At 29.4% G+C, this 137,630-nt stretch overlaps 5 protein-coding genes and 3 long non-coding RNA genes across 13 annotated transcripts in view; 6 read left to right on the top strand and 2 right to left on the bottom strand.

Moving 5' to 3' along the window:
* Positions 1-17,080: 17,080 nt before the first annotated feature.
* On the bottom strand, positions 17,081-19,853 carry LOC128667587 (uncharacterized). Its single transcript, XM_053738283.1, has 2 exons — positions 19,582-19,853; positions 17,081-19,324 (listed from the first exon to the last, which is right to left on the bottom strand). The coding sequence occupies exon 2, from the start codon at positions 19,315-19,317 to the stop codon at positions 17,767-17,769; it is 1,551 nt and encodes a 516-aa protein (XP_053594258.1). The 5' UTR covers positions 19,318-19,324; positions 19,582-19,853; the 3' UTR covers positions 17,081-17,766.
* Positions 19,854-28,584: 8,731 nt separating this feature from the next.
* Positions 28,585-66,050, bottom strand: LOC103572843 (heterogeneous nuclear ribonucleoprotein A3 homolog 2). 4 transcript variants are annotated; one of them, XM_014444756.2, is made up of 8 exons: positions 65,912-66,050; positions 56,505-56,528; positions 54,265-54,607; positions 53,818-54,144; positions 53,556-53,751; positions 43,951-44,085; positions 43,831-43,890; positions 28,585-29,056 (listed from the first exon to the last, which is right to left on the bottom strand). In XM_014444756.2, exons 2-8 carry the CDS (start codon positions 56,523-56,525, stop codon positions 29,041-29,043), a joined length of 1,098 nt encoding a protein of 365 aa, XP_014300242.1. In that variant the 5' UTR covers positions 56,526-56,528; positions 65,912-66,050; the 3' UTR covers positions 28,585-29,040. The 4 variants fall into 4 exon arrangements, with proteins under 4 accessions (XP_014300242.1, XP_008549851.1, XP_014300239.1 ...); XM_008551629.2 differs by lacking the exon at positions 28,585-29,056 and adding an exon at positions 43,070-43,308; XM_014444753.2 differs by lacking the exon at positions 28,585-29,056 and adding an exon at positions 43,070-43,308 and having other exon boundaries at positions 53,571-53,751.
* An 8,752-nt stretch (positions 66,051-74,802) lies between these two features.
* LOC103572842 (tRNA-dihydrouridine(20) synthase [NAD(P)+]-like) lies at positions 74,803-76,925 on the top strand. The gene is made up of 5 exons (XM_008551627.3): positions 74,803-75,226; positions 75,389-75,729; positions 75,810-76,228; positions 76,308-76,655; positions 76,728-76,925. The coding sequence occupies exons 1-5, from the start codon at positions 75,055-75,057 to the stop codon at positions 76,834-76,836; spliced, it is 1,389 nt and encodes a 462-aa protein (XP_008549849.1). The 5' UTR covers positions 74,803-75,054; the 3' UTR covers positions 76,837-76,925.
* A 6,513-nt stretch (positions 76,926-83,438) lies between these two features.
* On the top strand, positions 83,439-88,964 carry LOC128667568 (uncharacterized). 2 transcript variants are annotated; one of them, XR_008403502.1, is made up of 4 exons: positions 83,439-83,903; positions 84,029-84,282; positions 87,642-87,866; positions 88,548-88,964. It is a non-coding gene; the product is annotated as an uncharacterized LOC128667568 (long non-coding RNA). The 2 variants fall into 2 exon arrangements; XR_008403501.1 differs by having other exon boundaries at positions 83,464-83,903; positions 87,642-88,964.
* A 7,262-nt stretch (positions 88,965-96,226) lies between these two features.
* On the top strand, positions 96,227-100,399 carry LOC128667567 (uncharacterized). 2 transcript variants are annotated; one of them, XR_008403500.1, is made up of 3 exons: positions 96,227-97,076; positions 98,467-98,673; positions 99,893-100,399. XR_008403500.1 is itself a non-coding variant. In XM_053738173.1 (3 exons), the coding sequence occupies exons 1-3, from the start codon at positions 98,260-98,262 to the stop codon at positions 100,044-100,046; spliced, it is 450 nt and encodes a 149-aa protein (XP_053594148.1). In that variant the 5' UTR covers positions 97,756-98,259; the 3' UTR covers positions 100,047-100,399. The 2 variants fall into 2 exon arrangements, 1 of the variants encoding a protein (XP_053594148.1); XM_053738173.1 differs by lacking the exon at positions 96,227-97,076 and adding an exon at positions 97,756-98,348.
* Positions 100,400-101,154: 755 nt separating this feature from the next.
* On the top strand, positions 101,155-102,475 carry LOC128667566 (uncharacterized). The gene is made up of 4 exons (XR_008403499.1): positions 101,155-101,399; positions 101,622-101,737; positions 101,891-102,052; positions 102,122-102,475. It is a non-coding gene; the product is annotated as an uncharacterized LOC128667566 (long non-coding RNA).
* Positions 102,476-114,202: 11,727 nt separating this feature from the next.
* Positions 114,203-115,234, top strand: LOC128667623 (uncharacterized). The gene is made up of 3 exons (XR_008403569.1): positions 114,203-114,323; positions 114,831-115,006; positions 115,113-115,234. It is a non-coding gene; the product is annotated as an uncharacterized LOC128667623 (long non-coding RNA).
* A 20,050-nt stretch (positions 115,235-135,284) lies between these two features.
* The window catches only part of LOC128667543 (protein GrpE-like), a 3,300-nt gene continuing 954 nt past the window's right edge, over positions 135,285-137,630 (top strand). The window contains exon 1 of the mRNA XM_053737917.1: positions 135,285-135,441. Coding sequence (XP_053593892.1) covers positions 135,285-135,441 — 157 coding nt within the window. The remainder of the gene's footprint in view (positions 135,442-137,630) is intronic.

Below are 137,630 nucleotides of genomic sequence, written 5' to 3'. Positions count from 1 at the left end.
GGCCTACAGGGTCAACTGATAAACCGATTTTTTTTTCTAAATATGAGAGATATTTTTTTTAAGAAAGATTTGTTAGTTTTTTGAAGGAATATTACATTTTTTTGTTCGAAGACAATACATTTTTTCGAAATAAGTACTATTTTTTAGACCCAAAAATTTTTGTATGCTCCAACCAAGAAAAAAATGCTTGAACTAAGAAAAAAATAACTTGGGAGTAAAGTTATATATGTATATATGTAGGAGAGGGAAGTCACCGGTGCTATAAGCAGCAGCGAAAGTAGTTCGATGCTCGCCACGAGATCGCGCCCACCAGTTGTAAGTTGTGTCGTTGGTAAAAAACTTCAGAAGTGTTATATTCCAATGTTGGAAACAATTTTGGCACGAGTACTCCTCTGTTATTTGACAGAGTGATTACCTTTTTCTATGGTTACATAATATATCCTATTATACATCGTGGCATTAGTATTTATTACTAATGCTTCTATGAATAATTATTCATAGAAATTAAACTTGGACTTACAAAAAAAAAAAAATTATCTTAATAAAAAGTATAGAGTCTCTATACTGAAAAAATAATAATGGCCCTGTGACGAAAAGAATACCGAATCGGCCCCAGAAATGAATCGGGCTCATAACTTCAGGAAATGTTTGTACCCATGAAATACTTCGATAAAGCAAGTTTCAGATTTTTATCTACTACCACGTCTGAATAAATCGAAAAATACTGAAAATAAGTAAAAATTGTTATTCTCTGCGTCTTGTTAATCGAATGATTTAGTAACCGGATATGTTTTGGGGAATGATGGTAGCATTTTAGAAAAAAAATAAGAGCCATATTTGTCCGTAAAAACCTAAAAATAAACGAAATTTTATTCTTAATTTTGATTTTTAAGCGTGTTACGATAATCGTAAAAGTATGAGACTATTTTTTTTTAATTCCCCATTCAATTTCCGATGAAATTATGAGCTTGGGAAATTTTTTTGAAGGGTACCACAAATCGAAAAAAAAATAAAAATCGATTTTTTGCGCAAAAATCGTTTTTTTTAACTTCCCGCTAAGAAAATCGACGATTTTCAAAAATTTCGGGAAGTTATTGTTTTCACCCTGATTTTCGAAAATCGAGTTTTCATCAGATGTCGACGTTTTGAGGTCCTAGGAAGCTATTCTGACTATTTTCAGAATGATGTCCGAGTGTATGTATGTATATGTGTGTGTGTGTGTGTGTGTGTGTGTGTGTGTGTGTGTGTGTGTGTGTGTGTGTGTGTGTGTGTGTGTGTGTGTGTGTGTGTGTGTGTGTGTGTGTGTGTGTGTGTGTGTGTGTGTGTGTGTGTGTGTGTTTGTATGTAAACTCTTTGTAACTTTTGAACTAATGAATCGATTTGGATGGTTGAGAAGGCAATTGAAAGAGCTTGTTGGCCATCAACTTTTCTGAAAATTTCAGATCATTTGATCGAATAGACTCGAAAATATGTGCGAATTACGAAAAAAAAAAAATTTTTTTTTTAGTTTTTTAGTGATTTCTCAGAAACGACTCGAACGATCGACTTTAAATTTTAATCAGCTCTAGAATTTGATAAAACGCGTCGATTGCCACCTTAGTCATCTCAATCGGTTGGTTTCTTCGAGAGATATCGCGGGAGAAAGAAATGGTAAAAAACAGTTATTTGCAAATATCTTTGAAATAACTTAACCAAACAATTCTAAAATCAGATCAGTTCTAGAACTCAATAAAATACGTCGATTACTGCCTCAACCATCAAAATCCATTCATTCGTTCGCGAGATATCGTTGAAGAAAGAAATGGTGAAAAACGGTTCTTTCTCAATTTTTTCGAAACGACTGACGCGATTGATTTCAAATTTTTATCAGCTCAAGAATTCAATAAAACGCGCTGATTGCCACCTCAAACGTCAAAATCGATTAATTAGTTCGAAAGATATCGGCGTGGAAAAGTTAAAAAAATAACATTTTATGTTATTTTTTCCGGATAAATCATAATATTACCTACCAAAATGTGTCTGAAATTATACCAACTCATCCTTCTTATGGTTTCTTTCGATCATATAGTGTCATCGAACTTGGTTATTAGTTTAAATCATATTATCAACAATAAAATCGATAAAACGTAGTTTTTAATATTTTTCTCGGATATTTCATATTTTGTTGTTTCTTACATGAGTCAAAACTCATTTAAATCTTGATTTTGATCCCTGACATTGATTTCTGTCTCAATACACTTATTTTATTGAACATAATCAAGAATTAAATTTTAAAAACCGCTTCATTAATGATTTTCGATTCTTAAATTTTCAAACTTCAGCATAACAGGTAACTTGTTAGAGATTGAAAAGATCGTAAAAAAACAATGGCATGTGATAGCATTTTCGAGCTCGAAAATATATCTACACTAATGTTTTCGAGCTCTTTGAGGTTGAAAACAGCGGGAAGTTTTGGGGCTGGCCCGCAGGGTCAACCGACGCCCAGGTTTTTTTTTTCATGATTAACTTCTAAAATTACAAAATACAAAGCTTTTGTGACTATTGTACTGGTAAAAACAATGAAATAAATTCAGAACGCTCATATAAAAGTAATTGTTTTTTATTCAATAACATCAATATTAAGGGGACCCGGTCGTCTGGAGGCTGCAAATTTCATGATTTAAAAAATTTTTTTTTTATATCTTAAAAAAAATCAAACCTCTTGAAATTTTAAGGGATTATTTTATTGATATTTAAATATACAAAAATCGCTATAACTAAGAAAAAAAATTATATTTAATATTTTAAAGATGGCGTTGAAGCAAGCTCTTTTAAAAAAAAGGGACCCGGGTGGCGTAGAACAATTCAGCTTTTCTATGGGTCTGAAACAAAAAAATTCAATGGATTTTTAATCAGTATAAATATATCTATCACAGGAACTGGAATAAAAAAAAAAAAATTTTTTTTTGAAGAAGTGGCACTTTGTTGAAATTTGTAGTCCAAAAATTGCATTTTTTTTCTTAACATTGTACATGTTAAAAAATAGAAATATTCAACGCAAATATTTTATTTTAGTTCCTGCCATAGCTGTTAGTGTATTAAATAACACATTTAAATTTGAAACCAATCGACCGAATAGTTTTTTTCCCCTACGCCAGGCAGAAAAAAGTAGTTTCGAGATAAACGCGTTTAAAGTTTTAGTCAAAGAAATTCTGATGAAAACTAGATTTGAACATATCCTTACGATTAATCAGCTATTCCAGCACCATATTTTTTTCTTGTGCATTTCTTCGGTTTTTCTTATTTTTCATTATATGTTGACTTGTTTATTATTATTATAACTTAGGTATAGAAACCGAAGCAGATATTTTCCGCCGAAGAATAGAATAAAAATTACTCACTCGGCCGGCCTGCAAAATAGCTTTTAGAACATGAAATACTGGGAATATCATCACCATATTTTAACAGTACATTTTTGAAATACTATGCTTTCGAAATATGAAAAAAAAATAATCGATTTTTCAAAATTTCTAGACCACCGGGTCCCCTTAATATCTAATTATAAACTATGAAAAAATATATTAATTATATTAATCTGTTAACAATAAAAATCATATGACCTCATGACTAGTCCTCGTCGCTATCTTCATCAATCACAGTAGTGACATTGTCTTTATTGAATAAAGTATTGAGTATTACTGCTGGTCTCGAGATTTTAGCAAAATACCGGCCGTGCGCCAGATAAAAAATTATTGCAGCTACGTGTGAACAACAACCAATTGTCCTGAGTCCATTAGCACTGATACGTCCTGGTCGATGTTTTGGCGCTGGCGTGGTTGAGCGGTCGATTTGAATTGGACGTAATGAGAACTTACATATAATTATAAATAATTATTTAATAGGGGTTGAACAGCCACCATTCGGTGGTTGAAATAAACTGGTTATTATTTTATATCTCAATCCGATTTATTCAATTGTAAAAGAATAATTTCAATAATGTGAAAATATACAATTGAATCAATTTATAAATTGTTAAAGTTCGTCTAACAATAACTTCGAAAGGGTGAGAAAGAAGTTGAGTGTTTAGTATTGGGCCTGACTGCTCTCTATGATTCTATATTTCAGACTGACTTCTCTTGATCGAGAAAAACTAGAGTAAGTCTCTTATAAATACGAGGCGCTTGGGCATCAGGCCCGCGCATCGTTCGATATAGAGGGGTGGATCGTGATAAGCAATATTCTCGAATGATCCATTCTCCGTTCTCACGCTTTCTCCGTTTTTGTTATTAACAAATGAGTCACTTATCTATGAACAAAAGTTATCTTAGAACAAAATAGATGTTTGTGCAGCTGCACGTCTCGAGGATTTACTCGAGGCATCAGCGTTTATTTGTACATAACAAATATTAAGAGAAAAATAACTTTATCAATATGTTACAAATATTCTAAATAATATCATATTATTTTATGTTCTATTATTTTATATTATTATGTTATGCTATATTATTATATTATATTATATCCTATAATATAGAGTAACTTATTAATTATGCAACTTGCTAAATTATCAATATACATCTTAATTAATTAATTAGTTAGGTCTCAGATCGGTCTCTTAATAATTAGTATTTAAAAATAGTCAGAGACATCTGATGAGCAGGCTGGGACGTAACAAGCACATCCCATGTAACAATTTCCAGTGCAAGTCGCTGGTCAAGGCACTTTCCTCAAGAATCTTTTGATAGATTCTACATAGACTTGCTCAAGACGACGTACACAAGTTGATCTTGTCAGAGTCTTGCGTAAGCCTGGTCTCAATTCCACTAGTTGTCTATATCTTTATATGACTCTGTATCTTGCTGCAGACACTGGTGCACAGATTCATATTGCAAGTCTTGCGCAAGACTTGTTTAAAAACTTTGTGTAATTTTATACTTCAAGAATTGTACAAGGATCTTGAATATATCTTGCTCAAGATGTATTGATACAGTTAACTTGGGCATATCTTGTACCAGAATCTATCTGCAGATGCTTGGGCATATCTTGCGCCAGATCTGCTCAAGACGTGTCATATTACGCTGTCTATCTCACTCTTGTCTCTCTCATTTTATCCCCTCCATCGCCACACGTTACCAGAGCTCAGTGGTACTCTATTGAAGTTATAATCGAACAGAAAAACATTTTTAATACGGAGTTCCTCTGCAAAATTAGAAGCGCCGTAGTAATTACAAGTAAAATTAAATTCATAACCTATAATCAGATATGTTTCTTGATAGATGATTTGATTTTAATAAAATTATTTTTTTTAATTATTTAAGTATAACACAGAAAAATTCTACACGGGGAAAATTATCTAATAAATTTAACTCGTTAATTGTGAATAAAACTGCCCGGGTTAAAAATACTGATTGAAAAGAATTGAGAAGCGGTCACTCCATGCAAACTGTATATCTATATATGGGACATTCCAAGTAAAATCGACCGCTTTTGACCCCGACCCCTTTAGATTTGGCTGAAAATTTTTTTCTTTTTCTACCCCATTAAAATCATTTTTCAGGAAATTTGTGAATTTTTTTACCCAACCCAAAAAAAGTTATGAATTTTTCAAAAATAAGGCTTTCATTTTTTTAAATAGCTATAATTTCTTCAAAAATTGACTAATTGAGACGTTTTTTTTTTTTTTCAAAATTTTTGTCTTTGAATGTACATTTCAGAAAGAAATACAAGAAAATTTTAAGATGATAAACTATGAAATTTTTGGCTTTTTTTAAGAAAAACCACCATTTTCTTAAAGTTCGCCACTTTTGATTTTTTATTTTTTAATTTCTCAAAAATAAAACTTCAATTAATTCTGCAATTTTTCCCTCCAATCCCAGAGTAGGCGGACTTTTCTTTCTATTTTTTTTTTATCAATTGAAAAAAAATTTTTGCTCAGTTGGGCTTATTTCATAAAACAACACTCTGGAAATTTTTGAGAATTGATCGACAACTTCAGAGCTTGAAAAATTGAGAAGAAAAAATTTCGAAACTGGTAATCCTCGAAAAAATTTGAATTTTTTTTAACAAAAATTGAGAAAAAAAAATAGATAACCTATAAATAATTTTATTGTAATTTTTTTTTTAAACTACATCTGAAAACGAAGAAAATTAAAAAAAAATTGCCCGTTGGTTTATTTTTGACCAAGTCACAGGCTTTTGAAATAGCGATGTGCGTTAGATTTATTTTTCGAAAGCCTGTGACTTGGTCAAAAATAAACCAACGGGCAATTTTTATTTTTTCATTTTCTTTGTTTTCAAGTGTAGTTTTCAAAAATAATCACAAAAATTATTTATAGGTATCTTCTATTTTTTTTTTCTCAATTTTTGTTAAAAAAAATTCAAATTTTTTCAAGGATCACCAGTTTCGAAATTTTTTCTTCTCAATTTTTCAAGCTCTGAAGTCGTCGATAAATTCTCAAAAATTTCCAGTGTTGTTTTGTGAAATAAGTCCAATTGGGCAAAATTTTTTTTTTTCAATTGATAAAAAAAAAATAGAAGAAAAAGTCCGCCTACTTTGGGATTGGCGGAGAAAATTGCAGAATTAATTGAAGTTTTTTTGAGAAATTAAAAAAAAAAAAAAACAAAAATAGTGAACTTTAAGAAAATGGTGGTTTAAAAAAAAAAAAAAAAATTTCATAGAGTTTATCATCTCAAAATTTTATTGTATTTTTTTTTTTAAAAGTACATTCAAAGACAAAAATTTTAAGAAAAAAAAAACGTCCCAATTAGTCAATTTTTGAAGAAGTTATAGCTATTTAAAAAAAAAAGCATTATTTGTGAATAACTCATAACTTTTTTTCGGTTCGGTACAAAAAATTTGAAAATTTCCTGAAAAATGATTTTAATGGGGTAGGAAAAGAAAAAAATTTTCAGCCAAATCGAAAGGGGTCGGGGTCAAAAGTGGTCGATTTTACTTGGAATATCCCATATACAAACAAAAAAATTGAAATTATTCAAAAGAATTCGTATTTCATCATTTTTATCTCTTTTCGATCAATCGATTAATATTTTTTAACAGGGTAGAACTGCACTGAGAGAAAAATGCATAGTAGCCTGAATTACGACAACTCAGATATTAAATATTAGTTCTGTGAACTAGTTTTCGTAGTCACTGGTGTTACACGGTAGTCCACGAAACTATGCAAAATAGTAGCACTAACTATTCTTTATAAACAATTTTTACCTGGTTATAACGATTATAAAAAAATAGTCTTCGAAACTTAAGATTTAATAGTAATAATAACTACGATTTATAGTTTGCGTCAACCAATTAAAATAGTATCAGTAATTACTTCGGCTTAGTTAATGTTGAGTAGTTGACGTAACTTGAAAAAAAAAGTTATTTGAGCTGAAGCTTGGGCAGTACTGACAATAATAATTTTGTAGTTAGCTTCAATAAATAAAAGTAGTGTTAGTAACTATTTCAGCCCAGCGGGAATGAATTAGTAGATATAATTATAATGATTAAGTTATCAAAATTTGAATTTTAGCAGTGAAGAAAAATAGTGTTTGAATAGTTTGCTGTAATAAATTAGAATAGTATTAGTAATCGTTTTAATCTAATTGATCGTAAGTAGTTGATATAACTATGAAAAATTAGTTTTTGTAACGTAATCCTTCGCAGTAGTTACGATAATTTATTCATAGTTTATTTGAATAAATTAAAATAGTATCAGTAACTACGTCTACATAGTAGATTTCGAATAGTTGATATAACTATAAAAAAAAAATAAAGTTCTTGTAACAAGCTAGTGCAGTACTGACAATAATATTTCTATTATTTGCTTCACTAAAAGTTAATAGAATCAGTCACGTTTTTGATTTAACTACGTTTTTTTATTTTTTAATATCGAGAAATAATTCAAGGAATTATTAATGTCATTATGTAGTTAAGGATCTACTATATGACTACCAAAACAGGCACTTGACACTCTGTCAAATAACAGAGGAGTATCGGTGCCAGAATTATTCTCAAGTATGGAATATAAAAACTCTAAAATATCTATCTAACCAGGAGCAGCACAAGAAGTTGAGTGTCATCTAGTGGCGAGCACTGAACTACTTCCGCTGACGCCTAGCGCCGATGACTTTCTCCGCTTCCACATATATATTCTCCCAACAAATATTTTTCTTAAGTCTTTTACATTAAAAATCAAAGAAAATAAAAAAAAAAAAAAAAAAAAAAAAAAACAAAATGTCGATACCACCAATCGCCAGCATTTTTTCCGAAGTAAATTTCTATCGTATCGTCCAAAGACCATTTTTTTTGTTTTTGTGAACTATAAAAGTTATAAACAAATGGATTTTTTCAAAGTCCGGATTAGATTGAAAAAATCGAAAAAATGTTGATACCACCAATCGACAGGATTTTTTCTGAATCGAATTGCTGTCGTATCGTACCGAGAACTTTTTTTTTTGTTAACTAATGTTATAAACAAATAGATTTTTGCAGTCTTATTTATCGTCCAGATACTTTTTTTTGTTAACTAATGTTATAAATAAATCGCCAGATTGGTGGTATCGACATTTTGTCTTTTTTTTTTTTTTTTTTCATTTTCTTTGATTTTTAATGTAAAAGACTTAAGAGAAATATTTGTTGGGAAAATATATATGTGGAAGAGGAGAAAGTCATAGGTGCTAGACAGCAGCGGAAGTAGTTCAGTGCTCGCCACTAGATGATACTCAACTTCTTGTGCTGTTCCTGGTTGGATCGATATTTTAGAGTTTTTATATTCTATATTTGAGAACAATTCTGGCACCGATACTCCTCTGTTATTTGACAGAGTGACAAGTGCCTGTTTTGGTAATCATATAGTAGATGCTTAACTACATAATGACATTAATAATTCCTTGAATAATTTCTCGACATCAAAAAATAAAAAATACTTTCCTGCTAACCAAAAAAAAAAAACGTTTTAAACTCAAAACAAAATCTCGGAGGATAGTATGTATGAAAAGTCTGAATGACTATGGTTTCTTAGGAAAATATACTATAAACTTTTTAGTTCAAACAACCCAGCGTAACATACTTCATCTAACTTAATATAAATGATAAGCCGTAACAAAATATTGTAGTTACGCTGACTTAAAATTTGTAGTTAAGAAAATTATGTTCAATTGGTTAATCTTACTTGATATAAATATTAAATTATTACCATGTCATATAGTTGCGCTGACTAGAAATTTTTAATTTAAATTACCCAACTTAGAACAGTCATGTTCACTAATATTATAGTAGTGTATTCAACTGCATAATAGTGTAATCGACTACTTTTTTGTAGTACTATTTACTATAACACTTTAGTTACGGGCACTACAGTCAATAGCTGAGATGTTTTTTTACTACGTTTTCCTAGTTCTGAAAACGTATTTTTTCTCTCAGCGTGTATGAACAATTACTCGTACATTTCTAGATAGTGTTCGATTATGGGGTAAAAACACTCATTTTTTAGTAATTTTCAAATAAAATGAATTAAAAATAAAACAAAACCAATCCGTTGTTATTCTTTCCGTATTTATTTTCATTCCGGCCCAGGCTTACTCTAAATTGCAGGGTAAATTTTATCGAAAAATTCATTCCGTGTATAAAACAAGATAGAGAAATTTTTTTTTAATTTTTATAAAAATCGTAATCAGTTATTTTGATACTCAAATACACATATTGTTTTTTATTTTTTCCATTATAATGAAAATAAATTTAAAAAATTTTCAATTACATTCTTAATGCCAAGCTCTTAAAAAATTAGTGTTCTGATCGAGTTCAAGAGTTCGACACTAAAATAAAAATAACTAAAAAAAAAAGCAGAATTTGAAAAAATTTTACAAGAAATAATTTGTAGAGAGTAAAATTGTCAACAAAAAAGATGGTATAACATTTTGTGATAAGTCTGATCGTTTCGTCGGAAAAGTAAAAAGACCATGAAATTTATTATAACTTGACTTCGAGCTCTAATAACTTTTGGACAGATTGATTGATCAAAAAATGACAAGAGACTTCTTTTGTAGAGCCTTCAATTTCCTGCAAAAGTATATATTAGTCTATTCGATCTATTGATCTGTTATTAACGAGTTAAAAATCCTCGAAGCTAAAAAAAAATTTTTTCAGAGTTAATTAAATAGAATATCGAATTTTTCAATAAGCTCGGTCTGTAATCGACATAGACTATTTAATCTTCAGCAAGTAATTTTTTTGTGTGTTGAACTTTCGATTTTCCACATGCACTTAAAAAAGAAAAAATGTGAAAACCGCCTGATCTTGCGGGCCGTTTACCAACTCAATATTTTTTTGTAATTATTTCAGCATTGAAATCTCTTGAACGATTCATCCGGGTTTGCTGGTTAAACCAGCATTCGATGTCGATTGTAGAGCTTTAGAACTAATTAGATTTTGAAATAGATCAATTGACTATAGTCAAGAAGTTGAAAACCTGCGAAAAATAGTTACAGGTTGCCTAAAAATATGGTTAATGGCTTAAACGATCCGAAATAGCGCCTAGAAAAAAGCGCTTTTTGGATTTTTTCTGGAAAAGAAAATTACAATTGTTTTTCAACATAAAATCGTTATAAAAATTAGCCGTCCAGCTTTTTGGCAAAATCTCAAAAAGTATAAGTGATAGCTCAAATAGTACAAAGTTTCTGAAAGAGCAGAAAATTTTAGTAAAACAGTTCTAGACTCCCCAAATTGTAGCTCCAATATTTATAATTTTAATTCAACGTTGAAAATTGGCTGTTGCGCGGCAGTTTCGGCATGCGCGCGCCGCCACTCTAGCGAGCGTAGTTTTTAAATAATTTTGTTATGCAATTAAATAATAATTAAAAAATTTACAAAAATTCTGGTGTCATCTAGACACTTCAAAGAATATGATTCCGCGGTAATAAAATTTGTATCACCATTTTTCAAAAAGTCATTCAATTGTTAATTAACATCCCGGGAAAAAATGAATTTGCCTAATCATATATAATCATATATAAACACTTATATATAATTAGATCTGAAAATTGGCCAGATCTAATCATTTATAATTATATAAAGTATTTGCCTAATCATATATATTTATATATAACAACTTATATATAATTAGACCTGAAAATTGGCCAGGTCTAATCATATATAATCATATAAAATTATATATGATTATATATAAGGTTTATATAATTATATATGGCCAATGATTATTTAATGAGACCTAATCATTGACCTTATTTAATCAGTTAAATATAATCATATGTATTCATGTATAATTGAATTAAATATTTGGAGTCAAATTTTGATGAAATCATACATTTTGGAAGTTATTGTTGTCTTATAATTACAGTTGACTTATAATCTAATACAAATTAGAATCAATAATTTTTCCACTATGTCTTATTTTTATTCAATATTCATCAAATTTTTAAGAAAAATGACAATCTTATTTTAATAGAGCAACACAAAATATTCATAGACTTATTAAAAAATTACACGTAAATTTATATAATGATGATTACAAGTCAACTTATCACCAAACGATGAATTTGTCATTAGAATATTATCAAATTGTAAGTACTTATAAACATAAATTATTTATTTTTTAAATAAATTATCGAGATATCCATCATATCTATTAATATATTTCATATCTATCTATAAAATTTTTTAATTTTAGTGTTACTTATTTTTAAATTTTTTAAATAATCGTACGCAAACTTACATAATAATTATTGCAATTGAATTTAGTCACCAAAGAATTTTTCATTTGAATATTATCATACTTTAAGTACAAACAAGTATATATTATTTTATTTTTTTAATCTAATAAGGTATCTATACATCAGAGATTTATAAAATGACGAAAACAAATAGTCACACTGTACAGATAGATCTTGGTGAATCTGCTATCAATGGATCAATTAGGTACATTTTTAAATTTCAAGAGAATTTATATTTCATCGTAAATCGGTTCACTGTTGAACATACCAAAGTCTTCTATCACATAAAAACCAAAAGTATTATTGAACACGTTATTCCTATAAAAGAAAATAATGATACAGTGCTGATCAAGTATTCTGATGTTAAAAAAATGACACAGCTTATAAGAGTCGAAAATTGTGTATGCAAAAAACCAAATACTTTGAAAACTATGTGGTAAAAATGACATTAACAAAGTATACTTTATTAAAATACTAATAAATATATCATGTAAAATTTAGGAAATATTACACATAATTTATAATAAATGTATTACTTCGATAAATGTAAGCAAAATGTATTATTAATTTAGTATTGATTTATAAATAATAATAATGGCAAAATAAAATAAAATATAATTTGGCTCTTCATCTGTAATAATTAATAAAAAAATTCAGATACTTATATTTATGTTAAAGTCACTAAAGAACATAAAATCAACAATTATTAATAAAATTATAATTTACATTTGATTAGATATAATTATGTACATAGCTTTACGTTTAATTATATATATGGTCCTATATAAATTAGATCTGATTAGATATAATCATATATAGATTTATATATAATCATGTATGGACCTAGATAACTCTGGTCTGATTAAATTTGATTATACATAGATTTAAATATAATCATATATAGCTCTAGATAATTCAGGTCTAATCAGATCTAATTATATATAGATTTATATATAATCATATGTAGCCCTAGATAACTCAGGTCTAATCAGATCTAATTACATATAAATTTATATATAATCATGTATGGACCTAGATAACTCAGGTCATCAGATCTAATTATATATAGACTTATATATAATCATATATAGACCTATATAAGTCAGATCTAATCATATATAGACTTACATAAAACATACATATAATACATTAGTCCATATATGATTATATATATTTTATATAAAAATTTATATATAATCATATATAATTATATATATTTAATATATAATCATATATAAATATATATGGTTAGGCAAATTCATTTTTTCCCGGGATTTCTTTTACGGGTTTGTGTTATCATAAAAGGCGGTATAAAAGTTGAAATTTAATCTATAAATGTTTTGTTTCTTGGAGCCCTTTTTCTAAATATACTCAATAAGATGACATTATGAAAGTTTATAAAATATTTTTATTTCATTAATTATAAATTTTTGAAGTAACTAAAAAATTAAAAATTTAATTAATGTATGTTAAATAATTTTTTTCCTCCATTTTTTTCTAGAACATAAAAAAATTACAAAAACAGTAACTTGCAACTATATGGCAAAAAATTTTTTTTTCTATTTTTTAAAAAACATCTGGATTTTGGAGCACAACAAAGTCCAAGCACTGACTCGATTTGTCAACAAACAAATGGCTGTAACTTTGCAACTATTGCAGATACAGTTTTCGAACTACAAATCGTTTTTATACAGTATGAGTTAAGCTTTCTTATCAATATTTAACCTAACGTTTCTCTGTTATACTTCTTTAACTACACGCATTTATCTATAAAAATTACCATTTTCTATTTCTTACAATGCTTATATCTCATAAACGAGTAATGTTATGACAAATATGTTTTATAAATTTTTTGTTACCTGATTATTAAACTTTTCAGACATATTTTTATTATTTTTCACCTTATTCGTTTATTAGATTTTTGAATTTATTTAAATTATTTTATATTTCCACCCTCACTTAAATTCTCATTACACTCAAAATTTAACAAAAGAAGAATGGCCTTGAGTGTGGACAGCTATCGAGCATAAGACAGAGTCTACTCCGGCAAACATCAAATAGTTAATAATTTCAAACCAACAGTTATATTCTATACTTAAATATAAATAATAATAAATAAAATCATGAGATTAACTTTAACAATATAATAAACAGTAAAAAATTATAGTTGCAATCACTATGTACTGCGGACATCTTAAAAATAACAGTAGAAATAGAAAATTATTTAAATAAATTCGAAAATCTTAAAAACAAATAAGGCTACAAATATAAAAAAAAATTTACATTCATGCCATAAATTAAAGGAATAGAATAATTTTATAAATTTTTTATTGATTTTTGCAAGACTGTAACTTCGTGAAAAATAATCATATCGGGATTAAAAGAAAAGCGTTTTGTTGCTTGAAACTTCTAGTTTCGGCACATTTTTATTAAAATTTCTTGAAAGTTCCGGTTATTGCGCAAACATGAGAAATACCGCGAGACAAAAAATTTCAAAATTTTTTTTTTCCGTAGAGCCCACGGATCGTAAAAATTTTTTTCAACTGAACCAATGCATAGATCGATTTGTAAATTTATTCAGCTTCAATTTGGCTTTTTTTTAACCTCGTAGGACGATTTGTCGCAGAGATATCAGCCTTCAAACAAAAAATGATCCTTTTGGCTTTGATCATCGATATTTCAGGTACCAATGATTGCACAGTAAATTTGAGGGAGGCGTTGAAAACTTGAATAAATTCTCTACAAAACCCTTTCATCATTTTTTGAAAAAAAAATTTATTTTTATTTTTAACATCCATTAGAAGTAGGTACGAAAAAATGACTTTTTTTAGTTTTTTAGTAAATCAACCGCTACTCTGTAAATATCGATGAGAAGACTAATGTTGCCAAAGCTTTTTTTAGCTTAATGTACTTCCAATAACTCTGTAAATTTTCGAATCGATCTATCGGATTTTTTTTTTTTGGGGGTGATCGATCAAAGTTTTGCAAAACAATTAAAGGAACAAGCTTCGTTCCTTTAATTGTGTAATAATCATCACAATGAAAAAATAATTTTTTTTTTTCTTTCTTTTTTGGGTTAGTTACTTAGTAAATGTGAGGAAAAGAGAAAAAAAGAAATTTTCAAAAAATGTCAAAAAAAAAAAAAACAAAAAAATCGGTCTATCGGTTGACCCTGTGGGCCAGCCCTAAAACTTCCCGCTATTTTCGAGCTCCTTGAGCTCGAAAACATAGTTGTAAATACATTTTCGAGCTCTTTGAGCTCGAAAATACTTTGGTGTACCTTTAGTTTCGAAAAAAACCGTTCTTAGCATTTTTTTTCTCCCACGATATCTCTCAAATGCATCAACCGATTGAGATGGTTAAGGTGGCAATCGACGCGTTTTATTGAGTTCTAGAGCTTATTAGATTCTGAAATTGATCAGATGAGTCACTTCAAAGATAATCGCAATAAACTGTTTTTTACCATTTCTTTCTCCCGCGATAACTCTCGAACAAATTATCCAATTTTGATGTTTGAGGTGGCAATCGACGCGTTTTATTGAGTTCTAGAGCTGATTAGATTTTGGAGTCGATCGTATAAGTCGTTTCTGAGAAATCAATAAAAAAACTAAAAAAAAAAAAATTTTTTTTTTTTTCGTAATTGGCCAATATCTTCGAGTCTACTTGATCAAATGATCTGAAATTTTCAGAAAAGTTGATGGCCAAAAAGCTCTTTCAATTGCCGCCTTAACCACCCAAATTGATTTATTAGTTAAAAAGATATAAAGAGTTTACACACACACACACACTCACTCGGACATCGTTCTGAAAACAGTCAGAGTAGCTTCCTAGGACCTCAAAACGTCGACATCTGATGAAATTTCGATTTTTGCAAATCGTGGTAAAAACAATTACTTTCCGAATTTTTCGAAAATCGTCGATTTTCTTAGCGGGAAGTTAGAAATTATTTAACATACATTATTTAAATTTTTAATTATTTAGTTACTTCAAAAATTTATAATTAATGAAATAGAAATATTTTATAAACTTTGATAGTGTCATCTTTTTGAGTATATTTAGAAAAAGGGCTCCAAGAAACAAAACATTTATAGATTAATTATTTCAACTTTTATACCGCCTTTGATGATAACACAAACCCGTAAAAGAAATGTCATTTAACAATTGAATGACTTTTTGAAAAATGGTGATACAAATTTTATTACCGCGGAATCATATTCTTTGAAGTGTCTAGATGACACCAGAATTTTTGTAAATTTTTTAATTATTATTTAATTGCATAACAAAATTATTTAAAAACTACGCTCGCTAGAGTGGCGGCGCGCGCATGCCGAAACTGCCGCGCAACAGCCAATTTTCAACGTTGAATTAAAATTATAAATATTGGAGCTACAATTTGGGGAGTCTAGAACTGTTTTACTAAAATTTTCTGCTCTTTCAGAAACTTTGTACTATTTGAGCTATCACTTATACTTTTTGAGATTTTGCCAAAAAGCTGGACAGCTAATTTTTATAACGGTTTTATGTTGAAAAACAATTGTAATTTTCTTTTCCAGAAAAAATCCAAAAAGCGCTTTTTTCTAGGCGCTATTTCGGATCGTTTAAGCCATCAACCATATTTTTAGGAAACCTGTAACTATTTTTCGCAGGTTTTCAACTTCTTAACTAGACTATTAGCATTCAAAATATTTGAGAAAAACGAAAAAAAAAAAATTTATTTATTTTGTTTATTTTCTCGTCGACGATATTTTCTGGACGGATCATCCAAGTGAGACGTTCTAAAAGGCAATCTAAAGCTTATTTTTAGGTTCTAGAGCTGGGTGGATTCGGCAATTGATCGATTGAATTTAAAAAAACGAAAAATTAGTTTTTTCTGTCGTTTTTCTCAAGCATTCACGATTTATTCAACTAAAAACGTCTAAAATTTGCAGGAAATGAAAGTTCAGAAGAACTCTTTAGAGTGCCACAAGAACAATCTACATGGGTTCACTCATGAAAAAGATGTGAAAGGTTTACATGCAAACACACCCATCCATCTCAAAAAATGTCAGAATAGTATCTTAGGACTTTCAAAGGTTGATATCTTAGCGGGAAGTTAAAAAAATAACATCAATGACAGGTGTTTATTGAATTAAATAATTATGTATATTTTTTGTTGGTTTTTTTATTTCCTAAAATAAAGTTACATATGAAGATTAATAATTATATTTAAATCAAAAGTTCCATCTGGTATGACAAAAAATTTTTTTTTTTCAAACAACTTTTATCTTAATAAAAAAAAAATTAGTGAAGATAACAATACCAATAATATCCACATAAAAAGATACACTCAAGTTTTATTTTTAAATTTCTGAAATAATGATAGATAATTGACGTGAATCGGATTTCTAAACCTGGGTTGGAAGAAATTTCATTGATGAAGTAAGGTTGCTAGATAACAAGCATCATTAAGGGAAGTATCTTTAAAAAACGGCATTTGATAGCACTTCTTTAGGAATGCATCAATAGGGACGATTTTAGAGTCTGTTCATAAATCAGAGCAAACATAAAAACCAAGTTTATCAGATGTTATTCCACAATCGTATGCCCTTTCTATTTGCCGGTAAGTTTGTACCAGTAGATAATAAGTATTGAGATGGAACACAATATTTATAATTACGCACAAACATCCGTCATTCAAAAGACAACAATTGTTTTTTTGTTCTCGAGAGAACGTGAAAGAACTAAATTTAATTTTCGAATATTGGATGATTGATTGGAGTGATAGCCAATAGGAATCGGTCCATTTTCATGATGTCCCCACGCATGTAGCGATTCCTTCCGTTGTCGATTTTGGCTAAAATTGTTTCTTTTCCTTTCTTGAAATCTTAGTACGAACTGCTGTAACGGTCGATTATGACTATGAATCAATTGTTCTATTACAGGTATATTATTTTCATAAGGAAAAGCAGAAAAGGAATCTAAAGGACCAAATCTGCGCACATCCTGTACTAAATGTACTAACCCATGAGCATTATAACTCACAAATGATTTGCCATACAACATTTCTGCGTTAATTACAAACTATTTTAGAGCATTTTCTGCAAACATCAACTGTTCCTCTGAAAAAGATGGAGAAACAAGAATACGAATCGCTGCGTGCAACAGTAAAAAATGTGAGTAATATTCATCTGGAAGAATATCAGATAAAACGCAAGGTCCTGTATAAAGAAGAAAATGTCGGAACTCAGTTGCTTTATAATGGATAAACCGGAAAATGGTACAAGGACGTCGAGCGAATTCTACAGGGCACCAGTTATCTAGAGACTCTAATTTTGAGTTTAATATTTGCTGAGGTCTCTCATCTAGCTTAGGAAAACCAGGAAATTTTCCATTAATCCAAGCTTCAATTAATCTTTTCATGGTTCCCAATAATACCAGATGCATGTATTCAAAAGGTACATTTGATACTGGATTTATACCCAATTTCGTTAAAGCAGAGTTCCCAGGCTTACAATGGTTTTTATTGGTACGATTGATGTATTCGTCATCGATTCGCGGAGTGTAATCGGTGCCAAGAAAACACATACGGTGGTCGGTATAAGTTCCTTTGACCTTGCATTTAGAACAGGGATAATAAGACATGTGTCCGTAATGGTTTAATATGAAAGCTTTAGCTGGTGCATCAGCAATGAAGTTACGTAACGTAATTGGAATTAAATTTCCCAGAAAATCAACTCCTCCTTTTTTTTTTATATCATTAAAGTCGTCAATTAAATGTTTAAATAAACTTTCACCATCATTAGGCTTAGCTTTCCCGCGATATAATCCTACAATTACAGGTAAACTATTCGGTAAGTTTACTACTTTCATTTGCAAAGGATAATACTGATATAATTGCTGATTATCAGCAGAAGCCCCATTAGTACTGACATCACATATTAAATGAATGGGCATTTCATGATAATCTAACAATATCTTATCAAGTGCAGCAGCAATTCCAATAAGAACATACTCCCCTGGGTCCATTTCATAAACAACAACTTTTTCCGTAGGAGTAGCTAATAAAGTATGAGTTGTTTTTGGCAGATTATGAAAGCAAGGATGACGACGAAAAATTTTTAATATTGCATTACCCTGTAAACTATTAATATTATTTTTAATAAAACATTTAGCTAGATCAGATTTCATACAATCGTTCCTGGTAAGATTACTAATATAATGATTGTGTGAAGTATAGTTATAAACCAAATTATTATTATTATTATTATCATAATTATTATTATTATTATTATTATTATTATTATTATTATTATTATTATTATTATTATTATTATTATTATTAATATTGGCTTTGCTCGTTTTATTTATCAAATGCTCAATAATTGGTGTTGTTGGCGGCTCGGGTTGGATACTATCTCTTGCTCCAAAATTTAGGTAAGCGTTTGCATTATTTTGATGTTTTACAACTATTGGATTTAAATTTGAAAGACTAGATTGAGAATTTGGTAGTTCACCCATATATGATAATTCATAATTTGTAAAATTTCGATTTAATATAATTTGTTCTCTTATTCTCCGCAGTTGTTGACGTTTACTTAAATATTTAACATTCTTCCGCTTGATTTGCTTCATCGTTGGCCTGTAAAGGTACCAAGTTTATAATTTTTTTTTTATAAATCAAAACACAAATCACATAAAAATCCGATCTTCCAAGACCATATTTTTTAGAAAATACACGTGTACACTGGGTTCTCATATTTTACCCTTGTTAATCTTTCTCTGTTACATTGTTGCTGTAGAATATGTTTTTTTTTAAATATTTCAATTACATTTGAGAAAGAGGAATCGGTTTTTTATATGATTGGGGTAAAAAAAAAAGAGTAAGTTGATACGTACCATCAAATGTATAGAAAAATTTTGAAGAACAACAATAGGTAAGTAAATGTAATTCAAAAATGTTATAACTAGTTACTGTATTTTTCAATTCAATTAAATATTTATTTTTTCAGTATTTGAGGGTTATTCACGGTTATACAGCGTGTATGTTTCATTTCTTACACTTAGTCCCCAGTACTTCTTTCTAATTTGCGCAGTTATTTAAATTGAAATCTCTGCGCAGTATCGTTCAAAATGTCGCCGGTAGAATGTGAAAGAAAGATGAAATGCACGCTACACGCACTGTTATAGTTCAGTCCGCTAAAGAATGATCTTTTCTCCCACTACTTGACTATAGTGAGGGGCATATGTACCCCTCAATATATTCGAGTAGTGGGAGAAAATATCATTCTTTAGCGAACTGAACTATATTTAATAGCAATCTAGAGAGTGGTGGTAACGAGAAATCAAGCCACAGATTATTCATCGTGAAGTTTGGATACTTACTCTCGCCAAACTTTTCCAGAACTCTTAACTCATCTTTCTATTCTAAATCACTGCAGATTAAAAATTTAATTTTCGAAATTTCGTCTTAGATTGTCATTGCAACTGCACAGTAATAATAATTTCTTCAAACGAAAAAGTGTGAAAACTGCCGCTTATACCGTAATTTTTACAATATATTTTTAAAAAATACGATATAAGCAGCAATTTTCACACTTTTCCGTTTGAAAAATTTAAAGATATTGTAATTGGTAATATTTAATGTGTAATTTTTGAAATTTTCGTTCTGTTCATCATTATTTTAGACCTTTCAAAATAGTACTTGAATGTTTCATCTTACTTGGAAATTATTGATATTGTTATCTTCACTAATTTTTTCTTTTATTAAGATAAAAGTTATTTGAAAAAAAAAATTTTTTTGTCATACCAGATGGAACTTTTGATTTAAATATAATTATTAATCTTCATATGTAACTTTATTTTAGGAAATAAAAAAACCAACAAAAAATATACATAATTATTTAATTCAATAAACACCTGTCATTGATGTTATTTTTTTAACTTCCCGCTAAGATATCAACCTTTGAAAGTCCTAAGATACTATTCTGACATTTTTTGAGATGGATGGGTGTGTGTTTGCATGTAAACCTTTCACATCTTTTTCATGAGTGAACCCATGTAGATTGTTCTTGTGGCATTCTAAAGAGTTCTTCTGAACTTTCATTTCCAGCAAATTTTAGACGTTTTTAGTTAAATATATATTGTAAGATACTTAAGAAATACGAAAATAAAAAAAAAATTTTGTTACATTTCGAATACTGTCAAAAGTCGTCGATCAATTCCAAAATCCAACCAGCTACAGAACTTGAAAGAAAATTTATTGCCTTCAAGAATGTCTCAATTGGATGATCCGACCAAAAGATATCGTCCAAGAAAAAATAAAAAAAAAATTTTTTTCTTTTCATTTTTTTCAAATATTTTGAAAGCTAGTAAGTTGATCAATTTTAAAATATAATCAGTTCTAAAGCTCTATAGCCTGCATCGAATGCTATCGTTACCAGCATACCCGGATGAATCGTTCGAGATTTCAATGCTAAAATAATTTCATAAAAATATTTCTTAACTTCCTGCGAAAAATATCTAAAAGGTGTTTTTTTATAGAGGGTTTAATTTTCAACAATACCAAGTTACAGGTTTTCGAAAAAAAAAACCTAACGCACATCGCTGTTTCAAAAGCCTGTGACTTGGTCAAAAATAAACCAAAGGGCAATTTTTTTTTTAATTTTCTCTATTTTTAGGTGTAGTTTTTGAAAAAAATTACAGTTAAATTATTTATAGGTATATCTTCAAATTTTTTTTTTGACTTTTTTGAAAAAAATCCAATTTTTTTCGAGGATTACCACTTTCAATTAAATTTTTCGTCTTAATTTTTCGAACTCTGAAGTTGTCTATAAATCCTGAAAAATTTTCAATGATCTTTTGTAAAGTAAGCCCAACCGGGCAAATATTTTTTTTGAACTAATAGAAAAAAATACACTGAAAAAAATAATCGGTAACGGTTACCGATTTTTTTTCGGTAGAGGTTACCGATTTTTTTCGGTAGCAGTTACCGATTTCCAATCAGTAATCTCTACTGATTTTAATCGGTATCCATTACCGAAAAATCGGTAATTTTTACCGATTTACATTTATCAAAAAAATAGTTTCTTGACCTAGAAAAAATAAAAATTAATTAGTAATTACTGAACAAGCATGAAATTTTACAGAATAAAGAAAAAAAAACTCTGTTATATCAAATACTTGGAGCTAATTATACATAATTTACATTGCCCCGTATATTTTTTTAAACATTGTTTTTGTCGGTTGCGACAGCTGATTATATTTTTGGGAAAGCAAAAAAAAATGAACAGTTGCAAATTTAAATTAGTAATTGTTAGCTGTTTGGCTTAGGAGAAGTCATTTCTATTTATTAAAGATAAAAGTCATATCACTTTTCGTAGACAGAAATATTCAGAAGGTATGGTTGTCATTACTGGAATTGATGATAATAATGATCCATTATTTGGTAAAATTGTGGACATGGTCAGTGTTAATGATCAAATACTTTTTCTCATGTATTCACTGAAAACAATGTATTTCGATGATCATTATAACACATTTCGTGTCACCGTCAATGATAAAGTGGATTTAAATTATAATAAAAATTTTAATTACCTTTGAATGAAATTAAAACTTGTTGACATGTCATTTATACTTAAGTTGTAAGCCCCAAAAACTGTTTTTTCGGTAAATTTAATATCAGTAGAGATTACAGATTTTTCGGTAACGGTTACCGATTAAAATCAGTAGAGATTACTGATTGGAAATCGGTAGCTGTTACCAGAAAAAATCGGTAACCTCTACCGATTTTAATTGGTAACCGTTAGAGAAAAATCGGTAACCTCTACCGAAAAAAAATCGGTAACCGTTACCGATTATTTTTTTCAGTGTAGAAGGAAAAATTCATCCACTCTGGGATAAGCAGGAAAAATTGCAGAATTAATTAAAGTTTTATTTGAAAAAATTTAAAAAAAAAAAAAAATAAAAAATGGCGAACTTTAAGAAAATAACGGTTTTTCTCAAAAAAGCCAAAAATTTTATAGAGTTTATCATTTTTTAATTTTTTTGTATTTTTTCCCAATTCCTCAATTTTTGAAGAAATTATAGCTATTTGAAAAAATAAAAGCCTTATTTTTGAAAAACTCAACTTTTTTGGGTTGGGTAAAAAAAATTTTAAAATTTCCTGAAAAAGGATTTTAATGGGGTAGAAAATGAAAAAAAATTTTAGCCAAATCGAAAGGGATCGCGGTCAAAAGTGATCTATTTACCGTGGAATGTCCCATATATAATATACACAGATTATATAATGTGATAACTTTAATTTAAGGTAGTTCACTCGCAAAACGACTTTTCTTAGGAATGCGATGAAATTAAAACATGAGATTAACAACAATGTCTTATATTCAATGAAAAAAAAAACGAAATTTTTCACCGATTGTAAGACGAGATATTAACAATCAAAAAGTGCATAATTAGCATGCTGGAGATCTACCAAGTATAAGAAAAACATGTAGTTTCCTGAATATCTTGGAAACAGTTTTTATCATTTTTTTAAAAAACTTATCCACTGTTAAATGAATAAATTAGAAATTTTTTTGAAAAAAACTCTGAATTTCTTGACCGATTTGTTTAAAAAATATTGATTTTTAAAATATAAATAATTTAAAAATACTTGACCTGTGGTGGGGTACAGCAATCACAACTCGGCAACGTTGCAGTCGTCATACTTAACTCGCGGAAATTCAAAAGTCACTTAATTAGGTTAATTTTTGAGCATGAAAGTATTGGAGGTCAAAAAATTTTTGGAAAATTTTTCAAAATAATTATTATGAATGTTAAATATTTATTCAATGATTTTAAACAAACAAAAAAATTATTTTTTGATATTAACTTATATTAATGACAGCTCGGCTGCCCCATTCCAAAACACAGTAAGTGACAAATTTTTCAAAATCGATTTTTTAGTATTTTTAGTTCCAATGGAATTTTGTGAACATGATTCTATACATATTTCAAAAATTTTATTTTTGTCAGTTACTGTGCTTTGAAATTGGTCAGCCGAACGATTGATCAGCTCGAGCTTTTCTAATAGTTTTAGAATTTTAAAAAATTATGATAATGGAAGCAGCACACATCGAGCAATTTTTTTCTTTCTAATTGCGATTTTCTTGTAAGTTTAAAAAAAAAATTATGAAAATATGCACAAAAATTAATTCTATCTAAAATTTGTGATTGTCAATAATAACGAACTACATGTATATTAAACTCACACTATATAAAGATTGCTACCTATACGTTTAATCTATAGAACTATTCAATATAAATGTTTGCAGCATTGCCACATTTATTATACTCATCAGGGTGATTGTATTAGTGTGTATCTGTATATTTAAAACTAAAATGTATTGGATACAGTCTCTCACAAAAATAAAATATTCTGGCATTGAGTATCTCTAACTTTTTGTAGTTACGATTACGCTATACTTTTGGCTACGAATGTCGCGAGTGAACCACCTTTTATTTCTTTAAATATCAATTAAATTTATTCCCTCATTACCCAAAGAATAATACAAAAGTTTCGCGATCAATTCAAAATTTTGAATCATTAAAAATTAATTAATTCAATTTACTAGAAATTTTATATATATATATATTAGGGTGCTTCATTATAGAGTAAAATTTTTTTTTATTAAATCCCACCTGAAAATCTTGTAGTCGGTGGGAAAACAAAAATTTTGAGCCGCATGGCAGCCCTAAATTCCGATTTTAACCCGTTGCTAAACCATTTTTTATTTTTCCCATTTAAATAACATTGAAAAATAATTTTTTATAATTTTTTCCTTCCACTCACCATATTAAAAAATTTTTTTCGTATTTTGACTTATAGGCTTTTGTAGAGGACTAAATTTGCAACAAAAAAGGTCCTGTGAGTCGAGTCTGTAACTCGATTAGATTTCTACACAAATCTCTTCTTAGATTAAATTTTCGTAAAAATAACACTAAATCTCATCTAGCGCTCGAATTATTGATAATGGATAAAAAATGTAAGGAACAATTTTGTAGGAAATTTTATGCCCTACAATTTTTGTAATCAAACGATTCGTCGTAACTCTCAAAGTTTAGCGGCTACAGCCTCTTAAAATATAAAATTAGGGAAAAATTTATCTTTTACGTCTCCAAAAACTAATTTAATAGATCTACGTAAAAAAGTCGAAACGAGAAATTTTATGTCATCAGACTTACTAAAATCTGACGGCAGTAAAATTTTTTTAACCAGTAAATCTACAGCTAGTATTGATTTTGTAAGTCAAATATTTAAGAAACTTTTTTTAAACTATTTAAGTAACTTGATGATTTATGTTAGGCCTAAAATTCATGCACAACGTATGTAGTATTAGTATTTATATCAAATTTTAATATAATAAATACGGCTTAATTCTGTATTTTGTACTATAATTATAGTGACATTAAAATAAAATTTCCCCAATTTTATATTTTAACAGACTGTAGTTACAAAACTTTGAGAGTTACGACGAATTGTTTGATTACAAAAATTGTAGGGCATAAAATTTCTTAGGAAATTGTTCCTTACATTTTTTATCCATTATCAATAATTCGAGCGCTAGATGAGATTTAGTGTTATTTTTACGAAATTTTAATCTAAGAAGCGATTTGTGCAGAAATTTAATCGAGTTACAAACTCGACTCACAAGATCCTTTTTGTTGCAAATTTAGTCCTCGACAAAAGCCTATAAGTCAAAATACGAAAAAACAGAAAAAAGCAAACTGTAGCTGAATAAATTTTCTAAACGAGCCATGAATTGGTTTAAAAAAAAAATTTCCCGGCCCCGTAGACCTAAAAAAAAAAAACTAAAAAATTTAGAAAAATTTTGTTTCGACCTATTTCTTATAATTCCGCAAAAACCGTGGCTCAAAAAAGTATTTTGCTGAAAGATCTTCAAACTAGAGATTCCAAGCTTCGATTTGCTTTTTTTATTTTTTCGATACGATCATTTTTCACGAAAATACAGCCTTCCAAAAATTACTAAAAAAATTAATAAAATTTTCTTGTTTCTTTAATTTTTTGGATAAGTGTATATTAGACTGTGTCAAAATAAGTTTTTTTTTTTTTCGATTCGACGGATCTTTTAAGTTTCTTCAATATGAAAAAAAAAATCTTCTAAAGTTTGAGCTCAATACCTTAAAAATTGAGCTGGCGTAAAGAGGGGTCTCCTTTTCCATTTGAATAACATGGTAAAAATTTTTTTTTTATTTTTAAAATAACTATACGAAGAAATTCTTTCTTTAAATTTTGCTCTCGACTGTCTAATAGAATATTCAATTCTCTACAAAATTGTCTATGTCCAGTTTTTTTCTAAACTCAACAGAACCGAAGTTACAGAGGGCCGAATAGGAGGAAACAAATAATTAATGAATTAATAACAGAAAAAAATTTATTATTTTAACTTATCAATTAATTAACTCAATTCATTTAATTATTCATAAAAAATTTTTGAATTCAACATTATTTCGAATTAATAACAAAACAAAATTTACAATAAAACAGAAATCAATTATAATTATAAAATTAAAACAGAAATAAATTTTAATTATAATTAATTTCGGTTTTATTATAAATTTTGTTTTGTTATTAATTCAAAATAATGTTGAATTCGAAAATTTTTTATGAATAATGAAGTGAATTGAGTTAATTAATTGATAAGTTAAAATAATAAATTTTTTTCTGTTATTAATTCACTAATTATTTTTTTCCTCCTATTCAGACCTCTGTAACTTCGTTTCTGTTGAGTTTAGAAAAAAACTGAACATAGACAATTTTGTAGAGAATTGAATTTTCTATTAGATAGTCGAGAGCGAAATTAAAAAAAAAACAAATTTCTTCGTATGGTTATTTTAAAAATAAAAAAAATAAAAATTTTACCATGTTATTTAAATGGGAAAGGAGACCCCCCTTTGCGCCAGCTCAATTTTTGAGATATCGAGCTCAAACTTTAGGAGAATTTTTCTTTCATATTGAAGAAACTTAAAAGATCCGTCCGATCGAAAAAAAAAACTTATTTTGACACAGTCTATTGTATATATATATATATATATATATATATATATATATATATATATATATATATATATATATATATATATATATATATATATATATATGTATATATATATATATACATGGATAAGGGATGATCGAAGGACGAGGAATTCGTAAAAATCAATATCTGTATTTTAGTATCAAAGTAACTTATTATAATTTCAAAAAAAAATTTTAAAACATTTCATTATCATATTTCATAGCATTTTTCGTGTTATCCTCAAATAAATTAGAAAAATAATTTTATTAAAATCAAACCATCTATCAAAAAACATATCTTATTATAGGTTATCAATTAAATTTTACTTGCAATTACTACGGCGCTTCTAATTTTGCAAAGGAACTCCGTATTCAAAAAGTTGTTCTGTCCGATTATAACTTCAATTGAGTACCACTGAGCTCTGGTAACGTGTGCCGATGGAGGGGATAAAGTGAAAGAGACAAGAGTGAGATAGCCGGCGTAATATGACACGTCTTGAGCAGATCTGGCGCAATATATGCCCAAGCATCTGCAGATAGATTCTGGTACAAGATATACCCAAGTTAACTGTATCAATACATCTTGAGCAAGATATATTCAAGATCCTTGTACAATTCTTGAAGTATACTGTGGACCAGTGTCTGCAGCAAGATACAGAGTCATATAAAGACATAGACTACTAGTGGATTTGAGACCAGGCTTACGCAAGACTCTCACAAGATTGTTATATGGGAATTGACTACTTTTTCGACGTACTATTTAATATAACACTTTAGTTACAGATACTGCAACCTATAGCTGAGTTTTTTTTTACTACGTTTTCTTAGTTCCAAAAACCTATTTTTTCTCTCAGTGTTAGAATTAAAATAAAGGAAAGAAAGGAAAATATTTAGTTTGGCATAAGGCTTAGATTTGAAGGAATTATATTGTAATAAACAAGCAGGTTGCTTCAGTCAATTATAAATAAAATTCATACTCTGTTCAATAAAACTAAAACTTACAATCGACCCTGATTGATGAATAATAAAATTTAATGTCTCCGGTTCTGGAAGGCTGAGTCCATCTTCCAGTGGCACCCTAAAATTTGACTATAATACTTAGGTGTGATCAGACTTGACAAGGATAAACCCTCTGTCATACCTCCCCTCATCAGTTTTAACGGGCAGATCTTGAGTAAGCCATACACAAGGTAGATTTAACATGCTTCTGGCGTCGATTTTCCCCAAGAATTGAGTAATAACTTCACCAAGTCTTGTGTAACGCTAGCATAAGACTTGCAATTTAAATCTGCCCCGAATATCTGGAGCGAAACCCAGAGGTGAATAGTAATGCTAGCAACTATCGAACTTGAGAGCAAGCTTATGTCAATCTTGAAAAAAACTGCTATATAGGAACAATACTATGAAGCGGTTTACAATATTTCAAAAGTAGCTTGATGTAATCATCATTTGGTAGAAATAGCGTTTGAAAATATGTATTACAAATTCAAAAACCTTCGTTTAAAAATGTCATCGGACTGAGAAACTGAAGACAGGATTTACATGCAGGAGATCAAGGTTCTACTACCAGTCAAGTCCTTTTTAAATATAAAAATGAACACCAATTTTATTACCCATATCATAGATAATGATGATGATAATGATAATAATAATAATAATAATAATAATAATAATAATAATAATAATAATAATAATAATAATAACAATAATAATAATAATAATAATAATAATAATAATAAAGTTGAAAGACTAATGAAAATTTCGTTTTATTTAATCCTATTCTACGATAATAAAATTTATTTCATTCGATAGTCAAATATGCCTCAATGGATAGTAAAACTTACAAAAAATATAGTCTAAGTAACGAATGCTATTTAAATTTATTTGTATGCTTAAGTAATAAAAATTACTCAACTTAAATAAAAATGAAATTCTTAAGATAGTAAAAATTATACAATTTCGATAACAGTTCAAGTTTATAACATAAATTTAGAAGTTTTAATCTATATTGTTAAAAGAAGTCCCCTATATTTATTTCTCTCTTTGCTCTTTCAACAGGTGAACTTTAATTGTCATTTATTTTCACTGTTATTATGTTCCATTACTAGAAAACAAATTTTTTGCATCTTACTACATGTTCGTTAAAAGTCCAATCCAGTTTGTTGTCCTTATTTATTCATAGCTTGAAGCAGCGAGTAAAGTTTTCATCATACAATGAATAACTGAAGACCTATCATGTCTTCATATTGATGAGGTTTTTCATTTCCAGATTCTTGACTTTATCCTGGCTGCCATCTATTGAAAAATCAAAATTAATGTCAGCTATTTACGTTTTTTAAACCATACAGCGCTGATTGATCCGCATCAATATCCCTCGATATAAAAAAAAAAATTTTAGGAAGCAATAATTTATTATTCAACGGGTGAAATTTCACGTATTTATTCACTTAAAATCTAATTATCGGTTATTTGAACGAAGATCCAATAGCGGTCAGTCTTTTTAAAGATATTCAACTATGTTTATGTTTGGTCGTTCTCACGTTGTATTGAAATAATTTTTATCGATTTTCAATTTAATTATTGAATATAAATCAATCGTTATTCTGAGAATTATATAATAGATATCTTGCTACACGAACCGCATACAACGCACTTAACCGAATATGCAAAAATAATTAAGTACAAAATATAAAAACATAAAATTCAAGAAATTACTTAAAAATACTCAATAACAGTAGTTGATAAATCGGGAACTTTTACACTTAGCAATTAATATAATGGGCGCACGCACGCTATAACATACCTTAACGTAAAGCACATTGATTGGTAGGTTGGTACGGTAAATACGTTTGCAGCCCGCGATTATCTGGTTTCTGTATATCGCATCTTCATAATTGCTTGTTCGAAGACCACTTCATGACGTTTAGGCAACACAAAATATTTTACGGCGATTTTGGAGAGAGCAACGCTAACGGCAATGAATGGATTTCAATGGAAAAGGATTTGAAGGATATGCGAGATAAGCTCTACAATCTAGCCATTTAATAGCTAACAAAAAATTGTAAGTTTCTGTAACGAACATACTGAATTGATCTGTACTGCATTTTTTATGAGTACATACATCAAATATTGCTTTATGCAATCCCTGCCTCAAAAGTTCAAGTTAAGAGCATTGAAAAGCGATGGAGAAACGTCGAATTCCTGACCCCTATACTATATCACTTTATTATTTCATCCGGCACTATAATAGAAAACATTCTTACATGATCTATACTCTTATTCCACTAACTTACAAATATTATGGTTAGTTTTGGTTACATAAATACTTTGAAGAATAAAATTTGTTTTACAAATTGACGTAATAATGTATATCTACATGCTCGAGGTTACTAATAAGGACTCGTGAAGACTTGCGCGTTCTGTGTACCACACATTAACCTTTGCTAATGTTGTCAACAGTGCAATGTAGGTAAAATATTAGTTATTAATTAATGATAATTTTCTCTTTAAATTGAACTTCTGAAACATGGATTGTATAAAATATTGTACGATGTTGGTCTGATAAGTAACAAATCTGGCATGGGTCCTTTCTAGAATTTTCCTCTAGTTGTTTTGTGTCACAACAGAACTTGTGAGAATTTTATCACTCACATATAGTTATTTTATAGCATCTGCTCTACAATAACTTTCAATGTTGGTTTAACCGGTCAAAACAAGCTAATATCATTAGCTACATTTGTATATTTTGGCTCTAAAAGAGTTTACTAGAGAACGAGTGATTGTTAAATAAATAATATCAGAATAATATTATGGCCATTTATGACGCATGCTTAAAAAAGAAGCTCAATAAATAAGTAAGATGACATAATTTTATGGGAATATTAAAAATTTTCAGATAATAAAATAATAAAACAATCGATTTTAATAAAAAATAAAATAAATTACGGAAAAGAACATTTATTTAATTTGTAATATTGTTAAAAAACATTTAAGGTAAGAATTGATCCATTTAATTATTTTTTATAGATATAAAAATTAAATTGCTATGTAATTTTTTTATTAAATAAAATATTAATATCTTTCAGCAAGAAAATAATAAGTAATTTTTCAAATTTTGAATTTCCTGAACGAGCGCGCGCTCAGCTTTGTCATGCTTCGACCACTTTTGGCATCGAAACAGCTGGTGTATAAAAAATAACGAGTTGACGAGAAAATTAATTAACATATAAATAATTTACAAATTACAGCTCGTAAGAACTTAAATATAGGCTCATTTTATTCATTACTTTTTTTCTTTAAATTTTGTTAAAGTTCTTTTTATCCGTAAATTGTAGTTTGTTAAATATTTACGTAAAATCGGAATGTCGACCATTTTGTTATAACAAAAAAACACATCTGCAATGCACTTTTTGGTTCGATTTTTTCGGTTGTCGTACTTTTAGCATATTTGGAATCGTTCTGTGAAAAAATTAGTCGGCTAGGAATTATGACCAGCAAAAATCTCTATCTCGACTGGGCTATACAGTAAAATTACTATAAAAATGCCGAACTTTTACCGAAAAAATTCTATAGCAAAACTAAAATAATACGATTATTTTATAATAATAAAATCGTTTTTTTTTGGTAATAATACCATATATACCCCGCAATTTTGCCAGATTTATGCTAATATAAATTGTTTCGGCATTTCCACATCGTCGAGGGTAATAGTTCAATAATAATAAAATTCAAAACTTTCGTGTCGAAAGTTTTGATAATGTATTTGATGCTTGAAATAAGCCTACGTCACTATAACTTAAATTTTGTGAATTTATGTATAAAAAATTGGATCTACGTATTATTATTAGCAGCTTCTGAGTATTGCTCATTTTTAATTTCAAGCGTAGGGTTTTTTTTACTGTATCTATTGATAAATGATATTTCTCAGAGACAGGTAACAAATTTTAACGAATTATAATAAAAATGTTACTTAACTATTTTTTATAGGACTTATTCCCTGTTTAGAAAATCTCATGGAATCCAATGGATTCTCATAAATTCCCGTAAAGATTTTATAAGAATGAATGAGTTTATGAAAAGTGCTACAGTTTCATATAGGGCCTTACACATCCCCTTTCCAATTTGAAATACATTAAAAAAATTTGTTTTTTCTATTTTGTAAATAATTATGTCAAAAAAATTTTTTTTCCGATTTTTAATTTCAGCAATGTCGTAGGAACTTGAATTCTCTCCAAAAAAGGTCTCTTGTGTCATACGCTTAAAGTTAATAGAAAAAAACTTATGGGAGTTGCAACTTAAGAGGAAAAAGTCAAATTTTTATGATGAAAAACTTTTTGTTTTTTATTTGTTAACTAGCGGGACTTTTTCTATTATTTTACCATTTAAGTTTTTATAGAGAATTGAATTATCTATGAAAATGGTCCTTAGAGTCGTTTTAATAGAGCTCATAGAAAGAAAGTTACAGAGTTGAGCTCTGAAGTTAAGAAAAATTTAAGTATTTAGAAAAAATTTTGTAGTCTAATATTACTTAGAAGGATTTTAAACCTCAAGAACATGAATACAAGAAACCTTAATTATCGATTTCCATTACAATAGAATTTCGTAGAATTAAAGAAAAAATTAAAAAAAAATTTCTTTTTCCATCCTAAAAATTCGACATTTGCCCCCTAAGTTTCAACCTCCATAACTTTTTTCCTATAAACTTAAAGCCTATGACACAAGAGACTTTTTTTTGTCGAGAATTTAATTTCCCACAAGATTGCAGAATTCAAAAATCGGAAAAAAAATTTTTTGATATAGTTATTTACAAAATGGAAAAAACAAATTGTTTTCACTATATTTTAAATGGGAAAGGGGACCCCCCGAGCGCAAGCTCAATTTTTGAGATATTGAGCTAAAATTTTAGGAGACTTCTTTAACTTCCAAGTAAGAAAATTAAAAATTTTCAAAAATTCAAGAAGTTATTGGTTTTACTCCGATTTTCGAAAACCGAATTTTTATCAGATTTTGACGTTTTGAGGTTCTAAGAAGCTATCCTGATTAGTTCCACGATGATGTCCGAGTGTATGTATATGTGTACGTACGTACGTACATATGTATGTAAATATCTATAACTTTTGAACGGATGAACTGATTTTGATCGATAAGGTGTCTTTCGACGCGGTTTCTTAATATCTAGAAGCGGTAATAAATTGAGCTTGATCGGTCAAGTGTGTTCGAAGATATTCCAAAAATAACATTTTTTCAAAAATGTCTTTTTTTGATAAATTGTAATGTGCTCAATGGATCAATTCCAAAATCTAATCAGCTCTAAAACTTTATAAGCCACGTCGAATGCCACCTCAACCATTAAAATCAGTTCATTCGTTCAAGAGAAACCGTTGTCGAAAGAATTAAAAAAAAAATTTTCTTTAATATTTTTGAAATTTCTTAAAAACGATTACACGGCGAGAAAAATTTTGTCATTTTAGTGATTTAAAGTATAGTCAAACAGTTAATTGTGAAAATAGCTATTCATTTGTTAATTATTGCAATACGTATAGTTAATTCAACAACATCCTTATTTATTTTAATGATCTATAGTATCGTTAAATAAACTATTTAATGTTTGTCCTCCAATGAGAATTCATTTTTTTATTTGAGCCATACTCCGAAAAGTTGCCATCGAGATTCAGTTATTTTGACAAAATAGGTTATCGTTTTGTCATTATAAGTATTTGTATCGTTTTATTGACGATACGATGGATCGTAACAGCGTTGACTACGATCGTGGTACTTGCGCAGTCAAGCAAATTTCAAACTAACCATCAAAAAGCATTTGTGAGCGTTGTGTCACATACTTCTTATTTGTAATTAATGAGCTTTTCTGAAATTTTAATTGAGATAATCTAATTAAAATAGATGTGTATCTATTTTATAATCATAATAGTTTTTACGGACTGATTTTGATAATTATTTTCCAATGTAAAAAAATTTTATTGCTTCCATATAATTTTTTTTTGCTTTGTTATAATGGATAGATTTATTTCAAACGCGGATGGAGATTTTCAGTTTAAAAACATGTCTTATTATTTGTTTTTTAACCAATAAAATTATTTGTTAAAATTTTTTTTTTTAAATTATTGTAAGTAACTAATTAATCAACACAAGTCAATAAGCCTGATTATTGAAACATATCATATTATGAAATGGTTAATGAAGATGTAGTCTTAACTTGACATCTTTCAATTTACATTTATTTTTTTTATCCAAAACTATTTGCAAGATTGTCTTATTAGCGTTTCTTCGGATACCTATAATGACAATAGTATTGCTATTTTGACGTTACGCTGCGACGATACGTGGATCGTCGAAATGACTATACAGAATATCGTAAAAAAAGTTGACTATAGATAGTATAGCTGTAGTAACGAAATGTTCAGTTGTTTTGACGAGATTTTTCTTGCCGTGTAGATACATCAATTTCAAAATTTGTTCAGCTCTTGAACTCAATAAAACGCGTCGATTGTTACCTCAACCGTCTCGAATTTTCAAAAACACCGCTCTTTTTATGGTTCATTGATCATAACTTTCGTAATAATGGTCGAAATTCAATGATTTTTTTTCAAAATTTTTGTTCTTAGATCGCCTTTACAGGAAGCAATACAAAACAAATATTCGAAATATTTTGATCGCGGTTTTTGTTTTTAAGTTTTCAATCGTTTTTTTAAAACTGTGTGTATCCTTCGACTTTCTTGAAAATTTTCTATCTTAAATTTTTATTCATGCTGAAACTTCTAAGCCCGGTCCGGTAGTGGGCCTTCCATAATTGCTATTTTTTTTTCGATTTTTGAAAACTGAAAAAATGTTTTCGCTATAAATTATCTTCTGTAACGATTTTCGACACTGAACACTCATTTTTCTTACATATTATTAATTGATATCGATATTTTATTGTACTAAGTAAAAATTTAAAAGCAGTAAGTAAAAGTTTATGCTATTTATGCACAGTTATAATAAATATTTTTATTTATTGAGAAGCAATTATTTCAAATTGAAAAGGGGATGTGTAAGGCCCTATATGTAACTGTAGCACTTTTCATAGAATTCATTCATTCTTATAAAATCTTTGTGGGAATTAAAAATTTCAGAATGGATAGAATTTTAAGATAGAAAATTTTCAAGAAAATCGAAGGATACACACAGTTTTAAAAACACGATTGAAAACTTAAAATCAAAAACCGCGATCAAAACATTTCGAATTTTTGTTTTGTACTTTTTCCTGTAAAGGCCACCTAAAAACAAAAATTTTGAAAAAAATCATCAAATTTCGACCATTATTACGAAAGTTATGATCAAAGAACCATAAATAGAGTGGTTTTTTTAAAAATTCGATAATTATTGAACCATTGATTAAAAAAATCTCAAAATTTACCCGGAATTCTCTTATGAGGGATACTAAAAAATACCAGAAAATTAAGAAAATCTAAAAAAACAATTTGGAAATCATCCGATTTGGCGTGTAATACCCTATATATAAATACATAAGTATACTAGCAATATTAAAATCGCGGATTATGAATCTTGAATTGAAAAACTAACATTCAAAAATTAGTTCAACCCTCGTAAAAATGAACAAGGGTCGCCTTCGTTTTAACCTAAGAGCAAGCTAGCGAAAAATCAGAGCAGTAGTGAAAATTTTCGAAAAATCTACCTTCTATTCTGCCTGCCAGATGGCATTATTGTATTTTAGTTTGTACCCATTTTTAGCCGAGTGCAGATTACTCTACTTCTATTTGTAATTATAGAAATATAAATATATTGATATAATATATATAAATATGATGTACAATCCCACTTTGTAATAAGACCAAATGAGACAGTAAGGGGAAAAATTCTTGGAATCCGGGTCCCCTAACTATCATGCTTGACAGCATTTAGCGTCCGAACATTGCTATAAGACTATCAAAGTTGTGTTTTGTAAAAGAGATTTGTTGTATTTTGAACGTACTTTAAAGTAGTTGTTCCGAGGTTATCACGTTTGAAAGTATAGCTTACTAGATTTAAAAACAAAATGAATAAAGCGGATACACGGAAAAAAACAATTTTGTAGTGGCAACTCTCTGGGATAGTACTGAGTACTTTCGGTAAAAAAAAAAAAAACAAATTTCAGAAAGTACTGTATTTTATCTAGACTGTATCTACTACTCTCTAGATAGTACTGAGTACTATCCCAGACAGAAACCACCAATATATCACATAGTACATTCTTAGATAGTAGTCAGTGGCATCTGTAAAGTAATGAGTACTTCGTCAGAAAGTATAGGCGCGTTTCCAAGATATTGCAAGATAAAATGAAATTGAACATACCCTGTGGTATTTTTCGGACTTTTGTCTGAAAAACTCAGTTCTAGAGTTCTAAAAACTTTTTCAGAGTTCTAAAGACTTTTTCAGACAAAAGTACGAAAAATTTCCACCAGAGTATACACTGAAAAAAAAAATTTGCTATCTTAACAAAAGTCAGGATTATGCCTTTATTAGTTAACAAATCCATCTTGGTCAATGCAACGAAGTAAACTTTGTTGTAGTAAGTAAAGTCAAGTTGCCGTTGTAACAAATGGCTTGCGTTGAGTTAAATATTAAAAAAGGTTTTATGAACATTTAATATTTCTGGTTACCTAGTTATTTATTTATTTAAGAAGTTAAAAGGAAGTTATAAAATTATAATTTATTGAATGTGTAGTTATCAAGTTTAATTACAATTACAATTTAAAATGAACAATGAAAGAATATTTAATTTGCTGAGAAGTTGGAGATTAAGTGACGGATCAATTAATAAGAAATTCCTAAGATAAGAAAAATTTCTTGACTCAAGCAAATTTTACTTCACCTAAGATATTATCGCTTTTCAATATAATCTCTTGAGTCAAGAAAATCACATCTTCAAGGCACCCACCGTTAGCTATACTTGAATATATTGGTATATTTTTCAAAATAAATAGCGTTTAATATTCTAGCCATAATTTAAAAACACAATTTATGTCAAAAATTAAAAACTCGCGATAAATCCTTAATGATATTGTTCACCTAATTAACCTTCACGCACTCTCGCTATGAGATTTTCTCTCACACTCATATGCTATATAAATTTTCTTAAAAATTTCAAATGTAATGGATGCTTGATATTTTTTCTATCACTCTAAAATTCAATGCTCTATTAGATTACAACACTATTATTTAATTATTCTTGTATAATATTTAAAAAAAAATATTCATTGTTGCTCTGTGGGATTTTTTCTCATCACTATAGTAAGATAAGATGTAAGAATTTCGGAATCGAGTATGGTCGGCTCGATTCGGATGGTTTCGTGAACAATTTGTTTATATACGAAAAACTGTCATTCTAACCTTAATTTCCGATCTATCAACGTGTAAAAATAAATTACCGAGTTTAAAATTTAATGTTTTAGTGTTAATCAATAATTATTTATATCTGTAATTGGTCATACTCTAAGATTATTTGTTGTTTTTAAATTTAAAAAATGTGAAGTATTAGCCATTTAGATTTCAAAGTTTCAACATAAGTTTATGATTATCAGAACTAATTTGATATAAGTAAATAGATAAAAAATATTTTTCTTAGAAGTAATATCTTTTATTTATAAGAAAAATGAATAAATAAATAAATAATTGCTCGAAATGTTAAAAAATTACTCGTATTTAAATATGAAAATCTAATTAAAGTTACGTTTCATATGAAAGTTGTTGTTATGTTCTTTAATATATTTATTATTTCAATATTTTAAAAATATTTTTCATTATTAACAAACATGATAACGCATAATTTAGTCTAAAAAAAGTTAATTTGTTTTACAATTAAAATCTTTTAGATTTGAAAATATTTAAAATAAAGTAAATTTACGCACGCGCGCGTTTGCGCAGAAGGTGTGATAATTTTTCTCATCCCGAGAGCAATGATAGTGGCGCGTTTCACAAGAGTGATGAAGGGTTAAAGCACAAAATTCTATACGTATTCGAAAAATTTTTCCTCAACACATATCATTTGTTACAACAGCAACTTCATTTTACTTACCACAACAAATGTCACTTCATTGCGTTAACCAAGATAGTTTTATTATCATAACAAATAGCTGCGTAACCCTGACTTTTGTGTTGATAGCAAATTTTTTTTTTTCAGTGTAAGTATACATATATGCTCAATTTTAATTCGATATACTTTTTAATAGTATTTCTATTAATTACAAGTTTTGTAATTCAGATTTGTAACGGGGTAAAATTCAAATATTCAAAATTAAATCAACGATTTCCCGCGGCTGGTCAATTATCCTAAGTACCCCATACGCGTTACTATTATATTTTATCGACTTGTCGTCGGGCACGCTAATTTAAGGGGCTTGTCCTCAAGACCCAATTAAAAAATAAATAGGATTAATTTTCCGATAATTGCCGAGAGGGCGTGATGTAATTAGTAATAAAGGCACGAGAGTGACTAGTGCGGATAGAATCGGACCAGCCGTCGAAGAGAACAATTGACGCCGTACGTATCAATTTAAGGTAATTATCTAAGCTTGGGAGAGGTTATGTGGAACCTTTCAGAAGGTAAATTTCTTACAATTAAATTAATCTTGTATCCGGCAGGAAGCCGATACAACCCAAACATATAATTGATTTGTACTGTAATTCCACAGATTAGATCAAGTATAAATTGAAATTAGGAGAAAAGAAGGTGGAGACCAGACCAAAGACCAGGAAATCGGCAGGGTATTGGGCTACGATAAAAGTCGACGAGAGGTAATTAAATTCTCGGCTAAAAGCCAGAATTTATTAGTTATTATAATAAAACTGTAAATTTAATTAACCTAATCGTGGGGCAATCGCCATTTCCGGTCTAACAATCAAATAATTTCTCGGCAAGAAAGCCAAAATTTATCTGGTCTAAATTAATGAACAATCACGTACTCGGTGAAGAAATTTCTCGGCAAGAAAGCTAGAAATTTAAATAGTTGACGAACAATTAAAACAGCTCGGTTAATTCATTTCTAGGCAGAGAAGCTAGAAATTTTTAAATTAATTAAAAATTAATTTGTCGGCAAATAGCCAAAAACTAAAACTATATTATCGTACTATTAATTTTAAGACTGATAAATTAAGAAAAGTTAATAAGATAAAAGTAAATGAAGTGAATTTAGTGACTAAGTGCATAAATTAATTAAACTAATAACAATTGAATAAATTGAGGTCGGCTCTAAAGTTATTAAATATCGAGAGTTGAAAAATAAATTTTAATTCTGCTCGAGTCAGCGTAAAGGCGATGCGTACACGAGCTAGAGAGAGATAGGAATAGACGCGCGAGTAACTAGCGTCGCTTTCAGCATCAACGAAAATTTTTTTCTCACCTAAAGTTAATGCTCGAAAGATTCAGAATTAAAAATTTATCGTGTCGGAAATATTAGGAAAAGAACAAGAATTGTATCAATCTAGTCAATCTAACAGATTTATAATTAAATTGTATCTGTGTGTGTGAGTTTAGTCCTGTGGACAATTAATTAATTAAAGTGTGTGTGTGTGTGTGAAGAATAATTTTGGTAGAATTAAATTTTAAATAAGTCCAGAGAACAGTTAATTATATAATGATCCAGGGGATCAGGCCGGTGGCCAATTAATTACAAAAGTCCAGGGGACTTATTAGTTTTGAGGAATAAAAGTCCGGTGGACAGTTTTTTAAATTAAATTAATTATAAGTAAAATAAAAGCCCGGTGGGCATAATTGTTAAATGAGAATTAAAATTTGGTAATTATATTAATTAAAATTTTGTGTCAAATAAATTTAATCCCTCATCTTTCCTCGCTCTCGTATATTTTAACGACCCTTATTTTTAAAATTAGCATCTCCAGTTCTAGAAAACCGAGTATTATCTTCCAGGGGCGCCCTTATTAAAATCAATTAATAAAAGGGCCAAAACTTAGCAAGGTTGAGATGTACTTTGTTATAGATTAAAAAATTGTCAAGTTTACAATCTTTCTTTTTTGAAAAGAAAATTTACTTGTAGAAATTGAGAAAATAAAAAAAAATAGCTGAATAAATCTTTAAAAAATAAAACAATAAAAAATGATTTGGGTTACAAAAAAAAACTGCACTTATTTAGTTAATTAATACCTTTTTATAAAATTCAACGTTAAAAAAATTTTTTTGACACAATTAGTTTTTAATTGTTTATTGGTATTATTAGCTATTACGACTTCATTCCTTATATAAAAGTTAATTGATTTTGATCCGGCTTAATTTGATTAACTAATGAAGTTCGAAGTGGTAACTCACTTTTACTATCTTAGATATTCGTGAAAACTATTCGTAAAAGGACTGGTTATGATCTCAGAAAGTATACAGTCCTGTCTTGCGCAGTAACAACTGTCATCTACAGATCGACACCCGTGCCATCTACAGATAGTATTTTGTAATATCTTGGAAACGTGCCTATACTTTCTGGCAAAGTACTCGTTACTTTACAGATGCCACTGGCTACTATCTAAGAGTGTACTATATGAGAAATTGGTGGTTTTTGTCTAGGATAGTACTTAGTACTTTCTGAAATTTGTTTTTCTACAGAAAGTGCTCAATACTATCCCAGAGTGTTCTACTGTTCAAGCGCTAATTAATAAACTTTTATTTTTAATTTATTTTTAAATTTAATTTAAACATACGATTTTCAGTGCTAGATTTAAATTCATAAATTTATTGCCCATCGTTAAATAATCCCTTGAAAATTTTACTCTTAAATATTTTAATTATATTTCTAAATGTTTAATTTTATTCTTAAGAATTCTTTGTTTTCTAACACCTTGCTAGCAGATGTTCAAGGCAGTAAAATCTTTCACAAGCCTTAAGTTTATTTTATATATTCATTTGTTCTTAAATATTTGTTTGTGAGTTACAAAGTATTTTATCCTAAGCCTCTCGTCGATTCTTTTCTTTATAAAAAGTATTTTAGTTATTTGAAAATATTGTACTCGTATTTTTAAGCTCACTCTCTTAATTTTATTGCCTATTGTTCTCTAAAAACCTACCATACTTGGCGACCCTGAGTTCGGCATTTTCCATTCCCAAATTTCCTACGTCTAGTGACGTCATTCCCTTTCTCTTTCGTCCTGCTTACGCTACACCCACGCTCATGCCCATTTTCTGTAATGCCCCTTATCCCTTCTCTTCCTTCCGCATTACCAATCACTTCCGAACTTTTCGTTACTACCGCTAAAATGTACACCCTTTTTCCCACTCTTTGCTCTTATGAAATTTGTACCTAGATTTTTAAGTTAGTAATTTTAAGACAGATATACATCGATTTTTGTACGAGACAGCTCGGTCTCCATGCATTAAATAAAATTCAACTTAAGTTTTACTGCAAAACTTTTTACTTTTTTGAAATTAATATTATTATAATTTTTGACGATATTCTCACGGCAAAACAATCGTGCGACAAAACAACTACTATATTGTTTTTTCCGTATTGTTGAACGCCGCTCGTTGAAAACTCTTGCAATAGTACAGTCATGTTGCTCTCACATACATCCAAGTAGTATCAGTACGTACTCTAGGAGCTCGAAAACATTATTGGCAATACATTTTTGAGCTCTCCGAATCAATGTAGCAATTGACACGTTTTATTGAGATCTAGAGCTGCCTAGGTTTAGGAACAAATTTATCGATTACGATCGTTGAGGTGGCAATCGACGCGCTTTATTGTGTTTCAGAGCTGAGTAGATTTTTAAATTGATCGATTGAGTCATTTCTGAAAAATTTAAAAAAAACGAAAAAAAAAAAAATTTCTTTAGTATCTTAGAGTCTATCTTATTGATCGATCAGAAATTTTCAGGAAAGTTGACGGTCAACAAACTCTTTTGATTGCCGCAAGAACCATATCAATCGGTTAATTCATTAAGAAATTATGGAGACTTTACATCCATACTCCCCCCCCCCCCACACACACACATATGCATACAGATAATCAGACATCATCCTGAAAATAATTAGAAGAGCTTCCTAGAACCTCGAAACATTGACATCTGATGAAAATTTGATTTACGAAAATCGGGGTGAAAACAATAACTTTCCGAACATTTACAATTTTCTTAGCGGGAAGTTAAAAACTCAGAACTTCTAGACCGAATTAAAAAAAATTGATTTTTAAAATTAAATTATTTTAAAATACTTGGCATGTGATATAAAATAATTTTCATGAATGTTAAATATTTATTCAATGATACCAAACAAACAAAAAAATTATTTTTTAATGTTAACTTATATTAATGATGACTTTCATAATAGCTTTAGAATCCTAAAAAATTATGATACCGAAAGTAGCAGACATCCGACAAATTTATTCTTTTTAAAAGCTATTAACTTGTAAGTCGAAAAAAAATTATTAAAATATGCACAAAAATTTCTTTTATCCAAAATTTGTGACTGTCAACAATAAAAAACTGTATGTATATTAAACTCACACTACATAAAGATTACTACCTATACGTTTAATCTATAGACTATTCAATATAAATGTTTGCAGCGTCGCCATAATTATTATACTCATCAATGTGATTATATTAGTTTCTATCTGTATATTAAAAACTAGAATGTATTGGATACAGTCTCTTAAAAAAATAAAATATTCTGGCATTGAGTACACTCATGAGATATATAATATCTCTAACTTTTTTGTAGTTACGATTACGCTATACTTTTGGCTACGAATGTCGCGGGTGAACTATCTTAACATGATAAATTAATAAATCTGTATGTTATATAATGTTCCTTGAAAATTTTTAATATTTTCACAAATACACACATTTTTCAAACAGACTGATCTTTACTACCAATTTCTAGGTCTCTTCAACTTATCTCGATTTTCTTTCAAACATCCCCGAAGACCAAAATAAAACTGAGAGTACACCGTAATTGATCGTAAAGATTATAACGAATCTAAATTATGTTCACATCAATTTTGTGTTGTTAGTGTTTTTTATAATATTTTTAAATGCTTTCTAATTAAAACTGATAGTTTGACTGTTTTTTTTTAATTATGACAAATTGTTCAAAAACAATAAAGTATTAAATTCAAGAAAATAGAACACAATTTAACAAAATGTAAAACAAGAATAAATAATAGACGCTTAATGCATTACTATAAATTATGATTTTTTTACATCATTCAATTTATTTATTTCTTCTTATAAATTTTCAGTATTTCAACGCTACTCTAATATAATTCATAGTTTTATAATTTAATGTTCAGGGTAAATAAGTAAATACGGTGATTATCGACATTTTTTATTATGTTATCATTCGCAAAATGATTTTTTTAATAAAGTAAAAGCTTGAACATAATTGATATAGAATTTTTTCAGTATTTTCATTTTTCACTTATCGCGCACGGTGGTCACACTTTTCTGACGGCGCACCATTAGGATTTATTTTGTGTGCCATAGTGTGCAGTTTTTATTGAGGGTACACGTTTTAGTACCTTGGTGGCATTGAATCTGCCGGACCTGGGAAGCTAAAATGTTAAAAAGTGAGAATATATCGCCGCTTTATTCGTTGAGAGAGTGATATAGATCTCACAATGGATACAATTAACTTCAAGTATAAGATGTAACGTTTAGATTATAGAAAGTCAATAATAAAAATATCATACAGGTACCAATTTAACAGATTTTATTTTCAGTTTTTAACGCAAACCTGTGATTTCTCTTGTGAAACTTGATTAATTTTTAGTATTAATTTAAATAAACTAAATCATTCATTATATTTATTCTCATTAATGTCGCACAAAATTGGGATAACGCATTACGCACTCAGATAACGTTAATGATGCACGTCGCACGCTACGGTTCTAAACGCATATTTTTAAACTTATTTAAAAAAAAAAAATTATATTAGATAACTTTTTAGACGTTACACCTTATGCTTTCTGTAAATACTTTTTAGCATAGTTCGCCGTTTGAGTGAGATTTGATTTCAATCTAATTCTGATGTGTACCATTAACAACTAATAAATTAAAAATAAATTTCAACCTACCGATTGCCCGTATTGCGAGGAGGACCGTATGAATCTGGTCGATCATATGCTTCCGTATATCTATGTAACACATGAGAATAACTTAAAAAAGTTCAATGAAATGAAAATATAGAAACTTACCCGCCACTGATCGGTGGATATACACCACTAGCCACCGCATTGACTGGTCTTCTACTGAACATATCAGTCTGCGGTCCAGGTCCGGTATTGTAACTAGGGTTTCCAGAAGCATAACTCTGTCCTCCACTTAATGGTCTATAAAACGTCAAAATATGATATAAAAAATAGAGTAAGAATCAGCGATGAAACAAACGTATAATACTATAATTTGACAGATTTATTTTTTGTACAAAATTACAATCATTCATTCGCTCTACAGACCAGTTGTAGAACTTTTTATTACATTAACAAAGGCTGAAAATCTTAAACTCATTATTAAATGTATATTTCTGAGCTTCTCGAGTTTCAGAATACAGTACCCGGGAAAAAATGAATTTGCCTAACCATATATATTTATATATGATTATATATTAAATATATATAATTATATATGATTATATATAAATTTTTATATAAAATATATATAATCATATATGGACTAATGTATTATATGTATGTTTTATGTAAGTCTATATATGATTAGATCTGACTTATATAGGTCTATATATGATTATATATAAGTCTATATATAATTAGATCTGATGACCTGAGTTATCTAGGTCCATACATGATTATATATAAATTTATATGTAATTAGATCTGATTAGACCTGAGTTATCTAGGGCTACATATGATTATATATAAATCTATATATAATTAGATCTGATTAGACCTGAATTATCTAGAGCTATATATGATTATATTTAAATCTATGTATAATCAAATTTAATCAGACCAGAGTTATCTAGGTCCATACATGATTATATATAAATCTATATATGATTATATCTAATCAGATCTAATTTATATAGGACCATATATATAATTAAACGTAAAGCTATGTACATAATTATATCTAATCAAATGTAAATTATAATTTTATTAATAATTGTTGATTTTATGTTCTTTAGTGACTTTAACATAAATATAAGTATCTGAATTTTTTTATTAATTATTACAGATGAAGAGCCAAATTATATTTTATTTTATTTTGCCATTATTATTATTTATAAATCAATACTAAATTAATAATACATTTTGCTTACATTTATCGAAGTAATACATTTATTATAAATTATGTGTAATATTTCCTAAATTTTACATGATATATTTATTAGTATTTTAATAAAGTATACTTTGTTAATGTCATTTTTACCACATAGTTTTCAAAGTATTTGGTTTTTTGCATACACAATTTTCGACTCTTATAAGCTGTGTCATTTTTTTAACATCAGAATACTTGATCAGCACTGTATCATTATTTTCTTTTATAGGAATAACGTGTTCAATAATACTTTTGGTTTTTATGTGATAGAAGACTTTGGTATGTTCAACAGTGAACCGATTTACGATGAAATATAAATTCTCTTGAAATTTAAAAATGTACCTAATTGATCCATTGATAGCAGATTCACCAAGATCTATCTGTACAGTGTGACTATTTGTTTTCGTCATTTTATAAATCTCTGATGTATAGATACCTTATTAGATTAAAAAAATAAAATAATATATACTTGTTTGTACTTAAAGTTTGATAATATTCAAATGAAAAATTCTTTGGTGACTAAATTCAATTGCAATAATTATTATGTAAGTTTGCGTACGATTATTTAAAAAATTTAAAAATAAGTAACACTAAAATTAAAAAATTTTATAGATAGATATGAAATATATTAATAGATATGATGGATATCTCGATAATTTATTTAAAAAATAAATAATTTATGTTTATAAGTACTTACAATTTGATAATATTCTAATGACAAATTCATCGTTTGGTGATAAGTTGACTTGTAATCATCATTATATAAATTTACGTGTAATTTTTTAATAAGTCTATGAATATTTTGTGTTGCTCTATTAAAATAAGATTGTCATTTTTCTTAAAAATTTGATGAATATTGAATAAAAATAAGACATAGTGGAAAAATTATTGATTCTAATTTGTATTAGATTATAAGTCAACTGTAATTATAAGACAACAATAACTTCCAAAATGTATGATTTCATCAAAATTTGACTCCAAATATTTAATTCAATTATACATGAATACATATGATTATATTTAACTGATTAAATAAGGTCAATGATTAGGTCTCATTAAATAATCATTGGCCATATATAATTATATAAACCTTATATATAATCATATATAATTTTATATGATTATATATGATTAGACCTGGCCAATTTTCAGGTCTAATTATATATAAGTTGTTATATATAAATATATATGATTAGGCAAATACTTTAAATAATTATATATGATTAGATCTGGCCAATTTTCAGATCTAATTATATATAAGTGTTTATATATGATTATATACAATTAGGCAAATAGGGTTCTATGGGCGGAGCTGTAAGGCAATTAAAGTTAACAATGACATTAAAAAAAGGGTCAAAGTGAAGAAATTCAAATTTGAAGAAAATCGTAAGTCTATTGTACTTTATTTAATAAAAAGCAATGTAGATTGCAATGTATCAAACCTACATAAAAAATTCAATTTTACTGGACTTTTTTTATGGTATTTCTTAGACGGATTGACGTATCTTAATGTGATATTCGTGTAGTAAGAAGTTGTTTTTTTTTATATTGGACTAGCGATGTGGGTTATTGTACGTTTCTGATAACTGATATGATCCTATTACGGATGATAAATGAACGATAACTTAATTTGAACGAGTTACCGAAATAAAATATTTATATTATTATGTTCATTATATTATTTTATATTATTGTATGTGTGCGTATGAAGATACAATCATATTTTATTTAATTTTGTCAATGGAATTTTTGAATCGAACAGGTGTATTTGATTTGATTAATTAATTCAATCACGATTATAATTTTGTTTATTAATGATACTATTAAATAATAATCGAGAATTGTAAAATACCGATTATAGTTGACGTGTGTGATTAATTTGTATGACGAATGAGACGTGAATCATATGATCAACTGAGTATTGTTTTTAGTTGTTTACTATGTTTTATACTGAGTCAAAAGCCAAGTTTCGGCCAGCTTTATTAACTTCCCGCTAAGAAAATCGACGATTTTCAAAAATTTCGGGAAGTTATTGTTTTCACCCCGATTTTCGAAAATCGAGTTTTCATCAGATGTCGACGTTTTGAGGTCCTAGGAAGCTATTCTGACTATTTTCAGAATGATGTCCGAGTGTGTGTGTGTGTGTGTGTGTGTGTGTGTGTGTGTGTGTGTGTGTGTGTGTGTGTGTGTGTGTGTGTGTGTGTGTGTGTGTGTGTGTGTGTGTGTGTGTGTGTGTGTGTGTGTGTGTGTGTGTGTGTGTGTGTGTGTGTGTGTGTGTGTGTGTGTGTGTGTGTGTGTGTGTGTGTGTGTGTGTGTGTGTGTGTGTGTGTGTGTGTGTGTGTGTGTGTGTGTGTGTGTGTGTGTGTGTGTGTGTGTGTGTGTGTGTGTGTGTGTGTGTGTGTGTGTGTGTGTGTGTGTGTGTGTGTGTGTGTGTGTGTGTGTGTGTGTGTGTGTGTGTGTGTGTGTGTGTGTGTGTGTGTGTGTGTGTGTGTGTGTGTGTGTGTGTGTGTGTGTGTGTGTGTGTGTGTGTGTGTGTGTGTGTGTGTGTGTGTGTGTGTGTGTGTGTGTGTGTGTGTGTGTGTGTGTGTGTGTGTGTGTGTGTGTGTGTGTGTGTGTGTGTGTGTGTGTGTGTGTGTGTGTGTGTGTGTGTGTGTGTGTGTGTGTGTGTGTGTGTGTGTGTGTGTGTGTGTGTGTGTGTGTGTGTGTGTGTGTGTGTGTGTGTGTGTGTGTGTGTGTGTGTGTGTGTGTGTGTGTGTGTGTGTGTGTGTGTGTGTGTGTGTGTGTGTGTGTGTGTGTGTGTGTGTGTGTGTGTGTGTGTGTGTGTGTGTGTGTGTGTGTGTGTGTGTGTGTGTGTGTGTGTGTGTGTGTGTGTGTGTGTGTGTGTGTGTGTGTGTGTGTGTGTGTGTGTGTGTGTGTGTGTGTGTGTGTGTGTGTGTGTGTGTGTGTGTGTGTGTGTGTGTGTGTGTGTGTGTGTGTGTGTGTGTGTGTGTGTGTGTGTGTGTGTGTGTGTGTGTGTGTGTGTGTGTGTGTGTGTGTGTGTGTGTGTGTGTGTGTGTGTGTGTGTGTGTGTGTGTGTGTGTGTGTGTGTGTGTGTGTGCGTGCGTGTGTGTGTGTGTGTGTGTGTGTGTGTGTGTGTGTGTGTGTGTGTGTGTGTGTGTGTGTGTGTGTGTGTGTGTGTGTGTGTGTGTGTGTGTGTGTGTGTGTGTGTGTGTGTGTGTGTGTGTGTGTGTGTGTGTGTGTGTGTGTGTGTGTGTGTGTGTGTGTGTGTGTGTGTGTGTGTGTGTGTGTGTGTGTGTGTGTGTGTGTGTGTGTGTGTGTGTGTGTGTGTGTGTGTGTGTGTGTGTGTGTGTGTGTGTGTGTGTGTGTGTGTGTGTGTGTGTGTGTATGTAAACTCTTTGTAACTTTTGAACTAATGAATCGATTTGGATGGTTGAGAAGGCAATTGAAAGAGCTTGTTGGCCATCAACTTTTCTGAAAATTTCAGATCATTTGATCGAATAGACTCGAAAATATGTGCGAATTACGAAAAAAAAAAAATTTTTTTTTTAGTTTTTTAGTGATTTCTCAGAAACGACTCGAACGATCGACTTTAATCAGCTCTAGAATTTGATAAAACGCGTCGATTGCCACCTTAGTCATCTCAATCGGTTGGTTTCTTCGAGAGATATCGCGGGAGAAAGAAATGGTGAAAAACGGTTTTTTCTAAATATTTTCGAAACGACTGACGCGATCGATTTCAAATTTTAATCAGCTCTAGAACTCAATAAAACGCGCCGATTGCAACGTCAACTATCAAAATCGATTGATTAGTTCAAAAGATATCGGCGTTGAAAAGTTAAAAAAATAACATTGTATGTTATTTTTTCCGGAGTACTAAAATGTGCCTGATATCATACCAACTCATCTTTTTTATGGTTTCTTTCGATCATATAATGTCATCGAACTTGGTTTTTAGTTTAAATCATATTATCAACAAAAAAATCGATAAAACGTAGTTTTTAATATTTTTATCGGATATTTCATATTTTATTGTTTCTGACATGAGTCAAAATTTATTTAAATCTTGATTTTGATCCCCGACATTATTGATTTCTGCCTCAATACACTTATTTTACTGAATAAAATCAGGAACTAAATTTTAAACACCGCTTCATTGATGATTTTCGATTCTTAAATTTTCAAACTTCAGCATAACAGGTAACTTGTTAGAGCTTGAAAAGATCATAAAAAAACAATTGCATGTGATAGCATTTTCGAGCTCGAAGAGCTCGAAAATATATCTACACTAATGTTTTCGAGCTCTTTGAGGTCGAAAACAGCGGGAAGTTTTGGGGCTGGCCCGCAGGGTCAACCGACAGACCGATTTTTTTTTTTGTTGTAAACTTATTCTGTAATTGTGATATCGATCAATTCCAATTTAGTTTTTTTTTTTTGGTTAAGATACGATAATTTATTTTTTTTTTTTAATTTTGATTCATCATTTTGATCGTAATCTTGAGTGTCTAACTTTTTTCTGATTCACCTCAGCCGAAATATGGAAATTGTTAAAAAAACAAATTGTTTTTTAAATTCGACCATGTTTTTTTTAAACCAAAAACATGGTGTCTATTTAAAAATTAATTTGATATTGCTCAAATTTTCTAAAAACAATTTACTGATTAGAAAATTGTTAAATAGATCGAGCTTAATTTTATTCTTCTGCGCATCAAAATGTCTAAGAATCAACGTATCGGCAATAGTGAAGACATAACCAATTAAATTGAAGTCCGCCGTTGGCTAAATATGATGGTTCAGTCTAACATCGTTATAAGACTTTCCCCTTCAATTCATTAAAGATTGTCTAAAACGCTTCCCCCCATCAAAAAATAATTTACATTTAACGTGAAAGCCAGACTAAAACTATTGATGCGCAATCGAAATTGATTTGTGGGGGTCATTCCTTCCACCCAACCTTGGCAGTCCTTTTCTTAACCATTGTAATTATTTAACGTATTTTAATTGCTTTTATCGTTACTATTTTTATTAATATTATTATTATTATTAAATTAGTATCGTTCATTTTTTAGCATTAATTATTTTAGAACTTTTTATTTTGTAATTTAGCCTAGCTGTGAAGCAACACCATAAGTTATACGGGATTATAATTTAAGTGGTGATGCGGAGCAACATGGGAATATTTTTGTCCGCTGCAGAATAGTTTTTTGGAAATTTTAGTTTATTGTAATATTCTGACAATATAATAAAATTCACATCTGCAGCTGACAAGAATATCATAAAACTAAAGTGAGCAATTGTTGTAAGATTAAGTTAAATATTTTGTAAATATTGTCGGCGAGAACTTATGGGTTTTTCCAAAACCTTCTTTCCACATCCTCAGTCTTTATGACCGATATTTTTTCCAAAGCAATAAACGGATTAAGGTCCGTCGTCGGCTGGCCAGCGACCCGGACCCGGTATCTCATTAAATTGTTCTCTCTATTTCTATCTCTATTTTTTCTACCTGTTTTTTCCTGTGAGTATTATCCCTCGGTACCCCCCTCTCCAAAGGAGTGAAGGACCCGAGCGACGGAATTCGAAAAAGACGGTTCCTCTCGAGCGACTGACCCATAAGCCTCGCCGGACAATTTCATCACCTAATTTTCTAAGTTCACGCGTGTAACGGTTGATTGAATAAATCAAGTCAAGTTTGATCTACATTCATTTTGTTTTCCTTCGTATTAAAACCCCCTCACATCCCAAAGATTAATCGAACAATCGATGTTTTCGTTTTGACTATCGATTTTTTTTAACCGATTGTAGGCATTTCGATTAATTGAAAAAAATCGATTCTTTTTTTTGAAAAATATTTTTGAATATCGATTTTTTGTTAAATTAATTAAACAAAAAATTTGTTTTTTAGTCATAAACTCAAAAATTATAAAAATTGTTTGACTAATACAACTAAACAAATGATAAACAACTTAAGCGAAATGATTAAAGTTAGCTATAGACAATTTATAATTTTATAGATCAAATTTTTACGCTATTTGAAAAATTAAAAAATAATCGATTTTTATTAAAACGATTCTACAACTTTAAAATTGCGATGAAATAATATACTGTCATATAAAGTAAATATTAGTATAATTTCTTTTTATAGCAGACGTGAATTTTGAATTTGTTATCGATTCTGCAACTATAAAGTGGGGAGAGGAAAAATTTTTTTTTTTTTAAATCGATTTTTTCGCACGATTTAGAACGCTGTCGAACGTGATAGTGGGGGAATCTATACTCTAAGAATTTTTTCTCCTACCATCCCGACTTAGTGTTTTAACGCGGTTGGTTAGTTCGCGTATATTGTTACGATCGTAATCGTTAATTTAACGATTAGACCGAGACAATTGTACGTTATCGACAGAGTGACGTAAAGGTATGTGTGAAGAGAGAAAGAGAAAGAGATTGTGTGAAAGGGAAAGCCTGAGACCAAATATATGTGTTGTGGGGGTGTCAAAACCGCACTGGGAGTGGAAGATAGGTACAGAGTGCAAGGGTGCAGGATAGAGGAATAAGAGTTAACTTGGGGGTCAGGCAGAAAGTTTTTGACGATTAATTGAGCAAGATTGGCATAGACTCTTTTTTTGGATCAATTATAACGTTATGGAAGAAATATCGTGAGCAACGCATACACATCATTCTATTATCGAAAATGATTTCTCCGACTTCATTACATCAGTATGAGTTGAGAACTCCATTTTCGATTAGTAAACTGGCTACTAGTCCACTTAATTTACTCTTAAGCGTTGTAGGGGGAAATTAACTACTGGATTTTTTTTTATTGATAATATGCAAAAAATTCCGTAGATCACGAAAATAATAATAAGAAAGCTCAATCCGGCCACGTTTTTTAAATAAATAATAAAATAACAATGGGCAATCCGAGACACCGTGTATTTTCAATAAAAACTTCTATCTATCAATGTAAAACCCTATGATGACGTATTAAATTAAACCAATAAATTCTGAATAAGAAATGTCAAAAACCAATCTCCTGGGGCTTATTATGTTCGCGAAAAAAATTAATTAAAAAAACAAAATAATTAATTGTTTACATTTCGTCACGCTGTCGGTAACAGAGCTGCAGAAACTGAGCTAGAGGGTGCGTGCAAGCCCGGGCTCAGTGGTTGTCATCTACTGCAATTTGAAATGTTCTCACCATTCTGTGTTATAGAAATTATTATTTTTTTTTTATTATTTATTAATTCAATTTCATTTCAAAAACTTAAATTAATAAATAATAAAAAAAAAATAATAATAATTTCTATAACACAGAATGGTGAGAACATTTTAAATTGCAGTAGATGACAATCACTGAGCCCGGGCTTGCACGCGCCCTCTAGCTCAGTTTCTACAGCTCTGTTACCGACAGCGTGACAAAATGTAAACAATTAATTATTTTGTTTTTTTAATTAATTTTTTTCGCGAACATAATAAGCCACAGGAAATTGGTGTTTGACATTTCTTATTCAGAATTTATTGCCCTTTAATTTAATACCAGTCATCATAGGGTTTTACATTGTTAGATAGAAGTTTTTTAATGAAAATACACGGTGTCTCGGCTTCCCTATTGTTATTTTATTATTTATTTAAAAAACGTGGCCGAATTGAGCTTTCTTGTTATTATTTTCGTGATCTACGGAAGTTTTTGCATATTATCAATAAAAAAAAGTCCAATAGTTAATTTCCCCCTACGACGCTTAAGAGTAAATTAAGTGGACTATACTTTCATTTTTATGAAAATTCGTCATTTTTTAAGTTAGAAGTCCAAAATTGTTTTTATTCAGTGAAGTCAAAAATGTAATTTTTTTTTTTTTTTTTTTTTTTTTTTTTTTTTTTTGTAAAAAAAAATATAACAGGAAGTTCTTATGCTGCTCTGCAAAGTTAACCAGTTATCATACACTGAGAGAACAATTTATTTGAGTCAAATAAATAGATTTATTTGACTGAACAAAATCATTTATTTCATTCAAATATATATTTCTTTGTAGTTAACAAATCTTGGTTGAAAAAAAATTTCAAATGAAGATTTGTTAACTATAAACAAATCACTATTTCACTCCAATAAACCATATATTTTTCTCAAATAAATACGAATTGGGTCCATTCAAATATGGGATTTATTTACCTGAAACAAATCTTATTTGGCTCAAGTAAATTGTTCTCGCAGTGTATATTTGTTTTCCGATAGCGAATTTCTCGGGATATTATAAATATTTACAAAATTACTTTTTGAAATAGTAGTGGAAATTTTGTATGTGAGCAGTGAGCTATTGTACTACAATTAAAATAGATGGTAACTTTGCAATAAGACGAAAAAAGTAATAGTTATATTTAAAATGAAAAAAAAATATATTTAGAGTAATTTTTCACTTGGTCGTTGAATATATAGCAAGTAAAATATCATTAAAAATGCATGCTAATATAATATTTAAGACTCATAGTTTTATCGTCATTAGATTGAATAAATTATTTGTGATTAAATTACCCGGCATCTGCATACCCAGATCCATAACCACCAGTAGCGATTGCACCACCGTTTCTCATTGGACCTGTATTACGGTCGTAATCATTTCTGGGAGTGTAAGGGTCAGTAGCGCGACCAAAATTATCTGCTCGTCCATAATCTCCAATACCTGGCATACCACGATTAAAATCACCGCTCATTGCACCTCCAGTTTGAACTGAAAATTAATGTTGTTAATTTTGCTCTAGCTACTTATCGAGTTATGATAAAAATGTAACTTTACAGTTGCCGTAATCTGATCGAGTTCCAAAGTCACCAGTGCGACCATAATCATTTGTTCTTCCATAATCTCCAGCTCCTCCAGGTCCATAACCGGCTGCGCCAGAATTCGGGCCATATCCACCAACAATTCCAGGCGTCGATGCATACCCTCCCATACCTCCGCCACCGACATTTTGGCCGTAGTTGACACGATCAGCATATCCACCACTTGAATAATCGCTACTGCGTCCACCAAAGTCACTGCTACTACGGTTGCCATAATCTGCATACCCTCCACCAACGCCACCTGTAGCAGATCCGTTGTAACCAGCACGCGGTAATGGAAGAGCTGTAAATATTGCGAGCTTCCCAATAATTTGGGCTTATCAAACTAACGTAATTTAGATAACAAAACTCTGAGAGAATTTAGATATTTATCATCAGAATAAGAATATTTCTGGTGATATACCTCCGCGATGATTATAAGGACCTGGTCGACTGTCGCGACCTCCGTCTCGACCACTTCTTCCACCTCTCATTGGTCCACCTCTTCGATCATCTCTACGCCCGATAGGACCAGTCCCTCGTGATTTTCCTGTCGATTGTTCAACATTGATTGTAGCACCTTTAAAATTTGTATTGTGTAAAGCCTTGATTGCAGCAGCTGCATCTTCTTCTCGAGCCATATGAACAAATCCGTAACGATTCATCACATCACATTCAGTAACTTCACCAAAACGGAGAAATAATTGACGCAATTCGTCGTTTCGACAATTTTCAGGTAAACGACCAACAAAAATTTTGGTCTTTCTCTACAATAAGTGATTAAAAGTTGTAATGTTTATCAATTGTGAACAAAAAGTTGTTTTTTAAATTCGACCATGATTTTTTTAAAACAAAAACATGGTGTCTATTTAAAAATTAATTTAATATTGCTCAAATTACTAATAACAATTTACTAATTAGAAAATTGTTAAATAGATTGAGCTTAATTTTATTCCTTTGCGCATCAAAATTTCTAAGAATCAACGTATGAACAATGGTGAAGACATACCCTGATTAAAAAATACGATTTGTGATGATTAAAAACGATTAAAAAATTAATCATCTTTAATACTCATAATCCTCATGGTTTTTCACATTAAATCATTTCTAATCATAAAAAGTTTATTTATTATTTTACGATTAAAAACGATTTATGACGATTAAAAATTTCTATTTGGCATGAATCATTTTTAATTCTCATACTGGACTAGAAATTATAATATCATCTTACGATTAAAGACAATTCAAAATTCCTAATCTTCGTGAATCATCTTTAATCGTAAAATAATATTACAATATCTGGTCCCGCAAGAGGATTAAAAATGATTACAAATTCCAATCATTTTTAATACTCTTTAATCATCAATTGACGATTCATGAGTATTTCCAACGATTAAAACATTTTTAATCATCATTAATCGTATTTTCTAATCAGGGTAACTAATTGAATTAAAGTCTGCCGTTAGATGAGTAGGATGGTTCATTCCAACCTCGTTATGACTTTCCCCTTCAATTTGTTAAAAATTGTCTAGAACGCTTCCTCCCACCAAAAACAGAATTCACATTTAACGTCAAATCCTCGTTTTAAGACTAACTTAAAGTATGTACATAATACAACATACATCTCCTAAACAACGAAACATTGACAGTCTTATAGCCAGATTGAAATGCTGTCAAGCATGATAGTGGGAGAGTTCTAATTCTTTGAATTTTTTCCTCTATCATTCCGACTTGGTCTTTTAACGAGGTTGGATTATACAGCGATAGTCAGTTCGCGTATACCATGATGATTATGATGCGAAATGGGAAATTTTTTGACGCACAAAGGGTTCAGAAAATCAGCCCTGATTATAAAATACGATTTAAAATGATTCATAACGTTTTAAAAAGATTTTAATGAAATAATAGTTCATAACAAAACAATTTTTTCAGCCAGTTCCAATATATTAAGTTAACAGCGATGTTTTTGTAATAGTCGGAAATTCGATCAGAGAGTCGAAAATTTATCAGAGGGTTCCTCTATGACAGGTAACGCTGTCAAGTCATTTGTGGGGCCCAAGGTAATAGAAAAATTTGTTAGTAACCAATATATAATTTTATATCAAAAACATCAATTTCTAAATCCAAAATGAAGAAAACAATATTAAAACGTTATATTATCATCAGTTATGTGTTGGTAATTAATTTACATAGAAATTTTTATTTACGTGTTCGGTTCGAAAAATTTATGAAACATTAGATTTCCGAAATTGTTTTTTTGCGGTTATTTTGCCTTTAAGTTAATTCCTCGGAGGTTATTTTATTTGCAGTTATTTTGTCTGCGGTTATTCAAGTGTGATAGAATTGAGTAAATCATTAGTTAGCTATAATTTTTCTATTTTACCTACGTTTACAATAACCCTATAAAAAAGATAAGTTTTAGAAGCAACTCAACTTAAAAAGAATAAAAGTTTAAATAAGAGAAAAAAGACGGAAGGCTGAAAAAATAGTTTTATAGGTTATATATAACTGTCGATGAAGAAAACGAAAACATTAAAAAAGTATTTCATAATATTAAGCCTTCAGGTACTCGGTTGTTTTAATTTTCAACATTATAAATCGGTTTAAATCTTATTTCCTAAGTAGGGAGCTTTGACATACTTAGAATGTTTTAATTATTCTTACCGGTAAATTTGAAGAAACCATTATCTGAAAATTATAAAAACAACGGTGAATTAGATTTTATTGACAAACTAAACTGATAAAAATAAAATAAGTATATATGTGTTGTAGAGAATTTTATGATTTACAAAAATGTTAATTTGACTCAAGTTGCTAAACTGGCCAACTGACTAGTTTAAGGTTATTTGCTTTATATTTAATCATTAATTACTTTCGAAAAATGAACTCCAATTTATATATTTTATCAATCGTTCAAGTTAGTTAGAGTTCTACAATAATAATCAATTCGAAAAAAAAATTTAATTAACTTTCATGATCTCAAAGATATTATTCATAGAATTTATAATTAACCTACATTAAATGCTTGAATTTTTTTCAGAAATATAAATGAAAAAAAATATTTGGATCTGATTATTTACAATTATATCTGAACGGTTAGGTATAACTAGATCGATATATTGGCAATATTTAGCTGTATATAACCATGTATAATTATGCATAACTGTATATAATAACTGTATATAATTTTGTGTAGTTATATGTGATCAGATCCAATAATTTTTTCTCGGATAAATTGAAATAAAAAAATTAGTTAAATCAAAAAATTAATTTATATTACCGTAGTTATATGTCGTAATGATTAATAATTGTAATTGTTCTTAACAATTTACTTTTTATTTCAATAAAAATTTGAAAATGAAAATTAGAAATAGTTATACTAAATCCACTATAAATACATATCGCTATATATAATCACAACCAATTATATATAGTTATAAAAAAACTTTTTTTTTCACTTCTAGTGTCCTATCTGATTACACATAATAGATGTCATTATATATAACTGGACATAAGATGATATAATTATATATGAAACTATACAGAAATTTGGATATATTTATAGGCAACGATATATGGTTTTATAAAATTATATATAGATTAATGTAATCATTCTTTCCCCGAATAAAAAAACGGATTCAAGTTGAAACTAACATTTTAATAAAGGATAAAATGCTCTACAGAAACATATATTTATTTTATTATTTATCACTTGAATGAATAAAATTATACAAATAAAACTAAAATAATAAAATTTTTCAATACAAAATAAATGAGAAATATTATTTTCGAACGAGTCATTTTAGTATAAAAGTTACATAGCTAGGCTTTGAAGGCATTTTTTTTTATACTATTGAATAACTATTTTTGATATGGCCGCAAGAAAATAAAACTAAAAAACGGTTGCTTACGATTCAGCCCCAAAATTTCCCCCTATTTTCAATTTCCATGGACTCAAAAATATTATTATGAAAACATTCTTTGAACTCTTTGAGCTGGAAAAAAACTCAGTAGTACCTTTATTTTTTTTTTCAGCTGTTCAACGTAAAAAAAAAGTTATGTTTAGATTTAGACTCAGAAAATTGAACCAATTAAAAATGATTAAAAAACACGCAACTTAATTTTTGTGTACGATCATTTTTGACGATACGCATTGATACAGACCAAATATATATAGGTATATAAGATAAAAAGTATACGGAAAAAAAATTTCCTGTTGCTGCAACAAATCGATCATGTTGCAGCAAAGTGATAAAATGCTATTGCAGCAACAGAATTAATACTGTTCTTGCGACTTAATAGTAAAATATAGTTACACAGTGAAAAATTTTGCCTCATTGCGTCAAGTAACTTAGTGTTAAAAGTTTTTGTTTTAAATATTCAACACTTTTTTGTGTTGATTTAACAGATCTTTTGAACAATTTAACCAATAAAGGTGGTTTCTGCCGCAATCCAGGCGTTTTATCGAGTCCAAAGTCTAATCAGTTACTAGATTGTGGAATCAATTAGGAGTCATTTTTAAGAAATTTAAAAAAAACTAAAAAAAATTTTGTTTTCGTATTTCTTAATTAACGTAGATTCTATTCGATCGGATGATCTAAATTTTACAGGAAAATTGACACCTGACAAACTTTTTCGAATGCTGTAAAAACTATGTAGATTGATTGATTTATTTCCAAATTATAATCAGTTTACTCACACACACAGGCACATACATACACTTGGACATCTTGAAATTAGCCAGAATAGCTTCATAGATCCTCAAAACGTCGACACCTGATGAAAATTTCATTGCCTATATCGCGGGAGGGGGAGGGGGGAGGGAGAGAGAAATATCATAAAAAACGATTGTTTTCTAAGATCTTCGAAACGATCAATCCAATCATTCTCAAAATTAAGTCAGCTGTAAAACGATAAAATTCGTCGATTTCTACGAGAATCACTTAAATCAGTTAATTTATTCGAGCAAAATCGTGAGAGAAAGAAATGGTAAAAAAGCATTTTTTCGAGCAATTTCGCAAAAACGGAATTGATCAATTTCAAATTTTCATCAGCTGTAGAATTCAATAAAACAACGATTACCGCAAAAATTATCTTAATTAGTTGATTCGTTGGAAAGATATCGTGGGAGGAAGAAATTAAAAAAATTACAATTTACTTTATTTTCCCTAAATAACACATAATGTAGTTAATCAAATATTTCGAAAATTATATCAGTTTTTTTTCATTACGACTTTTTTCCATCACTACATAATTCCTTGTGATCTGTTCGTAGTTCAAAGAAAGACATCATTTTTTTCGAGCTCGAAAAAGCCAATGTATAAAAGAGTATTTTCGAACTCAAAGATCTTGAAAATATATTCATAGTCATGTTAGCGAGCTCCATGAAATCGAAAGCCACGGGCAGTTTGGGGCTGGCCCGCAAGGTCAACCGGTTTCAAGAGTTTTCACATCATAGATTAATAATTCTTGATTAACATTTAATTACTTACAAAAAATGTTATTGAATCAAACTTCTATCGTCAATATTTTTTTGTAATACCAAATGCAGAAGTCCAATTTTCGAACAATATTTGGCGGAAGAGAGGGATGGGGGGAGTACATGATTATCGAACAGCTATAGTTTAGTTATTTTTCTTTGCACACATATCGAAAAATGACTAATCTCTCTTTTTCTCTGTACACGTCTCTCGCGAGCAATGATCAATCTTTGATTTGTCTCATAAAATCAAAGAGATCATCTTGTTAAGAAGAAGATTTATCAGAAACTGAACAAGTAGATAATAGCTTTTTCGAAACTGAATGGTTACAAAATTTGTTTATTTAATCCATTTAACTGCATTCCATTTAATGGAGGGGAATCTTTTAAGGGCGTTAAGGCGAACTAGTACCACGGGGGGAATTTTTTAAGCTTACTTCAACCAGTCTCTTTATTTCCTGAGATGAAAGTTTTCTTAACTCTCATCCGGTTAACGTCCACTCTTAGTCGCTTGATTCTATTTTTCGATTAAGAACGGTTATCAGATAATTTTGTCCAAGCTTTTCTATGCAATAAAAGCTCTAAACGTAAAATAAAGACACAGACCCGATGCTTTACTCTATGAACTAGCGAAGTGCACTTCAATTTTTTGATAACTTCCATTTGTTTACGAGAAAAGCTTGGACAAAGTTCTCATTTACTGTACAAGTGCAACAAAGATAGTACCGTTTATCCAGTTGAGTGCGAATAGAGAAACAAATGAAAACGCGTCTTAAGGGTGTCATCTTGGAAGGAGGTAGGAATTCCACACCGCGTGTATACCTTGAAGGAAACGGCCTCCCGTGAAAAAGAGGTGGACTTCGGTCCCGTTATATTAATTTTTTTTTCTATCTGTCTCTACATTCCCGCATTGATTTTCAAAAATACTGTTATACATTAAAAACTATATTACTTCTTTATCTGCCCGCTAAACGAAGTAAAGATCTGAAGTAAAAATTCTTGACGCTAAAGTCAGTATTTGATCAACTTAGACAAAATTGGACACGGTGGGGGCAGATGTAATCACCACCTGGTCATATTCGAGATCGCTGCGCATGTTCATCTACAAAGTGTCAACTGTAAATTCACTGTAGCTTTAACTGTTGTAGTTGTATAGGTGACAAAAGTCAATTTTGTCTATAATTCGAGTTATTCTGTAATTATTTCATAAGCTTCTAGACTTAGAAAAAAATTCAAACCAACGATCCGTAGAAAAATTGACTCTCTGTTTAAAAATGTCTTTTGAGCAAAACCTCGAGGACTAATAGTTTTAGAGATACTGAGTTTTCAATATTTTATTAATTAATTTTTAGTAGAATATCCAATTATCTTTTATAAAATCTAATTTTATACTAATTTATCGTTTTTTTTTGTTTCAAATAATTTAACTTTTCATAACATTAAAAAGTAAAATTAATTAGTAATTTTGAATATTCACCCCGAAAATTGAAAATATTTAGACAAATAGTGTTTTTTTTAGCTAAACCAATCAATACTAGAGTTTTCAAGCTTTTAAATGCTTTTTTAAAATCTTGATACCATTTCTTTTTAAAAAGTTGTAGCCTTGCAAAAATCATTAAAAAAATTCTAAAATTTTTCTTTTCCTGTAATTTTTTGCCTGAGTGAATTTTAAAAATATATTTTAGAATATAAAAGAATATATGCACTCTCTAAGCATGAATTAGTGAAAATTTGATTAATTACGTTAGTGAAGCAGTATTCACTTCATAGTAAGAGTACTTCAACAGCAAATTAGTGAATCTTCACTAATAAATTTAGATCTATAATTTTCACTAGCAAATTAATGATTTTCACTAATGATTTAGCAACATTTTTATCATTTCCACAAGTGAAGCTGATATGCACATTATGATTTGTGACTTTCACAATTTCACTAGTCAAATTCCACTATTAATATTGATGTTACAATTTCCCTTCGTAAATTAATTATTTTCACTAATAAAGTAGGGAAATTGTCAAACATGAAATTAGTAAAACTTTTATGCACTATGTATTCAGTAAATTTTACAATTTCACTACTCAAACTTCCCTTACTACTCAAGTGGTTACGCTATCCACTATTTAATTAAATATTTTAACAAATTACATTGTGATATTTCTACTTTTTGCTGAAGCGAAGTCTTGAAGATTTCACTAATTCAATCATTAGTTCTATGTTCATTCACTTTTAAATGAGTGAGAATATAAACAACAGCAACGATACTAATATACTTGCTGTTTCTTTCACCAAGCTTGTATCTAAAGTAGCTCGTGAATTTTGTTTTAAAATATTATTAACTAAAACAGTACACAACACTAAGTAAATTTGATCAGTCGTGTTAATTTTTTGAATTAAAAACAATTATAATACACTTATCCAAAAAATTAAAAGAACAAGAAAATTTTATAAATTTTTCAGTGATTTTTGAAAAGCTGTATTTTCGTGAATAATGACCGTATCGAAAAAATTAAAAAAGCAAATTATTTATATTTTAAACTATCAACATAGTAATGTTTAGAGTAAAAATGCTTACAAGTAATGGAACTTACGTAATTATTTCAGAACTTCCAAGCGTTTGTTTCTTTTTTAAGTAAATAGTAAAAAAATAAGAGACTTGTAATTTTTAGTTTTCTTATCTATTTATTTCATGGTTTTAGAAACATTAGAATTTCGTCACAATTTTTTTTGTTTTCTGACATTTCTATACAATTTTTGAGTATATTAGAAAAAGATGCATTCTTATTTAAAAATGTTTAAAAGGAAACCGATGCTATTACTTTTTAAGGGAAAACGCCACTGGACCTCTGTCACACACTCAGAAAAATAAATGGGACTATCTTTGTTGAACTTGTAGAGTTAACGAGAATTCGCGTCCCTATTACCAAAAAGGCATATAAATACTATAAGCCTTTTTGGTATTCGAATGCCAAAAAGGCATTTTTTTTAATCCACCTATCGCTTCAGAGTGACGAAATTGATCAAAAAACAAAAATTAAAATATTCATGCCAAAATGGCCTATAACAGCAAACATATGCCTTTTTGGCATTAATTTTATTTATAATTTTTTAGCTAATGCCAAGAAGGCGTATAAATAAAAAACCAATAAAATCAATGAATTGGTTCAATTAAATATTTATTAACTTTTCGTTACTCGCGCTATGAGCGTGACGCCGCCTTTTTGACTAAAATTGCAATAAAAGTTACTGTATGGGTATTTGTGACTTTATACTTAACCAATTCTCTCTTTGAAATGTATATTTTTATTAAATATGCGTGTAATTAATAAATACACAATTCAAATATAAAAGAAGTATATTTATCTATAACAAGAATGTGAAAAAACGGCACAGTGCTCATTATGCGAGTTAAATCGTCGATTTAATTTTGGTAACCATGTTGCCAAACCTACTGTTGTTATTGTAAGAAATAATTCATTGTAGCATTGTGATTTGGCAACGTCGCATTTCATTTAGCATGGGGGGCACAGTGCTCGACGCGCGATGAAAATCGTCGGGCGAGTAGACGCGAGTAACGAAAGGTTAACAAAAAATGAATGAATTTAATATTTTAATGATTTTTTATTTATGTGCCTTTTTAGCATTAACTAAAAAATGAAAAATAAAATTAATGTCAAAAAGGCATATGCTTGCTGTTATAGGCCATTTTGGCATTAATATTTTAATTTTTGTTTTCTGATCAATTTCATGATTCTAAAGCGATAAGTGGCTCCTAAAAAGTTTTCACCGAAAAATCTGAAAATTAGAATCCTCGAGCTTAAAATTGTTTTTTTTTTTTCTTTAAATTCATGATACGACCATTATCCACATAAATACAGCTACTCAAAACTCACTGAAAAATTTCGAAATTTTTTTGGACTTTAATTTTTTCCCTTAGTATATTTAAATTTTAATTCACGGATTTAACTTCATGGTAATATACTTTTTTTTTTATATGCCTTTTTGGCATTAATGATCATTGTGCCTAAAAGCAAAAAGGCTTATGTATATTTAGTGTACAATTGATTGTTGACAAGTACAAAGTTCCAGACAAATAGTAGTAGAATCTTTACTATGGTCCTCATGTCATTTAGATAGTTAAACGGACTTTCATTCACAATTGAGAGTAATACAATTGGGTACTAGCGGAGTACAATTGATTGGTGGCAAGTACAAAGTTCCAGATGAAACGCAGTAGAATATTTACTATGGCCCTTATGTCGCTCACCTATGAGAACGTGCTTTAAAAGGCAATTATAAGTGGTACAATTGGGTTCAGACAGTATAATTGATTGGTGGAGAATACAAAGTTTCAATCAAATCGCAATAGAATATTTATAGTCACCCTTGTGTTATTTGCTTTCTAGAACGAGATCCTGTTAGCATTTACGACTGGTACAATTGAGTACTAACAAAGTATAATGGATTGTTGCAAATTTTTAGTGACCTAGATGGAATATAAGAAAATCCCTTCAGCAGCCCTTAAACTTTCTCAATAATTATAAATTTATGATAAAATTGAGAGCGGTACAATCGAGTACCAATACTAATTAATGATTGTAAACGATCGTTTTTCAAAAAAAAAATGTTTTTTTCTTTGCCCTTTTAAGGGCTCACTGTATCTTAATAGTCATTATGGTACAAACGAAAATATGGGTGGTACGATTTTTGGTCAAAAATTCAAGGGTCAATTACCAGGTTCACAGAGCTTGAAGAATAGTGTTGATAATTAATTATTATTAATTTTTTAAATACGGTCCTTGAGTGGACTCATAGTCGCTCACTCAGCTCACTCAAGTTGTGATATACTATTACTCGCCCTGCTTAAAAAATCCGATAGATTCTTATAGCCAAGGTATAAGGCCCTATACTTAACTATAGCACTTCACATAGAACTTATTCATTCTTATAAAATGTCTATGGGAATTTATAAGAAACTATTGGATTCTATAAGATTTTCTAAACAGGGCGATCAACACATGGCCCTGTAGTCGCTCAAAGACAATATCAATTAAACTATGATAAGTTTATTGATTTGGAAAATAATTTATAAGTTATATTCTTTTATTCTTTCAAAATATAAAATTTCATGAATTTTGAAAATATAGTTATAAAAATTCTTAAAAAATTTGACGTAACCTAAATTTAATCTAACGAATAAACGTTAAAGTAAAAAATGCCCGACTAAACGCGATTTTTAAAACAGTCACTTAATTTAAATTTATAATCTATTATAAAATAATTTGATACATCATATTTAAATATATTTAGATTCACAAATAATTACTTATCAATAAAAATTTTTTTAGTTGAAATTCTATCTTGTAAAAATTACAAAAACACATTGAACAGTTAAAGTGAGCGACTAATAGTACTGAGCGGGTATAAGGGCTTTTACCATACACACTAAAAGTCATAACTTATAAGAACGATAGGTATTGAAAAGACAGAATTATATTCGGTATTATATTGAAATAAATTCAAATCAAATAAATATCCTATGATACGAATATACTCTACAAAAAAAAAAAAAAAAAAAAAAAAGTCAAACCGATTCTTCATAAAAATTTATATCCAGAAAAATAAAAATCCAATCATACATAAAAGAAAATTAATTTTTTATAAAATCAATGAGATCACAAATTGCTTTCGAGTAACTGGTATACTCAAAACTCATAAAAAAATGATATTCAGAATGTTCAACGTAAAAAAAATATTATGTAGCGCATTCGGTTCGCGCTATAAAATTCATTTACAAATAAGACTTTTTTTTTGGAAAAAATGAACAATACACTGTTACCAAATAATACTTTTTTTATAGTACAAATATTATATATATCGTAGTAATGACTTTTTTTATAAATCTGTATATATCCTCAAGAGGGTTTGCAGATAATTTTGTCCTTCGGTCCAAAATGAAAGCTCTTATCACAGAATACATACCAAGGCTTGATGCACTACTCTGTGATCCAGCAATCTTTGGTTTAATTTATTAAATATTTTCATCCGGTTGCGAAAAAATTTTTAACCAAATTCCATTTACTATACAAGTGCAACATACAGTTTTGTCCATTCACTCAAGTGCCAAGGAGAAAAAAAGTACAAACCCTCCTGAAGAAAATTATCTTCATGATTTTATAATTTACCAGTTACTTGGTATTTTTTCTGATGTCAATTTTTTATAATAGAATTTATTTTTTCTCTCATGATGACATGAGTGTATGCATGGCACGATTATTAAAGAAGACCTGTTTTTGTGTGTACAGTTTCATTCCGACCATGTGCTTATGTGACCGGAGTACACAATTTATCTCTACATCTTAGTAAATGAATATAAAGCTCTTTTGTAACTTTAGTGAAAAATTATTCAATTGGTGTTGAATTGTATTCACAAAACCTTTGTAAATTGGTCATTTGTAACTACTAAAAAGTTAACTCATAATTATGAGAAAAGTAAATTTTATTTTTGGTGAATCATACACCCGTAAAAATAAAAATTTATTGCGATACACATTATCGATGTTTGTAATGATAATAAACACTAATAATACTCACGTTATCAAAAAACTTTTAAGAAAGTCTCAAAAGGTGCAAAGAACAACAAATGTGATGGAATGCCAATATACACAGAGATGAACGGTAAGGGTAGGCAGCAAAATGGTAGTGGTATGCGGTGCTGCCAGAAGGCGAACGAAAAGTTCCCCTTTCCAAGCATCGTTGAGGCTGTATATGATGCTAAAGTAATGTGTTATGTCCTCAGGTGCCTCCACCTGTTAATTGATTAGTGAACTTGAGATACATAAATAGGCGCGCATTTGAACTCCATTTGAAATTTATATATTAATACTTATTACGTTTTATCAACATTTGATCAATAATTTAGATAATAAAGCGTAGTGGAACATACTTATTGAATTATATATTTAGATTATAAAAATTGAACGAATAGATAAGCAAATCTTTATTTTATATTCAGAGAAATATAAATACTGTTTGAGTGGTCTTGGAACGTTTCCTGTCACCCGATACTTAAAACCTAAACAAAACATACGTATAAAAATCATGAATAGGCCTTTGTTCTATTGTTAACAGTAAATATGGTTATAAACAAATGCATACTCTATAAACAAATAAGAAAAGGGAATATATAATAAATAAATGTTATTTATCAATGAAATCCATATCACAAGAACTTAACTATTATTGTTAATATATAGTTCTATATTAAACAAAGAGTAATTCGTATAGTAATTGAATTAATAGAAATACTGAAATATAGCATTAGAATAATTATAATGATGTTTCACGATAAATGATAATGTCAATTGTAATGAATAACTAAATATAGAATAATTATAGAAGAACACACCTCTGATAATCTAGAATATCTAACTGGAAGATTGTATCCAAGTACAGGAAAATAAAATATAAATAATATAAGTAATAAGAAGACGTAAAGTGGTTGAAGTAAAGAACGTAAATGTATAAGCTTGTATCTCAAATTTGTATTAGTAGAAAGTATAAATGTATAAGTATAATATTTAGTAAAGAACATAAATATATAAGTATATATATACATATAAGCATGAGTGTGAACATGAGAGTAGTGGGGAGAAGTTGGAGAGTGGAGGTCCGAGATCTCTCTGCCGTCTGATGTAACTTCACTTCTCTCCGAGAACTCTTTACGAATACAACTGTTATTACTGATCAAGTTTTATCCATACTTTATAATAAAATTCAGTCTTCAGATAAAAGTTATTTTATCAATTACATCTATCCTTAATCATAGTTTAATTATTTCATTAAATAACAATCATAATCATCATCATCGTAGTAAACAATAAATTTATCCACTGTTTTCAAATTCAAAATTTGGTCCCGCGTGACAACGAACTGCCCACTGTCCAGGAGGTGGCGTCAGCTCCGATCCTAGTAACCTCCCAGGACATAACAATTTGGGTCATCGGGATTATTAGTAATTGGTAATTCAGGTAATGTAGATCTGGATTATTGGGAACTGACAAACAGGGTCACGCAGTCTGGTGGTGAGAAATCAAACTAATGATGGGTTACAAAAGTCTAGTAAATATACAGTAAATGTATGCTGTAAACACAACAAATTATTTTTTTACAAGAAATTATTAAGAAATAAATATTGAAATGGAAGTTGGAATATTTATAGAACGTGAAAAGACAAAGAGTAGAGTATGCTGTGTAGTTAGAGATTGTCAGAGTAAAGAAAATAAAAATTTAAACGTGGTTTTCCATAAGTTTCCGAAGGCTGGTGGTAGTTCAGTACTATTAGAAAATTATTTTGGTAATTTTGAAAAAGTTGATGAATTAGAAGCGAGGAAGAAGTTATTTAAAAATAAATGAAATTACTCCTCACATGAAGGCTTGCTCTTTACATTTCAAAAAAAAAGATTATTTGATATTGCCAGGTACGTTTGTAAAGTTTAACCTAAACATTAAAAACTGAAAATATGATTTTTATTGTCTTTTAAGTAAATAAACATTGTATTACAAGAACAAGTTATTGAAATTATTTTTCCACTTTTAGACATTTTAGCATTGATTTCATGGGATTTTTCTTTTATATGACTCGTTTGGATGGAAAGCGCGGTAACTACGGTCATATTTTTATCGCTTTTTTCGCGGTTTATTTCACACATTATCAAATAACCGACATATAAACTTCGTTCTGTGTCATATACAATTTTTTCTTTTGGGTTTTTACCCGTTCAAGATAAGCTAACTGATAAATTTAGTAACTTTTTATATATAAGTCCTATTACAACGTAGGTTACGTATTTGAAAATGTAACCCATCGTCCGCCATTTTTTTTAGGCCACGCCTCCGGGTGCCATCTTTTTATCCTAACAACCAGTTCTTTCGAGTCAAAAAGTATTTCGATTGAATATTATTCCCGGTATAGTTAAGAGTCAAATGATGTTAATAATGACTGTATTTATTTCTAGTGGATGTTTGAGACAGATTTGTATTTAGTCAGTTGCATTTAATGTTGTTTCCTTTAAATCCAGATGGCTGATAGTAGCAGTACAAGATGGTGACTTAGTAATGTAGAAAGAAGTCAAATTATGAACAGTTGTACATCTAACTGATGTTATGTATTTGCATACAGTGATTAAGTCGGACATAAAATGTTACATGTGTATTTGTTGTTATCATGAAAAATAGTCACTAATCTATTAAAAAAACGATAATTTAATGCATTAGTATTTTATACTTTTTTTAAAATGAGTCAAATAAATTGAGAGCAGTTTGCTTATAATGCCAGTTGAATTTTTGTCTAGCCTTATTTAAGTTTACAATAATTTCGAGTCAGCGATTGTATGTTGCCAACCTACTTGGTAGCATCGAAAGTTGTAGCAAGTGGAGGTTATTTATGCTCGTGCGATTTAGTGGTAGCAGTATATTATACCAAATTAACTTTATACTAGAGTATACAGCGGTACCAACTTTTTTAATTTTTATATCTCTGAAGGTAAGGTAGATCTCGAAAGGTAACTCTAACATTATACGCGGGTAGGGATCGGAATAAGAAAATTTAAATTCATATAAAATTTCTATTGAAACATTTATTAACAAAAATAAAGACATTAAAATTTACGACTATCATTAAAGATTGTTATTTTGATAACTGTATTTTATATTTTCTTAAAAATAGATAATTTAATTAACATATTTTTTAATAATTTAAAATATTTTATTGTCATAATATAATTTTTACTTTATTTGAAAAATTTAATTATTTACACATAAGTTACATAACAAAAAAGTAATAGTTAATTGAAAAAAAGAAAATTATAAATTATAAAATAATTAATTTATCAATTATATCAATATTATTCAATAAAAATATTAGTCTTCACTTTTTTCATCGACGACTTAACATTCACATGTTTTGGGAAGAACATTGACCCTACCATCCAAAGTACTCAGAATACCATTAACAGACTCTAAAACTGGGCAGAGAATACAGGATTTAAATTTTCAATTGACCAAACGGAATTCATCATTGCCCAGATAGAAAAGTACGACGGGCCCAGGCTTGGCTCAGGCTTGGTTCAACTATGTTGAACTCTGGGCCAAGCTTGTAAGCCAGCCTTGTTCCAGCCTTGGTAGAAGTCTGGAATGATAACTGGGTGCCAAGCCTGGTTGCCAGCCCTGACCCATGCTTGCTTGCCAGACCTGGCCCAACCTTGGTTGTCAGACCTGACCCATGCTTGGTTGCCAGACTTGGCTCATGCATCGAAAAAACACATAAATTCAATTAAAAAAAAAATTTATTATTATTAAAGTACTAGAGTTTGTGATCATTAACGTTTAAACTATTTAAGTGAAGTAAATAACGTGAAAAAAACTCGGTGAAAATTCTGCTGGGCTCTGGGCGCGAACTGCCGTCCTTCTGATTGCTGGGTTTGAACGCTGGCTACTGGACGAACCTACTAACGTTCAATTGAAACTTTTATATGTTCTACTTGTTCATTTTACTACAACCACTCGGTTTTATAAAATATAAAGAGCAATTTAATTTATATTTTCGATTAAGAAAGAAAAAAATAATTTCGTATTATTTATATTATAATTACGTAATTTTTTAAAATAAAATTTATTAAATTTAATTGATTATTTATCAAGAACCCAGCTTAATTATCTTACTCTACCACCATAATTCCCAAGTTAGGGTGACTCTCGGCTTGGCCAAGGCTAGGTTATCTAGTGTTGGCCGATGTTAGGGTAACCATCCAACGGCCGAGGCTAGGTTATTCAATCTTGGCCCATGTTAGGGTGACTCTAGGGTTGGCCAAAGCTAGGGTATTCAGTCTTGGCCTAAGCCTGGGTAATCATTGGAATGGCCAATACTAATTACCCAGTTATGGCCCAGGCATGGGACAGTATAGGTTTGCCAAGACGGGCTTTGGCATGGCCCTGTCGTTCAACTCGGGGGCTTCCTGTATGGGTGTCTTTCGAAACCATTCCGTAATCAACAAAAACATCGAACTTACGCTAAAACATCAACCTATCAAAAGGGTAAACACAATTAAAATATTTGGCATGATGCTAGACACCAAAGCCTCCTGGGTCCCGCACATTAAAAAATTAAAAAGCGACTGCCATAAACGATTGCAGACTCTCCAAGTTCTAGCATCTAAGAAATGGAGAGCTTTTGCACTCTGCTGAACATATACAAAAACTTGATAAGACCTAAACTGAAAATATGGGGTTTATTCCCATATATAATAGGAATCATTTCTATAATTTTATAAGAACCATTCCTATAGTGTTATAGGTAGCATTCCCATAAGTATACGAACTACTCCGATAATTATGTGATAAATTTCTATAATCATAGCAACTGCCCCCATAATATATGGTCGTAGTTCCTATTATGGTATAGGAAAAAATGTCACAGAATTGTGGGAACCGTTTTCATAGTTTTTTTTCCATGTAGAGAGGAAGTAATAGTGATCATTTTTAATTTCAGATAATGCAGATAACAATGATAATTATGAAGGGTTGTTGATTTTTTTAGAAATTGATGTTCATGATCTTTGAAGTTGGGTAAAACTTATAATAAAAAATGTTTTATAAGTAATTCTTAAAATTAATACCACTTCATTTTTGTTTTTTGATCTATAAACAAAAATAAAGTGGTATTAATCACATCGATGTATAAAATTAACGTATATGTATTTTACAATATTTTATACAATAATAAATTAAAAATATAAAAAATATTTTCTTTGCACTAATAATTTTTTACTCTGATCCAAAATGTTACCGTACTCTTAATGCATGTCATCGGCCTTGTAAAATTATTAGTCGTTAGATTTAAATATAAATATTCATTAAAAATCTTCTACTTAGATAGAAAAGTAATATTGAAAAAATGATTAATAAAAGAGTGTAAGTAATTCCTCGTAAGAAAAATATTTTTTAGTATTTCAATTTTCTTTATCGAAACTACATCAGTAGATAATTCATAAATATAAATATAAAAAAAACCTGTCAGAAGAATTGAAATTTTTGAGAATTTAAAAGTAATTTTTGTTCGGCGCGAATGTAATAACTTGCACATGTGTAGTCAACATGGCAGATCGTGGTGATACAATACATAGGGCGTATTCAGAAATATACTCTGGAGGTGAAGAATTACCTATCCAGGTGTGATTAGTACCTTTGTAATGTTAAATCGCACCTCTGGTTCGACTAGAGGATATTTCTGAACGCAGGAGTTGAATATTTCTCTTTCAGAGTGTGTTTCTGAACACGCCCATATAGTCAACACTACATGAGAAGCTAGGCAGCTAAAATAAAGGAAAAAAATACAATCACAGCAGTAAGTTGTACGTGGCCCAATAGGGACGATAACCAAAAAGAAAAAAAAATACATATAATCAATCAATTATATTTAACCTTAATGCATTCACGGTATTTTTTGTTTATATCACATTTATTTTGAGTTGAATAAACAATCAGTAAGTCACAAATACTGAAAATGTATTCATGAAAAATTGCAGTAAAAAAAAAAAAAAATATTTTCGTAATGAATAATTAATAAAAAAGAAGTTTCTACCTTGTTTAGAAAATCTCATAGAATCCAATAGATCCTCATACATTCCTATAGAAATTTTATAAGAATGAATGAGTTCTATGAGAAGCGCTATAGTTAAGTATAGGGCCTTATACATACAGCTATAAGAATCTATCGGATTTTTTAAGCAGGGTAATAACATATCAGGAGCATCGATTTATGAAATTAATTATTTATTTATCTTTGTGTAATTGTAAGTATTTCTTTTTTATAGTGTCATTGTAATTGTTGGACGAGGTCAACAAACATGTGATCTGAGGCTTTCTTATTTACTTCCCGAGGAGTGTATACTATTTTTCTCGTCGACGGAGGCGGAAAGCGGCAACTTCGTTTTGCATATTAGCGGGACGAAAGTTGATGCTTTCCGCCCGGAGGCGAAGCCGAGGTCAACAAACATGTGATCTGAGACATTTCTTACTTTACTTCCCTAGTCGTGTAATATACTATTCCCGTCTTCTGATTTTCATAATTTGATAATAGGGCTATACATCTAAACCAGCATAACCGGTTAAAAAAGTTAAGTAGGCTAATTAGCTGGCTCGCTCGTCAGCTTATCTAATTTATCAGATTAACTTCATTAGCTTGGCTAAGCAGCCAAATTCTTCACCGGTTGATGTATTTCCAATAGATTTTCTAAGATAACCCTTAGCTAATAAGCCATGGGAATTTGAGTTAACCGGTGAAGCATTTGGCTGCTTAGCCAAGCTAATGAAGTTAATCTGTTAAATTAGCTAAGCTGACGAGCGAGCCAGCTAATTAGCCTAGTTAAATTTTTTAACCGGTTATGCTGATTTAGATGTGCAGTCCTACTAGCTAACAATTCAACGTAGGAAAAATCTGCAGACATAATTTTGTTGAGAATTGAATGCTCTACAAAAAACGAAATCTATCATTTTTTTTATAAATCCAATTATTCGAAAGTTATTTGAGCGTGAAGTCGAATTTAAATTAAATTTTCAGAATTTTGTCATTTTTTTGGCGAAACTATCAGATTTATCACAAAATATCACGGGACATTTTTTGTAGACAATTCTATGCCTTACAAATTATTTCCAATAAAGTTTTTTCGAATTCCGCATTGTTTCCTAGTTATTTTCGTTTTTATGCCAAGCTTTTAAAATCGAACAGAAGACTATTTTTATACGTGCTTGACATTAAAATAAAAAGAAGTAGAAAACAATGCGGAATCCGAAAAACTTCATTAGAAATAGTTCTTAGAGAATAAAATTATCTACAAAGAAGGTTTCATTATATTTTGTAATAAATCTGATAGTTTCGCCGGAAAAGTTAAAACATCTGAGAATTTTATATAAATTAGACATCAAGCTTAAATACCTTTTAAAAGAATGGATGTATCAAAAAGCGTTAAGAGACTTTTTTTGAAGAGTGTTCAATTCGAGCGAATTTCACGCCAAATCGAATAATTTAAGAAATTAAAATGTTACACTTTGTGAAATTTATTTTATGTTTTTGTATCGTTAAAGGAATGATTTAAGTAAATTTTTTTGATAATGTTGGGCATTTTGTGGCCGAATTTTTTTTTTTCTTTAAATAATTTATTTATTATTTATAGATAAAAAGTGAAGATCAATATTTTATTTGAATAATATTGATATAATTAGTAAATTAATTATTTTATAATTTATAATTTTCTTTTTTTCAATTAACTATTATTTTTTTGTTATGTAACTTATGTGTAAATAATTAAATTTTTCAAATAAAGTAAAAGTTATATTATGACAATAAAATATTTTAAATTATTAAAAAATATGTTAATTAAATTATCTATTTTTAAGAAAATATAAAATACAGTTATCAAAATAACAATCTTTAATGGTAGTCGTAAATTTTAATGTCTTTATTTTTATTAATAAATGTTTTAATAGAAATTTTATATGAATTTAAATTTTCTTATTCCGATCCCTATCCGCGTATAATGTTAGAGTTACCTTTCGAGATCTACTTTACCTTCAGAGATATAAAAATTAAAAATGTTGGTACCGCTGTATACTATAGTATAAAGTTAATTTGGTATAATATACTGCTAGCACTAAATCGCACGAGTATAAACCTCTACTTGCTACAACTTTTGATGCTACCAAGTATGTTGGCAACATACAATCGCTGACTCGAAATTATTGTAAACTTAAATAAGGCTAGACAAAAATTCAACTGGCATTATAAGCAAACTGCTCTCAATTATTTTGACTTATTTTAAAAAAAGTATAAAATACTAATGCATTAAATTATCGTTGCTTTAATAGATTAGTGACTATTTTTTATGATAGCAACAAGTACACATGTAATATTTTATATCCGACTTAATCACTGTATGCAAATACATAACATCAGTTCGATGTACAACTGTTCATAATTTGACATCTTTCTACATTACTAAGTCACCATCTCGTACTGTTACTATCAGCCATCTGTATTTAAAGGAAACAACATTAAATGCAACTGACTAAATACAAATCTGTCTCAAACATCCACTAGAAATAAATACAGTCATTATTAACATCATTTGACTCTTAACTATACCGGGAATAATATTCAATCGAAACACTTTTCGACTCGAAAGAACTGGTTGTTAGGACAAAATGATGGCACCCACGCCTTTGTATCAGTTCGCAATTGAAATATGTCCTATCGGTTATTTTTCCAATTGGAACCTGTCCGTAGTAAAATAATTCAAGTTACAGACAATTTACTGTCAACTTAACCGTAACTGTTCGCTTTCCAACAGTTTCCTTTAAGTTGGCTTCCGAATACTATCTATGACCGCTATTTGACGGCAACTTAAAAACAAACTCATGCTGAGAATTCTGGGCGTCAAGAGTTCCGTGCCTCTTTTTCGGCGACGCTGTGTTGTGCACGTATATCCATACGTTCTACATTGATAATTGAATAGTTTACTATTTTCGTGCATTTTATCAATACACTCCATATTTTTATATTTATACGTTAGTCATTCGCGTTAATCGATGCATAGATTAATTGAAGTTAACGGCTCTGTTACTTTAGATTAATGTTCCTTTGTATAATAGAATAAAATCAAGTCTACACTTAATATTTAATCATGGACGAAAAAGAAACAAAACTTAATTTCGACAACAAGATTATTTTGGCTCCTATGGTACGAGCGGGAACTTTGCCTATGCGACTTCTTGCATTAGATTATGGTGCCGACATTGTATATACTGAAGAGTTAATAGATTTTAAATTACTACGTTCAACTCGTCAGATAAATGGTAATCGATTTAGCCAAGTACATAAAATTTATAATTGTACAAATCCAATTATTTTAGTATCGTTAAATTTTCAAGAGTATATTGTATCATCAATATACAATGTAAATAGCTGTTTGTTGTTCAATACTTTTTTTATATATTTACAATAAATTACATTTTCAGATGTTCTAGGAACAATTGATTATATTGACCAGACTGATGGAACAATAGTTTTTCGGACTTGTCTTCGGGAAAAAAACCATGTTGTTTTACAGCTCGGAACATCTGATCCTGAAAGAGCTTTGAAAGTTGCCCAAATTGTAGAAAAAGACGTGTCAGGCATCGATATAAATATGGGATGCCCTAAAAAATTTTCGCTTGAAGGTGGAATGGGTGCAGCTCTATTGAACAATGAACAAAAAGCAAAAAATATTTTGAAACGCTTAATTGATGGCGTTCATATACCTGTTACTTGTAAAATACGTGTATTCGACGACCTTCAAAAGACTTTAAACTTATGCGATGTATGATAATATGTCCTGAAATATTTTCAAAAATTAAGTTGTACTTTTCCAATTCAAATCTATTTCATCATTATTTATAGACTCTTGAATCTAGTGGAATTTCAGCAATTACTGTTCATGGTCGTACAGTTCATGAAAGACCACAGCACGCAAATAGAAATGAAATGATTCGAATCATTGCTCAACGCCTTTCGATACCAGTAATTGCGAATGGTGGTTCTAAAGAAATTGAAAAATATTCTGACATAGAAAAATTTAAAAAAGAAACAAAGTGTAGCAGTGTTATGCTTGCTCGAGCTGCACAATGGAATTGCTCAATTTTTCGAAAAGAAGGATTGTTACCGATTGACATCGTCATCAAATCATACCTTAAATATGCTATTGATTATGACAATTCGCCATCTAATACTAAATATTACGTACAAAATGTCATTCGAGAGTTACAGGAAACACCCTTAGGGAAAAAGTTTTTAAAAGCGCAAACTCTTGAGCAAATCTGGTAAGAAATTTTAATAATTACATTAATTTTTTTAACTTTTATCTAATACATCAAGAATGTAATGTATATTTAAATATAGCGAAATTTGGGACATGGATGACTATTGTCGATTGAAGTTCGACCAGTATCAAGAAAAAGGTTTCCATGGTCGTTTTCAAGTAGCACCTGTTAGAATTGGTGTAATCGTGAACGAAAATTATTCTACGAAAAATTCGGAATGTAATAGTGAGGATTTGATAGTCCTGCGATGTGCATTTCTGAGAAGACGATTTTCATTCGACACTGATTTACCCAAAACAAAGCTTTTGAAATGGTTACGAGAAAACAAAAAAACTCAAATCGTACCCGTTTATCATACATGGTTTGAAGATAAACTTTTTCGATCAATCGTCACTGTAGATAATAAAAGATATAGTTCTACATTTTGGTAATGATTTTAAAAGTCAGATTTTGATCAGTTTTTCTATGATATTTACTGGGGAACATTTTTTTTTTATAGGGAAAAGAATAAAAAAAGAGCTGAACAAGGCGCAGCGTTAGTATGTCTTTGTTCATTAGGAGTCATCGATGAAGAATCATTAAAAAAAAATGGAAGCTTACGAAAATAATTTATCAACTTTTAGATAAATATGTGAATCTTTGGTCATATAAATGTGTATTGTATGTTAATAAAGTATCCAGAATTTCATAACTTGAATTTCTTACAACCTAGATACTTTGTAACCCAGAATCCTACTATACTCTGAAATAAAAATATCATTTGAAATGATTAAAATTTAATCAATTCTTGAAAGTTTCGAATCGTGACAGTAAGAGCTAGTAAAAAACAATTGAAGATTTCAAATAATTTTTATTTATTTTATATTATAAAATATATTTTCTTCATGTTAACATGATTTAAATTGACTTTTCAAATTTTATGCATAAAAGCAGTATGATATTTTCAAGCACAAATTCTGAAACGAATCATTTTAAATTATAGAAAAAGAAAATATTATTTTATGACAAAAAAAATTAAAAATTTTTAGAAAATCTGAAAGCTCTTACCTTAAATGTTTATGTTATATTTTGAATAATCCATTTACTTCCAAGAATTATGAAACAATGTTTTTGTTTTTAACCTTAAACAAAATTTTAATCCATTTAACTGTATTCAACCCTCCAGCACTCTCGTGAAACACGCCACAATCATTGCTCTCGGGATGAGAAAATTCTCACACATTCTGCGCAAACGCGCACGTGCGTAGATCTACTTTATTTTAAATATTTTAAAATCTAAAAGATTTCAATTGTCAAACAAATTAACTTTTTTTGGACTAAATTATGGGTGATCATGTTTTTTAATAATGAAAAATATTTTAAAAATATTAAAATAATAAATATATTAAAGAACATAACAACTTTCATATGAAACGTAACTTTAATTAGATTTTCATATTTAAATACGAATAATTTTTTAACATTTCGAGCTATTATTTATTTATTTATTTTTTTTTTTTTTTAAATAAAAGATATTACGCTTAAGAAAAATATTTTTCATTTATTTACTTATATCAAATTAGTTCTGATAATCATAAACTTATGTTTAAACTTTAAAATCTAATTGACTAATACATCACATGTTTAAAATTTAAAAACAACAAATAATGATAGAGTATGACCACCCTGATTAAAAATACTCATTGAAAAGGGTTGAAAATTTTTTCAATTCCTTTCAGTCTATACGGAGATTTTGAAAAGTATTAAATGAAATTGAAATTTCAATCATTTGAATATTTTGTAATTCTTAAAATAGAATTTAAAAGTATTGAAAACAATTCAATCTTTCATCATTTCAATACCTTTCAATTCCAAAGTGGAATTGATAAGTATTAAAAAGAATTCAATCTCTGATTATTTCAATACCCTTCAATTCCAAAGTGAAATTCGAAAGTAGTGAATGGGATTAAATTTTTTATTATTTGAATTCTTTTCAATTTAAATTTGGAATTCAAAAGTATTGAATACGTCCTTTATTGGCTGAAGAAGAGAGCCCGTATACATTTTGTTGGCCAACGCTGGACCAAACTTTTTCTTACGTATTTTGGGTAAAGAATCACGAAAATTGAGTCCATTTTGTTCAAAAGTGGTGCAAACAATTGTTAATAACAATTTAATTGTTTAAATAAGAATAACTCCCGAACCGCTGGTTTGTTGGGGCAGTTTACTGAAAACAAAATGTTCAAAATGATAAAATACACAAAAAAGGGATCATAGTGTTTTTTTGTATCTCAAATATTTCGCGAGATATGACGAAAAAACGAGCAGGCGCTCGGATCTCTCCCTCTCGAACGAGCAACTGCTTATCGCGCGCGCTCTCTCTCGGCAAAATCGCATCAGATGCTTGATAAGCCGGAATTTTTTTAAGTTTTTTACATTAAAAATGAAAGAAAAGAAAAGGACAAAATGTCGATACCACCAATCGACGGCATTTTTTCTTGAAACGAATTTCTGTCGTATCGCTGAGAGACGATTTTTTGAAGTAAAATTTTTTTAGACGCGACTATATGCGTTAGGAAAACTACTATCTCATACAAAGTCGCCGTTAATGGAAAAAATGCCGTAGGTTGGCTGATGTCCGACTGCCGTCTATCGGCCAAGCATTGGCGATTAGTTATGGCCCAAACCTGGTTAATTACTAGCAGCTGTTTTATTTTTTATCGAAATAGCGTAGACAAATCGAAGTAAGTTTCTATTGAAATTTTGAATGTATATGTTATGGCATTATGGTTTCATATCAAAATATGACTTCCCGTAAAGGAAACGCCAGTTTTCTACTACTTATGACTGGCCGATTATCGGTTTGCAACGTTGGGCTACTGTTGGTGAATCAGTGGGCCATGATTGATTCTTGTTAAATGAAAAAATCTACTAATCAATTATTAATTATTCAAATAACTCATTATTATAGTTTTCTTTCGATAACAATTATTTATTTTTTAATTAAACTAAGTTTTAAGTAATAAATATTTTAATTTTCCGATTAAAGTTATTTACAACTAACATTTAAAATATTTTTTAGTTCGTTATTATTTGCAATCAACAACCACAATTTTATAACTTCACTTGTAAAAATTAATTTATTAAAAAAATAATACATACATTTTTATAATAAATGTCATTTTTATTAATGGTGTTAGAGCAAGATAATTCAACTGGGTACTTGATAAATAATGAATTTAATATAAAGAATAAAACCCATAGAATATTATATATAGAATATAAAACCCAAAGAATATTCCCGAATATTTCTCGAACGATATTTCTTGAACGAATAAACCGATTGAGACGGTTAAGGTGGCAATCGACGCGTTTTATTCAGTTCTACAACTGATCAAAATTTTAAATTGATTTATCAAGTCGTTTCTGAGAAATTGCGAAAATACTAAAAAAAATTTTTTTTTTTTAATTCTTTCGACAACGGTTTCTCTTGAAAGAATAAACCGATTTTGATGGTTGAGGTGGCATTCGACGCGGCTTATGAAGCTTTAGAGCCCAGTTGATTTTGGAATCAATCCATCAAGCAGATTACAAGTTATCCAAAAAAAACGTTTTTGAAAAAAGTTTATTTTTGGCATATCTCTGAACAAGCCGTACCGATAAAGTTTAATTTTTGTTTTCAACTTCAAAATATTCGCAAGCCGCGTCGAATGACATCTTGATGATCAAAATCAGTTCATCCGTTCAAAAGTTATAGATATTTACATACATACGTACGTACGTACATACATACATACGCTTGGACATCATCGTGAAGTTAGTCAGGATAGCTTCCCGGAACCTCAAAACGTCGACATCTCTTAGAAATTTGATTTTCGAAAATCTGACTCAAACCAATAATTTTCCGAATTTTTGAAAATTTGCAATTTTCTTAGCGGGAAGTTAAAAATGATGAATATATTTGCGGGTCTAAAAACTTCTTAAACCGTTTTTTCGCAGAGATATCGATTGTTGAACTTTTCGATTGTGTGATATCTGCTACATTCACACCCGTTAAAACTTAATTATAGTACTTACACGAATGGATGCATTCAGGAGGTTCGACCGATACTAGTGAGTCAAAGTAGTGTTTGAATTTTTTTGTTTGCTAGATTCTCCTAATAGTTATGAAAATTCATTATTTTAATTTATAATAACATTTATATAACATAACGAATTCATAAATTAATATTTATTACATATTTAACTACAGAAAGTAATGAAATGACTTGGTTATTTTTGACTCATATGATTTAATAAAAAGATTTGGCAACAGCGCGTTCTAACTTCTGACACATCGATATTCAAATTAAAGCGGGAAAAATTTATTTCTAATCTTGTCTCTCTTATTAATGTATTTCTATCTTTATTTTTTCTCTCAGCTGCTTCCGCGACGTTGCCCAACCCTCAATCAATAATATATATCTCTGTTGATGAACGAGATTAAACAATAAAGTTTAACTTGAATAATTAAAATAATTACAACGGTAACACTATATCATTAAAATCTTATCATATTCCAAAAATATTCAAGTTTATGGCATATGGTTTTTTATTGCTTAAACTTGAGAGTTTAATAAACAAATGTCCGCCATAATAGCCCGTGTATAAGAACTTTAAAAACGTCATTTTTAAATCTTTTTTTCTAAAAAACTAGACTGTGGGTCATTATTAAATTTTGAAAATTCATAGATAAAGTACTTCTTTACATGTATACTAAGTTTCAAATCTTAAAGTTGGAAAATCCTTTTTACATTAGATTCGGTCGAACCTCCTTAAGACTCGGCCGTACCTAACGAAATCTCCAATTTAAGAATTCTAATTACTTTTTGAATATTTATGGCGTTCGGATGATGAAAATCTTCCGAGGAAGTTCGTCTTCTGCTTTTAGTCGGAAGCTAAGAAAATTGCTGCTATGATAATTACTTAATAAAAAATTATAATTTTTAAATGCGAGATTCCGTTAGGTGCGGCCCAGCCTTAATCCTTCTTGGAACTTGCAGTATAGCATTCGTGAAGCGTAAATATTCCTAATTATTTATTATATTAAATGAAGCATGTTTGGTGAAAATGTGTCATCCACGGTGACGTAGAAATAAACATTGGATATTTGCATGATTTTGATATTCATTAACTTTTGATATTTTTATATTCTATATCATTTTTTAAAATGTTTGAAAAAAAAATATTTCCGATTCTGTTCATTAAAATCATCATATATAATAAAACGAAGTTGATAAAATGTGCGTGCCGATAAAACTTAAAAAGGAGTCCCATCACGATAAAGGGACTTATATAGTGTGATAGCCCTTTATTCCCCCTCGAACAAAAAAGTTCCCGTTTTAACCTAAAGAGTGTGTCTTTAAAGATATAAGGGCTTTTCCAACCCTTCAACTCGGAAAGTAAGTGTGGTGGCGCCATCTGTTGTCAAGTAGTTGAACTTCACTCATTGTCCAAAGTAGCGCCATCTGTTGTCGTATAGTTGAATTTCATTCATTGTACACAATATGGACTTAAAAGAACGATTATTTGGGGCGCGCAATTTAAAATTCCAATTTCAATAAAGTCTTAAATTACATTTGTTACTATAATAAAGTTATTAAATTTTGTGTATTTATACAGCAGTAGCTAACTTATATGATGGAGTTAAAGCGACATCATTCTATAATAAAAAAATATTCTAGAGATAAGATTAAAAAGATAAAAAATTAATTTTAAGTGATATTCGACGTTCAAATATTTTAGAACTTATCAAATGGTTTTCGAAATTTTTAGAACAGTCCAGAAAATTACATACATTAATAAGAACACTTCCAAAAAAAAACCAGCGAAGCGGGTGTTCGCATCTAGTAATGTAATAAATAAGAAAAAGCCGATATTTAAATGAATAAGTAGCTCCATCTCGTGTATGTGACGTCACGATGCTTATTACATTTGAAATTTTAAGCGCCAATCTCTCTTGTAAGCACGTAGCAAGGGTAATCAGTTGTTGCGTTGAGTTGTGCTTGATTAAAAAAACATCTGGTAGTGTTATTCATAATAAAATGAAATTCTTTAATTATTCGAAATGTTAAAAAACGAGTTTTGTTGGTGTATAGTTCAAACGTGTTTGTGGCGAGATAAGTTGCGACCATGAATGCATCAAGTCGTGATAAATTATCAGACCGTGCTTGACTAAAACCAGGATCCACTTTTCGTCGAGGCATCTTTATAGACTTGTTGATAATCACTAACTAAACTGTCAAAGTGATACTTCTCAAAAGTCTTAGTATAACAACATTGACATGTTCATAACCTCCAAACACTTTCACTTTAGATTTAGAAAAACATTTTGCAAAAATTTATTTCAATTTTAATTATTTTCAGAAAAATGTGGCATTAAGAATATGATGAATAAAACTAAAAATTAAAAAAAAATTTAATTTCAATTTTTTAGCACTATAAAACATTATACATGACTTATTGTTCATCAGGAGACACGGTAGTGTCTCGCGCCAAGTACACGTTCAAACACATGTATATGTGTGAAGTGTCATGGCGCTAGCCTACCGTGTCTCTATACCGTAGACAGAACGGTATTTAGCTCCAATTTTTAAAAACTTTTTTAAAAAACAAAATATCTAGAAAACTCCTTTTGCATTCGAAAGATGATTGATTGTTCGTCATAAAATTATGAAACTTTACCCATTTTAGTTATGAGAACTAATTTAAATAATTAAATTAGGCCAGCATATACTATAGTACCCCCATTTTTAATCCTTTTACAAATTTTTTCATGCGAAAAGGGCACTGCCAGAGAATAAAAAGTTGTAAAAAATGCCATGATTCAGTAAATATTGAAATTTTTCTGTAGCAGTGATTTGTTTTTTCGCCACCAGCAGTGCTTCAGTCTGTATTTTTTACTATAGTTTCGTATGCAAATTTTTTATGAGCATAAATAAATTCGTTTCATAATCATGAATTTTATAAAAAAATTCAAGGAAAATTTTATAAGTAAACTTTTGCTAAAGCAAACTGTGCTGTTAGGGATGCTTTTATATAGTTGCAAAACAAACTTTTACGATTATGTAAAACTCATGTTTAACGGGATCCGTGACGATTTGCACAAAACTAGACTAGTGTTGGTAGCTGGTAGTCGTAGGCATATAGTACAAGTAGGGACTAAGAAGGGAGACCTAGACGTCATATAATAATACAAGTGCTGCCATCCAGTGTTTACATGTTATAGATTAAAAATATTACTAACTATAATTCTTGTTACCGAATAATGTTAAGATAAAGTAGAGGGTTTATATTAATGTCACGTTTTTCTGAGAGATGGCAACGAATCCTTGAAATTGACTAATTTACAAAATTATTTAGATTTTGATGTGTTAAGGTATATTGTAACTCTTTTCTGTTTTTCATTTGAAAACAAAACGATTTGATGGTCAAATTTGATTAAATAAATAATAAATATGTTGAGAAGACATTGTTAATGATGTGTTAATAAAAAAACAAATTTTCTCTAAGTAATTAACATAATGACTTAATGATTACCTTTTTAAATATAAGTAGTCAAGTTAATAAATCTTAAATAGTAAGATAATTATAATTTAACAATTTTGTAGGCGTTAATGTGGAAAATTTAGTTTTAAAATTGATAAATAATGTGAAGGTAAGTAGATAAATTAAATGAATTGCATGATTTTTTTTAAGTATTTGATGGTAGAAACATCAATGAATATAATTTCAATTAATAATAAATTTTGTAGTTATCTTGACAAATGAAAAATAATAAAGTTTTTCAGATGCCATGATGATGAACAATATCATTTTGTTAATTAAAATATAGCTGCTATAATAAAAACAGTGAAATGACTTTCTTGGCTAATTTAAACTAACAAAAACATGTTTAAGGTTAATGCGATTAATTATGCAAATTATATATCCTCTATTTCTATGCAAAAATTTATATTTAAAAAATGACAATACAAGTGAATGTGGATGTAGCTAATGATACGGAATTTATTTATTTTGAGATGAATGAATAAAATGTAAGTATAGTAATATTAAAAAATGCATCTTTAAATAAATGTATGACTTGTAAAATCATTGTTTCCAATTCCATTATTTTCATTAATTGATTTGTTGGAAATTTAGAAGATTTTGGAAGTCTGCAATAGTTACACTTATCCATACATAAAATACTTTAATAGAAAAATTCATTTCAAATAGTTCTCATTTTAATGGTTAGTTTGACTGATAATTATAGTTAAGTTAAAAATTCAATTTTACTGGAATGTATGTTCGGAATATGAGATGGTAAATTGGATGCGAATATTTAAAGGAGAAATTTGTCGTAAATTTTATCTTGTTTTGTATTACATATATTTCACTTTTCATCTAGCCACATTTGAAATTAAAATCGTGTGTAGGTGTAGAGAATACTTTAAAAATACATTATATTTTGTCTGGGATAAAATGATAGAGTAAAAGTTATTGAAATTTTTTTTCTTCTAACCAAATAAACTTACTGTATAATAATCTATATCGAAACATAAAAATTGTTAATTCAGTAGCAGCCTAAAAGTAGGCTGGAAAACTTGAGTTGATTCGAATCGAAACGAAAAGACAAGTTTACCCCGTTACTGTAGAATTGCTTGGCAAAAGTTATTTTCTGAGTTGGGGTATAGAAATGTTCTCGGCGCAAATTAAAGATTTTCACAAATTGTTTGAAATGAAAACCGTTTGAAAGTATATATCTGTATTGGAATGCAATGTCCATGATACGGTGAATTTGGTTCTATGAAGTGAGAATTTTATGATTAATGATATATATCGATTAGCAATAGCTGCGAATTCTAAAAAAGCTAGTGAAAAATCTAGAAATTCTGATTAAAGTTAAATAAGAAAACAAAACCGTATATGTAGTCCATTGATTCAAAATTATCTGCTAAAAGTTTACTCCTTAGCACAGTTTCTTCGTAATGAAAATAGTTTCAAGGTATATAATAATCTTATTAAATATCAATGTTTTTAAAAATTCTACAATGTTTTTGTGCAGTGAAAATTAAATATATTAATGAAAAATAATAACTGTAAATGCGTTAATAGAATATCAATAGACTATAAATCCTCATTCAGGCTGAAACAAACCAAAGTCCGTTCTAACACTTTCAAATTAGCTGTAAACAATTCGTACACCACTTAGCATTCAAAAATGATCAACGACAGAAATAAAGCTTTGCAGAGATTGTCCGTCATGCAAATCCTGTAAAACTATATAATTTATTTATTATATTTGAATATGTATCAAAATAATAGGATTTCTCAGTCATTCAAGTTGACCATTCCGTGGTTATTAATGTATATTGAAAAATAACAACGGCAAATTTATAAACAACACATATATTGAACTGAAATTTACAAATGATGGAACCCGCAGATACTCTAACAAAAAACTATCAAATTGACGTCAGTAGTCTAACAATTTTTTTGGCGGTCAAAAATATAATTTGTTGGAGTTTTATATTTGCACAGTTTGTTTGTGGTAGGAATCGTCTATAAATGCATACTTTTTATTCCAAACATGAACATTTTTCAAAATATCAGGATTTTTTGTTCATTCCAGCGAAAAATTTCATGTTTATTGATCTCTATCGTCAAATAACAACAGCAAATTGACGAACAACACACGTATTGACATAAATTTCACAATTCAATAGAATTCGAACAGATTCCGAAAAAAAACTACCAAATTGACTTCAGTAATCTACCAATTTAGTTGGCGGTCAAAAACGAAATTTGTTGGAGTTTTAAATTTGCACAGTTTGTTCGTGGTAGGAATCGTTTATAAATGCATACTTTTTATTCCAAACATGAACATTTTTCAAAATATCAGGATTTCTTTTTCATTCCAGCGAAAAATTTCATGTTTATTGATCTCTATCGACAAATAACAACAGCAAATTGACGAACAACACACGTATTGACGTAAATTTCACAATTTAATAGAATCCGAACAGATTCCGAAAAAAAACTACCAAATTGACATCAGTAATCTACTAGTTTATTTGGCGGTCAAAAATGAAATTTGTTGGAGTTTTATATTTGCACGGTTTGTCTGTGGTAGGAATCGTCTATAAATGCATACTATTTATTCCAAACATGAACATTTTCCAAAATATCAGGATTTCTTGTTCATTCCAGCGAAAAATTTCATATTTATTGATCTCTATCGCGGGACGTTAAAAAAATTGGTAACTGCTATCGAAAGCATTGGTAGCGGCTACGGATTGTTTCGGTCACTGTTACCGGAATAATGCGTAGCTGCTACCGATTATTTTTTTCTGTGCATTAGTGCAAAGAATATTATAATTTGTGAGCTTATATTCTGGTTTCTTGGGTGCTATGCGATATGTTTATTATCATATTTCATGAGCATTATAAACTGTTACTTTATCACCATAGTTAATGTTTTTTTATTTTCAACTAATTTTTGCACACCTCAATCGTTATGAACAGTCACGTACCTCTAATCCCGATGATTATCACTGCTCTTATCATTACGATAGCACCTACAGTTCTTATCGGAGCTTAATGAAATTTTCTACAATTATTCTATAAGCGATTATCTTGATCAGATTCGAAGATGGGCTGAATCGATTGATTAGTTTTGAAATTATGGTTGTTTGGAAAAATCAATTGTTATTCACTATTTAACTTCATATAACATTAAAACTAAAACTGATAAGCGATTCCAGTAAAAATTATCTTAAAGCTTGTTTGATATGCTTCAATTTATGACCTTTAGCTTTCTGTTTTGACCATTTCTTTCAATAATTTAATAACCTTGAAAATTCTAATGAAATCAAAAAATGTTGAAAATATGGTTTTCATTTCACATAACTTATACATGTCCCATTATAATTTAGTTTCGTCAGTTGTATTTTATTGTGCATAAAATAACCTGTAAATTTCACAACTATTATGTATTTAAAAAGTATTTATTTTATTACTTTTAATGGTTCGTACGTACCTGTACGTCTGATAATTATATCTGATCTTGTCATCGTAATAGTAATTACAATTATAATCTCATACTAATTAAATTTTCTATACTTTGCTTATGTGAAAGTTAGTTTGGTACATTACCTATATAATGTTTAGTCAAATCAACTATCTGAAGTTCTCTATAAAAAATTAGTCGTTCTCTTTTTTTACTCTCACTCTTCGAAAACGAGCCTAATTTTATATCATTACTATACACTAATGTATATCACAAGATATATATGCATGTATGAAATTTTTTGAATATTTTTTAAATAATGGGGATTTAAGTTTGATTGATAGTTGACAAAATAAAAATTCAATATCAAAATAAAAATATTTTATAAATTTTTTTCTATTATAGATTCTCCTTATACTAAATTGGCCCGTGTCAGCCAAGTACAATCTATCATCACTAAGTGATTGATAATTTGGGAGGAAAAAAAAAAAAAAAAACAAAAAAATGAGAATTTAATAAGATAAACTTATCCTGTAACCGTCATACACGACCTGAAATATTTCCACAAAATAAAACAATACTCTAATGAATACTTCAATTAATTCGAGAAATTCATTGATATTGAAAAATGTAAACAAATATCTTTATTTTACCAGGACCCAAAATACATTTTCCCTTTTAAATATACTCTTGCCAAAAATTAAAGAAACCAAAAAATTCTTAAAATTTTTTAATCATTTTTGCAAAGCTGTAACTCCGTGAAAAATGGTCGTATTAAAATTGAAAAAAATAACATTTTGTAGCTTAAAATCTCTTATTTTGGTGCATTTTTATAAATAATTTTTTAGAGCTATAGCTATTGCGCAAACATAAGAAATATCGCGAAACAAAAGTTTTTAAAATTTTATTTTCCAAAGAGTCTATGGGCCGTGGAAAAATATTTCCAGATAAAACAATGCATGAGCCAGTTAGCGAATTTATTTTGCTGCAATCTGTATTTTTTTAGAGATTCGTACAACAACTTGTCGCTAAGATATCAGCCGTCAAACGAAAAATGATCCTTTTTGTTTCGACAGTCAATATTTCAGGTACTAATGATCGCACAGTAAATTGAAGATCGGCGTTAAAAACTAGAATAAATTTCTTACAAGAGCCTTTCATCATTTTTTTAAAAAAAATTTTTTTATTTATTTTTAACACTCATTAGAAGTAAATACAAAAAAAAATACCTTTTTTTGAGTTTTTCCGTAAATCAAACGTTATTTTGTAAATATCAATGAAAAGACTAATGTTTCTAGTTTCTTTTTTTAGCTTGATGTACCCCCAATAACCCTGTAAATTTTTCAATTGATGTATCGAACCGTTTTTTTCGGGGTGATTAAATAAAGTTTTGCAAAAGAATTGAAGAAACGAGTTTTGTTTCTTAAAAAAAGTAATCATCATCAAAATAAAAAAATTATTTGTTTTGGACTTTTCTTATATTTTTACGTCGGTTACTCAGTAAATGTGAAGAAAAGAGAAAAAAAAATCTGTGTACCGGTAAACCCTGCAGACCAGCCCCAAAACTTCCCTCTGTTTTTGAGCTCCTTAAGCTCGAAAACATAATTACTTGAAAATTTTTCGGCTCTTCGAACTCAAAAAACTATTAGACCGTCAAAAACATGCATTTCTCGCGTGGCTCTGATGAAAACTTTATTTTTGAAAATTGGACCGAAACCAATAATTTTCTTTTTTTTTTAATTATCAATTTTCATAGCGGTAAGTTAAAAAACAACGATTAAATCTTATTTTTTTAAATCAATTTCGTACCTTAGAAAAAAAACTCATATCAATATTTATTTTAAACTAAAAATTGAAATTTTAAAGAAAATTCCAATCTCGGACAACTCTCAAAAACCGACCAAAATTACACAACTGTATGACCTATTTTTTTGTAGGTTTATTTTCAATTTACATTTGAAAGAACAAAATTTTCTGAATAAAAATACACTTATTCATCTTGAAAAAAAAAAAAAAAAAGAAAAAAATCGATGAACCGTTAACCGTACAAACCAACTTAAAAATTTCATACGGTTTTGGAGCTCGAAAAGATGTTTTTGAATACATATTAAAAAAAAAAAAAAAATTCAATACCCGTTTTAAATTAAACCGTACACTTGGTGTTGAACTCGTTTAAGAAGTAAAGAAAAAATATCTTTGAATAATTAAAGAAACAAAAATTAAAATTAAAAGAATTAAAAATATTATTAGCTTAAATTATTATTTACCGTAAGATAAAAATTTGAAATTCAATCAAATTTAAGAAGTTAACAAAACATTTGAGTGAAACATGTACGAAAATTCGATTAAAATATTACAATATTTGTAAATATTTACTTAAAATTTAAAATAAAAATGGTTGATAAAATAAATGATGTATCATTTTTTTTTATTTTAATAAACAATCGTTTTTTTATGGATTTCATAATTTTTTACATTTTTTAATAAATATGAAAATTTTAATTGCCCCATTGGTGTTTACAAAATTTTCAAATGCCATTAAAGTAATCTAAGAGGTAAAACTACAATTAATAAATTGATATATTTTGCTCGTTGCATTAAATATCACGTTATAACTATCACCAAATTGTTTATTTTTGAGAAATGCATAATATTAGTCACAAACTTAATGTATATGTTAAAGTAAAATATATTTACGACTGTATAAATAATACAATTATTTAGTTATAATTTATATATACATATATATGTACATATTATACGATTTAAAGAAATTTATATGTCAATAAAGATTTTATTTTTTATTCCAAAGACGTTAAAATACATAATTTATAGATAATGTTATTTTTTACCAACATTGAAGTTATTTACTTTGATTATAATTTCCACTATAAATACTACTACATTAAGTATCAATTGATACTTCTTTTGAATAAATTAAAAAAAAAAAATAATAATACTATTATTAGTTATTTAAACAGTTATGTTCACTTTTATGGCATATAAACAATTTATTTATATAATGTTTTATTTATAAGGATAACTACAAAATGTATGTATCAATTAAAATTACTCGTCAATACAACTACAACAAAAAATTAACTCGTAACAAATTTCTCATCAACTGACTTTGACATTATTTATTTATAATACATTTTTTATTGTATTAGTTTAGAAGTTATTGGTCATTCATTAATAAAAAACTTTTCACTTTAACAACTACAAAATAATTATGTTATTTCATTATTTAATATTATTGAAATTACCCACTTAAATTATATTATAAATGAATAGCAATTGAATTAAACGGGTGCCATCGAATTGTCCTAAAAGCTAGTTATCTACAGTGCTACTGAACGTCAGTTGCTGTTTGTTCCCTATAGAGCTACGAAGCGGTTGATATTTATGGCGCATGTATTTGATTCCAATGATTGTTTGAGATAGAGGTTTTTTTAGTCTTTTAAATTTAGACACTGCCATATTTCAATGCATTTGACTTTAGAACCACTATAATTTCAGCACCAACGTATTAAATCTCTTATAGATTTAAGACCTATGATTTTTATCATCTCTTATACTATACACCTACATTATGATGAGTCTTGTATTATTCATGACCGTGTAACTTAGAAAGCTTATATAAAATCATCTCTCACTTATAAATACATAGATATTATAACGCAACATATTTAAGTGACTTATGTATTAAGTGTCAAGCTAATTATGTACTTGTCATAAGTAATATCAATGCAATTGGCAGCTAGTTCGATTTAACTCCACAGTAGCTTTAAGCCTTCAACTAAATGCTGCCAATATATTACGTCCCCGCAGTTTTTGTAGACCTTGTATGTTTGTGTCCGTAATGCTTAGCAGCTTTATAATTACGGTTACCATTAAATTATCAACAATGGTAGTTAAGTGCTGTGTCAATAAATGTCAGTAGTTACATATTCCCTATAACGTTAAATTTCTTTGATATTTATTTCAGATGTATTTAGAATTCAATGACTATTTGAGATAGAGGTTTTTTTAGTCTTTTAAGTTTGGACACTGGCATATTTTACTGCATTTGACTTGAGAACCATTATAATTTCAGCACCAATGTATTAAATCTCTTATAGATTTAAGAACTATGATTTTTATCATCTCTTATACTATACACCTACATTATGATGAGTCTTGTATTATTCATGACCGTGTAACTTAGAGAGCTTATAAAAAAATCATCTCTCACTTATAAATACATAGATATTTTAACGCAACATATTTATGTGATTTGCGTATTGAGTGTCAAGCTTATTGGGTACTTGTTATAAGTAATATCAATGTAACCGGCAGCTAATTTGATTTAACTACACAGTAACTTTAAGCCTTCAACTAAATGCTGCCAATATATTACGTCCCCGCAGTTTTTGTAGACCTTGTATGTTTGTGTCCGTAATGCTTAACAACTCTATATTTTCAGCCCAGGTATACTTTGTTGCTATTTTCAAAAATTTTACCGACCGCTACGATTGTCGGTTGTTGCCGATAAAGTAAATTTGGAATGGTAACTTGATAATACATTTAACACTGTTTTTTAAAATTCATACGAGGATACGTCGGTCGGTGCTGCTCTCTTGTGAATATTTCACAGATCTTTTTGTTTCAAATATTTATTATAACCAAATGTTTCTCAAAATTCTGAGAGGTATATTTTCAATGGTTCAAATACAAAAAAATAATTTTTAGAACTTATTAATTAACAATAAGAATGCCAGGACGTTCCAATATAGGAGAAATCCGTCTGTTCAGTAAAAATAAAGTTTGAATTATATTCGTAGCTCAAGATTATTTTTAAAATTTTTGCGTAGAGGTGGGCGGTGCAGAGCGGCCCCCCTAAAATTTTGATCATAAAAAAATTTTTTTTTTTTTGTCTAATTACTATAAATCCGATATATTTCCGCATTTTTAGCTCTACCTATTACACCTAGGGCAAAATGGACCAGCCGAAGATTCTGAAAAAATAATTCTTTCAAATTTTTATCGTCAAGTTAAAAAAAATTTAATATGTTAATCCATTTTTCGGATGATTCTCTATAACTGGGGCAAATTTGGCCTCTAAAAATATTCGAAAATAATAATTTATATTTTAATTGATAAAATTTTTTAAATAATACGAAATGATCTGTAATTTAAAAAATCAAAAAACACGTTTCTATAGGGTTCAAAATAATTACAAATAAGAAATATAGAATTGTTCTTTTTTTTTTTTTTTATTAAATAATAATTAATAATTAAGCTAATCGAGGGGGAACGATTTATCACAACTTAAATAATTTTTTTTGAGTTATATGAAACCAAACATAGTTGTTAAGAGAAAGAAATACATCCTTAATGATGAAAACAATTTAAAAAAAAAAAAAAAAAAAAAAAAAAAAAAAAAAAAAAAAACTTTTTATCATTTTTTGGAGGGGGCAGCTCTGTCCCACAAAAAAAAAAAATTTTTTCCAGAATTTCGGCAAAATGTCCATAAATTTGTTCGAAATAAGACAAAAGTGATCTGATAGTTAAAAACCACAAAAAGTAATAATTGGCTTAGGAGGGCCGCTCTGCCCCACCCTCCCCTATTCATATCTGGTGATCTCTTTTATAGTTTTGGATTTATTTTGGGAACGAAGTTCCTTATGGGGCGTTGCGGAGGGGTATCCTTACTGGCAAAAAACGTTCATAAGGCGAGAAAAAAAATCAGTCTATCGGTTGACCCTGCGGGCCAGCCCCAAAACTTCCCGGTGTTTTCGAGCTCCTTGAGCTCGAAATCATTATTGTAAACACATTTTTGAGCTCTTCGAGCTCGAAAATACTTTCGTATGCCATTGTTTTTGAAAAAAAAAAACCGTTTTTTAGCATTTCTTTTTCCCGCGATATCTCGCGAACGAATTAACCGATTTTGATGGTTAAGGTGGCAATCGACGCATTTTATCGAATTCTAGAGCTGAGTAGATTTTGAAGTCGATCGTTACAGTCGTTTCTGAGAAATCACTAAAAAACTAAAATAAATTTTTTTTTTTTCGTAATTCGCCAATATTTTCGAGTCTACTTGATCAAATGATCTGAAATTTTTAGGAAAGTTGACGGCCAACAAACTCTTTCGATTGCCACCTTAACCATCTAATTCGGTTCATTACTTTAAAAGTTACAAAGAGTTTACACACACACGCACACACACACACACACACACACACACACACACACACACACACACACACACACACACACACACACACACGCGCGCGCACACACATACACGCACTCGGACATTATTCTGAAAATAGTCAGAATATCTTCCTAGGACCTCAGTACTTCGACATCTGATGAAAACTCGATTTTCGAAAATCGAGGTAAAAATAATTACTTCCCGAATTTTTCGAAAATCGTCGTAAGATTTGTATGTATAGTCTATGTATGATGGCTATACAGTGTCTAATGTATAGTCTACGGTATGACTGTTAGTATAGTCGAGAAGATGAAAACCTACGGTAAATAGTCACAGGTCTCCTAAAAATATGGTTGATGGCTTAAACGATCCGAAATGGCTTCTAGAGAAAACATTGATTGGATTTTTTCTGGACAAGAAAATTACAATTGTTAAAAACAAAAAACCGTTAAGCAAATTAACCGCCCATCTTTTTGGCCAGAAAAAATTCTGGTGTCATCTAGACACTTCAAAGAATATGATTTTTTGGTAATGAAAGTTGTATCACCATTTTTCAAAAAGTTATTCAATTGTTAATTAACATTTTTTTTACGGGTTTGTGTTATAATAAAAGGCGGTATAAAATTTTAAATAATTAATCTATAAATTTTTTGCTTCTTAAAGCCCTTTTTATAAACATACTCAACAAGATAACGTCATGAAAGTTTATAAATTACTTTTTTTTCATTCATTATTAATTTTTGAAGTAACGAAAAAATTAAAATTCTAAATAATGTATGTTAAATAATTTTTTTTGAAACTTTAAGCTATTACTGATTTCATATACTTGTTAGGCATTATATGATTACTTTTCAAATTTTTTCATGCCATTTGTTTATAAATTTTTTTATTAATTAAATATTTTAGAAAAATTTTTTTTCACCATATTGTTAGCGTAAGAAAATAATGATTTTTAAAAAATAATTTTTTCTTAAAAACAATATCTTATTGTTTATATTCGTTTCTTTCATATTTGGATTATTTTAATAAATAATTCAGAAATCGTTTTTTTTTAAAATCATAATTAGCATTTCTAAACACACTACTGGAAAAAATTAAAGGATAAAAAAAAATCTGAAATTTATGGGCGATTTTCAACAGCCCATGTAGGAACTTACAAGCTCTGACAACGGGGCTAAGCACGGACCAGGACTGGGTAACCCAGCTCTGGCTCCCCAGTGTCGGCCCTAGCTAAGGCCCAGGACTGGGCAACCTAGCTCTGGCTTCCCAATGTCGGCCCTAGCTTAGGTCCAGTCGTGGGCAACCTAGCGCTGGCTTTCCATCCTTGGCCCGAGATTAAACCAGAACTAGTAAGCCCAGCTCTGGCTTCCCAATGTCGGCCCTAGCTTAGGTCCAGTCGTGGGCAACCTAGCGCTGGCTTTCTATCCTTGGCCCGAAATTAAACCAGAACTAGTAAGCCCAGCTCTGGCTTCCTAGTGTCGGCCCTAGCTAAGGCCCAGTCGTGGGCAACCTAGCGCTGGCTTTCCGCTGTTGGCCCCAAACGAGACCCAGTCATGGGTAACCCTGCTCTAGCTCTTCAATATTGGCCCAAGCTTGAACCAGAACTAGTTCACCGAGCTTTGGGTTTCCACGGTAGACCCTAGCTAGGACCCAGCTATGAATAACTTTTACCCATACAGGAAGCCCCCGAGTTGAACGACGGGGCCATGCCTGGGACATTATTGGGAAGCCCGTCTTGGCAAACCTATACTGTCCCATGCCTGGGCCATAACTGGTTAATTAGTATTGGCCATTCCAATGATTACCCAGGCTTGAGCCAAGACTGAATACCCTAGCTTTGGCCAACCCTAGAGTCACCCTAACATGGGCCAAGATTGAATAACCTAGCCTCGGCCGTTGGATGGTTACCCTAACATCGGCCAACACTAGATAACCTAGCCTTGGCCAAGCCGAGAGTCACCCTAACTTGGGAATTATGGTGGTAGAGTAAGATAATTAAGCTGGGTTCTTGATAAATAATCAATTAAATTTAATAAATTTTATTTTAAAAAATTATGTAATTATAATATAAATAATACGAAATTATTTTTTTCTTTCTTAATCGAAAATATAGATTAAATTGCTCTTTATATTTCATAAAACCGAGTAGTTGTAGTAAAATGAACAAGTAGAACATATAAAAGTTTCAGTTGAACGTTAGTAGGTTCGTCCAGTAGCCAGCGTTCAAACCCAGCAATCAGAAGGACGGCAGTTCGCGCCCAGAGCCCAGCAGAATTTTCACCGAGTTTTTTTCACGTTATTTACTTCACTTAAATAGTTTAAACGTTAATGATCACACACTCTAGTACTTTAATAATAATAAATTTTTTTTTGAATTGAATTTATGTGTTTTTTCGATGCATGGGCCAAGTCTGGCAACCAAGCATGGGTCAGGTCTGACAACCAAGGTTGGGCCAGGTCTGGCATGCAAGCATGGGTCAGGGCTGGCAACCAGGCTTGGCACCCAGTTATCATTCCAGACTTCTACTAAGGCTGGAACAAGGCTGGCTTACAAGCTTGGCCCAGAGTTCAACATAGTTGAACCAAGCCTGAGCCAAGCCTGGGCCCGTCGTACTTTCCTGTCTGGGTCGGGACAACAGATTTTTAGCGTCTCCCAAAAAAATTGTTACAATGCAGTGATTTTTTTTAAGCGAAAAAGTTTGTCTTTTCTTTTCAAAATTTTCATTTTTAATTTGTAATTAAACAGTGTCTTGCATCATAAATTCAAACTATTTTTGAAAAATTGAGCATAATCAGTACGATATGTTCGAAGATATTGCAAAAATCAAAATTTTCAAATATGTTTTTTTTCGGATAACTTGTAAAGTACTTCATGGATTCATTCCAAAATATATCCAGCTCTAAAATTTACAAGGTACGTCGAGTGCCACCTCAACCATCAAAATCGGTTAATTTATTTCAAAATAAACCGTTATCGAAAGAATTGCGAAAAATTGTTTCTAATTAAATTCAAATTGTTTAACTAATCAATTAAAGTTGTTTTTGAACGTTAATGATTAAGAAACTGGATTGAATGCCACCTTGAACGTCAAAATCGGTTCATTATTATAACCGGGCAGCGTTGGTATACGACATGAGAGTGCGGCTCTCTCGCTGTCTCTGTCTGAATTTGGTCTTTTTCTGTCTCTCATATTACAGCCTGATTGCTAAGTTTGGCTGGGTTAAGCGCTAGACCACAGGGGATGATTTCGCGCAGCAGGTGACCGTAAGTCGGTCATGTGCGCATAATTAGGTAGGGGTCATCGGAGGTTGGGACCTGAGACGTCTCGATCAGGATCGACATTCAAGTCCAAGCTATCGACTCGACATTTAAGTGCAGGCAATCGATTCAAGTGCAGGCGATCGATTCAAACGACACTCAAGTCAAAGTGCTGATACATACAGCCTCGTTACTCGTTGCTCGATTGTGAAAACTGTAAAAATTCTAAATTATTTTGCTCTCTCTATAAACTGGTTTATAAAACCAAATTTTGTTAAGTTGATTATCTAAGTGATTTGTGTGAGAGTATCCAGCACCAAGTCCAACATCAACAGCCAGGATCCGGAAGAGAAGGTCCAACATGCAGCGGCGTCCAATACCATCAGTACGTCGAACACAATAAAATCCAGATAAGATTTATGATAAAATTATTATATTTTTATATCTCTCTCTTCAACGTCAATCTAGTGTGAATAATTATTATTTATTTCCCATGTCCATTAAATCGTTACATGTAAATAAATTTATTTTGTTGTCACTAGACACTTATTTATTCATAGAAGAAATTTAATTTATATAAAGGGGAAATTTGTAAATATTTGGGGATTTGGTTAAATAAAATTAATTATATATAATAATTAAATTAAGTCTCAAAGAAATTACTTTTCATCACCAGTGTCTTAGAGAATAAGTTTAATTTCAGCCGCGTGTCCGGTCAAAACGAGTCGACCTACTCTCTGAGATCTATTTCCCGCATTTCAGAACCAGCGATATAATAATTATAATTTATATTTATAATTAATAATTAATTATTGAATCGGGAAATTTTGTAACTGTGGTTCGTGGCTACTGGACACGAAGTAGCCAAGGTCACCGTTATATTATTTCTAAAGATATTGATGACGATAAGTTAAAAAAATAATATTTTATACCATTTCTTTCGGATAAATAATAATAAAATGTACTAAAATATGTTCAAAATCATTCCAACTGTTAGTCTTATTGGTCTCTCTTGATCACCTCATAATTAAATGCAACTTCATCTTTAATTTAAATATAAATAAAAGAGCTGATTCCATTTTGAAATTGATCTATATATCAAGAGGTTGAAAGTTATATTTGTATAACTATTTTTTATACAAAATTTTATTTTAAAACATTCTCAAAATCTACCTGACCAATCGAATTTAAATTCATAGGGCTTCTGTTAAATGTAGAATCCTTTTATATTCCTTTGTATCATTTCAATAGGACGGTTTGCTTAAAAGTTTTAAGATATTGAAACACATACATACACGCGCAGAAATCCATCTGGAAATCATCAGGATAGCTTCTTAGGACTTAAAAACGTCAAAATTTGATAAAAACTCAATTTTCGAAAATCGGACTGAAATCATTAACTTCCCGAATTTTCATTGCGGGAAGTTAAAAATTGTCCTAGGATTTAAATATTATCCAACCATTGACAAAATTGGTTGTTTCTATTTAATACCGGTCTCTTTGCGTAACGTCTTCAGAACATAGAAAAAAAAATTATGGTTCTTCTATCCATGATATTATAGTAAAACATGTGTAGTAGCGAGTACTCGATATGTGCTAAAGGGCACTACATAAATAGTACTGATTTTACTATACGTGTGGTTCAGGTTATTCCAAGGTTATTCCTTTACTCCAATTTGTAGTAACCTAAACTACAGCTGCTGTTGTAGCAGCTATAATTTCTTGTCCGTGAAAGTTTACTTTTTATAAAAAAATTTATTATGTGTGTATTTCAGATATATAAGATGCTATGAACGTCGAGCTCACGGTTGTCCTGCTCGGGGAAAAATAACAAATGATGAACTTGATTTATCGATCGTTCATAACCATGTAAGAAATCCTCAGTTGCAGAAATATTGCATCTTTCAAGATGCATTGTTTATTGCGGCAACGGCACGCCCTTATAGATCCCTGAAAGTTATATTTGACCATTTGAGTGTGCAGTAAGTTTTTTCAGTAGCTACGATTTTTTTTTCGACACATGCATGCACTTATATAAATATATATATATATATATATTTACATATATTGTGTCATTTTAAGGCTATATTTTTTTTTTACTGCTATACCTGAAAATCTGGAAGTATAAAGAAAATAAAAAATTATGCCGCTGGTCTAAAGGGTTTAAGTCTAATAGCGGCTTAGCTCATCAAAAAATTCGATTTATCATTTAAATAACACGAGAAATTTTTTGTTTTTAACTTTGAGTATTTTTAACTCGTGAACAAATCAATAGATTGAATTGACTAATACACATTTTTATAAGAAATTGAACACTCGACAAAAAAGGTCCTATCATTTTTCGATCGATCCATCTGTTCTAAAGGTTATTAGAGCTCGAAGTCAAGTTATAGTAAATTTCGAGATCTTTTTACTTTTCCGGCAAAACTATCAGACTTATCATAAAATGTTGTAAGGTCTTTTTTGTTGACGATTTTATTTTCTAAAAATTATTATCAGTACAGTTTTTTCAAATTCCGCATTGTTTTCTAGTTACTTTAATTTCAATATCAAGCTCTTGTAATCGATCAGAACACTACTTTTTTAAGAGCTTGATATTAAAATTAAAATAACTAGAAAACAATGTGGAATTTGAAAAAATTTAACTGATAATAATTTGTAGGAAATAAAATTTTGTACAAAAAAAATCCTAGAATATTTTGTGATAATTCTGATAGATTTGCCGAAAAAGTAAAAAGATCTCGTAAAAATACTCTAAGTTAAAAAAAAAATTTCCCGTATTATTTAAATGAGAAGTCGAATTTTTTGATGAGCTAAGCCGCTATTGGACTTCAAACCTTTAGCCCAGCGGCACAATTTTTAATTTTCTTTATACTACCAGATTTTCTGATATACTAGTAAAAAAAAAATTTAGCCTTAAAATGACACACCCTAATATTTATATATATATATATATATATATATATATATATGTTTGTATGCATGTATGTATATCTACAATTATAATTCCCATGCTGTATCATCAAGTTTAGCTATTTTGTTTTTTTTTCGAGTATGGTCTTCTATTATTAAAAATTTGATTTATTTTTTTATCTTTTCATTAAACTTATTCTTTATTCTGTCTACCAAATGCGAATTTTCTCATTATCTACTTGAATTCACGTTAATATCGGATGAATAAACATATATTCTTATATATAGAAATCATGAAGCAGCGTCACAATTCACATGGCGGAAAATGCAGCCGCTTATGGAAAGTTGGCGCCGCAGTGACCGACCACCTCGTCCACCGATTCCAAGCAATCTACAACAGTTTGCCGATTTTTTAAACATGCCACAGTGGGCCTATAATTAACTTTACTATGAATAATTTTTAGTTTTAAATAATTCACCAGAAATAATAAATATAATCATAAATTTTAACGATTTGAGAAAAATCTCTGCTCCAATTTTTTAAATGTACATCAATAATAAATTATGAAGCAGAAAAATTAATTATTTAATTAATAAAATTTTACTGAAGTAATCATTACAGAAAAAAAAATTAATCAGTTGATAATAAAATAATTGCACATTAAATTTTTGTCAATAAACAATTAAATTATTGCACTTCAGTTTAATGGTACGGTGTTACAAATTTTTTTTAATTAGTTGGATTTATTTTTTAATTAATGAACACGGGGTAATCGATATTCACAATCGATATAATTGCGGTCTTAGTTTTTACTTTTCATCATTTTTTTTCTATTTTTTTTATAGTAAAAAAAAAAAAGTAATAAATTTAAAAAAAAAAAAAACAAGTATTTTTTCCTCCTTCAATTAACAATTAATTTATAAAAATAATTAATATTTATAATAATAATTATTCGACAATATTTTATTTACTTATAAATGTTTTACATACTTGCGAGACTTTTTAGTTTATTTTTATCAAATTCGAAATTTAATTAATTTATCAACTAATTAATTAATCAATTAATTATTTTAACGTTGCACACTAATAGATTTTACGAATTTAAATAAGCAATAAATAATGCATACTTTTGCAACTAATTGAAAAAAAAATAATTCAGTAAATTATTTACACAGACCACCCGTTTATTTAATAATTTTTGTATTTTCTCTCGTATTGAATTTATTACAGTTTTTATTATTATTTTAATCATATTATTTATTTACGAATTAATTTATCAAATTTACACAAATATGGACACTGTTAAAAATAAAAAAAAAGTACGGAACGTATCGGAAATGAAGTCGTAAAATCAAAGTGTATTTTTTTATATTTGTAAATATTTTTACCTATCAAAAAAAGTAATAATAATCAACGAAATAATTAAAATTTATCATCATTACAAACTAATAATAATTTTATTTAAAAATTATTTAATTTTTTTTTTTCACACATATAAAATTATAAATAAATAGAGTAAATAATTAATAAAATATAATTCATAAAAAATGCACGTATTAATTTTTTCATATTCGTCCTTTTTTTAAATTTGATTTTACCAATTATTGACTCTAATATTCTATTTATTAATAATTTTAAATTTATCTGATATCTGCTACATTCACACTTATCTTGTAATTTACAATAAAATAGATTTGATTTATTGCAATAATAGAAGTGACAAAAACTGGGTTAATAATTAAGAAAAATGGTCGGCACATGTTTTTCAATGTGTTCAGGAAAAGAATGACGTCTGTAAGTTTAAAAAAAAATAATCACAATAATACAATTTCCCTAATCAAAAACTGCGATTGAAAAATTCTAATTGGGTTTTAATTGGAACTTTCCGATTGGCTCAATCGGTTTGAATCGAGTTTAAGCGAAAAATAATAAATTTATTTTCCGATTTAATCTGATGAAAAAATTTCAATCGGATTTAATGAACGTTGTGATAAAATTATTTAATAATATTTTCAGAAGAGAACGAGAAGGTTTATTACGCATTTCAGAGATCGATGGAAAACCTAAAAATCAAAGGCACAAAAAAGCTGATTTCACTAAAATAATGAAATGTTTTCAAAGATCCAGTGTAGGTAAGTCATTTGCGGATGATCCTAGTGAGTTGAGACCAGATCCAGTACTTATGCTCACTGTCAGATATTTATTTAACAAGTACATTTATTAACTAAAATAATTTATCTGTCAAAAAATAACCCATATTAATTAAATATGATATGTTTTTCCAGAGTTTCACTCCAAAAAGGCATACGCTGGAGCTTAATTTATGAATTAACATTCAACAGGATCCGGGCAATAAAACAAGACATGATCATATAGAGATTAGATTCAACCAAAAGCATTAAAATTTTAGAACCAGTTTTTAAATTTCATATTTATGCTGCTGAAAGGTAAAAAAAAAAATTCAATCATCATTTATTTATTGAACTTATCTATTACAACAAATATTCTGTTTTAAGAATACGGAAGAGACCTTTAAGGAATTTTGTTCACAAATTAAATGATCAGCATTTACTGGAATTAAACGATTAGTCGTCCTGTACGACGATATCAATTATGCCAGCGCTGACGTTCACGAGGAAAAGAAACCAACGAATTAATTGGAAAAAAAAAAAAAAAAAACAATTTACCAACAACCATTGAAACTGTATACCTCTTGCTTTATGAATTTGTAATAAATTTATACCATAATTTAAAATGTTACATAAGTATTTTTAGCAATAATATTACCATTCAAGTAATTGAATCAAAATAAAAAAGAAGAGAACCGAATTTAAAAAATATATATATATAATGAAAACAAAAAATGTAAAACAGGTCTAATAAAAGTTATTGTTGATGATAAATCTTTGAGTTAATTAATAAAATACTGTGTACTAAAATTAAAAACTTACATTTAACATGTATCTTATTATAACAATATAACAATATAAAATATCAATAATTGTAATTAATGAACTGGAACAAAATATCCAATTTAAGGACATTAATATGTAAATATATACATATGAGCCAATTTTTTAAAGAATAATAATAATGAGCTACGGATAATTATAATAAAATTTTGGAAATGTTAGTTTTTAAACTTGAAAAAATAAGACTTTTACTTTTACTTGAAATTTAGGTTTGAAAATGTCAAAGAATTTAAATTAAAAAATTAAACTTAAATCATATTTAAAATCCTTCTTTGCAATTAAGTTTTTCAATAATTTATTTCAAAGAATTGAAATTATTTGTTTTAAACGTGAGAATCTGACTATAACTTGCTCGTATTCTAAATTTTAACCACTCCCTTTCTTTCTGCAGTAAACTGTTTTGAAATTACCATTAAATTACCTACTTTGCCAACCGAAATGATAAAATTACAACAGTCAATACTGTATTTATAAATAGCAACAAAGTATACCTGGGCTGAAAATATAGAGTTGCTAAGCATTACGGACACAAACATACAAGGTCTACAAAAACTGCGGGGACGTAATATATTGGCAGCATTTAGTTGAAGGCTTAAAGTTACTGTGTAGTTAAATCAAATTAGCTGCCGGTTACATTGATATTACTTATAACAAGTACCCAATAAGCTTGACACTCAATACGCAAATCACATAAATATGTTGCGTTAAAATATCTATGTATTTATAAGTGAGAGATGATTATTTTATAAGCTCTCTAAGTTACACGGCCATGAATAATACAAGACTCATCATAATGTAGGTGTATAGTATAAGAGATGATAAAAATCATAGTTCTTAAATCTATAAGAGATTTAATACATTGGTGCTGAAATTATAATGGTTCTCAAGTCAAATGCAGTAAAATATGCCAGTGTCCAAATTTAAAAGACTAAAAAAACCTCTATCTCAAATAGTCATTGAATTCTAAATACATCTGAAATAAATATCAAAGAAATTTAACGTTATAGGGAATATGTAACTACTGACATTTATTGACACAGCACTTAACTACCATTGTTGATAATTTAATGGTAACCGTAATTATAAAGCTGCTAAGCATTACGGACACAAACATACAAGGTCTACAAAAACTGCGGGGACGTAATATATTGGCAGCATTTAGTTGAAGGCTTAAAGCTACTGTGGAGTTAAATCGAACTAGCTGCCAATTGCATTGATATTACTTATGACAAGTACATAATTAGCTTGACACTTAATACATAAGTCACTTAAATATGTTGCGTTATAATATCTATGTATTTATAAGTGAGAGATGATTTTATATAAGTTTTCTAAGTTACACGGTCATGAATAATACAAGACTCATCATAATGTAGGTGTATAGTATAAGAGATGATAAAAATCATAGGTCTTAAATCTATAAGAGATTTAATACGTTGGTGCTGAAATTATAGTGGTTCTAAAGTCAAATGCATTGAAATATGGCAGTGTCTAAATTTGAAAGACTAAAAAAACCTCTATCTCAAACAATCATTGGAATCAAATACATGCGCCATAAATATCAACCGCTTCGTAGCTCTATAGGGAACAAACAGCAACTGACGTTCAGTAGCACTGTAGATAACTAGCTTTTAGGACAATTCGATGGCACCCAATTAAACATTCAGTAAATATTTTTTTTCTTTATTTACCACTATATCAATGTACAATATACTTAATTCACGTATATTGAATATACATATAATTATCAGACTTAACCACGAAAATATTTGTATTTTGTTATTTATTCAATTTTACAGATTTACTCGCCATCTATAAAAAAAATGTAACATTGTTATAAGAACTCTATTTTATCTCAACATATGATAACAATTATTTCAGATTTCTAACTTTTTGACACTTCATGAAAACACTCAGTATTATTTTTCTTGTAATGTAGTCTCTCTTACTATTTTACTATTTCGTAGGTTGGAAACATTACTATAGCAACCTCGATCTAGGGACATTAAATCTAGTTTTGTGCAAATCGTCACGGATCCATAAGCGACCCTACTAAAAATAAAACTCTACCCAATTGAAGTCAGCCGGATCATACCTACCTAGGAAAATCCCACTCCAATAAAATATTTTACCACCTTAAAATCTTTACCAATGAAAAAACCTACCATGATATAATCACTACCAGACAAAAACACTACCAAAGCAGCATTTATGAATAAACTTTACCCGTTACATCCCTACCATCAACTTTAAAATAGTGGAAAAAATGGAAAATTTTGATTTTTTTAGTCGGTAAGGCAGAAAATTTCTGAAAGAAATAATGGTTCTTAGGACCAAGTTTAATTCTTATGTCTTGTGTTTAAAATTTTTAGCTTTTAAATGTAAATTCAATAATTACGTTAAAAATAATAATTAAAACAATATTTATCCGTAAAAAATCACTAACAAGAAAAAAATAAGATTTATGCAATATTAAACAACTAAAAATGCAAAAATAAATCAAAATGAAATTTAAGTACAAAAAAAAATTTTTATTTTTTTTTCCCATACAATTTTGGTTACAAATAAGGAACATCCCTTATTAAAAGAAACGATTTGAAACGATTCGAAAAAAAAAATCTTAAATAGTTTTTAATGCTTTTGAATACGTTGAATACTTTTGAATCGCCGTTCTTATGGAAGTTTAACATTACAAATCGTTTCGAATCGTTTCTTTTAATCAGGGATCGTCATAATAATTTTTTTTAATAAATAAAAGAGAAAAGAAATTAAATTTTTAATCAAAAAAAAATTTTTTTTTTTTGATCAATTGATTGGTCTTGTTATCATCGTATAGCAAGAAATGCTATAATTGAAATCAAATGAAATTTGAAAAAATAATAATTAATCAAAAATAAAATTAATTTTCTTACATTAAAATAAAATGTAGATAATAAATGCTGGCTTATGTATTATTATTTTTGTTATATTATCTCTGGACAATAGTGTTTACAACTTTTTAACTATTGAAAAAATACTGGAAGTAGCAGGCATCGCTTTTCTTATGAAACGATTGTTAATTAAAGTACACTAGTTAGTTACTTTAAAACAAAATCCGAAATTTACCTATCAAAAATAGCAAAAATATTTTCTGCGCATACTTAACAAATTTTATTATACCAGAAAATAATTTCTCTTTAAACAACGACATTATCTGATGCCTGCCACTTTCAGTATTATTTCAGTATATTCAAACAGACATATAAATAGCTGAGTTTACAGCTTAAAAAAAAATCTTTATAATTTTAATAATAATAATTATAATTATTATTTAAGACAAAAAAAAAAAAAATAAATAAAAACAAAAATTATGAAAAATGATTCGTAACATCATTTTGGCCAATTCCTAAAAACTGCGCATTTATGCGTTTGTGTGTATTGTATTAAGCTTTCAATTAATTTAAATTTTCTAATGAGTTTCAACAGAAGTATATATAAATTCATGACATGGAAATCTATTAACATGAAAATTACAATTAAGAGTTGCAATTGACATCCCGGGTAAAAAAAAATTACATATAATTCAATATAATCATATATGATTCTATATAATTGTATATGACTTATATAGAATTATAAATGATTCATATAGAATTATGTATAATTATACAGAATTATATACAATTATACAGAATTATATATAATTATGGGTGATTCCACCAAATAAAGTTATTTTTAGGGGGCGACCCTCGACGATTTGATTCAAACTTTGTGGAGTCTTTCCATGTATTTAAAAAAAAAATTCTCTGAAAATTTGAGCCTTTAATATGCAGCAGTTTCAAAGTTATGATTTTTTGAATATTTTAAAAATTTTTGTTTTCAACTTTTTCATTACATTTTTTGAAGGAAACAATTTAAAAAAAAAATGATCACATAATAGTTTTTCATAGGAAAAATTCTCAGCTTTCCAACGAAAATATCCATTTTTTATTTTAAGTTACAGAAGACCCTTTAAAAGTTGTTTAAAATAGGAAAAACGATTTTTATGACTGTGCGGCGCTTGATACATCTAATTTGATATTTTTTTCTGAAAGCTGAGACCTTTTCCGACAAAATATGTAATTTTCACGATGTGCATATTTCTTATTTGAACAAAATTAAATGAAATATAAACTCCCAATGATTAAAAAACTTTAATTCTTAGGTTTTTTGAGGATCTTGATACATTTTTAATACAAATATATCCTTGGCTATCAACAATAGGTAAGAAAAGGTGTACTGCTTGTGTTTCTTTCACCGTATTTGACTCTAAGTATCGTACGTCTAAAACATTTATTTTCTATAAAAAGTAATTATTCCTTGATTAAAAGAAACGATTCGAAACGATTTGTAATGTTAAATGCTCATAAAAAGGGTGATTAAAAAGTATTCAAAGTATTCAAAAGCATTAAAAAGTATTAAAAATTTTTTTTCCAATCGTTTTAAATCGTTTCTTTCAATAAGAGTTGGTCATAAAAGTGAAATCAACGCCGGTAAAATTTTGAATAGCCTGGATGCATAAATCTTGCGGTGTGAGGATATGTTTTCTAGTATGTATATGCAGTAAAGCTCTGACAACAAAAATTATAAAACTGTTTTTCATGATACCAGCATCAAAGCTTCAAGTTTAGGAATTAGTGATTTGAACTTTAATTCTTGGGTTTAGTTCAAAAATGATTTCAGGCTATTGATGTTATCTCCCTCAATGACAGTTCTAACTTTGTCAACAAGTTTTATAAAAATTTGTGTAAATAATAAAGAGCATTTATGGTTTTTATTTAATTATAAATTGCAAATCATAAGCTACGCATATACTTATGGTTGAACATACCATCGATCTTTAATTAACTTAATTCTAACTGGCTGCTGCCACTGAAACTAATTTTTAATGCAGGTAATCATGAAATAAATAGTGTGTAACACGAGATGAAACACGACTTCAGATTGCAGTTATTGTCAGCTTTTGCCTACGGCTTGGGCAGCCTACTTCACTCTTATCTGATATCGTTTTGTTTCATCTCTTGCCACACAATGAACCAATATAGTTTGATAAAACGATAAAATCAATGACTTGTATTTAAATGATTATTGATTTTGTTCAAACAAAAAATATGCACATCGTGAAAATTACATATTTTGTCGGAAAAGGTCTCAGCTTTCCGAAAAAAATATCAAATTAGATATATCAAGCGCTGCACAGTCATAAAAATCGTTTTTCCTATTTTAAACGACTTTTAAAGGGTCTTCTGTAACTTGAAATAAAAAATGGATATTTTCGTTGGAAAGCTGAGAAATTTTCCTACGAAAAACTATTATGTGATCATTTTTTTTTTTAAATTGTTTCCTTCAAAAAAAGTAATGAAAAAGTTGAAAACAAAAATTTTTAAAAAATTCAAAAAATCATAACTTTGAAACTGCTGCATATTAAAGGCTCAAATTTTCAGAGAATTTTTTTTTAAATACATGGAAAGACTCCACAAAGTTTGAATCAAATCGTCGAGGGTCGCCCCGTAAAAATAACTTTATTTGGTGGAATGACCCTTATATATAATCAGCTGTGATTTTTCTCAACGTTATATATAATTATATATAATTCTGTATAATTGTATATAATTCTGAATAATTATATATAATTCTATATAAGTCATATACAATTAAATTATGATTCAAATTCAGCTCTTAGATCCACGAAGAAAGAGTAAATTTTTCCTCTCTCCTTGTTTAGATCTTTCTCCACCACATGATTCAAAATGTAAATATTGTCCACTGTTCCCCTATTTTTCCTGAAACCTGCTTGGTATCCAGTAGTGCCTTTTTCTCTTTCATGTTCTTTATGATCCTATCATTTAGAATTGCCGCATACAGCTTATATCCTGTGGACAATAAACTTATGCCCATGTAGTTTTTCACTCTGTCGTTTTCCCCCTTTTTAAATAAGGAAGTTATCACCGCTTCCTTCCGGTATACCTTTGCCTTTCCATATCTTCTTAACTAGCTCACACCACTCTTGCTCCGTCCGACCCTGCATGTATATCCAAGCCTCGTTTGGTATCCCGTCCAGTTCTGTGACTTTTTTCTTCTTTAGATTTCTGATATGTTTTCTTATTTCTTCATCAGTCAGTTCGTCTTCATCTTCTTCTTCACTTATTTCCTCCCACCTCCAATCGCTTATTTTCCTATTCCCATCTCCTCTTAATAACTTCATAAAGTATGCTCTCCATTCATTTATTTTTACTTTTTCACTTGTTAGCACTCTTAATTTCCTGCCTTTATTTATATAATCCCAAATCTCTTTCTCTGATCGCGCTTGTCTGATTTCCTTCATAGTTACTTCTGCTTTTTCCTTCTATTTCTCTTTACAAAGGTTTTTCAGTTCTTTTCTTGCCGTCAGGTATTCATCTTTTCTCATTTTGCCAGCTTTTCATTTTTTCAGTAGCACTTTTACTTGCCTTTTTTTCTTACCCCAAATTTTCTGTATCCCAAATTTTTACCTTTTTTCTTTACTATCTTTTTAACCATCGCCTCTATAATAGTATTTTTAATTTCTCTCCAGCTTTCTTCCAATTCAGCAGCTTTATACCCTCGCAGATTTGAATCACGGTGGAAACACCGTGGAAGTGTGAACACCGTGGATCCACCGTGATTCAAACTTGCGAGGGATACACTTTCTCTATGGTTGCGATCTGATACACTCTTTTACTCTCCTCATCCCATTTAACGATCTCCTTCTCTTTTTCTTTCCTATTGCTATCTTTGCTTGCTTTATATTTCAGCTCACATCTGATGGGCATGTGGTCCGATTCGGTCCTTTCCCCCACTTCAAATCTTTCCACTCTGTCTAAGCCTTCTATATTCGTTACTGCGTAATCAATTACTGACTGACCTGTGCCCGCCACGAAAGTAAATTCTCCTTCTTCATCACCTTCCATACTCCCATTCAATATATACCATCCTTGCTTCCAAATAATCTCTATTAACTGCTCTCCTTCCGCATTAATTTTTTTATTCTTTGATTCTCTTTTTCTTTCTTCATTTGTGTCCACAAAATTTCCCTTATTCCCCGTTCGCGCGTTAAAGTCGCCTCCTATCAACATCCTTACCCCTTTATCTTCACCAATCCTTTTTAGCTGATCCTTATTTTGTTTTTACAGTAAATTGTCCATATCTGCCATTTTTCTCCATCTATAAAAATTTTCCTTTTAACTGCACCCTTTGTATCTTTTGATTCTTCTTCTATTTCATTTATTTCATCTTTTATTCCTGTGATAATCCGTCCACTTGCTCTACCCCTTTTATTCTCTCATTCTGCAAATTGACAGTGCCATCGGTATCCTTTTGGTAAATAATTAATCATTTTGCCCCACATTTTCTTCTCTACCCACGTTTCAGTTAACCCTATTATATCATAATTTTTTATAAAGTCCCAAAATTCCTTGTCTTTATTCAACGTCCGCGCCACATTCCAGAAAACTACTTCACATCTCTTTCTCCCTGCAGACTGCTCTATTGAAAAAGCTTTCCATTAACTTTATTTTCTTTCTGCGAGCCTTTCAACTCTTCCCACTTATACCATCTCTCATTTATACATATTTTCCTGTAATTAATTTTTACTTTGTTGTTTTTCTGCTTTTCCCTTCTCGCGATCTCTCCTAGTTATCTTTGTATCTCTCTCTCCTCTCATGTCAAGTCGTTGTTTATATATGTATCTTGTTGTCACCCAGTGTACTTTTCTTTTTCATAATTTCCGCTTTATCCTCCCATTTTTCCACCACCGCGATAATCATTCCTCTTTCGTGTCCTTGTCTTGATGCTCTCTTTATTGTCGTTTTAATTTCTAAATTCTTCTTGATAAAATTTTCCACTTTTGTTTTTACGTCTCCTTCACCTATCTTTAGACCTCTAATGACTATATTATTTTTTCTATCTTTTTTCTCTTGTATATCTAATAAATTTTGCAATTTTCTTACCTCAGCTTCAATCTCTTCATGTTTTTTGCTGATCATTTCCTTTTGCTTCAGCCATTCTTACTTTCCATTCGAGCTGACTCTCTCTTCCCAGTTATTTATTTTACTGACTACTCCTTCTATTTTCTCTACTTTTGCCTCTAGGTCTTGTACGACACCAAAAATTTCTTCTTTTTCTTCCTTCCATTCTTCTTCTATTTTTTGAATGCCTTCTCTGATCTTATTATCTATTTCCCGTTTTAATTCTAGTTGATTATCTTTAAATATTGTTTTTAGTTTTCTCATTTCCTCTAATACAGTACCAATATTAATACTACTAGTGTCCCCTACTTTTGACCCACTCGTATTTCTTTTCACTCTGTCACTGTTGCCCATAAAATCATTAATCTTACTCTCCTTCCCTACATTTCTCGCCCTACTTTCTTCTAACGTAGATCTACCCATTTTTTTACCTTTTGAAATTTTCCTTTTAAATTAAATTCAAATTAATAATTCAAATTTAAAATTTAAAATTTAAAATTTTCAAATTTAAAATCTAAAATTTTAAAATTTTAAATTTTAAATTCAAAACTCAAAATTAAAATTTTTTTAATTTTAAAAATTGCCGCTCTTTTCACTTTCTACTTTACCTTCCGTCGCGTTTCCCTTACCTCCCCCGGCCCTCTTTTCGCTATGGCGCTTTTTTTTCTAACCTCCTTTGTTCTTATAATCTATTATAAACTTTTTCTACTTCAAATAAACTTTATTTCTCTTACCTTATAACTTTACTATTTTCGTTATACTTAAATTACCTTTTTAAGTGCCCGATTTTATTAAATCCACTCGCATACCAAAAATTTGTTACCAAATAATTGCAAACTTAAGCTATCATTCAACCGCTCAGCGCTTCGCCTATTAGCCAAGTCCTCTTAGCATTATATATAATTATATATAAAAACATATAATTCTATATGAATCATATGTAATTCTATATAAAAATAGAAAAAAGAGAAGAATAATTTGGGAGTGAAGATATATATGTAAATATGGGTATTTTAAAAAAAAAAAAAAATTTTTTTTCGTAGTACACTATTAAAAATTTCGATAGTAAATTTACAACAAAAGTGTTTAAATTTTTTACGCACAACAATTTAGTAATAATACCATTTAGTTTTCTAAATTTACTATGCGACTCATTCCAACTCCATTCAGGAAAATTATAAAATATGAATTGCATTTTTACTAAACATCTATCGAAAATTTGTTTAGCAATATTACAATACTAGTATTGTAATTTTATTAAGCAATCTGTATTGAAAATGATTTGTGATTTCAGTACGCTGTATTGTAAATTTACTAGACAATCTATTTTAACCAAGTTTACAAAAATTACAACATGTTTATTGTATTTGTACTAAACATCTATCGAAAATTTATTTAATAATATTACAATACAAATGTTGTAATTTTAGTAAGCAATTCATATTGAAAATGATTTTTAATTTCAGTATGCTGTATTGTAAATTTATTAGACAATCCATTTTAACCACGTTCCCGGGTAAAAAAATTATATATAATAAAATTGCTATACAATGTATTGGATAAATTGTATATTGTGGTTCAATTAGTAGAGTCTATACTTTTTATTAAAATAATTTTCTTTTGTAAATCCAAGTTTAATTTCTAAGGAAAATTATTCATGGAAGCATTGATAATACATATTTTTATCATTATGTAATATAGAATATACTATATTACGACCAAAAATTAAACTTATCACTGTCAAAGAACAGAGTACTCGTGCCAAAATTGCTTCCAGCATCAGAATATAACACTTTTGAAATAAGTTTTTTACCAGGGACACAACAACTGGTGGGCGTGATCTCGTGGCGAGCATCGAACTACTTCCACTGCTGCTTATAGCACCGGTGACTTCCTTCTCCTACATATATAACTTTACTCCCAAGTTATTTTTCTCTTAGTTTAAGCATTTTTTTCTTGGTTGGAGCATACCAAAATTTTTGCCTTAAAAAAATAGCACTTATTCCGAGAAAATTTATTGTTTTTAAACAAAAAAAATATAATATTACTTCAAAAAACTAACACATCTTTCTAAAAAAAAAAAAAAAACTCTTAAAACGAGTAAAAATTTTTTTTGTTTAAGCATAAGAATATATTGACTTGAGGAAAAAAAATTTTGATTCAAGACAATTATTTACTAGGTGCAAGAAAATTTTAATTTTCTGAATCGTTAAAAAAAATTTCTTGTATCAAGATTAATTTTCTTGGTTCAAGTGAACTAGATTACTTTGTGAAAAATAAGTTGTAGGAAGGAAAATGATTTACATGAAAGACTCTGTCACATTTTAAGATAAGTCTGATAGTTTCGCCGAAAATCAAATAATACTAAAATTTACTATGCTGCCTCTAAAACTTGAATTTAAGAGCCGATCTTCTGACAGAATTTTTATTTTGATATATTTCATCAATTTCTGGTGGTGCCAAAAAAAAAAAAAAATTGTTGATTTTTGACACACCCTAATTTGTATATTATAAAATAATTCCAACTTTTAGTATTGATTACAAATACATATTACAATTATCTGATGTTTTTGTAAATTATAACTACATAGAAAAAATAGTTAACTCGAACGGGCGATCATCCAAGTTAAGCGGCATCGAGCATGATCGCTGCTTGGCTGGGTGACCGCTTGGCCATGCGTTGGGCTCGATCGGAGGTCTCTGTCCGTTAGGCGCGGGCTGAGGAGCTAATGATCGGTAAAATAGGAATTTTACCGACCACTAGAGCCTCACCTAAACCGAACTGTGCTGGCAATTGGTTTTCTCTGTGGTTTCCCTTGCCCCTATACCCTCACAGCTAAGGTGGGGAAGGTAGGATATCATCGTAATGATATTGTACAGTCTAAGCACAAGTCGGGCCACAGCCGCACCATGAAGGCAGAAAAAAGAAGAAACAGTTGGAATATGAAGGCAAGCAAAAGAAGGACTCTGAGAGGCGGCGAGCCAACTAAGGAGAATGTGTACGAGCAGTTAACCAACTGTAAGGAAAGCAATAGCAATGAATAAGCAAGCAGCAGAGTGGTGAAGTGCGGCGGAGGCGCAAGAAAACGCAGAGAGCACATGGATGACAGTGGAAGGGCAGTCAACAATGTATGTGAGGCAGAATTAAAAATAAAAAGAGCGCTAGTGTAAATATTAATGAACAAAATGTAAAAAGTTGTATGTAGCTGTGCATTGCAATGAAAATTAATTAGTTAACTCGAATCCAGAAAAATCCGAAAAATCAAAATTATCTTGCACCAAGTAAATAATTATTTTGATATTTTTATCTCAAGTCAAAAATTTTTTTTTCAAGCTATTGCATAGCTTCTATCGCGGGCCTTGAGCGCGGGGACCGAATCCAGAAATTCCGTAACGAAAAAACCTCACGCTCCCCACTCCGACGGGCACGGAGGTGTGGCTCGAAGGCCGTGCATCGTCTAACGTCATTTCAGTTCGGCAGTCTTCGACACGGCGTAGTGTGCGTGCGATTAGACGTATTGTACGACTCTACGAAACTCGCACGAATCGAGACGAGCTGCTCCGAAATCGGACGAATACATAAGCAACTGTTTATGAGAAAGTATATAGGTGTATAGGTATTTATGTACAACAGTGAATAGCTGTACTTGAAAAATTTGTGTATAAAGTGTTTTGAATATTAATGAACAAAGTGCATTTATTATTAATGAAGAAAGTCACGAAAAAATAGTGAAAGAGAATGAGTGAGTACTCTATATACATATATTTTATTATTATCACAAATGCAGTATTAATTTTGAATTGAAAATATAATACTGCTATAAAGATAACCTAAATTTTTGATATTAAAATGAGCGATATTAAAAGTAGCCCTCTTTTATACACACAAACACACACACGCGTATAGTTTAAATTCTCAATATATATATATATATATATATATATATATATATATATATATATAAATAAATTCATTTTTCATTATGTATATAAGAGAAACCATCAAACCAAGCACGTGTACTATTCAGTACCTTTGTTTTTGGTGTATAGATAATGCACATGAATGCCGCGCAGAGAAAGTATATATGATATTATATCTATATAAATGTACATCGCGCGAAATTCGATAATCACTTCTTAATATTGTTATTTTTTTTATAAATGAATAATTTTGTTTTGGTGTGTCATTACGCTATTTATACCTAATTATTTATACCTATTATTTATACCTAGATATTTTCGTTTTATAGAGAAGAAAAGCGTAAAGAGCTAAAAAGAAAAAAACTAATGCACGTCAAAGGGCATATTATCAGCGTCAGAAAGATTTGAAGAAAAATGAAGAAATAATAAAAACAGTACCAAAATCAAATGCTGAACGTCAAAGGAAATTTCGTCAACATAATGCAGAAAAATCTTACATGGATATGTAATTTGATTTAATAATAATATTTTTTATTTATTTATTTAAAAACAAATTGTAATATATGCTTCAATATTATTTAATTTAACAATTTCATCATTTTTTTTTACAGAAAAAGACGAAAATTGTGCAGTAATGAAGTTTCAATGATAAATATTCTTGAATAACCAACAGCTACTGTAAGATAATAAAACCCACATGTATTGTAAAATAATAAAAATATTTTAAACAATATTAACTTTTTATTTATTTAATAAAAGAAAAATTTGTTTTCTTATCGGTCACCACGCTCAAAAAGTGTAACTTGAATTAATATCAAAGAAAAAGAAATATTCTATAAATAAAATAAATAAATAATTATAATTGCATAAGTTGATACAAAATGCTATGCAATAGCTTTACCGCGGCAGTCCCTGAGTGCCACACGTCTTTTTTTTTTTCAAATCGACATATTTTTATGCTTAAATTGAAAAATTTTTAATTGTTTAAATTTTTTTTATTTTTAAGTATAAAAGATATTTTTTTGAAAAAACTTTTGATTGGAAACAAGTCAATGGTTCGGTAAAATTACAAAACGAGTAAGAAAAATCAAAATTTTTGGCGAAATTACAAGAGGTTATGCAATTTACAAGTCAGAGTTGTAAAAAAACACTGATAATATTTGTAAAATTTTAATGACTAGATTGTGATTTCAGTTACAATTTTTTTTTATAAATTTACAAAAAATCGTAGTGAATCAAATTACAAACAATGTTTGTAAATTTTAAAAACTTTTATTGGAAACTAGTCAACGGTTCGGTAAAATTACAAGACGTCTAAGAAAAATAATTATTTTGGCGAAATTACAATAGGTTATGTAATTTACAAGTCAGAGTTGTAAAAATACTGAAAATATTTGTAAACTTTTAATGACTTTATTGTAATTTCAGTTACAATTTTTTTTTTTTTGTAAATTTACGAAAAATTGTAGTAAATCGAATTATAAACAATGTTTGTAACTTTTGAAAACTTTTAATTGGAAATTGATCAACGGTTCGGTAAAATCACGATACGTGTAGGATTATTACATAAAGATAGTAAAACAGCAACTCATCTTAGTAGGTTTCCCAACACGTTTTTGAACATTACTCGAATTTTATTGTATATTGACAACACACTGATTTGTAATCTTACTCACATTTTGTTTTGTAAAATATTTGTAATTTTACAAAAATTTTTAACACTGTATCCAAAAATTGAAAGTATAAATAAAAATTTTGATACTAATCCGGACTCTTTATAATGATATTAAGATTTGCGTCAATCCATTTTTCTATTTCCCGTTTGAATAACACGGGGAAAAATTTTTTTTTCTTTTTTTTTTTTTCAAATTTTTTAGCTCACAAACCAATCAACGGATTTTTATGCACAATAAATGTTTTCGTAGGAAACTGATCGCTCTACAAAAAAGTCCCTTATCATTTTTTGATAAATCTCACTGTTCAAAAGTTAATTAAGCTTCAATTTAAATTTATAGTAAATTTTGAGATTTTTTTACTGTTCCGGTGAAAGTATTAGTGTAAAGTGAGCGAATATGCAAAAGGATCTGGTTTAGGTGTGATGGAATCATAACAACTAAAAAATTACACAAATTATAATAAGAAATAAATTAGATATTTATTGACACTATTTACACTTAAAACTGTGAGAAGAAAATATGAAACAGCGAATGCAACAAAATGTATACGCGATAGCGAATGCAACCAAGAATAATTATATTAAAGCAGAGCGGTTTTAGAGTACGAGGTTGTACTCTTGAATTCAGGAGCGAAAAGACCCGGAGAAAATGTAGTTGCGAGCGACGTGGCCGCTTGGTGGTGACGTGGCAACCTCGATGCATAAAATGAATTTTCTCATTGGCTCAAAAGTGCGCCAACAGGCAATAGTTAACCGCCAATTTTCCTGATTGGACGGCTGGTAGTGGGACTCTCATGCCAACTTAACCCGGCCATGAGCTAAAAATTGTATGTACCGGGCCCAAATAGCAAGTGACCCGGCACTATTCTGACCTTGAGGTCAGTAGCGAGTTCGGCAACTCACGGCTGTAGCGGAAATGCATGAAGCTTTTCAAATTGTATAAGCTCGTGACTGAACAATCAGTCTTATCAAAAAATGTCATGGAAACTTTTTTGTAGATAATTTTATTCCTTACAAATTGTTACGAATAAAGTTTTTCGAAATTCCGCATTGTTCACAAATTATTTGCATTTCAATGTCAAACTCTTAAGAAAATAGATTTCTGATTGATTTTAAGAGCTTGACATTGAAATGAAAATGATTTGTGAACAATGTGGAATTTCAAAAAATTATGTTTGCAATAATTTGTAACGAATAAAATTATCTACAAAACAGTTACTACGATATTTTTTGATAAGACTGATACATTCACCGGAAAAGTAAAAACATCTCAAAATTTGCTATAAATTTGACTTGAGGCTTAAATAACCTTAAACAGTGGGATTTATCGAAAAATGATGAGAGACTTTTTTTGTAGAGCGTTCAATTTCCTACAAAAACATTTGTTGTGCATAAAAATCCTTTGATTGGTTTGTGAGCTAGAAAATTAAAAAAAAAAAACTTTTTTTCCCGTGTTATTTAAACGGAAAATAGAAAAATGGATTGAGGCAAACCTTAATATTATTAAGAGCCCGGATTGGTACCAAAATTTTCATTTTTATTTATACGTTCAATTTTTGGATACCACAAAAGAAAAAAAATTTGTTTTTTTTTAAACCTCTTATGAGCTCAAAAGTTACTTTATATTACTAAAAAAATTCTTACTAAATTTCAGCCAAATATCTTTAAAATTGAGCTATCACAAATAGGGGCCCCCTTTCCCACTGAAAATACACGTGAAAATTTTTCATTTTAATTTTTCGTTATTAAGACTGTGAAAATTTTTTTTTTAAATTCAACCTGGCATCATTTTGTAGGAAATTAATTCTCTACACAAAAGTGCTTATGCATTATGTACGTCAGACCAACTGGAAAACAATTACGGGACTTCAAAGACCCGGGAAAAAAAAGTTCACATCTGGCTATATATAATTAGATATGACCATATAAGATCATATATGAATCATATATGATTCATATATGTTTATATATGATTCATATATGCTTCTATATGAGTCATACATGTTCATATATGACCATATATAAAGGCAAATAAATTTCTTCTAACTTATACCCAAATCATATAAGATCGTATATGGACATGTATGATCATATATGATGTAACATAAAGTATTTTTACTCGATGTTAAGTCTACATAAGATCATAAATGATTATATACAGACATATATGAACATATATACTTACGCAAAAAATTAAAGGAACGGAAAAATTTTTTCGCGATTTTTGGAAGGCTGTTACTTTGTGAAAAATAATCGTATCGAGAATTTAAAAAAAGTATTTTATAGCTTGATATCTCTAGTTTCGGAAAATATTAATAAAAATGTTTTAAGAGCTCAGGCTATTGCACAAACATGAGAAATACCGCGAGACAACAAATTTCTAAATGCAAGTAAATAACAAAAGAAAAGAAATTTAAAAAAATAAATTTCGATCACCATAACAAAAGTTTCCATTTTTTTTGAATTTTTTTTTTAAATTTCCTTGCATTTGCTGAGTAACCAACGCAAAAATTTGAAAAAGTCGAAAAAAAATTATTTTTTCATTTTGATTATGATTACACAATTAAAAGAACAAAACTTGATCCTTTAATTGTTTAGCAAAAATATGATCGATTATTCCCAAGAAATAGTTCGATAGTACAATTTGAAAATTGACAGGGTTATTGGGGGTAAAAATTTTTAAAGTAGGTTTTTTAAATGATATGGTCAAGAATGAACATATATGATAATGCATAAAATTTCTTACAAGTTGTTTAACTTTTATGAAATTAGGTATAGTCAGGTATAAAGAGATATGAAAATTCTTTACACGATGTTTAACGCATACAAAATCAGATATGGTCAGGTATGAACATATATGATAAAATTTAAGTTTAAATTTTAAGTTAAACTTAAGTTTTAATTTTATTTTTTTAATTTGTTGAAGATAAAAAAACTTCTGATTCCGCATTAGAAAACAAACTTATCAAAAACCATGTAAAATATCAATATAGACGTAATAATTGTTGAGATTTCTAAGATCAATATATAAACCTATTGAATACTTCCAACTCTCAAGTCCATGGTTTGGCAGAGTGGTACAAGCTTCACCTGATACGTAGAAGGATCCAGGTTCGAATTCCAGAAAAATACCGAATATTTTTTCGTCAATAGAAAAATTAATAATGAGTAAGCAATAACTACAAATGAATAAATTTCAATGAATGTTAATGAACAATAAAATTAAAACATTATTTTTTTAGTTTAAACGATTTTTCATATAATCATATATAATCAGACATGGCCAATTTTCATATATGATCATATATGAATGCTCATATATGGTCAGACATGAGATTTTTTTTCCCGGAGATTGACAGAAATTTAGTCGCCTCAGTGTTCAATTATTTTTGGTTATTTTGCTTTTTTATTCTATCAAAAAAATTTTTTTCAAATAATGATAAGCACAGTCTTGTAGGAAATTTAATTTCGTACACAAAGTATTTTTATTATACATACGTTAAATGAATGAAAACAAAGTTACAGAGATTTAAATGTCAATTAAAAATCAAGTGTGATATTTAAAACCCTTTAACTTTTTTCGCATTCATTTGACGCATATATGATACCGAATACTTTTTGTAGGAAATTAAATTTCCTACAAGACCGTGCTTGTCATTATTTGAAAAAAAAAAAAAAAAAAAAAAAAAAAAAAAAAAAAATTTGCGACAGGATAAAAATGAAAAATAACAAAAAACAATTTAACACTGAGAAAACTAAATTTTTGTCGATGTTTGACACTCCGTAACTTTTTCCCACCTTGTTTGACGTACAAATTGCAAAAGCACTTTTTGTGGAGAATTTTATTTCCTATGAAATTATACTAGGTGGAATTTAAAAAAAAATTTTTTCATAGTCTTAATAACGAAAAACTAAAATGAAAAAGTTTCGTTTGTGTTTCAAATAGGAGAGAGGACCTCCATTTGTGATAGTTCAAGTCTAAAGATATCTGGCTAAAATTTGGTGAAGGTTTTTGTTTATAATATAAAGTAACTTTTGGGCCGATAAGAGTTTAAAAAAAAAGTATTTTTTTTTTTGGGACACCCTAATATACATGTATGTAGGAAAGGGAAGTCACTGGTGCTATAAGCAGCAGCGGAAGTAGTTCGGTGCTCGCCACGAGATCGCGCCCACCACTTGTAGTGTCCCTGGTAAGAAACTTATTTCAGAACTGTTAAATTCCAAACTTGAGACTATTCTGGCCCAAGTACTCCTCCGTTATTTGGCAGAGTGAAAAGTACCTTTTTTGATGGTAATATAGTACATTCTGTATTACATAATGAGAAAATTTTTATTATCAATGTTTCCATTAATAATTTTTCTTAGAAATTAAACTTGGACTTTCGAAAGAAAAAAACTGATTTAAATAAAAAGTATAGAGCCTCTACTATACAAAAATTCACAATTTATTTAACAAATTGCATAGGAATTCAATTATGTATAGTTCTACATAATTATATATAATTATATGTAGTTATATATAATTATATATAGTTATATATAATCATATATAATTATTTAGGGCCATTTTTCATATATAGTTATACATAATTATATATAATTTTTTTACCCGGGATTCTAAATTCGGAAATTAAAAATATAAAATGAAATTTATATTATCAAAAAATAATGTTGATTTCTGATTAATTAAATATTTTTGTTATCATATTATCAATGACATAAAGTATCCTCCAATTTATTCAAACTAACAAAATTTTAACTAATCAAAAATAAAACTATTTTTTTAACATTATAATAAATTGTACGCAATACATACATATGATTATTAGTATTATTTTTCTCAAAATATCTTAGGACAAAGTAATTAAAATTCCTCAACCATTAGCATAATACTGCTAGTAACGGATATTACTCTTAAAATTTTTTTTTTTAATTTAAGGTCGTTTTCAGACAGTGCTTCCCAATTTTTAAGAAAAATCAACTACTTGTAATTGTAATGACGATATTAAAGTTTTGATGGTAGATTATAAAAATTTTAAGCATTAATTGAAAAAAAGAGCACGGCATTTACAATTTCGTAGAGAAATAGATTAAAAAAAAATTTATTTCCAGTCGATATCAATTAGGAATTCAGTGAAATTAGGAAAATAAATTTCATTAACATCTTCATGTCAACATTATAATTTATAATATCAAATTATTCAGGTTAAAATTTATGTACCAAATTTTGTGTAATTCCTTATTGATAATAACTGTGAGTAATATTTTTACAAATCTATCTCTCGGCGAAATTGTAAGTACAATTTCTTTTTTTCTTTGATTCATGCTTTGATTTTTTCGAAATTAATTATTAAAATTTTCGTACTATTTTGACAGTTCAAGATCTTGAATATTTTTTTAATGTTGGGGAGGCGGCACTGTCTAAAAGTGTCCTTATGTAAACTAAAAAATTACTTTCAAAAAAGTTCCAAATTTAACCTGTCAAAAACAGCGACAAATTTTTCCGCGCATGCTTAATAAACTGTATTATGCCAAAAAATAACTTCTCTTTAGAAAGGACATTATCTAATGCTTGTCACTTTTAGTATTATTTCAGTATATTCAAATAGACATATAAATAGCTGAGATTACAGCTTAAAAAAAATCTTTATAATTTTTATAATAATAATTATAATTATTTTTTGAAACAAAAAAATAAATAAAATAAAAAAAAAAAAAAAAAAAATTATGAAAAATTGGTAACATCATTTTGGCCAATTATCCAAAGCTGTGCATTTGTGTGCGTTTGAGTGCATTCTATTAAATTTTCACTTAATTCAAATTTTCTAATGAGTTTCAACAGAGTTCTAAATTCATGACGTGAAAATCCATTAACATGATAATTATAATTAACACTGTCTGTTTACATTCGAAATTTGAAAATTAAATGAAACTTTCATAAATAATAAACTTCTTCAGCTACAACATATTGTTCATTGCATTGCGGGCAATGTGATTGGAAATCATCTTGTTCTTGATCTGCATGTTCTAAATCAAAATTGGCTTTGCATCTTTTGCACAGGCACAAATGGTTACAAGAACGGAAAATAAATTTAGGATGGTAATAATTGCAGTTAATACAAATACCAGATGATCCTAAAGCAAGCACGTCCTGGAATGAATCACGTGGAGGTAGTCTTGCATGAAATCTTACAACACGTAGACAGCGATTATCATTAGTAGTGTCATAACCAGCCTTGCATCGAAGGCAAATACGTAGATGGTTGCAAGGAGAAAATAATATAATCGACCGGTTGTCATAGTAACAGCGACACTCAGACGCTGAATCCATTGCTACGAGGTCATCAACAAAAATAAGCTCTTCCCAATGCTCATGAATGCCGTTTGCCACGTTTTGTTGTTTTTTAATGGCAGGAATCGCTTCTTGTTGATCTGTAAATAAGCACAATGAATACTAGTCTAAATACATTTGCAATAGATAAGAATAAGTAATAAATTAGATGTATATTTATTTTTGGAATGGTTTATATTATAATGAATAAATTATTCACCATCACTACGCTCTTTTTTTTCTTTGTATGTAAAATTTAAATTGTGAAATTTATCTAATTACCAATGAAAACAAATACGTTCGGACGAGTTCCTCCAACTCGATATGCTAGTTGACGATGAAAAGCTTCTGCTAGATTATTATTTCTAACCGACGATGAGCGAACAGAGACGATATCAGCCAAAGGAAGCCAAACGTGTTCTAAGTAATGGAAAAACAATTGTAAATTATCGGGTTGGCCTAGTAATAAGCTTGACTGCTGTCGTATCACATTAATTCCTTCTTCGAAACGCGCGCGGGAAGTAAAGCTAAGGCCCATGATAGCTGTAAGATCTGAGATGATGCTTGACGAAGGGGTAACATTCTCCATTTTCTTGTGATTGCCTAAAAAATCAATGATAGTGGGAAAATATGTAGAAACTTGGGAAAAAATTATATTTCATTAAAATACAAAATATAAAATTGAAAATTATAACAATGTTAAGTCCAACTTTGAAAAAAAAAATTAATTTATAAATTTTATGCATATATACATATATATATATATATATATATATATATATATATATATATATATATATATATATATATATATATATCAACGCCAAGTTTCTTTGGTCTCTCATTCTCTCGATCTTCCTCATTTCCCCACCTAATTCTTTTAAGTTAGTATGATGCGTGGTACACCCACAATTAGCATTGACGTATATTGAATTGTGTCAACTAGACATCCCGTGCGATGCAATTCACTAAAAAGAACCCCTACCTAGGACCGGACCCCATGGTTGCAGATACTTAAGAAAAAGTTTTAAAAATCACTTTACCGAGCACAGACTTGCTTTCCGGTCACAACTGATTTCGAAGTCTTTCAGTGAAGAGTCAATTCTTAGGTACAGCGGTATCCTTATCCTCACTTATAATTGATTAAATATTCATTTTAACAATTATAATTATCAAACGCAAAAGAAAATAAAAGGTATAGTACATGCTTTAGTTAAATCGTAGTTTTGGGTGTAATCGTTAAATAAATAAAATCATTGTGTAGTTATACGGGTATTTGTGTAGTTAGGCTAATATATAAGAAATAAATAACAAAGAAAAAAAAATGGAAATTTTATAAAAAAAAAGTGTTGGTGTTCTTCATTACTTCGTAAGTGTTTACTTTGTGTAATTCTTAGAAAGCATCGAATAGTTTAAGTTTATATATGTATCAGTTTATAAACATAAGAAAGTAAAAATAAATAAAACCAAACATTTGAACAAGTGAGAATTTTTCCGTTTTCCATTTGGAAAATTCAAAAATTTTTTTAACTTAAATCAATAAAAGTGAAGAAGGAGTTAACTAAAGAGAAGAGAGAAGCAGGAATTCGCCAGGTCAAATCTGCCCTAATCCAGGGGATTTCCGGATTCAAGGATGCATGACTTCTGACTCACCGGCTGCTTCAGGTAGTACAGAGAAAGAAAAGGGAAAACTACACTAATTGATATCAGTGAAGTAGTAAGTCTTGATTTTGATTTTCTGAAATATCTATTTTCTACTTAATCAATTTTCACGGCCAGCCCAGGGAAAGTTCTGCTAAGTAATTAATTTAATAATCTAAGTCCATCCATAAAATACCCCACAAATATATTTCAATTCAAAGAGAAGAGAGAGTGAGAGAGTAAGAATTGCAATCGAAACGAGTCCTAAAACAAACAATTAAAACAATTGAGTATTCTTGCTCAATTGAAAAATACATTAGTTAGTCCGGGCATCTTCCAAACGCGTTACCGTAATAATTATTAAAAGTTTGAATAAAAATAATTAAAAATTCCCGGAGATAACAACAAAACTAATTCCATTTTAAACAAAATAATTCTCTTTTATTATCATTATTTTGATTATTAGTATTATTACTTACATGAGTGTAGTGAAACCAACATCCTCTTATTTGTACGTTAGGTAAAGACCTGTGAGTAGAAGAAATCAGAGCCCGCTCATAATCCATAATTGCTGAACGCAGATTCTGCCGTAATCCAGGTGCCTGGTTGATTAGAAATTGCCATATTCCATTATGCATAGCGTCTGTTCGTCTCTGGCACAGAATATATGCTGCAGATATTCCCTAAATATTACGTAAATTATATAATTAAAGTTTGATCAAACTATCCATTGAAGAATATTTTAATAAAGAAAAGCCAATTACCATATCAATTCTTTTCATGTGTATGATGGAAAGTCGTGAGATGCCTTGTATCTGATCCGGAATGCTCTGATAATAAAGATACTTATTTATTCACAAGAAAATTCATAAGAATAAAAATAAAATAATTTTTTTTTTTTTCTTGGTAGTACTTACTTTAAACGTCTCATCCAAATGTAACTCGGCTGCTGTATTAAGACAATTCATCATTTCAGGACTTGCGAACACAACAGCTACACTTTCGTCAGTTGCTCTAATTTCCCCCCGATAAATTAAAGTCGCAGGCGGATAAACCAACAACATTGCCTCAAGTCTATCTATGTTATTAGGTCTCTGTGGGCGATGTAATCTCCTTTCCCTGGTCACGTACATTGTTTCGGTTGCAAGGCAAACAAAGGATGTAATATCTTGGAAACTTTAAAAAAAATCTGGGCGTCGGTTGACCCTGCGGGCCAGCCCCGAAACTTCCCGCTGTTTTTGACCTCAAAGAGCTCGAAAACATTAGTGTAGATATATTTTCGAGCTCGAAAATGCTATCACATGCAATTGTTTTTTTACGATCTTTTCAAGCTCTAACAAGTTACCTGTTATGCTGAAGTTTGAAAACTTAAGAATCAAAAATCACCAATGAAGCGGTTTTTAAAATCTAGTTCCTGATTATGTTCAGTGAAATAAGTGTATTGAGGCAGAAATCAATTTCAGGGATCAAAATCAAGATTTAAATAAGTTTTGACTCATGTAAGAAACAATAAAATATGAAATATCCGATAAAAATATTAAAAACTACGTTTTATCGATTTTTTTGTTGATAATATGATTTAAACTAAAAACCAAGTTCGATGACATTATATGATCAAAAGAAACCAAAAAAAAGATGAGTTGGTATGATATCAGGCACATTTTAGTACGTTATATTCTGATTTATCCGGAAAAAATAACATAAAATGTTATTTTTTTAACTTTTCAACGCCGATATCTTTTGAACTAATCGATTTTGATGTTTGAGGTGGCAATCGACGCGTTTTATTGAGTACTAGAGCTGATTAGATTTTGAAGTCGATCGTATAAGTCGTTTTTGAGAAATCAATAAAAAACTAAAAAAAAAATTTTTTTTTTTCGTAATTCGCAAATATTTTCGAGTCTATTTGATCAGATAATCTGAAATTTTCAGGAAAGTTGATGGCCATCAAGCTCTTTCGATTGCCACCTCAACCATCTAAATCGATTCACTAGTTCAAAAGTTACAAAGAGTTTACACACACACACACACACTCGGACATCATTCTGAAAATAGTCAGAATAGCTTCCTAGGACCTCAAAACGTCGACATCTGATGAAAACTCGATTTTCAAAAATCGGGGTGAAAACAATAACTTCCCGAAATTTTTGAAAATCGTCGATTTTCTTAGCGGGAAGTTAAAAAATACCAATTAATTTTTAAACTATTCCAATAACAAATGTTGTAAAAGATAGTTTTATATATTCTGAATGCCTCAATACTTAAAAAACAGGAAGAAACTATTTGAAGCTTTGTGCTTTTCTTTAAGTAACAGTAGTTATAACATTAGTAATAATTATAATAGAAAAAGAAGATAATTTCTTTAGACAAGTGCATTAAAATTTTCTTTATTCAATTATTCAAATTCTTACGCGTTTATCCAACGTTTTATTACATTTTATTTTTTTTTACGAACATAATTTTTATAGTGTTGTTAGGTAAGAGCACCACTACTCCGCCCCAAACTAGTAGCCAGCCACTTCATGCTAAATTATATCTATATTTATTTTGAGCTAATGTTAAAGTATATAACCGACTGGCTACTGGTTAGGCACTGGGTACTGGTTCTCTTATCCTATATTATTTACTAATTAGCAATGCATCTAAATGTATTACGCGTTTCAAATTTTTTTTAATGACGATTAAATATTATTATCCATTGTTATTAATTGGATAGAAATTGAAAATATTCAATTTTAAGGTAAGAGGCCCAGTACCCTATCAGGGAACTAGTACCCGATCACTCATAGATTTGTATATCTATATTTACTGAATTTTACTAATTATAGATATACAAATATATAGAGTGATCGGATAGCAGTTCCTAGATCAAGTACAAAGTTTCACCTTTTCAGCACATACTTTTGGCTAACTCTGTCCAATATTTCTTCTAGTGTTTCTCGACTGAGAGTGGCTTGACGACGCAGTTCTAAAACCATTTGCTGTCGGCGTAAATCTTCTTGGGTATGGTAAGGAGGATGCTCATGATCTCCACTGATGAAAATTTCACCATCTGGGCCAATAGATACGGTAACACGACAACGCCAAAGTGTCGTCCTGCAAGAGCAAACGAATTCCTCTTCTTCAGGATCATACCTTGAGTCATAATGAAACGCATGACCGTCGTGTATAAATCTTGATCTACCTGCACGCTGTCCTTGTACTCGTTCCATCTATAGTTATAAAAACAGTATGTAATATATTTTTAATACTCACGCGTGTCAAAATACCTAACAACTGTTAAGGATACCTTAAAGTATTAACTCATTCTCAATAGTTGTTAGTATTGCCACAACTAGGCTAAGACTTGACAATTATAAATATCTTAATTATTATTATTGAAAAAATGTTATTTATTTATCAAATTTACCTTTTTACATGCTATTTTGATAGTGCAGATAAAATCAAAACGAAAAATATTTTTAAAATGATGTATGTGATATGTGGATGAGCCTGGAGCAAGCCGGTTGAAGAAAATACTCCCACTGAGTAAGTTCGGCGTTGGCTTACCAAATCAAAAATTTTTTAAAAATAAAAATAATGAAATCGAAACTTTGTATCAATATATTTACGAACAAATAGACTAAAAGTAATCGCAAGTTAAATATTAAGTAGGATTTCCGATTTGTTATTTTTTTTATAGTTTTGAATGAATTTATTTTTTAGTAGAAGTAATGAAATACGCACACTAAATCTTTAAGTGACGCTATGGTTGATCGTAATGTAGCCAAACAAACGAACCACGAAGATATCATTGGAGGGAGAAAACGCGGGAAAGAACGTACCCAAGCCAAGCGTCTAGAAGTTCGAGAAGCATTCCTGTGAGACGCAAGTTGAGTTACACTAATAAATCATAATTGGCAGTGTGCGCACACATATACTTCTATAAAATAAATGTGTCTGTTTATACGTATTTTTGGTTTGTTATGTGGAGGACTTTAATAAAGCAGATAATTCCAAGCTCAATCCACATCACATACATCATTTTTAAATTATTTTTTGTTTTTGTTTACGCTGAAATAGCAAGTGAAGCGGTAAATTTAATAAATTAATAAGATTTTTTTAGTTATAATGATTAAGATATTTATAATTAAGTCTTCGCTTGTATGAGTGTTAATGTAGCAAATATCAAACAATTTTAAAATTATTAATAAATAGAGTAAATAATTAATCAAATTAAATTTTTAAAAAATGCGGATTTAAAAAATTTTTAAATTGATAAGTGCATTTTCTATAAATATTATTTTTTTAATTATTTACTCTATTTATTTATAATTCTAAATTTGTCTGATGTCTGCTACATTCACACTCATTCCCCCTCTAGCTGTGCCAATATACTAATTACTATTGAGAATGACTTGATATTGCACACCTCAAGCGCGAAAGTGCTAAGGGTGCTTTTTGATAGCTCTAAATTTTTTTAAAATATCCTCAATAGTTGTTAGGTATTGTGCCGCACGTAAATTGTTGCAAAAGTTTCACTTATTGTTTGAATGACCCGATCAGACTAGATGGAACAAGCGCTAGGACAGCGTGCACATACACCAAGATTCATCTACAACGGCCATGCGTTTCATCATGACTCACGATATGATCCTGAAGAAGAGGAATACGTTTGCCCTTATAGGACAACACATTCGCGTTGTCGTGTTATCGCATCTATTGGCCCAAATGGTGATATCGTCGTCTATGAAAATTATGAGCATTCTGCTCACCATATTCAAGAAGAATTCCGACGACAGCTAATGATTTTGGAATTGCGTCGTCAAACGATTCTAACTCAAAGAACACCAGAAGAAATATTCGACAGAGTTAGCCTAAAGAAAGTGTAAAAAAATTTGAATGCTTCAAGATATTCTCAATACATTCAAGCTATTGAAATAGTTTAAAAATTAATTGGTATTTATTTTTTTAAGTTTTCAAGATGTTGCATCCTTTGTTCGCTCTGCAACCGGAAGAATGTATGTGGTCAGGGACAGACGATTACATAGCCCGCAAAATCCTGATACAGTCGAGTTGCGTTATAAGTCCGCTTAGTGTCTCTCTCATATAAACGCGAGTCTGGTTAAAAGAAAAAGATACAAGCTGGACTTATAACGCGATTCGGCTGCAATATAGATGGACTGGGGGCAATGTTGATGGTTTATCCGACTGCGACTTCAATTTATCGGGGGGAAATTAGAGCAACTGACGAAAGTGTAGCTGTTGTGTTCGCAAGTCTTGAAATGATGAATTGTATTAATACAGCACCCAAGTTACATTCGGATGGGACGTTTAAAGTAAGCACTACCATTAAAAAAAAGAAATTATTTTATTTTTATTTTTATGAATTTCCTTGTGAATAAATAAGTATCTTTATTATCAGAGCATTCCAGATCAGATACAGGGCATCTCGCAACTTTTTATCATACACATAAAAAGAATGAATGTGGTAACTGACTTTTTTTATTTAGATATTTTTCAATGTTTAGTTTAAACACGCTTTAATTATATAATTTACGTAATATTTAGGGAATCCCTGCAGTATATATTCTGTGCCAAAGACGAACAGCCGCTATGCATAATGGAATATGGCAATTTCTAATCAACCAGGCACCTGGATTACGGCAGAATCTGCGTTCAGCAATTATGGATTATGAACAAGCTCTGGTTTCTTCCACTCGCAGGTCTTTACCTGACGTACCCTTCGCGGTTTTGAGAATGCCGTAAAAATGCCGTAAATTTTCGGCATTTATGCACATGCCGTAAATTTACCGTAATAATTTGGTATTAATATGGTTATATTGGCCAGTTTTTTTCTTGTAGTTATGCCATATACTTTCTGTACTTATGCTGTAGAGTTACCAGATTACTACAGTAATATTACTATAAAAATGCCGAACTTTTACCAATAAAATGCTGTATAAAAACTATCATACGATAATGATATAATAATGAAATCGTTGTTTTTGTGATAATAATACTGTCAGTATCCTGCAATTTTGCCAGATTGACGCTGATGAAATAGAAAATTGTAAAAAATATGGTTTTATTTTTTGTTCACTTCTGCATTTAACATCATTGAAAATATGCAAAATGTAATATTTTTTATTTTATTTTATTGGTCCACACAATTCTTACTCAAACAAAAAAATGTAAGTGAAAATAACTATCTGTGAAAATTGATGTTTTCAATTTTCTAATGTTCGTTTGTATTCATCTAAATACCATTACTAACATCTTTCAAGTAAGTGATTTGGCATAATGGCTACCAGATCAGACTTTGAATAATTAGGTCTCGGGATCGAGACGGGAGTTTTTTTTTTTTTTTTCATGTCAGTTATTGCATATAACTTTATAAGGTTATAAAATTAGATATAACTACATAAAATTTTATACAATTATATATAAATTTTTTTCTGGGTAGAACGGTTAGATGCTGCAAAAATGCCGAAAATATACTATAAATATGCTGTATAATTATGGTTTTAATGCTGTGAAAATACCGTATTTTTTCTGATTTATTGCCGTAAATATTCTGAATTTATTTCGTAAATTTTTGGTAATAATACGGCAAAAAAACTGGCCAAAATAACTCGAGTAATATACCATATTTATGCGATATTTATACCGTACAATTCCGGTATTATTTCGGTATTTCCAAAACCGCGAGGGTATCTTGACATCGTGATGACCAAGTTATTTATTTCAATCAAACTCCATCCAGAATCTTTTTGATTGAAGTCTTCAACTTTTTTCAACAATTTCTCATATACATTGTCCGTATACCAGTCGGCAAGAGATGTTGCAGGTAAAAATTCAATGCTTTTAATGTTGAATGATTTTGTTTCTTCGACAGTGTTTTCATCTTTGGCATTTCTGAATTTGCAAAATAATTCTACACTGACTTTAAGACCTGCAACATCATTCAACATATCTTGAACTTTTGCAGTCACTAAATTTTGAGAATCAGTTAAGAAAGTTCTCAAATCGGTGTGGGCTCGATTTACCACACAGCCAGTCTTGAAGTTATTCGCAAATGCGTTTTCCAGGTCTTGCCATTTAATTAAATTGTTTCTTACACCCAAGTCACCACCGGTTACTTGACCACTAAGACGAGAAAATTGATCACCATACTAGCACAGTAGTACAATATTCGCTTGCACACTTCTTTTAACTTGGATACTTGTTTGCTGGTCCAACAAAATGTCGTTAAAATAATTAATTGTGTCAACACACACTTGGTAGCACTTTTGACATTGTTCTTCATTGACTGCGTCTTGTTGCAAATCATTAAATGACTTTGCTACTGTGTCCACTAAACTTTGAATTGCATCAATAATACCGCGAGATTGCGCCATCTTTGATGAAATTGTTTCTTATTTAATCACTAATTTTATTTGATTAAATATTTTCTGTTTAAAGTTTTTGAATGCACAAAATAACTGTTTTAAGTCTAAACAGTTCTTTAACACACACAGAAAGAATAAAAATTGTTAATTGCAATTGTTTATAAATAATTTTCTCTTTTACACACAGAGTTTTTTTTTCACTTATCAACAAATTTTTCACCACAAAAATCTTTTAAGCGCGAAAGTTTTATGTTAAAAGATTGGTAAAAAATATCACTTGAAATATTGATTATTAAAAAAATCAGAATAATTTTAAATCACACAAAATCAACAGAGTGAATACACGGAGTTATGTACTTCACTGCGAGACTTGTACTTCTTTTTAATGAAGTACGCTTTTACGCGCGTCTTTTTAAAAGCATCAATTGCGCAGTAGAAAATTTTATAGTTCTGAAAAGTACCAACCTTATAAAATGAAATCCCCAGAAACTTGAAAAAATTCCCTAGAAAATGACAATAATTCCCTAAAAAAGGATAGAAATTCCCTAGATTGTATCAACATAACCTAAGATCTAGGTGGCGTGACGGCGAGTTTTATTACGCAGTTAAAAATTGAACTAGATGACGTTTTGATCTAAAAATAGAATCGAGTGAGTCATCATCTAAAAATAAACATCCTACTGCGCAGTTAAAAAATTGAAATAACAATGGAAAGTTTTTTTCTCGGAACTGGATGAGTAATCATCTAAAAATAAAAATTCTACTACGCAGTTAGAAATAAACATTCTACTACGCAGTTATCTTAAACAAAGAATATTTTTCAGCTAATGAAATTGAAGATTATTTATTAAAAATAGTGTGTGGTGGGGAGAATGATAAAATAAAAAATAGCTGAGCTGTATTAATTCTTCAGTTGCTTTCTGACTGTTGCTGAGATACAAGCTATAAAAATGGAAATGATACTAGATGTGCAAGGATTCAAAGGATCCGATAATCAATTTATCGTGAAAGAACTTGCTACAATTACGATTCAACATGAGATCGAAGGACTTGAAGAGTTATCATGTACACTATTTTAACCACCATATGATTGGGAATTGCTACCACATCAATGTAAACGTCAAAACACCTGGATCATATATAATCACCATGGGATCACCTGGAATGCTAGAAAGACACCATATTCTAAACTACATGAAGATTTTGATCATGTGACAAGTAATTACAAGTACATTTATGTCAAAGGTGGTGAAAAAAATTTATGGGTACAAGATCTAGTCGGACAAGATAAAGTTGTCATCGATCTGGAAGATTTCAAATGTCCCGCCCTCAAAAATATTAAATTTCTCGATTGTAATTTCTGTAATTATCATTGTAAATTAAATGATGAATATCTATGTGCTTTAGAAAATGTAAAATTAATGAAAAATTGGTTTTTAAATAAAAATTAAAAAAATTTAATTTCTGACTTTTTTATTCAACTTGAATAATTTTTATTTCTGACTTTTTTTCTTAAACTTAACTAATTTAAAATTTAATTATTATAAAATAGTGTAGAGTTACTTGGAAAATAATTATGTATTTTAAGGTATTAAATAGTTAATTAATTTTTAAATTCATCTTGATTTTAATAAATGATTTTTATAATTTAAAAATTGTTTTAATTTAATTAAAAAAAAATGATTTTCATTCAAAAGTGTGCAACTGTTTCAACGTTTTGAAAAATATATAGTGATCAAGTAAGTATATATATTTTTTTTATTATTAATTAATTAATTTTTTTCCTTATGATTTGAAAACATAGAGATGTACAGAATTAACGTCAATCTTAGTAGGTGGTTTATCCCGCTAGATGGCAGTTATTTTTGACCGTTATTATTGATTGACTGTATACGGAATTGACAATCGTATGGATGTATCGATCTATGTATCTAGTTTATCCCCGCGAGATGGCAGTTATTTCCCGCACATTATTTTTCTAAACTAATTTTATGTGACATAAATAAAATGATTGTTTAAGCATAATATTTAAAATCATCAAGAGTTGTGTCTTAGATATTTTGATATATAGTTTATATTGACAAATATTTATAAACATTTTTTAACCAAAGTGCACGTGCTGAAGTTTATATGCGCGCCATTTAAAAGCGAACCAATCAGGCTCCGTCTTTTATATAACAAATGTTTTGATTGGTTGATTTTCACCTCAACAGAGAAATTGTTTACTTGAGAAGATAAAAATCTCTCAAGAAACTTAAATCCAAAATAAGTCTAGACAAACGCCGAGAAGTCGGACACATCATATATACATATATATATATATTTGTAAGTTTTTGTTTTTTATATAAATAAATAAACATTTATTTATTTATTTATAAATATTAACTTAATTATTGAATTTATGTGTGATTATAAATAAATCATTTATGTAATATAATAATAATAATTAAGAATATAATACAAATGGAAAGATTTGTGGTGTCTATGTGTGTGTGTGTGTGTGGTGAAAAGAAAAATATATATTTAAACAATAAATACAATTATTTTATTGTTTTTTATAATTGAATAAATGAAATAAATAATTATTAAATAATAAAATTGATTAAGTAACAATGGTTTTGTTATAAATACTATCCTTCAGCTATATAGTTATAAGTTCACCACCACACACACACACACACACACACACACACACACACACACACACACACACACACACACACACACACACATTGATGCTATAACTCTTCTGTATTCTTAATTAGAAATATTATAACTAATAAGTTGAGTCATGAAAAAAATACTTAGTAGTTAATGAAACGTAAGTAGTGGTTAAAATAAAAAATTCAAGCATGATGTTAATAAACTAATATCTATTGCAATAAAAAAATTAGGTTTTAAGTTTGGTATCACTATGATGCTAATTTTATAGTAACATTCGATATTTGTCATATAGAATCAATTATCTTTTTTAATTTATTATTATTTTATAAGTATCACATCGATTCAAATATTTTATACGAAAATAAATATTGTTGATACATATTAATAATCTTATTTCTTATTGTAGATTCCCAGCAAGTATTTTTCAAAAGCAAAATTTTAATCATCATCATCGTAAGCTATCGATAATTTCCTGAGGTAAATATATATATATATATATATATATATATATATATATATATATATATATATATATATATATATATATATATATATATATATATATATATATATATATATATATATATATATATACGTTTTGTGTTTCGATATTTTAAAATTTTTTTTTTCTTTGTTCTTCAAATTATAGATGGATAATACGTTGACTCACAGTTATGTAATTCCTCGAACATGGGATGAGAATTATACAAGTGATGAGCTCATTGAAATCATCTGCAATCAATTAGAGCCCTACACGATTGAAGATCAAAATTTTTATTCTGGACCAATCATAACTGTTGCTGGAGTAGCAACCATACTGAATGTTTTTAACCACCGGCTTTGTTGGTGGTTTGCGTTACCGGGTGATCTAGCACCATCGGAAGAGAATTATAGATTCAGTCCGAATTTTATAAACATCGGACAATGGGCTAAACGTGATATTATAATGTATGATGATGGTGATGCTGACACAATAATCATCGATGATGATGATGATGATCATGATGATGATTTTATATTTAATCATAATCAGCGACGTGACTTGGAGGGAGCAATAAGACAGCAAGGGATTAGAGATAGACAGTTCGCATTATTGAACAGAATGCGACATAATAATGCGAATCCAGATGATGATGTTGGACTTGAACTTGATCCTCTGTTTGAAGAAGAGGAAACGGGTTTTGCTACATGTCAAGATCCAGAATCAAAAATTCAAGAATTAAACAGGGAAATCCGGGAACTACGTGAAGAAAATGAAAGTTTAGAGAGAAGATTAATTATAACTTTTTTTTTTCTAAAAATATTTTATCATGATTTTTTTTTATTGTGACTTTGTTTTTTTAGAATTGATTATTTAATTAGTTAGTTAGTTTTTAAGTTAATCAGTTTTACTTTAAACTTACATGTTTTAATTATTTATTTGAAATTTGAAATAATTGAAATTAGTTATTTATTTAAAATAAGTTTAAAAATCTATTGATCTCCATTTTTTTTCTGATTATGATTTTTATTCAGTTATTAATTTTTTTTTTAATCAGGAATGATTATTTAATTATTTAGTTAGTTTGTTCTAAGTCAATCTGTTTTTCCGTTATGTATAAATGGCAACTTTTCTTGTTGTTTTTTTTTTTTTTTGTTTATAATAACTTTATTATTTTTAATTTTTTTTTTTATGAAATAAATGTTCAATTTATTATTGTGCTTCTTCCATATTTAGCATATTAAAAGCTTTGTTTGCGGCTCCTTTCGTACATCTTCTTCCAACCATTGCTCCTTCTCCTCAACATCTTTCTTCACCTGTCGCTGCCGCTCGCTCTACCGCCGCCTTTTTCTCCAAGCCCGCTGCTGCTTTTGCTCTTTCACCTCCTTTGCATGTTTCTCTGAGCGCGCTGCTGCTCGCTTACATACCTTCCCCTGCGCAAACTGACTTTTGAATTTCCCGCTTATATTACTGTCCTTCTGCGCTAGTACCGGCAGGCGACAATAGGGTGAGCATCTGTCACGCAAACTCAACCGAGACAAAAGGCGTGAACTGACTTTTGAATTTCCCGCATGTTTTTTATGATTATTATAATTTTTTTTTTCTAATTACAATTAATAATTTTTTTTTTTTTATTTCTAATGTTTAATCATTTTAATTATATATATATATATATATATATATATATACATATGTATATATATATATTTAAATCTATAATGTGTGAATGGGGTACATATAATAATTAAAAACATTTTAGCTATTTTTAATTTTAAATTTATTGAACAAAAATAAATACATTTAAGATGGCTGTGATACGAATTCAAATTTGTCGTATTTTGAACCGTGGTATAAAATATAAAGACACGCTTCGGTAGCCATGTCGTTGAGATTTTTTAACTTCTCAGCATCACCAATAAGCTCGTTGTTTGTCCTGGTTGGGAAGTAGATGGTGAACTGATCTTCCACATGAGCGACAACTTTAGGTCCATACTGAGTTTTAATAATCTTTATCTCAGTGATTTTGTATGATTTGTCCACTTCCAGGTCTCGAAGCTTTTTAACTGGCAAGATATGCACCAAGCAGTTGATTTTATTAATTTCAGACAAATCCATTCTTAAATTAACCAATAAGAAATTAATTATTGAAACTTATATTATTAATACTTACTTGATATTAAACCATATGTTATATTTCTTACGTTTCAGATAAATTATAAGATATAGATAACAAACTATTGATTTTGTTTGTATGCAGTCACTTGAAAAAAAAAATCCTTTATCCATTAGTGCAAGCTGTTAACTAGAACGTTTCTCGATGTAGACTAAATGCTGTGAGCTCGCGAGCTCAGCGCTCAGCTCATTTCCCCCACTCTAGCTCAAAAACAAGTTCAGACTTGTCGGATGATGTCATCATCTCCGCAGTTAGAAATAGAACAAAGGAAAAAACCAGTTCAAACTTGTCGGGTGACGTCATCATCTACGCAGTTGGAAATAGAACAAAGGAAAAAACCAGTTCAGACTTGTCGGATGACGTCATCATCAGCAAAAAGAAGAGGGGAGAGAAACTATGCCACTAGATGGCATGTCTTCTCTCAAGTACCCGTACTACCCCGAGTTTGAATATATCGATCCTCAAATCATACATTTACGTGTACATATTACATTAATCAGGGTAGGCTACGCTAGTGTCAGCTCTGGGGTTAAGCACAAACACGATTCCAGAACCTGTAACCTAATAGACAAGCCGAGAACCCGCTCTAGTCATTAATAAAATTGTGCATAATTTTTTTTCTTAAAATTTCCCGCTCAGAATATACACACACAGGGCACCATCTATTATAACACGAGCTCAAAATGGCGATGAGCTCAAAGCGAGCTCACGCATGGAAGCTCAGTTAGCATCAAATGGCTGACAAGTGCTCAAAAAGGTCCTAGATAAGCTCACATAACGTCAATTAGCATCAA

The sequence above is a fragment of the Microplitis demolitor genome, chromosome 4 (assembly GCF_026212275.2).
Source record: "Microplitis demolitor isolate Queensland-Clemson2020A chromosome 4, iyMicDemo2.1a, whole genome shotgun sequence".
NCBI classification, from domain to species: domain Eukaryota; kingdom Metazoa; phylum Arthropoda; class Insecta; order Hymenoptera; family Braconidae; genus Microplitis; species Microplitis demolitor.
Note: the sequence above shows the minus strand (reverse complement) of the source record. Positions and strands in the feature narration are given on the sequence as shown.

Bases quoted from the DNA above. Each gene is read 5' to 3' on its own strand.
- LOC103572842 (XM_008551627.3), top strand. From the start codon at position 75,055: ATGGACGAAAAAGAAACAAAACTTAATTTCGACAACAAGATTATTTTG. The intron at 75,730-75,809 runs GTATGATAATAT...CATTATTTATAG, and splicing joins AGACTTTAAACTTATGCGAT to ACTCTTGAATCTAGTGGAAT. The intron at 76,656-76,727 runs GTAATGATTTTA...TTTTTTTTATAG, and splicing joins AGATATAGTTCTACATTTTG to GGAAAAGAATAAAAAAAGAG.
- LOC128667587 (XM_053738283.1), bottom strand. From the start codon at position 19,317: ATGAAGCAAATCAAGCGGAAGAATGTTAAATATTTAAGTAAACGTCAA.
- LOC128667567 (XM_053738173.1), top strand. From the start codon at position 98,260: ATGTGTAGTAGCGAGTACTCGATATGTGCTAAAGGGCACTACATAAAT. The intron at 98,349-98,466 runs GTTATTCCTTTA...TGTGTATTTCAG, and splicing joins GTGGTTCAGGTTATTCCAAG to ATATATAAGATGCTATGAAC. The intron at 98,674-99,892 runs GTAAGTTTTTTC...TCTTATATATAG, and splicing joins TTTGACCATTTGAGTGTGCA to AAATCATGAAGCAGCGTCAC.
- LOC103572843 (XM_008551629.2), bottom strand. From the start codon at position 56,525: ATGGTTTCTTCAAATTTACCG. The intron at 43,891-43,950 runs GTAAGTTTCTAT...TGTGTTACATAG, and splicing joins TATCCACCGATCAGTGGCGG to ATATACGGAAGCATATGATC. The intron at 43,309-43,830 runs GTAGGTTGAAAT...TTAACATTTTAG, and splicing joins CCTCGCAATACGGGCAATCG to CTTCCCAGGTCCGGCAGATT.